Here is a 144,179-nt window from a genome sequence, read left to right on the forward strand (position 1 = left end):
GATTGGAGTTACAGAGGAAATTCTTTGACTCTGCACACAAATTTTATGGAAACTATGGTTGTGATACTTATGCGAGATTCAGGCACATCTTGGGCTTGATTCAGAGGTGGACGCAAATCGGGACTGTGCTGCGTCTTCAGTTACAGCGGATCTGAGAAGATATGCAAATGCTGCAGGAGCCGTCTTTTGTAAAGAGACGCACACTGGTGGCTTCTCAGATCCGCTGCTTGCTTCCGAAGACGAGCATTGGATGAACCTCCGTCGCATCATCGGACTATTGAGCAACTCTATGGTTGCTCAGAATGTTCATCGCAACAGAGAGGCCAGAAATGTGTCCGAAGATGAAGTATCTGGCTGCGTCAAGCCGACAAAACGGTGGTAACATGCCTGCATCTAAGGGGTCTATATACTAAGCCTTAGAGAGAGATAAAGTGGATGGAGCTAAAGTACCAACCAATCAGCTCCTGTCATTTTTCAAACTAAGAGGTCTATGTACTAAGCCTTGGAGAGAGATAAAGTTGACAGATATAAAGTACCAACCAATCAGCTCCTAACTCATTTTTCAAATACAGCTCCTAACTGTCACTTTATAGGCTATATTTGAAAAATGACAATCAGGAGCCGATTGGTTGGTACTTTATCTCCGTCAACCTTATCTCTCTCCAAGGCTTAGAAAATAGACCCCCTAAGCCTCGGCGAGAGATAAAGTGGATGGACATAAAGTACCAACCCATCAGCTCCTGTCATTTTTCAAACACAGCCTATAAAGTGACAGTTAATAGCCAATTGATTGGTAATTTATTTCTATCCAATTTATCTCTTCCCAAGGTTTAGTACATAGAACCCTAAGTCCCTACTCCCTGTTACCCCCCCTACACGGTCGCTGGCTATCAATTAAACTGCACCTAAATCAACACTTCGGCCGCATCGCAAGACATCGCAGCATATGCGCAGTGCGGATCTGATGCATGCGCAGTAGACAAAACATCGGACATTTACGAAGCAAATCTGCATCCACCTTTGAATCAGGCCCCTAGTTTCAGCACATTTTTCTTTAAACCCACCAATCGCCAGTTTAGTAGCAAGCATTAGCCACAAGTGTAGAATATATACTATGCACTTTAAAACTATCCACAGTTGGTAGGTCTGACTTGAAAGCTAAATCCACTAGTTAATATTAAGGGAGCTTTTACTGTGCACCCCGCATCCAAACACTGCCCATATAGTTTGGGCAGAATTCCAGCATGGGGCAAAATGGCATGTGACTCCATTGAGACCCAAAGCAGGGCGGAGCACATAGCTACACCCCCTTTTTGTGCATGCTGTCCGAAGACCCCCTCCCAAATGTTTGTTGGTGTGGTCATATGTACACTAGTGACGTGTGGTGAGGTCAATGGCTGGGGAGGCACTGGCTGATTAACCTCCCCACCTGAAAAAAAAAAACAGCATAGGGTTCCCCCTATCCAGGCTGAACCAACCAGGGGGATAATGCCAAAGAAGGGGGTACACTCAGTGTGGGGTCCCTCTGCCATCACATTAACCATGCCTGAACTAGACAGCCCAGGGCTGGAATTCCTCAGAAAGTGGGGATCCCAAAAAAATAAAACAGGGTCCCCTCACCTAAGCAACAACCAACACTGGGCTGAAAGCACGATATGTCCTGCACCCCTGGTGGCCGTGGGTGCGGGGTTCATGGTATGATAATGTTGTTCTTTACAGATGGCCTACAGGTCCCAGCAAGCCTGTCCCCACATGCTGGCACTTGGAGAATCACAAGTGCCCGCTGTCACCTGTAGTCCGCCTGTAAAGAAAATATTAAAATAAATACAAGACACTTGGGGCCGTATTCAATTACCCGCGATAATTTCACTGCCGTCGTCAGAATCTATTTTCTGCCTACATCGCATGTTTTGGTGGCGGAAACTTATCGGGCAGGGACCACATATCCCCGTATTCAATTCCAAAGGACGCGGAAACGTGTCCCGGCGAAACGCAAACAGGTGAAAAGTGCTGTCAGATTTGGGGAAATCAGCCTGACACCCCCCAAAAGATGCACTAACATTGGGGATCATGGATGATACCCCCGAATAGACCAGCTGAAGCTATTTGGGGTACTTAAATGCTCTCATTAGTTGCTAATTAGTGTCTTTGCACAAGTGATGAAGAACAGCATTTAGCAGGTTTTTTTGGAGAAAATAACTAGTCCCAGCAAATTTGGGGTACATGGACATGGCAGCAAGCATGGTTAAAATTTGCAAGAGTGAGGTCTTAAAAAGCATGAAAAACGCACCTTCAGCAAACATCTGCAATCAAAAAAACACCTCCCCCATACTTGCAGACCCCCCCAAAGTCTATTTCACTAGTTTTTAAGTTTGTACCCCAACTTTGTACTTTTTTGCCCCCTTTTTGTAAAGTAATTTTTTGGGGTGTCCATTTAATTTTTTCTGAGCTTTTTTATGCAGTTTACCTTTGGGGACCTGTCCTAAGGGTGCAGGGTTGTTTCCCCACCTTTTTACCACAAAACCGCAATTCAGCACTTTTTTGTGCCTGCTATTCATAGGCGAAACTTTTCCACCGAGTACATTGCATTGCGTTTTCGCACCGGCGAAAAGTCACAACAATTGAATACGGGGAGAGGTTTCCGCTGGCGAAATGACGTAATCTGAGAAACATTTTCGCCGAAGAAGACTTTTCGGTGCTAATTGAATACGACCCTTAATGTTTTAATTAAACCTGGGGGCTGAGGCCTTTAAGCTCTTTTGAATGGCTGCCGTCTCCCCAGGGCTTTCGAAGTCTTCTGTCTTTGGGAGCTCTTGCACGCTCCTTTCCCGCTGGCGGACTGCCAGCCGCTGCCTCGCACTGGCTTATATGAGCCAGAAGGAGGGGGTGGGGCAATGATGCGGCAAGCCATGATTGGCTCGCGGCGGCCATGTTGAATTTCAAGAAATGCTGCTGAGGCGCCATTTTTAGAATTGGAACCACTGCCAAACTCTGCACAATGGCTGGTATGGACTGGATACTCTCTAACGATACTAACTTTAAACCTCTGAACAATCCTGCCTATACCTTCTAAACCTTTATACGCTCCTGCCTATACCTTCTAAGTTGACGCTATTTGCGTACGCAGTCATACAGTAAAATAAAAACCTTCAGACATTGAAATGTGTTTCCAACGCACAAAGTGTAATATTCAACATAAAAACAGTAGGTTACACGCTGTGATCTAAAGACAATTTAGCGCAAAGAAATTATACAGACCCAAGGTACAGTTATACATACGCACACGTACTGGGACCAGTTACCGGCATCCATAAGAAACCTCCATCAACAGCATCAGCATGAAGACTACAGATTGGAGTCGGTACGCACATTTATACTCTTACAGGGATAAGCAACACAATAGAAGAGTGTGGCATGGTTCCATTGGTTCCCAGTATGCGTGCATGTGTTACAGGATATTTAACAGGTTAATTCAAATGGACATAGATCAGCCTCCGACAGCCTTTTGTCTCCTTTTTCCCGCCACATGCAAATCTAAGCTGTTAATATTACAAAGTACATTTTAGTGTTTTAATTCTCTACAGTCCATAAGTTGAGAATGCATGTTGCGATCTTCTCACCGGTGACACCGGAAAGCTGTTGAGACAGAGTAGATCAGTACAACACCAAATACAGTTTGCTTATCATGTACTAAACCTTAGTTGCAGAAAACAGTCATTTCTTTACATGCTGGCATCGTGATTGTATTGAATAATAATAATCCTTTTGCGCTACGGAACTATTGCTTTAAGGGAGAACGACACTAAATAGCGTTGTGCGTCTGTGGGGTACTTAGCGAGCAACACTAGGCTGGAAAGGTATCTCTGAGTGTATGGGACCAAAGGCCTGATTCAGAGCCGGATGCTATTTGCGGACGGTCGTTCTAAAAAAGGGGCTGGATATTTAAATTGAGCGCTCGCTCTTTCCGGTGTGTTGACGCCTCTATGTCTGAGCGAGTGTTTGAAAAATGCGCTTGCTATTTTGTAAAGACGCCCCTTTGCCGTTCGCATCACATGTCATATCCGGTATTTATTAGATTAATCGGGAACATCGAAAGGCATCTGAACGGCTCGCAGTGGTTGTGGTAGGATTTTCTTACCGCTGTCACTGCGAGCAGTTCAGGCTAAAAGACAACCAAGTGACGTGGTCAATGACGCTCCTTTACTAATTATGCACTCCCACTAAACGCCCTTTTGACCATTAGGCATGCCTGCGTTCGGATCTCCACTCCCCCGTTTTCAAGTACCTTCCCCTGTTACCACCCACAAACGGTACATTCTGTCAATCAAATTAGCAGCCCCTCGCTGTTTTACGAGCGCACGATTTCCGACCACAATGACTGGTTTGTGCATGCGCATTACGACCCATACGCATGCGCAGTTGTGCGAACATCGCTCAGAGCGAACGAGTGGCCGCTTACGAGCAGCTCTGAATCAGGCCCTAAGTCGGTATTGGTTGTGTAGGGATCGTTAAAAAGCTGAACGTGCTAATAATTAGCTATTTTGCGTGTATGTTAATGTGAATGCAGGGAAAACACCACTAATTTGCTACTTTTTAGTGCTGTTCATATTTAAGTCTGTGGTGATTTTAATGTGTTGGAAAGTCATTTCTAATGTATGTCAGACACCGTCGGTATGTGTTTGGGGAATATTGTTAAAAAGCTACTTATTAGCAATTTTGCGTTGTGTTTTGTGTACTATGTGGTTTTGACAAAATGGTGCTGTGTGACCTATTTCTAGGATGGAGTCTTGTTGCCATTCGCAAGACGGCGTCGTTCCGATCTAATTTTAAAACTGATTCTGTCTCAGCCAATTATCCAGCTTCGACAGTCCACCCTTTGATAGCAACCAACATGCTATCATACACTGGTCTTACATTTATTTTAGACTTACATTTTGACATATTATTTTAATGTTATAGTATGGGATGGCACACGGTGGTTCTTAAACCATCAATAACGTGTCTCTAGGAGGGGACATAAAACTACCTTTATACGCACACCGCGGATCCTGGAGGATCATGGGAAAGGTGTGGGAATGCACCTATCCTATAAAGGAAGTCTTGTGGGCGAGACAGGGGCTTACATTATTTGAGGTGTTTTTAGGATAACATTTTAATAATACATTTTATGCATGTCTAAACATAATACATTATATGATGGTATTTCCGAGTTCAGGATTGTAATGCAGTTTTACATTTACCTCAGTATTCATATTGTCATTACTGACCACCATCATAATTTAGTTCTTCCGGTTTACCTTATTTTTACATCTTCCACACTTCAACACAGTAGGAACACACCTGACACATATGCCAATTACTATGATGACAACCAGTATGAGGATCAGGAGTTTACCTATGTTTGCAATCATTTCCTGGACCCACTCTCCTAGGCCTAAGAATCATTTTGCTGGGTTCAACCATGAAACCCATTCCTCTACCTTCTCCTCTACTTCAGCCACTGAAGCCTTATGGTTCTTTCGAAATTCCCATTTTAGCTGCAGAATTTCATCCATCTTTCAGTCTATCACCTCCTTGGGGTCGCTGGTATCATTCGTGACATAAGTGCAACACTTCACTCCAAATTGGGTGGTCAAAGTTACGCAGTACCCTCCAGTGACAGCTGTTAAATAATTTAATACTAGTCTGTGTTGCACCATTTCTTTCTTGTACGCTTGTAATTCCCTACCTGTATACCTGAAGGTGTCATCATACATCTCGGTGATATTATCTATCAATTTAGCAAGATTTTGGATATGTCTAAAATTTAGTGTACCCCGAGTGATCCTGGTCGGATCCAATATTACTAGAACTTGAAAGCCAGTTGTCTCACTAATTAACTGTGTGGGTTTATATACATCACCAGGTATCATATTTATTTTGCCTCTGTGTTCATACTGCGTGTGAAGATATGGTGATGGTGTTTTTATGAATGCCAAGCATTTCAACATGTGTGAGGGTCATAACCTCTGGAATATTCTTCCCAAATAACATAACAATTACGGTACTAAGATTGGTCAGACACTCCCCTGATTTGGCATAGTACTCCTCCTCTCGACTCCACTTCATTGATATCACTATCAGCTCCCCTCTCCGTCCTCTGTCCTCCATCACAGAAACTGGATATCCCCAACCAGATCATCACGACATAAACTCTGGAAGAAAGAACTAGGATGACCACAGCAGACCAATCCATTGCTGGAAGCACTGATCTACACATTTCTTTAGCTCAGGTATCTCACCGCACCTTTTAACCCTCCCGGAACAGGCTCGCAATCGACAGGTTCACGTTATCTGCCTCGACTCCGCCCCGTATCTCCACCGGTTGGTTGACCTTTCTACAGTGAGAGGAATGGACCCAGGTATCTCTCTCGGCCACCTTCAGCGAACACCTGATACGGACCTTCCCACCGATCTACCAGACAACCTGAGTGTAAGAAATTTTGGATTATAACAAATTCTCCAGATATGACATCATGACAATTTGCTTCCGGCATATCAGGTGACAACAATTTCAGTTTCTGCTGCTGCTGCTGTTTTAACTGCTTACTCATTGATATAAGATACTTTACAGTTACCTCGTTGTTACCTTTTGAATCTTCCTGCGGACTTATAATCAAATGAGGTTGTCTACCAAACAGTATTTCAAAGGGGGACATATTTAGAGGGGGCCTTGGGGTGGTCCTGGTGCTACTATTACTCATCAACTTACACATGCTTCTGGATGACACTTGTGAAATGAGTATCCCTACTCTAGGGATACTGTATCTGCATACAACCTTCTGTACAATTGAACCCTGTTATTAATAGCTACTGCTCTAGGTAGTGTCTCAGCCCCTGGATTTGGACAGTTTCCCAAGTACTTGACCTTAGCCTGGCATGGCTGCAATTTTTCCTTAGCAACCTTGTGTCCTATGTGTGAGAGATGAAGCACAACAGTTTAGTATAATTTAAACAGGGCATAAATGAAACAGGGCACAACAATAAATCGTCCTTATATTGTATCAGAACACATCCATTGGCAGGTTGAAAAGATTGTAAACAGTCGTATAAGGCCTGGGAGAAGATACTGGGGTTGTCTATGAACCCATGGGACACTCGTGTCCATGTGTGGTGAAAGCAAAAAGATACTGACACTCAAGATGTTAGGACACAGGGAAGAAAGCAGAACAGAGATTGGGTATCAGTTACATCAATTACCATTACCGGTTTTTCCCGTCAACCTGTCTATCTGTAGACCACAGGTATGACCCGACTCCTAGCGTTGGCTCCCGCTCTCCAATAAAGCATTAATAGCCACAATTGGAGCTGGTACCTGTTGGACATTTGCTGGTCTCTGTGTATATCCTTTATGGGGATATCCAGGTACTCCCTGGTTAGGGGGTCCTACCCTCTTTGCCGTACAATTCTTACATGTCCTGGCTGGTTGCAATTAATACACTTTCGTGGGTGAAGTGGATGAAAGGATTGTTGTGTGGGTTGAGCAGGAGATAAAGGTGGTGGGTATGGGTAAGGATATTGAGGGAAAGGATATTGTGGGGGATATGGGGTTTGTGGATAGTATGGGACCTATGGCTGTGTATGATAAGTGGGGTAGGGCTGTGTTTGCAGTGGTGTGGAATTAGTGAGGACATGTAACTGTTCAGGTGCAGGTGTGGATGTGGGTGCAGGTGTGTCGGTTGGCTGTGATGTTACCGTCATTCCTTCTAGAGCTTGAATACTGACAGCCATTAGTTTCTCGCTCTGGGTCTCTCTCTTTTTAGAGATGTTTTTGTCATGTTCAATTGCAGATTCTATGAGGGTGTCTATTGTGACTCCCCTCCAGCCAGGCTGTGAGGTCTGAACCCGGGTCTTTAGGTTCTCTTTAAGACTATCCATGAGTATAGTGACAATCATTCCCCTGTGGTGAGTGCTATCTTTAATATCTTCTAACCCAGTGTACTGGGTGATAGCCTGCAGAGCCCGGTCACAATAATCTTCTGCAGATTCACTCTCCTTTTGTTTTATGGTGAAAATTTTGTTCCAGTTAACTACTACTGGAAAATATACCCCTTATTGAGTTACAATGCGGGAAATATTTCCTTGATTAATTTCGTCTGTTAAGGGAACATCTCCATCCAATACACAATCCATGACAAATTTTGTCATGTTGGTATTGCGTGGTAGACAAGCCCTTAACACCACTCGCCAATCTTTGTTGGTTGGCTCGTGAGAACTACCCAAAATTTCTCAAAAATCTTTGACATTTGGCTAATTCCTTTTTGGGATCGGGGAAAATCATTCATTATGGAATTTAGCTCCGCTCTTGTCCAAGGACAATGCATTACTACTTCCCTTGTGGGCACTACTCCGTTCGCATCCGCATTCCCATTCGGAACAGTTATTGTCCGGATGGGATGCAGAATGGCCGCACTGCTACTTTTGATCTTATTACCTGGCTGGGGGTTTAGTCTGTTACTGCTACGTATAGGATTAACATCTTCCTCTACGGGTGCAGTGTATGTTAACACTTCCTGTACTATCACTGATGGAGATGGCGGCACCACTTGTGATTGTCGTGGTGGAGCATCTAACATGTGTACAGCATGGGAAATGGCAGACATAACAATAGGCTCATCATCCACATCATAAACATTTTCCTTATGGTTACTTAAGAGAGGGTACAAATTACTTGTTACATTTTTATGGTTTTTTTTCAATAACTGTACCTGCACCTCCATCCACATAAGGTGGCGGTGGTGCGCGTGAACCGCTAGCAATACCTTCCGCAATGCTACCTTGCTGCACGTGCGCGCGATTTCGCGACTCGCACGCATTGCAATTTAGCGCCGCGGGTGTACTTTCTGGTAATGCGTTCACAACGCTAGTTTGCGTTGCTTGCATATTTTTAAACCATGCATCCGCTTCATGCTGCCACAATTTTAAACATTCATAATATTTTGCATTCTTATCAAAACTACCAATTCTGGGAAACGGTCTAACACTCTTCATCGTTATCTTAAACCATACGTCACAATACCTTATTGCATAAGCTCCGTACTTAGTATGCATAATACGACGGGCCGATCCAAGCGGCACTTCCATTAGCAGCACATCATTGTTTAACATCTCTATGTTAGACAATGCGTGGCTCCCATCTTGGGACAACTCCTACGTTTTTCAATAAAGATTTAAACTGGTGAAAGACAGGCAAGATACTTTCACTTACCTGCGGACGCCTTGGAAAAAGGGTGTATCCACGAACCCTATGGAAGACCTCTAGATGCCTCCACTCACCTATGGAAGGCCGCTTCCACGCAGCAATCCTTTTTTGATGTTTCAACCGCTAGGGGGAAACAAAGTACCCTTTGTTTTCCAGTTGATTTAGTCCATCCTCTCACCAGTTCACAATCAAAGTTTAGCCAAAACTATGCGGTTCAATTATAGTGCTCAAATAAGCCTAACAGATTATCACACACTGATTACTGAATACTATAATCACACTGGGAGCCGAACCCTAACAAAAATAACAACCCATACACCTGCCTTGTGGAAAGTAAATGGTAAGCTGCTACCGAGTCACTAGGCCGTTCATTACGCCTAGCACTTAAGGGTCCTACGATACCCTTAACATTTAGGTCCCGTGTTACACCCTAAACAAATACTCACAGTTACACACTTTTTTCCTGCGCAGAAAAATACACGTTAACCCAGTTATTGGCAACAATTGATAAAGTAATCTCAACGGCTTTGTTTTAAAACAAGTGGCAGCAAGACCAGAAATACGTATACGCTATTGTGCGACTAGTCGCACACACAATAATGCGACTACTACACAATCACATGACTGTTACCCTTAACTGCGTACGCAAAAATGCGACCCAGCCGTGCACGCAATACTGCGGCACCCCTTTTAGCATGAAATTCTATCAACAAAGGAAAACAAACTTTTTTCTTTCTTGTCCCTGGATTCTAATCAGTGTACCTTAACTTACACGATAACGAATAGCGATCTCTCAGCATCAAGTGGTTGCAGGTAAACCCTTTGATGAGAGATTGATAACCGTATATTTATCGTGTAAATTGGTGTCGTGACTTCACACGATGAGCCCCCAACTAACGATACTAACTTTAAACCTCTGAACAATCTGCCTATATCTTCTAAACCTTTATGCGCTCCTGCCTATACATTCTAAGTTGACGCTATTTGCGTACGCAGTCATACAGTAAAATAAAAACCTTCAGACATTGAAATGTGTTTCCAACGCACAAAGGGCCTGATTCAGAGCCGGTCGCTATTTGCGCTCGCTCGTCCAGAAAATAGGGGTGGCTATTCAAATAAACTGTTCGCTCTTTGCGGTCTGTTCACGCCTCTAGGTCTGAACGAGCGAACAAAACTTGCGGTCGTTTTTTGGGAAACTACGCCCCCTGGCCGCTCGCATCCTACGTCATGTCCGCTATTTATTAGATTAATCGAGTTACATCGAACAGGGTATGAGCTGCTCGCTATTCTTGTGGTTGGTTTTTGCTACCACAATTTTGCGAGCAGTTCTGGCTATAAAATAACCCAGTGACGTGGTCAATGACGCTGCTGTTTTAAATATGCACACCCATTTTGACCTTTAAGCACGCCTGCGATCGGATCTCCACTCCCCGTTTTCAAGCACCTTCCCCTGTTACCACCCACATACGCCTCATCCTGTCACTCAAATTAGCAGGCATTCGCTATTTTGCGAGCACATGAATTTCGGCCGCACTGACTGGTTCGCGCATGCGTATAACGATCCGTACGCATGCGCAGTTGGGCAAACATCGCTTGGAGCGAACGAGCTGCCACTTACGAGTGGCTCTGAATCAGGCCCAAAGTGTAATATTCAACATAAAAACAGTAGGTTACATGCTGTGATCTAAAGACAATTTAGCGCAAAGAAATTATACAGACCCAAGGTACAGTTATACATACGCACGCACACTGGGACCAGTTACCGGCATCCATAAGAAACCTCCATCAACAGCATCAGCATGAAGACTCCAGATTGGAGTCGGTACGCACATTTATACTCTTACAGGGATAAGCAACACAATAGAAGAGTGCGGCATGGTTCCATTGGTTCCCAGTATGCGTGCATCTGTCACAGGATATTTAACATGTTAATTCAAATGGACACAGATCAGCCTCCAACAGCCTTTTGTCTCCTTTTTCCCGCCGCATGCAAATCTAAGCTGTTAATATTACAAAGTACATTTTAGTGTTTTAATTCTCTACAGTCCATAAGTTGAGAATGCATGTTGCGATCTTCTCACCGGTGACACCGGAAAGCTGTTGAGACAGAGTAGATCAATACAACACCAAATACGGTTTGCTTATCATGTACTAAACCTTATTTGCAGGAAACAGTCATTTCTTTACATGCTGGCATTGTGATTGAATTGAATAATAATAACTCTTTTGCGCTACGGAACTATTGCTTTAAGTGTATGTATGCAAGGGAGAACGACACTAAATAGCTTTGTGCGTCTGGGGGTACTTAGCGAGCAACACTAGGCTGGAAAGGTATCTCTGAGTGTATGGGACTAGTCGGTATTGGTTGTGTAGGGATCGTTAAAAAGCTGAACGTGCTAATAATTAGCTATTTTGCGTTGTGCACTGTTTAACATCACGTGTATGTGTTAATGTGAATGCAGGGAAAACACCACTAATTTGCTACTTTTTAGTGCTGTTCATATTTAAATCTGTGGTGATTTTAATGTGTTGGAAAGTCATTTTTATGTATGTCAGACATGGTCGGTATGTGTTTGGGGAAGATTGTTAAAAAGCTGGCTATGCTACTTATTAGCAATTTTGCGTTGTGTTTTGTGTACTGTGTAGTTTTGACAAAATGGCGCTGTGTGACCTATTTCTAAGATGGAGTCTTGTCGCCATTCGCAAGATGGCGTCGCTCCGATCTAATTTTAAAACTGATTCTGTCTCAGCCAATTATCCAGCTTCAACATCTCGGATCCAGGCCTGCTGCCATGCCGACTAATGCTGGCCATACATGGGACGATTGATCACACAATTTGGGCAGTTTCTACAGGTTGGACAGACCAATCATTTGAAAATAGTTGCCCCACGCTCCAAAGGTGAGGGGGCGGGGCTAGGGCATGGGGTTAAAGGGAGGGGGGCATCTTTCGGCCCTGGGGGGCATGGGGGAGTTATGCCTGGTATCAAAATATTTTTGGCTTGGGGGGGTGGAGATACCTTAAAATGTTTTTTTACATATATACAGTGACACATGGGGAGGGGGGGTACTAAATTGGGCACCCATTGTCTCTGGGGGCCCTTCCACAGGCACCTACTACCACTAGGAGGGTGGGGGTTATTACTGGGGATCTCCTGACACTGGGGGGGGCTATTTTTGATGGGGGGTGGGACATTAAATTACAATGCGGGCCTATAGACAGGGGGATGCAAAACATCCCCTAGGTATTTTTTTCTTTACTAAAATATTTTTAAAAATAATATTTAAACTTAATTAAATTTACAAAACGACAATTTCTGTGCTGTTTTTACGAAACAAATTTGTCAGTTAAGTGTTTAAGGTACAGGAAAATTAACAAGGAATACAGAGACTGATTCAGACCCGCTCGCTAGGATGCGTTCGCACGCAGCCGTCAGCTGACAAAGTATGCAAACCCCGCGATCGCTAGCAAGACATTAGCAAGCCCACTGTGTCTTGCCGCCTGATCGCGGTATGTATCTAGACACCCACTTTCCCTTAGTAACACACGTCACCTCCAGGAAGTGTATGAAACAATCGGTAACGTACACAGCACTTGTGGCTGACCATATCCTCCCGCAAGCACTGAGTGCTGGAGTGTGTATTTCAGCCATGTGGCGTGTATGCTGACGATGCGTCTTAATTATGCACGCCCTTGAAACGGCGTTCAGACGCACAGACACGCCTGTGTTCGAACCACCACACCCCCGTTACCATCGACCACCCCGACACCACCCACAAATGGCACGACCTGTCACTCATGCTTGCGGAGTGTCTGTGTACAAGGGGCAATCGCAGTGACTGGTTCGCGCATGCACAGAGTTATACGCATGCGCACATTGCAAACATCGGCAGGCTATGTGCGAACGCAGCCTAACGAACGGGTCTGAATCAGGCCCTCAGCTCAAACTGAGCAAATAAACAAAGAATTGAGCTCAAAGTGAACAAATAAAATAAATGAGTAATAAATAGTACAAAGTAGACAAAATTAATAAAATAATTAGCTCAAGTCAGTATTTGGTTATATTGGGGCGGTTGGGCTCCGCATACCTTCCACCTTCTTGCAAATGCTTGAACAGTTTGGCAGATGGAGCAGGCAGCGCAGCTCATTGGAATGAGTCCAAGTCCATATATTGCCATAATGATGCACCTCTTCTTTTGAGGGAAGTATTTTTTACATGCATTCAGGGCCAGATTAAGGGGGGGGGGGGGGCGACAGGGGCGGTCGTCCCTGGTCCCACACTACTGCATGCAGCAGCACAGTCAGTGCTGCTGCATCAGCTTTTAACAGGGCGGTAGTGTGGACAGCACACAAGTGCCATCCGCACTACACAGCACAAACACACAGCCACCGTCAGACAGACTCTCATCGGCTGCTGCGCTGCGGCCCACTGCCGGAACCTCCGTCTTCCGGCTCCCGCAGTGGCTGTTGGGTGAGACGTCATGAGACGCCCCCACAAGCCTTAATCCGGCCCTGCATGCATTATTATCACACCCTCTGGATAGTGCCAAGGGTACACTTTCCAAATATCTTTTTTGGGTCACGTGGAGAACCTGTGGTGTGAACACATGCTTGTACATCTGGTTCTGACACCATTCTATATAGTGATACACAAATCCTACACTAACCTCTAGCTGACTTTGCAGGCATTAACACTCTTTGAGATTTACACTACTTTTTGTCATGTTCCCCATTGCCGGACTACTCTGCACCCGGCCGGCCCAGGAGTACTGGTGTAACCACAAAGAGGTCCCCTGGGTATTATGACTGAAGAAAAGTTTCAGAGAGAAGGTTCCAATGTCACATCCAAACCGCAGAGTGTGATAGGAGAGGATGCCTTGTCTGGGAACAGTCTGTTTCCTCCAAGGTGGGTCCACTTCAAGGACAGTGGGCCTGATTTACTATGTATCGCAACTGCGATCGTGGCTGCGATTACGTACGCAGTCTGACTATGATGATATGCTAATCCATTACGGTCTCTATGCCGTCGCTGCACTACATAAGGACGCCCACCTTACCTTACACACATCCATATTTAGCAAGCCTGCGGAACCATCCGTAACGTCGAGTACAATCAGAGCCTCACGTACATTTATACTTAATATAGTGCGCTTTATTAAATGCTTTAATTGCAGTGCGTCCAATATGTGTCTTTGACGCAGTGGAAAACTTACATTCTTCTAAATGTGTTTTGTTTTTTTTTAAAATGCAATAAGGTGCGGTTCATAAAATTTGCACTCTCACATACATGTATTGTTCTGGAGCAGATTTCATCCATGTTTTAGAGGTACGTTTAATAATCGCGGAGCAGCTAACTCGTTTATAAATGACTGTATAGTGCATTTTGCACATATGCAGACTGTGGGCCTGATTCAGAGCCGCTCGTAAGCGGCCGCTCGTTCGCTCCGAGCGATGTTTGCCCAACTGCGCATGCGTACGGATCGTTATACGCATGCGCGAACCAGTCAGTGCGGTCGAAATTCATGTGCTCGCAAAATAGCGAATGCCTGCTAATTTGAGTGACAGAATGAGGCGTATGTGGGTGGTAACAGGGGAAGGTGCTTGAAAAAGGGGAGTGGAGATCCGAATGCAGGCATGCTTAAAGGTCAAAACGGGCGTTTTATGGGTGTGCATAATTAAAACAGCAGCGTCATTGACCACATCACTGGGTTATTTTATAGCCAGAACTGCTCGCAAGATTGTGGTAGCAAAAACCAACCACAAGAATAGCGAGCAGTTCATCATACGCCGGTCGATGTACTCGATTAATCTAATAAATAGCGGACATGACGTAGGATGCGAGCGGCCAGGGGGCGTATTTATTTAAAAAACGACCGCAAGTTTTGTTCTCTCGTTCAGACCTAGAGGCGTGCACAGACCGCAAAGAGCGAACAGTTCATTTGAATAGCCACCCCTATTTTCTGGACGAGCGAGCGCTAATTGCGTCCGGCTCTGAATCAGGCCCTATGTTCTCAATGCTACTATAGAATGCAGTGCAGTGCCATATAGGAAAGAGCCCGTACATTAGACACATCAGGTGCTAAAAACAACATTTATCCCTAAGGGCTTATCCAGCCGTTGAGAGATGACAGAGCTGCAGGAGGAGGGCTGCCGCTGGCGAGAATGCCATGTAACAGTCCAAAGCCCGGCCCCCATTCCTCCCTATAGCCACCGGTGTCACGACCCGGGATGCGCAGCGCTGCCCACTCGACGCCGCTCAGACAACTCCGGAGGCCGGGAAAGCGTCTGATCTGATTACCGTCTGATTTATGAGAGCCAGTCCGAGCGTGCCGGCGGCCCCGCCCCCACTAAGCCACGCCCACGGCCAGGCCCCGCTCCCGGCTGGATTGTGTCGCTGTGTATGAGCCGCTCTCAGCAGTAGTCAGTTAGAGACTGTGAGGGACAAAGGAGTCGACGGAGTTACCCAGCAATGTCGTCTTCATCATCCTCCGAGCAGTATGAGGACGGGGAATACGAGAATCAACCCAAGAGGCTGAAAAGCGGCCAGGAGGACGGGGAGATAGACTACACCTCGGAAGAGCATGAGGGGGACTCAGCTGCTACACCCAGCATTGCCCGGGTCTCAGCCAGCCACGGGGTAATAATACATCCTGGGAATGGGATCCTCCCTTGTACATACAGCACACATGCACGTATCGTATACTCTCCCGAGCGTCCTCCTGTATGTAGCAGCACATACGTAGTGTCTAGTGCACACTGATCATTCTCCCCTGTATACATATATCTCCCGAGCATTCTTCTGCATATAGTAGCACATATATGTAGTATCTGGTGCATGCTAATCATTCTCCCCTGTATACATATATATCTCCCGAGCATTCTCCTGCATATAGTAGCACATACATGTAGTATCTGGTGCATGCAATGCATGCTGATCATTCTCCCCTGTATACAGAATATATACATATATATCTCCCTAGCATTCTCCTACATATAGTAGCACATACATGTAGTATCTGGTGCATGCAATGCATGCTGATCATTCTCCCCTGTATACAGAATACATACATATATCTCCCTAGCATCCTCCTACATATAGTAGCACATATATGTACTATCTGGTGCATGCAATGCATGCTGATCATTCTCCCCGGTATACAGAATATATACATATATATCTCCCTAGGATCCTCCTACATATAGTAGCACATACATGTAGTATCTGGTGCATGCAATGCATGCTGATCATTCTCCCCTATGTATAGAAATACAGTTATTATCATCCAGAGAGAGCTCCAGATTTGAGTCATTGTCCCTGGGAATGGATATATTTTTAATTTCATTATTGACCATGTATACAGTTATTTTTTATTTTATCTGCCCTTAGAAGCAGTTCTTACCATCTAATATTGTTTCCTGAGCTTTATAAATGGATGTTTACTGACGCAGAGTATTTAAAATGCATCGTGTTCAGGGAATATGTCTATAATGATGATTGTATCTTAGGTACACTTACTCTGTAGCAGTGTCCATGGAAACCATGTTGCAGCTGTGTAAAAGAACATACATGTACTAGTTCTATGGCATTGCTTGCTAGATGTTTTTCTGTGTAACATACACATGTAATGTCTATGGATAGGAGACCGTAGCACTCTCTGTATAACACATACAACAACGTGCAATAACTGCAGTGTAAGGCTGAACTGGTAGAACATGCATGCCTGTTGCCCTGTGCAATCTGCTGACTGTAATATTATTCATTCATGCATACTATATGCAACCAATTTATGAGCTGCAACACTTGTTTAATTGTCCTTACAGACATAATGACCTGTACAGACTTCTGCCATGTCATGATCAATTGTATGTCAGATTGGATAGGATTGCCTTGTTTTAGAACAAGTTTGTTCCAGCCGAGCTGGTAAGGTCAGTATCGCAGCAACGGTTACTGTGTACATTGCTTTTAGAGTAAACGATGCTCTTCGTGTATTTTAGCTAGGCTGTATTAAATACAATTCATGTGTCCTAACAGTTTGGAAATTAGGGCAGGGACTAATGCGGATGACAAATATTCTCTGTACAGCACTTTTATAATATGGTGGTGCCATATTAATTAACGATAATACTTCTACTCAGTGTCTGCGTATCTTAAGGCCCCCATACACTGTGCCTTTGCGAGGTGACGGGATCCGTCGTCCGACATATCTGGCGGTCCGTGCACTTGGTGCGATCGCGTGGCCGACCGCCCGATATGCCTGCTCCCCCTTCCCTCACCTGCATAGCAATCCATGGGATCGCACATCGCATCCCCTGATCGATTGATCCTGCCGAAAGATCAGGGGGTGCGATGTACGACCCCACAGGAGCGCGTTCTTCCTGACATCAGGGCCATACACAGTGCGATATAGCAGGCAAATTGCACCAATCAGTCGGATCGACTGCTTTATACCGCCATGTATGGGAGCCTTTAAAGACATTAATTTTTTTGGTACTTTTGAAAAGCATGTTTTAGAGCCATGAATTGTACATAATATAATAGTTGGCACTAGATCATGGAAAAAATTATAAGAAATCCATGGTTGTAGCTGCCTTGGTGTTGCTCAAACTGTGTTTGTCAATGGATAGTGTAAGAGCTATTTCACACACTCCGGTTTTGACCGGGCGGCAAAAAGCCGCCCGGTCTTCAGACTGGTGTAAAATCTAGTACATGCAGCAATTCAGCGCGTCCTTTCACACGGCACGGCCACGGCACGGTCGCCGTGTTATAGCCGGAAAAGTCTACTATGTAGGACGTCCCAGCACGCCAGTAGTGTGTAGGAAACAATGTTTCCTTTCACACACACTGGCTTCTGCCGGCCGGGCTTGTGCAGCAGTTACCGCTGCTGCTGCGCATGCCCAATAGGATAAAATAAATAAATAAAAACGGCTCAAAGCCGCTGCTTGTGAAAGGCACAGAGTGCCAGAAAAACCCCGGCCAGCTACCGCCCGGTTCTTGCCTGGCCGGCCACAACCGGAGTGTGTGAAATAGCTCTTATACTGAAAGAAATATTCAATTGGTATTGCACAAATATACACACTTTGCACATTAAGGGAGATTTTGCATGATTTTAAGGTACTGTATGTTTTTGCCTAATAAACTAAACATAAGCCGAGTACACCTTGCTGTCGGGCCGATATGCTTTTTCATAATGCCATATCGCCAACATCACTCAGTGTGTAAGCATGAGTGCGCGGTCGCTAGCGACGGTTGCCAGGTTTGATCTGCTGCATATCAAACCTAACGGTATCGCTAGCGGCCAGTGCATTGTTAATGCATAATGTAACGGTGATCGTTCTGTTGTTCATTAAAGTCGTCCAATGTGGACGCACAAATCACTGTTCTGATGTTGGAACGAATGACCATCGCTCCAGTGTGTTCTCAGCCTTATAAATGCTGCCATGTCTTGCATCTATCTATCCTATCTAATATTACACACACAACCTCCATGGATGGGAGTGCCATCCGTGGACGCTGTGTATATCAGTTGTTTTTGGAGGGGCACCCTTGGTTTTTGTATGAGCAAGATGAAGAATGTGCTGTATTTGCTTTATGTATGTGTTGTACTACAAGTAACAAGTTCAACAGTTGTGTGGGGTTTTTGTTTTAACATAACTTGTACATCAAGAACATTAGCTTTGACAGCAGATTGTTAAAATTTGTATTTGAAAAATGTGTTGTGTGAGTGTTTTAAAACTTAGTGCCTGAAATTGGTGAAGATCCATGAACAATCAAAGCAGAATGCCCCCAATTGTCTTGAATGTGCCAGAAATGTCACATCGGATAAAGAAAGTAATCCATCTTTAATAAAAAACCTTGTTAAATGCACCTATAGCTTGATAATTCATATTTTGACTACTATAGCTCTGAATTGTTATTCAGTTTCAGGGTGCCCTTTATCAAGAACAGAATCGTGATTTAAAATTTTTAAGGGAGAATTCAATTTTTTTTTTGGGCGGCGATAATTAATGGGCGCTTGACGGAGCAATTCAATTGTTTTTGGGAGCCCATTAATTATCGTGCTTTTTGCTTCTAAAGTCTGTGGTTAGGGTGCCCAAATCACTGAGTTTGCGCACATTTCTGCTCGCCAACACAGGAGGCTGCGAGCAGAGATGTTGGCGGCGCCTCTCTCGTCCGAATGGAGCAACAATTGAATTGCTCCGTTGGGCCCCCACTAGTAACAGCCGTGAGGGAGAACAATTGAATCGCCCCCTTTAAGATTTGACAAAGTATTGGTTTGTCATGTTCAGCATTTACTTACGCTGCAAGCCGACTCAAGGTTAATTGAGGGTTGTTCCGTGTCAAATCAACACACTGATTTTACCTCACCAGCTCAGATTTTGTTAAAATTTGGTATATGGAGAGTATATATGTAGTCTAAGAAAAATCCAAAATATTATTTAAATATCTCATGCCCTTTCCAAAATATGTAAAGTTTTCAAAAATCTGCCAAAAATGCACAACCAGAATATTTTCAAATCGCCATAGCAGCTTTCCTAACTAAACTAGAGAGGTGAGTGGTGTCATTTTACTGTTTATTAATTTTTTTTTATATACCTTTTCTTATGATATACAACACAATAGGCTTTGCGAGGAAAAACTTTTTCTAAATTCAAACTGAAATTTTTGATCATGATTATCTCAAAAAGTGCGTCGACTAAAAAGTAAAAAAAAAAATTCTGGAAATAGTCTATACTAATGTTAAAAATATTTGTTTCAAAATCTCTAGATAAACTCCAGTTGACACCAATAAATGGCTATATATCCCTTATGTATAACAAGAAATGGTGGCTTGCTTATGTGATGGACAAGAATGAAGAAGAATTAAAAGTGACCTTCCTTCATCCAGCTGGACCTTCACAGTCATTCTTCTATCCAAGGAAGCCTGATGTACTATTGTTACCTCTAAGGAGAGGTGTCATTTTACTGTGTTTTTTTTATGTCCTTTCCTATGATATACAACTATAAAACAATTAAAAGTGACCTTCCTTCCTCCAGCTGGACCTTCACCATCCTTCTATCCAAGGAAGCCTGATGTACTATGAATACCTCTAATAGATGTCTTTTGCAAAGTCGACCCCATAACTCCAACTGGAAGAATGTCATGTCTCCTGATGACACTTTAAAAACCACTGAGGCATGGTCAAACTATCTTTAGTTAACATTGTTGACTGACTAATACAATGTCAAGTATTCCTATTCAACTTGAGTTATATAATTAAACTAATGAAGCCATCAAATCTATTATTACCTATTACTACTTGTAATAATACACTCGGCTTTTTTTAATAAACTACCTTGCTTTAAAATTATTTTTAACTATGAACCCTTTATCCTCCCACTTTTACATTTTGACAAACCTTTAACATTAATATAGACTATTTCCAGAAATTCTTTGTCGACGCACTTTTTGAGATAATCATGATCAAAAATGTAAGTTTGAATTTGGAAAAAGTTTTTTCTCACAAAGCCTATTGTGTTGACATAAAAAAACACTGTAAAATGACACCACTCCTACCTTAGAGGTAACCATAGTACATCAGGCTTCCTTGGATAGAAGAATGACGGTGAAGGTTCCAGTTGGATGAAGGAAGGTCACTTTTAAATCTTCTTCATTCTTGTCCATCACATAAGCAAGCCACAATTTCTTGTTATAGACAATGGATATATAGCCATTTATTTGTTTCAACTGGAGTTTGTCTAGAGATTTTGAAACAAATATTTTTAACATTAATATAGACTATTTCCAGAATTTTTTTTTATTTACTTTTTTGTTGATGCACTTTTTGAGATAATCATGATCAAAAATTTCAGTTTGAATTTGGAAAAAGTTTTTCCTCACGAAGCCTATTGTGTTGTATATCATAAGAAAGGGCATAAAAAACACAGTAAAATGACACCACCCCCACCTCTCTAACTTACTTAGGAGAGCTGCTATGGCCATTTGAAAATATGCTGGTTGTGCGTTTTTGATAGATTTTTGAAAACTTGACATATTTTGGAAACGATATGAGATATTTTTCTTAGACTACATATATACTCTCCATATACCAAATCTGAACAAAATCTGAGATGATGAGGTAATATTTTAACCAAAACTGTGTTGATTTGACACAGAATGTCCCTTGAATTCAACAATTTCAGATAGCTTAAACAAAAAAAAACATAACCCATACTGTACTAGTCTGTCCCCTTTAGTTTATGTCCTTACAGAGTGACAAGAGGTGCAGTTTCTACAATTGGCCTCTTGCGCTATCTGAAGTCCCTCCCTCTATCCCGCCTGCATGCCCATTTCTGCGACCTTTTTCCTTGTCCCTTCCCTCCCTCATGTCCCTTTACTATCGTATTTTGTTTTCTTGATATTTGTGTTTAATAACTGCATACAGCGTTTGAGCTCTGTCTGGCCATTTCCTCTGTTCACATTAGAGATTGTTTGTGGTTTTTCTATTTTCTTTAATGTACCATTACATATTCTCTGTCCTTATTGCTTGTACTTATTCTTTGCTGTTTGCTTTAATAAATACAGATTGCATAAACTAATAGCATAGAGAATGGCCCCAAAAGTGAATGTTTGTAGATGCTGGTGTGTTATTCCTCCTCCATATGCTTACAGCAGTGATTCCCAACCATGGTCCTCAAGGCACACTAATACCCCGGAATTTAAGTGGAAAAGGGGTATTACAGTCTTGGTTTAGTAATATCCATGCTTAAGCACAGATGGTTAAATCAAAATAACTGAGGTATTAATTAAGTCACCTGTGCCCAGCTATGGCTAGCCTTAAAACCTGGACTGTTAGTGTGCCTTGAGGACCGTGGTTGGGAACCCCTGGCTTACAGGAATTCCTTTATTTTTGCAGTGCTGTCTATTTAGCCATAATCTATTAGAGATTTAGGGCCATATTCAATTTGAGGCGAAAAGTCTGAGGACGGACTTTTCGCACTCATCGCCGTTTTTAGCAGGGATAAAGTATCGGGCGCGTGTCCGCTTATCCCCGTATTCAATTTGGATTCAGTGAAAACTGGACCGATGGAAAGGTAACTATCAGTTTTGGGGAAATCGTGCTGTCACCCCCCAAAAGATGTTTTGACATGGGGGATCACTGTGGTTCCCCCGATTTGGCCTGCTGAAGATAGTCGGGGTTTTTAAATAGCTTCAGGTGCACAAATGCGCCTGTGAAGAATAGCACTTAGGCATAGTTATTTTTACCAAAAAAATAAATAAAATTTGGGGTACATGAAAATGGGTGCAAGCATAATTTTAAGTCCCTAAAGTTATTTTTTAACATATTTTTAAAAAATGCACCTGCCACTACCAGCCGCATTCTAGAAAACACCTGCTGCATACATTTAAAACTTTGTTCCCCGATATTTTTTTTTTTTGCCCCCAAAATGAAAGTACAGTTTTTGAGTTGTCTTGAGGATTTTTTAAAGTTTTTTTTTTTTTCTTGACACAGATTACTTTCGGGGGACATTAATAAGGTTGCAGGCTATATTTTTTTATTCTGCACTTTTTTTCACCATGTATTACATGGAGAAAAGTTATCCCCGCTTTTTTTTTTTTTTTTTATACAAACAGGGGTATTCAATATGAAACGTAAACTTCGCCGTCTATGTGGGTCGAAGTTTTCGCCACACATCGGAGCTTTTGCCGGCGATAAAGTATCGGGTGCGCCCCCGATTATACCCGTATTCAATTTGAAATCGTCGAAAACGGCACCCGCAAATATGAAATCAGCGAAAACTTCGCAGATTTTTGGGGAAATGACCCTAGCACCCCCAAAAAGATGCACTGACATGGGGGATCACTCTGGATACCCCCGATTAGCCCTGGTGAAGGTTTTTGGGGTCTTTAAACGGGCTCGATAGCTGCTATTTTGGAGATTTGGGAAGGTGGTGAAGAATAGTATTTAGAAGGTTTTTTTGCAGAAAATAAGTAGTTCCAGCAAATTTGGGGTACTTGAAAATGGGGGTGAGCATATTTAAAAGTTGCTTAAGTGAACTTTTAAAAAAAAACGTGAAAAATCCACCTGCCGCAAACACCTGCAATGAAAAAAATACCGGTGGCATACTTGGGGACCCCCCTAGATTGTAGTTCGCTAGTTTTTAACTTTGTACCGCTCAAGTTTTTTTTTTCGCCCCCAAAATGAAAGTGCTTTTTTTGGGGTCTTCTGAGGTATTTTTTTAAATTTTTTTGACAGTTTACCTTTGGGGGACTGTCTGAAGGTTGCAGGGTGGTTTCCGAAATATTGCACCCCAAAACCCCAATTCTGCACTTTTTTTCGCCACCCATTCCTTGGTGATACTTTTTCGCAGGGTCGAATGCAATATACTTTTCGCACCGGCGAAAAGTTTTCAAATTGAATACGGTGTAAAAGTAAAAGCAGAGAAAATGACGTCATCCGAGCGAAAACCTAGCAGAAACCGCGTTTTCGCTCCATATTGAATACCCCTAAAAGACTTTTTCACACCGGCAAAAAGTCTTTGAAATTGAATATGTGGATAATTGAAACAGGCAAAAATGACGTCATGATAACGGACATTTCGCCACATATTGAATATGGCCCTAAATGTATTGATAATAGCATGCCTTAAATAACGTTTCTGTGTGCTTGAGTGAGTTATATTTTCTTATTGTATTTGATGAGGGTGATGAAAAGTACCCATTCATTCCTTCTTTAAAGTTTTTGTATTTTCTAAGGAAATTAGGCAATGTTACATTTATTAAGACTATACAAGAAAAGTGAAATATTGTGCTGTAGAGAAATATTAAGCAACAGAACATGCACAAATTGTGTGAACTGATTTCTAGACAATCCTTATCTAGACAAACTGATTTCTAGACAATCCTTATCTTATACTGGTATTGGGTGGAGTAAATTGGTAAATCCACGTGACCAGCAGTACAAGGAGCAAAATCTCACCGCAGAGTTTTTGTTGAATGTGTACGTTCCTGAAACTTCTAGTTTGGCCCAAATCATTAACCATGTAATGTAAAATACATTTTTATCCAATTTTATACATAGTATGGTAATATAAAGAATTTTTTACACTTTCTCTTATTATATTTCTGTAAACTAGTAGTACTGCTTGAAAAGCTCTGAGATTTGTATAACTACTAGCGTATGTTCTTTCATACATTGGGGCTGATTATTTTCAATGCAATGTGCCGCCAGACATCGAGGCAGTGCCCAGCTGCGCACATATTTGCCAGTTTTTAGATTTCCCTTGAAACTCTCCCCGGCAGCTCTGCACACGATCTCCACACGATTTGGTGTCCAATCTTCATACGATCTCTCCTGCATCCAGACTTTCACAGTGCGTCGTGTCCTAGAATGTCAGATCTGCCCTACTGCACGGCAGATTTGAAGATGCGATGTGCGACCAGCGGGGACTCGCAGACTAACAATTTCCTCACGATTTGGCCATATTTTACACGATCTGTCATTCCAATGCGTCGGAATCGGCCAGATCGTGTAAAATATCGCTGTGTGTGTGGGCACCATAGTCCTTCCTCCTCGCTGCCTAAATCTATACAACTCCCCAGTGCCTAAACTTAACCTCGCACCCTAACCCTCCCCCCTAACCCCAGTACTTACCATCAGGATAGCAGTGCCAGGATTCTGACAGGTGTCGGGTTTCCACCGACGCCATCCTGATTGTCGGTATTATAACTGTATCCTGTTATCAGCAGCTTGCGTTGCGCATTTTCCGGCCATGTTACGATAGACTGATTATGCTCGCACCTTCATAGGCCGTGAACTTAACAAGCTTTTTGAGACTTTCCTGACTGTTGTTTTTTTTTTGTTACCACTGACTAGTAATGTATGGAATGTATGGAATCTCAACCAAGCTGACTCTTCCAAACTGTAATTCGGGGAATGGCAAAAAAAATGTATGGCCCTTCTAGTAAAATTGGGATGTGTTCCTCTACACTAGGGATTTTCAACTGCAGTTTCCAAGTATTCCTAATGGGTTATATTTTCTGGATTTCTGTGGAAACAAGAAGGATAATTACTTACCCAGCAAAATAATGAACTCACCGGTGCATGATTAAAGAAATCCACATGACCTGTCGGGAGTACTTGAGGACTGGAATTGAGAACCTTGTTCTATACACCATCATGGAGTCCTACAACTATTTCTACTCAATCCTCAGTACCCAACAAGGTAGAGGCATACTGGCTGTTCCTGCATCCTCCAGAATTTGGGAGAGTACACCAGTCTTTCAGATCGCACCCACTTCCCCAGTGAAATGGATCAGACGGGGCTGTGATGATGCAATTTGCAGTGAATCGTGTTGTCATGCCCCCCCCCCCTCCCCCCCACACACACACACACACACACACACTAATGCCGTAAATCACGCCAGTATGACTAGCAGGGTTGCGATAGTATTTGCTGCACCTCTCTCCTGGACCTAGCCATACCACATCTCCCAGAGGGCGCCATTAAAAAGTAGGTAAGTTTGTGCAGAGTAAGTTTGTAGTAATCTGGTACAATCGTTTCAATTATATAATTTTGGCAATTTATGTTAAAATAACCATTTATAACTGGCCAGATACTTTTTTTTTAAAGTTTGTACTTTAAATATAATTAGATTTTTCTGGGACATGGCACTCTGCTGCAGAGTCCCGAACGAGTGCTGTAATAAGTTACTCCCTCACATGTAAGTATTTTGTCAGTAATTTCCATGATATAGTTATTAAGTCACTTGAATACATTTGCCTTTATCAGTTGTGATTTGTTGTAAAGTTTACTTACTCTGCTCTTTCAGTCCTACATTTGTTACATGTATTTTATTGTATTCAATGTAAAATGCTTACATACACTGAAGTGCCAAAAGTCATGGGATACCAGTATGTAAAGGTAATGGTAGGTGATGTCACCGTTCTGTGACTTCTTGGAAATGCCCAGACCTGTATCAGTTGTAATCTGATGTCTCGTGAGTCAGTGTGAACGCAGGCTCGTCATGATTTATCAGTGTTCGAACAGGACATGATAGTGGGTGCCCGACGGGTGGTACATTCCATTTCCGAATTTGTGCGGAAATTCAACTTTCCTTGATATACGGTGTCACGTATTTACCGGAAATATCTCATGGAAGACCATACCACCCACCGTGGAGAGCGCAGTGGCCAACTATGAGTGCTTAATGATCGTGACCAGCGGTGCATGGTCAGAAATGTCTGTTGTAACAAACAAGTGATACTGGCTCAAATCACATCCACATTCAATGCAGGAGGTACCAGACACTTATCCAGCAGGTCAGGGCAGCGTTCTTTAGCTTCTATGGGATCTGGTATCAGTAGACCCACCAAAGTGCACCTGTTAACACTACAGGACCAGACACAGTGCCTCACATGGGCTTGTGATGCCCTTAATTGGACCCTGGAGGACTTGCTACATGTGGCGTGGTCCGATGAGTTATGGCTCTAGTTGTTTTGGGCTGATGGTAGGGTTCGGGTGTGGCGCAGACCCCATGAATCCATGGACCCCAGATGTCAACAAAGCACCATGCAGGCTTGTGGTGGTTCCATAATGGCGTGGGTGTGTTCACGTGGCATGGGTTAGGTTCGCTGGTCCGTCTGAACATGTCATTGACCATTAACTGCTACAATGCATTGCGTTATGACCATTTGCAGCCCTTCATGGACTTTATGTACCCCCATAATGATGGAATACTCCAGCAGGATAATGCACTGTGTCATCGCCAAGTTGTTTTGAACTGGTTTGAGGAGCATTCTGGAGAGTTCCAGCAAATGGTGTGGCCACCCCATTCCCCCGACATGAACCCAATCGAGCATTTACAGGATGTGGTGGAAAGGTCAGTTCGCACCCAAGATCCTGCACCTTCAAATATTGGGTAGCTGTGGGAAGCTATCCAGATGGCATGGGTCAACATCTCTCCAGAGGTCTTCCGTCCACTTGTGGAATCGTTGCCACGCTGATTTGCTGCACTTCGCCAGGCTAGAGGGAGTCCTACACGATACTAGATATCATGCTCTAGTGTTCACTCTAGCTCCGGCGGCAGGCGGGTCACCGGAGCTAGAGAGGGCACTTACGTGCGCGCGTCCGAATTGGGGGCGTGGCCATTGAAAATGGGGCAAGTCTATAAGACGTGTCCCCTTTTCATCACTCTTGGGGGCGTGCCCGGCACTTACGGACACGCCGGGCAGCCCCCAAGCGCTGCCGATAGGGAGAATAGATGCCGGGCGCATGCGCCCGGCGTCTATTATCAGGCGGTGACAGGGTCACCGGACACTGCGACCCGCGGGTGAAGACGGCACCCGCAGGCTGTGAGGGCAGGGCGCTTTTTGCCCTCCTTCTGGATGGCAGGGTGCTTTTTGCCCTCCTGAAGGAGGGCAGGGCGCCGTGCCCCGCTAAAACAGCCTAGCGGGAACACTGATGTACCCGCTAGGCTGTTTTAGCAGCGCTCCGCTAAAACAGCCTGCCCTGAGCCTTCCGCACCTGCAGACGGGAAAAGTTGCGGTGAACGATCATAGCCAGGTGAATAGACATGCGCACGGCATCTATTCACAATGAGGAGAGAGCTTGGGGGAAGCCCAGCAGCTCTGTAAGTGCTGGGCACGCCCACAAGTGTGACAAATAGGAGGCGTGTTTCAGTTACATGCCCCTCCCTGGCCGGCCACACCCCTTTTTGGGAGCACGCTTTCAACACATGCAGATGCTCCTGCCAGCACCCCCAACGCCCTGCTCGCAGCAAAACGGGAACGCTAGGCATCTAGCCTATGACTTTTGCCACAACATACATCTCTTCACTTATAGCAAAACATCTCCCAACTGGACCTTCTGCGATGCGCAAGATCTACAACTCTCATCCACCTTCCTTACATGTCAGAGAAATGTGGTAAAATTCAGGCCTAATCAGCAATTACCAGAAACATTTAGAAGCAGTTATAGCTGCACAAGGGGGTCATACCAGATACTGAAAGCAAGGTTCTCATACTTTTGCCACTCACAGATATGTGATACTGGATAATTTTCCTTTAAAAAAAAATAAATGAGCATGTCTAATTCTTTGGTCTCATTTGTTTGATTTGCATCTCTTTATCTATTTTTAGAACTTGTAGTTTTAGGGCAAATTTCAGCAAAAATATAGAAAATGCTGAAGGGTACACAAACTTTCAAGCACCACTGTATGTGCATAAAATATTTATTATGAGCTAAATAATGTATCCACTGACCGTATGAAACATGCCAAAATTCATGCCAGAAATGAACTATTTGTAGAATAAACTTGTTCATATCTTTTGTAGTGTGTCTAATATTGTAATGGCTTTATTATATGATACTTTGTATTTTTTTTCTTGTGCTCCAAACTCCACCCCCACCCTTACAATTGCATATGAGGATGTGGTCTGCTACTTGTGGAGGTCACTGCCTGAAATAGACCAGTCTGTCGATTTTAGTCACCAATAGCTCAAGGTTTGTGTCACATGTGATCTGACTGACTTGCGTCCATCTCTGAATCAGGCTCTCAGTTACATTGATGTAGATTTCCTACACCACCAGTTAGATCATAGGGTCCGATTCAATTCAACCCGATATCCACAATGTGCATTTCCATACCGGCACATTGCATACAGCGACATAGCACCTATAGAGGCGTGCAGGAAAACGTGCAATGTTGATGCCTACCATCAGGGCCGGATTGGCCTTCTGGCATTTGCTGGAAGGGCCAATGGTCTCTGGGCTGGTTCGAGGGGGGCGGAAGTACCTCTGCCCTCCACCCAACGCTGCCGTATACAGGGTATTAGCTTCGGGGGAGGGAAGGGGTGGCGGCAGTGGGCCGGAACGAGGGGGGGCGTGCCGTGAGGCCATGCCACTGTGACTCGTAAAACGTCCCCTTGAAATGAAACCACGCCCCCTTCACGATGTACAGCCCCAGTCGGTCTCTGCCTACCATAATAAGCATATATGTGTGCAGCCGAACAAGTATGATGTTCTGCAGCACATTGCGTTTAATGGAATCTACATCATTATGCGGAGTTACACTTCCTGCATATCCAAGATTGTGATGCAAAAGTGAAATGTGGAGAAAGTGGTGCAAATCCTTCCAGATCAAGAACCATTTGTGATAGTCATCTGAAGTATTTGCTCATAGGATTGGGGGGGGGGGTGCTAATCGATCCCCCGGGGTTAGTCAGTTAGCCCCGAAGGCAGGCTGCGCTTATCAGAGATTTTTTTTTTCCAGGGTCTGTACAGACCCAAAAAGAAATCCCAGTTAATGGGTGAAGCGAGGCACTTAACACATAGATTGCGTGATAAGTTCTATGTGTTAACGCCCGCTAACATGTTGATTTAACAGGCATTAACAAGACGCTCGAGTGAAATAGGGACTCTAATTGAATACCCCACGGCATTAAAGTCCGAGGCTATCACTCTTTCACCCCCGTTAACTCAACGGGGCTAACTGAATTCGGCCCATAGTCTGAGTGCTGTTAAAATTCTTCTAGTAAACTAACTTAACTGAAAGCAGCAACATGTAGAGCAGAATAGCCCTGAGTTTTCATATTAATGACATTATTTCGAATGACCACCTGGAATTCTCACCAGATCTATTTGTCCTTGTTTGAAAAATATTCCAGAGCTGTCTAATTGGGGACTCAGTGCTAATGTGTTTTGTTTTTTTTTAAGTTAGAACTTCAAAGGCTCCCTCTTGTCAAAAGATTTCCCACTGGGTTTTTCTGTTGGTATCAATTTGGTAGAGGTATTAGTTGAGAACATGAAAGCAAGTATCAACAGGTGGGGTTTGAGGACTGACTGGTTAACTGAAGTGTTATTTGAAATCGCCAACATTTAAACTGTGTGTTTTAGAGGGTATTGTATTTTGTTTTTGGTTCTCTTGGTGATTGAAGTTTGAATTACAATTGAGCTGTTTTATATATAAATAGCTACAAATCTCAATGTGTGGAGGCACAAAGCTTCCAGTCCTGATCTGAGAATCTAATTGTGAACATTCAGGTGTTAAATGCAGTTGGATAGCATCAAGGAGTCACGAGTTTCAGCAAGATGTTTATGGTAATAATCCTTGCTAATTTAGCTCGCACCTTATACATTCATGTCAGGCAGTTGGAACTAAGGGTTCAATCCTATTCCATGCAATGTTCTCCTGACAATGGCCGCGCTTGACGTCAGCCTGGATTTGCTTAAAAGTGCTTGCAGCCCCATAGGTGTTGTAGTTTAAGGGGTCAATCCTATGCTATGCGAAGGGCGCGAATTGCCGTTCCAACGGCGTTAAAACTTAGGCAACGGACCGTCATATCGCACCCTTCGCTTCCGAGTCCAAATTCATTTAATTTTGTTTGGAGCCCTATGGGGCTGCAAGCAATTTTAAGCGAATCTGGGCTGCTGTCAGGCGCGGCCATTGTCACTATGACTCGCACCCGCGAGAACATCACATTGAATAGGATTGACCCCTATATTTGGTTCTGTTTTATTTTATTTTTTTTATAATTAATCTTGTTCAATAATCATATTATGTTTCCTGTAGATCTCTCTTGCTTATTATAACAAGGCATGTTGCTTAAGTCCATCACATTAAAGAGTGTGAGTGCAACTTCGCCCTATATTGCAGATGTAAAATGTGTTCACTATAAAAGAAATTGGCAACTATTGCATGTTTTGTGTGCAAGTCTGAACCAGTGATGAATGTCCTAGAATCTCCATGTCTCGGCTGCAAGTGGTCTCGCTTGTGGACCCCAATTAAATCTGATCTGACACTATCAGTTTAATTGAGACTTAATCAAAGATTCTTTTGAATAACATTTTATTATTTGTGTGACTTTAAAAATAAATAAATAAATTATATATATATATATATATATATATATATATATATATATATATATACACACACACATAAATATGTATATACATACATTGCCGAAACTAGGATTTTCGTCACCTGGGGCAAGGCAGTAATTTGCCAATCCCCTCTCCCCCCACCCACCCACATACATACACACACCCTGGGTAATGCCCCTTGCACATTATGCCACCCTGGGTAATGCCCCTTGCACATTATGCCACCCTGGGTAATGCCCCTTGCACATTATGCCACCCTGGGTAATGCCCCTTAGCACATTATGCCACCCTGGGTAATGCCCCTTAGCACATTATGCCACCCTAGGTAATGCCCCTTAGCACATTATGCCACCCTAGGTAATGCCCCTTAGCACATTATGCCACCTGCAACCCATCTTCCCTGTGTCCCTCCAGCAGCAGGGCTCAGTCGGTCTGTCAGGCAGGCTACCTGCCTAGGACTGCAGCGCACGGATGTTTGAGGGCTGCTGGTGCTTCTCCGCCATCTCAACCCCATGGCCACTCCCAGAATGCCATCACGTTGTCACGCCCGGCATCGGCATTCTGGGAGACTGGGACTCCGAACAACTGCTGCTGGACAGTAACTGTGCATACTAATAATGGTGGCGGGCAAGAACCGCCAACGCCTGCAAATCCGGCGTGTGTGTGTGTGTATATATGTGTGTGTATATATATATATATATATATATGAGAGATAGATAGATATCTATATCTATCTATCTCATCTGTGCATGTTAGTTACTTCATATATCACACTTCAGAAATGTATCAAATATAGGTCTATTTTTTGTATAAATGCTTGGTGTGATTTGACCAATTATTTTCATTGCTGACCACACAAGATACTTATTACGCAAGTGCTTTATAATTTTGTGATACTGTGTTAATGTCACAAATTCTTATTTCACTGTCTAATGTATCTCCTTATACACTTTTACTTTTATTTTGAAACTGTTGTGTTTTAGTATAACATTTTGGCTTATTTGACACTTGGTGACACCATGGGGGCGACTCAATTCAGTAGGAGGGAGCTCCCGGAGCTATTCAATTCAGCACAGTATTTAGCCCGACTAATTAATTCTTCTCGCACCCTCCTGAGGGTGGGAGGAAATATCCGACTGAAGTGCCGGCCTCCAGGCTGTTTTCCGGCTTAGCACGGCGCTAACAGTCTCGTGGCAGACACTTTAGTTGGAGAATGCCAGTTCTTGCGACTAAACTCCCAGGTTAAGTCACCAGCTTCTAGTCGGACTAAACAGCGCGCTGAATTTAATGCTCTGGGAACTCCCTCCTGGCGCTATTCAACTCCCTCTGAATTGAATCGCTCCCCAAATGACTAAATGATGATGATAATAATTATAATAAGTGAGTTTAATTACTTTTGGGGGGAAAGGAAGCACTATGTGTGCAATTATTATATATATATTCTAATAAACCTTTTTCTTATTAATGTTGTTTTAAAAGCTTTATCTGGGTTTTTTGTTAATTAGTAACCCATTGCACATGTCTTCTGATTGACTCAATCATAAGTAGCTATTATGTATGTTGTCCAGTTTGATAGATTTATAACTTTAGATTATTTCTCCTCCTTTGCTTTATACTCTTTCTGAATATAAGATACTTTGTTCATGTAAGTGGATTTTTTATTTATTTATTTTTTTAAACCTAGATACAAGTGGAATGCCGGATGCTTCTCGATAACATTGTGGACCAAATCCTGATCAGTGCTCTGCAAATACATAAAATAAACACAAACCAATTACAGTGATTGTATACTTTTCATTATAAATCCAAACACGTCCACCCTGGGCACACATTAGCATTCATATTTAAAACCCATATGGGACAATCTCTCATAAACAGTCTTACTCTTTCACACACACACACAAGCTTGTGAAAATGAATAAAACGTTCATGGAAAGAGGCCAAATAGGACGCATTGGAATATTTAAAGTAAATACTATTGCAGGTTAATTTCTTACTGCAACAAGAGTTTTAGAATTATGTTGGATGCGTCCTTTATGCAGAGGTACATTAGACACCACAGCTATTCTGCTGCAGGAAAATTGCATCGCTGTCCTGTTGTTTTGTGACGAGGCTCCGTCCACGGTCTCAGTATATGGCTTCCTGCTTTGCTCCATTGCTATCTGTATTTTAAGATGTTGTCACGTTCAGCCCTGTCATTACTAACACAGCGGGAACACTTATAACGGGGGCACATCACAAACGTAACATTGTTCATTTTACCTCGTACCCTTCAATTCTCACTGCACAGCTGCAAAACTCTAGGATTATATGATAGTAATGGACATAATTGGGTCAATACCACAAGATAGGTGGAATAATGAACAAGCATGTTCATCTGAATTGTGCTCTTACATAAAATCACAGACCAAATAGTAAAGTGTCTATTATCCTTCATTATTATAGCATTTATATATTGCACAACACTTTACAGAGATGATTTAATTTGCATCAGACCATGCCCCATTGGCGTTAACCATATACATTCTTGCTGTCTCACTCTCATTTTACCAGAAGCTAATTATTATTGAAATGTGTGCGATTTCCTGATTTACTGCAACCGCCGTAAATCATGCAAACATGGACATAACAGTAAGGCTAGATCTAGGAGCTTTAAAAAGGGTTGGGTTCGGGTTGCCGGTGGTCTGAATACCGACACCGGCATCTCGACTCAATTTCGTAAGTATTCAAACCCCGTAAAGCCTAACCCTCCCCCTAACCCACCTTTCCCGCAGCCTAACCCTTTCCCCCCCGCAGCCTATCCCTTCCCCTAGTGCCTAATCCTAACCCTAATACTTATCATCGGGATGTCAGCTGTCAGGATTTTAGAGCCAGGATTCTGTCAGCCAGCATCCTGACCGAAACAATATAATAGAGAAGTCAGGTAAACAAATGTACAATACATTCAGTGTGCTAGTTCACTTGTTTTCTGATAAATATACCTTTTATTTCATTACCTTACTTTTCAAAGGTGGTAAGATATAACCCCACATATAGGGGCGTCGAGGGGGGGGAGGGTACTAATTGCCCGGCCTTGCTGGAGATCTACAGTAAAATGGTAGACAATGTCTAGATAGACACTAGGGTCAAATGTAATAGGTTGAGAGTTCAGAAAAAGTGAGCGATTCACATAGTTGAGTTTCATCTTCAAAATGGGAAAAAATCTGAAAGAAATTATAAATTGGCATTTTTTTGAGTCTGAAAAATATGCGAGTTTGCTCTGTTGCTTTGTTCTCAGACTCTATTACATTGACCGAGTATAAAAAGTGTGAGAAAATTCACACATTTTCTAATCTCTCACCCGATTACATTTGGCCCTAGATGTTAAGACAGTCAAAAGGTTGACAGTGTCAAAACGTTGACACCAAAATGGACGGCAAATGTTTTTCTTTCTTCTAATACTAATCTTCACACTAACCCTCCCCTTGGTGCCTGACCCTAACCGTCCCTTCTAGTGCCTAACCCTCCGGTAGGTGCCTAACCCTTCCTCCTGGTGCTTAACCCTAACCGTTGGGGGTAAGTGCATGCCGTTTCCAAAATATGGTTAAGTTTTCAAAAATCTGTCAAAAACGCACAACCAGCATATTGTCAAATCGCCATAGCAGCTCTCCTAAGTAATCTAGAGAGGTGGGAGTGGTGTTGTTTTACTGTGCTTTTTTTATGCCCCTTCTTATGATATACAACACAATAGGCTTAGTGAGGAAAACCTTTTTCCAAATTCAAACTGAAATTATTGATCATGATGATCTCAAAAAATGCGTCGACAAAAGTTCACAAAATGTCTGGAAATAGTCTATACTAATATTAAATGTTTGTCAAAATTTAAAAGTGGGAGGATAATGGATTCATAGTTAAAAAGAATTTTAAAGCAAGGTAGTTTATTCAAAAAAACCGAGTGTATTACAAGTAGTAATAGGTAATAATAGGTTTGATGGCTTCATTAGTTTAATTATATAAATCAAGTTGAATAGAAATACTTGACATTGTATTAGTCAGTCAACAATGCTAGCTGAAGATAGTTTGACAATGCTTCATTGGTTTTGAAAGTGTCATCTGGAGATCTGACATAAATTCTTCCAGTTTTATATGGTCGACTTAAGACATCTATTAGAGGTATCCATAGTACATCCAGCTTCCTTGGATAGAAGAATGATGCTGGATGAAGGAAGGTCACTTTTAATTTGTCTTCATCTTCATTCGTGTCCATCACATAAGCAAGCCACCATTTCTTGTTATATACAACAGATATATAGCCATTTATATGTGTCAACTGGAGTTTGTCTAGAGATTTTGAAACTAATACTTTTAACATTACTATAGACTATTTCCAGAAATTTTTGGAACTTTTTTTGTCGACGCAGTTTTTGAGATAATCATGATCAGAAATTTCAGTTTGAATTTGAAAAAAGTTTTCTTCACAAAGCCTGTTGTGTTGTATAATAGAAAAAGGACATAAAAAGCAATGTAAAATAACACCACTCTCACACCTCTCAAGCTTAGGAGAGCTGCTATGGCGATTTGAAAATAAAAGCTGTTTGTGCGTTTTTGAGATTTTTAAAACTTTACATATTTTGGAAATGGCATGAGATATTTAAATAAAACTTTGTATTTTTCTCAGACTATATATACTCTCCATAAACCAACTCTGAACAAAATCTGAGCTGCTGAGGTAAAATTTTAACAAGTGTGTTGATTTGAAACAGAATGGTCGTAGGCATTGTCGACCTTTTTACAGTTAATCTTTAGACCGGATCCCCTTGTCACTCACAATGACACCTCATCAGTCATTGATCACTCCAAAGTGGTGAAAAATTAAAAACTGTCCCAGAGAGCCAATTGGAGCGCAGCCTTCACCCAGCAGCAGTCACTCACACAGCACAGAGACTCACTCTCTCTCACACTGCCAGTGTCACGTCTCTGCTCCTTACTGCCTGGCTGTAACACACTGGACTCACTTCGGTGGCCTACCCACCATTCCGGGCATGATGGACTCTGAAAACATAGTGTACCCTCCAGTCCCCACAGCGCTGCTAGCTACACTAGAGGGGACACAGTATGTACAGTATGTTGTTGCTACGGCTCCTGCCCCTAGCCATGGCCCCGATCCCACCCCCTGCCAACTGCGCTGCAGGATTTTTTGCACATGCTCAAATCATATAAATAGTTCTTACTATCAAATACTTTTCATGCAATGGTTAGTTACCATCGCATCGAAAGTTTCAATGGTGGAAGTTCAACCAGCATTTGATGGTGGGCTTCCGATGTCCATCCCTACCTAATAGAAAATAATATTTTGTAAGTCAGAATACCTGAAATTAGTGCCAGATTGGTGGGGGGGGGGCGACGACGACGATGACCCCCTCTTAAACGTCTACCCTGAAGGTTTGTATCTAACTGATTTCAACTGAAGCATTTTCACCTAAAAACAACTTCATTGGCAAAATGTGTAAACCGTGCCCTCACCTGATTACAAATTATCCTAATTTTTGTCATTTTCAAAACTTCAAGCGCCCACTGGGGATAGTAAAAATGATCCGACCGAGCTGAAATTTTGCACACTAGTTACTGTTATGGACCCACAACTTTTCCGCACTATTGGAATTTCAAACTCCCATTTTTGTTTTTTTTCAACCCACCCTAATGTATGCAAACCTGATGGTTGCGTACATCTCCGATTGTTCAGGGTCTGCGCATGTGCAGAACAGGTCCTGCGTGATCGCTCACATTCCCCCCCTTAGTCGACACATGATTGACATGCTGTGTCGTTTGGGCAGGGGGCGGAGCGGAGTCGCAGTGGTAATCTAAGCCTGCACTCAGATCACAGATGCATGAAGGTGGATGGTATTGCACAGGCGCTTCCCTATGGCCGTGCAATACCGTCCTCATCTGAATCTGGCCCCTAGTGCTGTAAGTGACTAATCAGGGCACATCTTGAATATTGGATACAGTTTTTGCATCACAGTTTAAGAACTACAGAAGAAAACTGAAGAGAGTTCATGCAGGGCTGACTTCATCAATCCTTCTGCTCCACTAATGTTATAAAGAGGATGTAGATAACTAGGCTTGTTTACTTTGTGGTGGGGGTGATACCTTTTAAGGTGACTTGGTTAATATGTATGTATATATTTAGTGGTAAAAAGAGCAGAGCTAGTGTAGCTTAAGTTGATGATTGGGACAGTAAATAGGATGTACCAGTGTGAGTGATATATATATGTGTGTGTATGTATGTATGCATGTATGTATATATATATATATATATATATATATATATTTATTATATAATATATATACTCTCCAAATTGGCAGCACTCACGGGACTGGTATCCAAATTTACACAGACACTGCTGCCACAGTGGCTGTGGTAGCAGTGTCTGTGTAAATTTGGAAACCAGTCCCGTGAGTGCCGCCAATTTGGAGAGTGTTTTAGTGGATTTCTGGAAGGCACCAGGGCAAGTTACATATACCTATTATTGTTTGTTGAGTGCCGAACCGCTTGCTCATTTATATATATATATATATATATATTTATTTCTCTTATAAGGCAAGTTAGAGAATTCCATAGGTGGGTGTTGGCATAAGAGAAGTCTTGCGGAGTGGTTATTGGAGAGGATGAAGAGATGATGTAGGTGAGGGTAAATATGTTGGATTTGATTTGGGGTGTTAGGGTGAGTCGGTATAGATTACAGGAGATGTGGACCTGTGAGAGAGGAAGATTAGTCTAGCTGCATCCTTTAGGGCAGATTAAAGTAGGAATATAGAGTAATGGTGCATACACACGGTCAGATTTTTCTTCAGATCTGAACGATAACTATTTAAAAAATCATTCATGTCTGAAGGAAAATCTGACATATCCAACATATCTGTCAGATGAACGATTTGAACGATGCGCGTTCCCGATGGTCAGATAACGATATCTGACGTGTTTGCAGTCAGACTTGGACGATTCCATTCATTTTAATGCAGTTAAAAATCGTTCAAATCTCTGGTAAAATCGTTCATCTATCAGATCTGACAAATCTGACCGTGTGTATGCTCCATAACTTAATGCCAGATAGCAGGAGGTAGCACTAACTGAGATTGTAGATGATGAGAGAATGGATAATGGTTTTTTTTTTTTTTTAAAGGCGGCTTTAACCTAGAAATATTTAAAATGTGGAGGCAGCAGCACCGTGATAAAGTCAGCAAGTGAGGAGTAAAGAGGGTGGTTTTAAGCGAGGTAGTGGGCTCGGTAGACTGAGGAATTGTGATATTGTTACTGCTGAGAGAGATGTTAATGGAGGTATAAGCTTTGTTTTGGACATTTTGAGCTTTTAGATAGTATTGTAACATGGGATGGGTACGGGATACCGGCAGTCAGAATCCTGACGGCGGCTTTCCGACAGAATTAGAATACCAACACTTGTCGGTCAGTATTCTAACCCTCCCCCCCCCTGCCTGGTGCCTGACCCTAACCTCTCCCCCCTCGTGCCTAAACCTAACCTCCCCCTCCCCACACCCTAAACCTAACCCTCCCCACACCCTAAATCTAACCTCCCATCCCTAGGTGCCTAGCCCTCTCTAACCCCCCTCCCAACCCCGCTACGTACCTTCGGAATTCTAACAAGTGTTGGGATTCTGGCGCCAGCATTCTGAGTGTCTGTATCCCCACGGTCAGGATATTGACCGTAACCATTGTAACAACCACATGGATATAGCGGAGAGAGATTTGGTCATATAATTTAGTAGAGAAGAGGAGAGAGGTAGATTTGGGTTTTTAAGATTAGAGTTTGTACAGGAGGCAAAATTAGCAAATTAATTCACCAAGAGTAGGTGTAGAATGATGAGGCCTGATCACTAAGCAACAGAGTGGAGGGTGTCCAGGTGTACAGAGACTCTGAATTATGGATCAGTAAGTAGGAAGTGATCGGTGTCATGCAGGGCAGTGGATTCAAGGATTTGCTGTAGAAAAAAATTTGATCATTGGTATCAGAAGCAGCAGTGAGGACTGTAGGACAAATGCACATCCCACATAGTGCCGTCCATTACCACTGATGGTACCACAGACCATTATTGTACTTGCATAGGACAAGTAAACTGAAACCTTATAACAAACTTCTACTTAGTGAGTATGCATTAATACAAGCATACAATTCATTATAGTGCTTGGTGCATATTAAGCATGTCCAAGTGGTTCCTGGCTCGCTATTTGCTAAGCAGCCTACTTGTTAAAGGTCTTGAGGCCCAATTTAGACTTGTTAAAACACAAAGGTTTGCGTACAAGTCCGATGGGGAGGGGGGCTTTGCGTGCGCTTGATCCATACTGTGCATGTGCTCAGCCGGTCCTGTGAGATCATTCACTGTCCCCTAAGCCACAGCATGATTTGTAGGGCGGGGGTGGCGTCGCCGAGTTTTACAAAATGGGGGCATGGGGAGACTAGTGTCTGTGCTTTCCGACATAGTTATCCTGGCCCCAGCTGAGCAATTCTGGCAAATAAATGTAGTATTACTCAGATAGCCGATGCTGCAAACATTGAAACTGATGGTCACAATGTTGATCCTATCCTGCGTCTTCAGATGCAAGCATCGGATCGGAGATACTGGCTGGAAGCGCCTTTCTCCTTCAGACACTTCCTGCAGCATTAGCAGATTTGCACAAAGCTGCTACGTCCAAAGACACTGCTGCTGTGTGCAGAAGCGTACAACTCTGTGGGAAAAAGGAATTCTGTAGCTCTGCAGTGGTGATAACCTGTTGGGAAAATGATATATAATGCTCAGTATACATCAATGTTTATAGAAAGGTTTTGATGACTTTTATTTACATTTTTTGTCTTATATACAGGTTAGCTAGTGAGGGTAATACGAAAAAAAACAAACTGCATTATTCCTTTATCAGTCATATTTTCTCAAACCCAATCTCTTCCATTGTCATGTACAGGACGGAGGTGGGAACCATCACAAAGTGTCTGTCTCTCCTGTGGTCCATGTGCGAGGACTCTGTGAAGCTGTTGTGGAGGCTGACTTGGTGGACGCACTTGCAGAGTTTGGGACAATATGGTAGGTTTCACAATTAACTAATATTTAGTAAGTGTATCTACTGTCCTTGTAGACTGGCTCCATGTATTTAACTGTTGCTTTTTTTGTAGCAGGCCGCTTTCTAAATGTGCTTAAAAACAAGAATTCTAAACTAAAAACACACAAGATTTTCTTGTATGGAAAAAATAATCTCTGGAAGTCCTTTACACAAGTGCAGCGTATTGGTATCTTCACATTTTACATTGGGTTAGTAACTGAATGCACCACGAACACAACAGGTGCCACGTCATGTACTTAAATGCTGCAGGTGAATCTGCATATGTGCAGGGCAGGAAGTGATGCTGGTGGCAGGGAGGATGCAGCTAGATGTAGTGACACAGGTGTGTGCAGGAAACGGGCACCTCCTTGCTGCATCTGTGATAGCCTCTTTGACCAGGCTGCAGTAGCTGAAGTTTACTGCAGCCTGATAGTGTCCTGGCATCTTGCAAGGCCGGGAAATCTGTATCCACCGCAGACCCTCCCGAAAAACTAGGGCAAAACACCGTCGTTTCCAGGAACGGTGGCCAGCTGTGTCTCCGCCTCACCCACCAAATGCTGCAGCATGTCATTCCTGCTGCGGCCTCTGCTCATGGGCATACCACTTGCCATCGGAGATGTACCCTAATCATCGGGTTAGCGTACATCACTGAATCAGGCCCAATATTATATGTATACCTGAATTGCTGCTTCTGGGCGATACAGTATTTCAATTGCTAGTGTCTTTGTATGTGAGTAATTACTGTATGTGCAACAGAGATCCATCAAAGACATTAATGGAGCAGAGAGATACTAGAGGAGTCTGACCAGAGGCGGATTTAGACCTCATGTGGCCCTAAGCAGGACAGCAATTTGGGGCCCCCCGTCTCAAATTATTCATAGCACTATATTTTAATTTGTGATAATGTGTGCCTCCCCCCTGTTTGTAGCAATCCTCAATGCCAGGCTCAGGCAGTGTAATAGCGTGTGCCCCCAGCCTCCCCCCCCCTCTTTGTAGCAATCCTCAGGGCCACGCTCAGACATGTGATAACGTGTGCCCCCCCCCCCACACCGTTTGTAGCAATCCTCAATGCCAGGCTCAGGCAGTGTAATAGTGTGTGCCCCCAGCCTCCCCCCCCCTCTTTGTAGCAATCCTCAGGGCCAGGCTCAGGCAATGTGATAATGTGTGCCCCCCCTGTTTGTAGCAATCCTCAATGCCAGGCTCAGGCAGTGTATTAGTGTGTGCCCCCAGCCCCCCCCCCCTCTTTGTAGCAATCCTCAGGGCCAGACTCAGGACAATGTGATAATGTGTGCCCCCCTCCGTTTGTAGCAATCCCCGGGGCCTGGCTCAGACAATGTGATAATGTGTACCCCCCCCTCTTTGTCTGAGCCTGGCCCTGAGGATTGCTAAACTGTGATAGTGTGTGCACCCAGCTCCTCTCCTTCCCCCGCGACTGGTACATTACATTAAACACTGCAGGCAGCCACCGGGGAGACATACCTCAGCAGGGGTCAGCAGACAGCAGCTCACTCCTCTGCACGCGTCCCGGCTCCTCTCACTGTGCGTGTGACGTCATACGCAGGTGCGTCATGGCGGGTCACACGCACAAGGCACAGACTGTGGGAGGAAGATGTAGGCCGGCACGTGCTGCGCTGGAGCTGGCACCCGGTAGCTGTCATCACTGACAGCTTCCCGGGACTCAGCCAGCCCAGCACTCGGACATTTTTGGCAGAGCTCAGGTTACCGCCAGAAATCTAAATGCACTCCAATCAATGCACCTGTTGACGGGGCCCCCTGGGTCCCGCCGGGCCCTAAGCGGCCGCCTGGGGTGCCTAGCGGTAAATCCGCTACTGAGTCTGACAGAGGCGCCCATTTGTTAGCCTGGATGGACCTGAGTAATTGTCATTGTCCATCTATGTAACACAGCACATGTCTTAACATATGTGGATTGTTATGTCCAGAAATCACCATTAGAAATGACTTATTCAGCTATTGAGATATAGGGAAGTAGAATACAAGTAGGGCATCACCTATGACAACGTGCCGAGGTTGGCTCTGCAGACACAATTTTAAGGTATATATTGTTTAGTTTAATTTGGTCACAAGCATATTTTCTTCTAGTGTCAGAGGAAACCATCACAATAAAGAGAAGCAAACAATATTACGGTCAGAATGACACATCTTTTGGTCCAAGTTGCCTTTGCCTTATCTAGTATTGTTTGAACAGCCACTATATTAAACAGTGGTGTATAGAGAATATTTAATCATTTACAGCAGTCCCTGTCCCATTGGAGCTTAATCTAAATCCTCAAACACACACACTTGGGTCTATTTTTATCAGCTGCCAGTTTACCTGACAGTACGTTTTTTGAGTGTGAGAGGAAACTGGCATAAACACAGGGAGAACAGACAGATTCTACACACAGCGCCCTTGTCAGATTGGACCCTGTGACCTCAGCACCATGAGGCGCCAACCACTGTGCCACTGTGCTGCTGCAGCTTCATTTAACCTTTTTTTTTTTTTCTCTCTGTTTGTAAAAAAATGTATATATTATTTTTTCACACAATTTTATTTATTGTTTTTACTGATAAATTATAATTATTGCATGTAGATTCTTAGATAATCCGTACTATGTTGTCTTCTGCATTGCACAGCTATGTGATGATGATGCCCTTTAAACGGCAAGCACTGGTGGAGTTTGAAGACACCGAATTTTCTAAGAAGTGTGTGACTTTTGCTACCAGTGAGCCTGTGTACATAGCAGGGCAGCAGGCCTTCTTCAACTACTCCACAAGCAAACGGATCACCCGACCGGCAAACACTGAAGACCCTTCTGGTGGGAATAAAGTTCTTCTCCTGTCCATTCAGAATCCCCTCTATCCAATCACAGTGGTAAGTCTAAAAGGCTTTTTGTTTTTTCATTTAAAATGCATAGAATTATTAGTTATTTATTGGTATAGTATTATTTGGATTTTTGTGAGATGTTTGTACAGATGTCTGGTTGTTGCCGTACGGTTACAGGGGCACGTCCTATTATATGTTCTGTAAATATGCTATACCATTCTTGTTGTTGTAACCCCATTAAATAACCACTCCTTTTTTTCCCCCCATAGGATGTCTTGTATTCGGTCTGCAACCCAGTAGGAAAAGTGGAGCGTATAGTTATCTTTAAGAGAAATGGGATCCAAGCCATGGTTGAATATCCTTTTTAATTTTTAGTTATTTAAAAAACAAACAATTTAACAGTGCAAGCTGATTCGGGTCAAATGTAAATATAAGGTGACATCCGGCCAAAGCTTAGAAGTGAATTCAATGACAATAATCTGTAGGCATCATGATCACATAAGGGGGTTATGTAATAGCGACAAGCAGATGTGGCATCTCACATAAACCAGCCAGACATTCACTTCCATTGTCTATCACTAGATCGATCAACAATGCTAGCTAAATTTTATTCGATGCAATGAAAATAAAATAACCTTACTAGCTTGTACTTGAACGTGCATAGATCAGAGATTCCTTAACATAGCTGAACATTTGAGACTGTGCATTGTGCCCAGAAGGCCAAAGCTGCGCTGAATGGAGCAGACATCTACGCTGGATGCTGCACGCTAAAAATAGAATATGCCAGAGTAAGTCTCTTTCACGCTGTCTGTATCTCTATTGTCTCCTCAGCTGCAGTATTATTGACTATTTGTTTCATTGTGCACAGCCCACACGTCTCAATGTTATCCGGAATGACAATGACAGCTGGGATTACAGCAAACCCTACTTGAACAGGCGAGGTAGGAAATGTATTACATTGGCTCATTTTACAAATTGGTAAGCATGGGTTAATAGAGTTCTGTCTGAGTAAGACTTGGGATTGTTGCCCGGTAGGTCCTGGTTTAGTAGCTGTGTCTGTGTTGAACTGCTCAGATACCAGGAAAAGCCCACACATGCAGACATGCTTGCAGTACCAGAGACTGTTTCTCCGAGCAGTTCCAGTCCCTCTTTTCCCCTCTTACACTCTTATCCATCTATGTTGAGGGGAAGGAATGCATTTCCAAGCCATAAACTTGCACGCTGCATCTCCACGGACAAGACTTTGCTCCCAAGCACCAAAGCTGGACATGGCATTCAGAAGTCTAGCGGAGGACCTTCCAGCAGGCTGACTCTACACCTCTTAATGCACTACATCGGCAACAGCAAACAGGTCTCCGAAAAACCCTCCTAAAACCACAGACTTGCAACTCACCTTGACTGCATTCTGCATGCATCATCATCACCACCACAGGCTCCCATTGGAGGACATTTGAACAGCCCTCTGCATACTTGCATGGATTGAATATGGTGTCCTAGATCTATGAAATCTGTCACCTGGATGTATATTGACTTAATTGCTGTAAAGTGAATGCAAATCAGTCTTATATCAGGACTGGCAGGGCATGGCAAATGTATATGATATTGACTTTCGAACACTGCCCTTATAATTATAGATAATTACTGTTGTGTATTGATGACCAGTACTCAATGCAGCCTAGGCAGATATTACACTATAAAGTATTGTGCATATACATATGTTACTGCTCTGGCTTGTATACAGTGTCACATTATCTGTAAGTACCAAACACTGATGCACTTCAACAATTGATTTGTTTGAGGTTAAAATATAATTGCATAGAAAAGAATGATGTGCATTGTATAGAAACCTATATCACACGATATTACATGGGAAATCATTTAAAATGTGCTGTAATTTATTTTTTATTTTTTTTCAGAAGTGTATTTCGCAGGTCATTTTTATTTCTTTGTGATTTTATATTTCTTGCAGACCTTTTGTATTTAGTATTCAATTATGATACATTTATCAGGTGTAAAAAATAGGTTGTTTTTTAGAGACAATGGCAGAAGAGCCCTTATTTTAGAAATAAGGATTAGGTACGCGCTTACAAACACAAACAAGACAGTATTAAGCACTTGTGAGTAAATCGGGCGACAAACAGCCGTTCCGACATGGGCTGGCCAGGTAGATCTCTTCCAGTTTCACAGTAATGTGAATAATAATTAGCCTATCTAACAGGGGCCAATGTGGGATCACCCGTTCTGGGATAATGGGTCGATTGCCTCATGCTGCAATATCTGCTGCGACATGTGTGACATTTTATTCAGTCTAAAAAGTAAAATAAATGTTCCAACATAACCTTTTTAAAAATGAGCAATTGAAAAGTAGGCTGTACTTAAAAGTTGCAAAAAAATACAGAAAAAAGAGATTTGCCCCCCAGCACACTGCAGATTCAGAGGTATTTGTTACATACATTTGCAAATATATGAATAAGCGCCAGGCCAATCGTCAAGGCTCCTCTATACTGGCGTCCCTAACATTAAGGGGTTCACGTCCGAGAAGCAAGGCACCCCAAAAAAAATCCAGCCAAGGGCCATCCCCAGGGCATCACACGAAAAAGGTGATAGTGAAGTGTAAAGAAAAGATGTGTAAAGATAAATCAATAAGTGTTAATGAAATGAGAGAGAATTAAAATGACAAATAATATACAGACAAATAGAGAAGTGATAAAAGTATTCTATGTGAATTAAGTGGTGATGCCATGAGAAAGGTCCAGTCAGAACCCCCCTGGGGGCCCCACTCCCAAACGCTCACCCCAAAATAAGTATTGCTACATAATGGTAGCACCCACTCTGGGTCATATAATTACAATTGGTGTACTGCATGATATCAGTACATATAAAAGCTGAGAGCTAACTTACCTTGAAGGTACCCCGAAAAAACCTCCACATGGCACTATAAGGATCAGCACGTCCTCCTAATGCTGACTCCCTTCATACCTCTCCAAACTGCAAAAAAATATGGTAGTTGCTCAAATCAGCTTAATTGCATAACACAGGTACTTGTAAAGGGCTTAAAAGTTGTAATCTGGTTTGGAGGAAGCAATATTGGTACTCTGTCTAGGAGTATGTTATAATGTGTTAGTAATGCCACTGAGAGAGTACAAAAAAGGGTAAATGGGGCTTAGAGATGTAAGTAAAACACAGGGCCACTAACAATAATTTTTGCCCTATAGTACAAAAAAATTAAAATAAATGCTGCTACTTATGGTATATTTAGAATGCATGATAATTAAGAGTAGTGTAATGAAAATGCACCATCATTTGTTTATGGTATGTTATTACCACAATCAACTGGGTTCTATTGCACTGAACCACAGCAACCAAACCACAAATAGCTTTTATCTTTGTAATGCAATTTAGGCGAGGAAAGCAAATAGAGATTCCTGTGCTTCAGTGTAGATGTTGCCCCCAAATGCAGTGTTAGTACATGAGCCTATTGTCTTACTGTTGTGCAGTAATTCGCTCGCTGACAGCTAGTCTCATGGCACTTTATTAACAGCAATGATATTCTAAGCATTACTTAGATGTGCCCACAACAAGGGGTAATATGAGAAAAATGTTCATTTAATACTCAGAAATCTCTAAGTGCAAAGATGCAGATTATATTTTGGTAATGTGTATTATAAAAACTGAAGCTATAGATTTGCAATGACCATATCATTTTCGTGACTCCTCCAAAACAATTTCCATTTAGAACCAGTGAAACAAACTAAGATATGCAGGGGGATTGTTACTTTACATTGTATCACCGCCAGCCTTTTTGAAACTTTATCCGGCTATATACAGGCACATGGGATGCCAGAGCTTAGAATCCCGGCGCGGAATCCCGTAGGCAAGCAGCGGGGTTAGGGGGAGAGTTAGGCTTAGGTACTGGGGGAAGGTTAGGGTTAGGCACTAAAGGGGGGACAGTTAGATTTAGGGTGCTGCGAGGTTAGGTTTAGGCACTAGGAAGGGGGTGTTAGATTTAGGCACCAGGGAGGGAGGGTTAGAATACCGACCGACAGGTGTCTGCAGCCTAACACTGTTGGGATGCTGGCATCGGGATTCTGACCACCGGCATCCCGTACTCAACCCTTTGAAACTTATTACACCAAACTGCAAAATGGAACTTATTTAACAGTTGAGCCATAGTGTTAACCAGAATAGTATGTGTTTGTACAATGACCGTTCTGTTCTCTGTATAAAAAATATCTGGAATTTGCTAATAGATGTGGTTATGAATTTTGGATAATATACATTTAAGTGCTTAATAAGAGCCACATATTTAGTTTATAGTTAATAAAATAGCTTTGAGGTATAAACCACATAGCAATGTATAATGAAGAACTATCCCATAATGTACATTGAGAATAAATAGACCTATTAAGGTGCATTTATCTGCATACAATCTTTTTTTTTTTTTTTACTTCTGTCCAGCTATACTTAAGGTGCGTATCCACTTGACAACTACAATGAGCGATTCAACGATGGCGATATAGTTATCGTTCAATTGCTCATTAATCGTTCATAAATCGATCAGTAAAATGTTCAAAACGACCAGCGATGCGCGCTCCTGCTGGTCGTTTTCAACATCAATCATCACCTGAACATGCAGGTCTGCCGATAACGACAGATTGTGCATGTTCAGGGATGAGGGAGGGTGCCTGCACTGAACGATATATCGTTCAGTGTAGGCACATTACAGGATGAGGAACGACACTACAATTACAATGTTCCAATTGTACAACGGAATATGTTGCGCTATATAATAAACTGTTAATAAATAAATGTTGTAATCGTACTGTCATTCCTCTATCAGCAAGTGGATACGTAACTTTAGGAGGGAAACACACAACTTTATACAAGATGACCTATCCTGTGTCTTATCAGTAAGCTAAAAAATCATTGTAAAACATATTCTTCTGACCGCTAGCTTACTACTGTCACTTTTACACACGTACTGTATATGGTATGTGGTCGTTTTGCGGCAAGCTGTATGTGGACCCTGGAACGCAGGTATTATTAGGTTGATAAGTGATGCTACTTAAAGCATTTTAGGTGCGTCGGCAGTACAACTGGAAACATGATGAATTCCCAAAAGTTTACAATAGTATTGCGGGCGCATGTAGAATGCTTTGTTGTTGTTAGAATGCCTGCGTTCCAGGGTACACGTACTGCTTGTCGACAACACATATTTATCCCATATACATGTTATCCCTAAAGGCTTACTATATAACATGGTGAGAATTCTACATTAAGAGCTAAAACTCATAGCAGCCATTCAAATGCTGACTTTGAGTCGTCCTGTTTGTGTCAAACTGGGAAATGCTAACATCTGATTAGATGCCAATGGGAACACCATGTTAAGGCCCCTACTCACGGAACGATGTAGGCAACAATACGATCTTGTTAACGATTTCCCTTGAACTCCCCACACACCCCCCCCCCAGCAGCTCCCCGGCATTCCATCACACAATGTGCAGCAAAAACTGCACAATGTGACACAAGCTCTATCGTGCACGATCTAACGATTTGAATATCATTAGATCGTGCGCGACAGCAGACAAATGCATGCACTGATCAGGGAGATCTGTGATGCATGCATCTGTGTTAAAACAAAAAATTAATCACAGATGCACGCACGGATCATAGCGATCCCTGCTGCAAGCAGCTGTGATAAAGAAAATCAATAAGACACAGATGGACGGGTTAATGAGATCCGTCCATGCATCTGTGTAAAATACAGGCCAGCTGGTACCTGTAGTTCACCTGCAAAAGAAATATTAAAATAAAGACAAAATACACACACCGTGAAAGTACAACCTTCACACATACTCACTTAGTATCCCTGCCTGAAGCCATTCACATCCCCTTTTCCAAGTAGTAATCCACCAATACCTGTAAAAAACAAAAAACATACTCTCCTCTCCCTATGCATGGATCATGTCCTCTTCGTTCCATGTAGGCATCCAGTGTCTTGGCCAGAAAACTGCCAGATTGTGAATAATCTTGTACCGTGTGTGGGCACCTTTACTGTGCCAATATAATTGTTGTAGTATTCAGTACTGAAAGCAAACTGTGACAGATTGAGTTTACATTTATCTAAAGAATGCTCTTTACAACATACTCTGCAGCATGCTATTTATTTTACTTACTATAATTTAAAATTATATTTAATTATATTAATTATAATTATATTATTTATATATGTGTGTGTGTGTGTGTGTGTATATAGATATATAAAATAATCTAGTAGCTAATTTCAATGATGCGTTTATAATTGTACTAGCATGAAATCTATTCAGCAATTATATTTAAACATTGTGTTAACTGAATTGTTGAAACCATGTAATACAGGTTGTTTTTGGATTATGCTGAAACCTCTTGAAGGGAGACCTCTTTGAAAATGTCTTGCTGGTGCAGCTTGTAGTACAATTCAGGTACTGTTTGAAACGCGTGATATGTTATTGGTCATGTTTTATGCCTGATGTATGTAAATGTCAATATGATAATGTACTATGGAATACTTACTTTTCTTACACTTTGTACTGTTTGAATATGTATTTATACTGCACTTTCAAATGTACTATTCTGTGATCGCCAATCGATTTCCTTGTGGCATGCCATAGGTAACAAAGTCTTTGGTAGTCCCTCTCATATCTTCTATGGCTATCAAACTGAACCTTACAGCTTTATTATCTGTTTATCATTAGAGTATAGTTCCCACCGGTAGACCTGAATACCCTCCTATTATAGTGCAAATGTTAAATATCAAATGATTAGCCGTGCTTAGTATCGGCTTAGTTATTTTATCAGAGTGACTTTTAGAACTGCTGTTAAATTAATATTAATAATAATGTTTTATGTTTTTATGTGGTTATTGGTGTTGGGGAATAAAGTGACATTATGTAGGAATGTATTACACATAAACGGATGGGTGAGTTTCAGCTTTGCTTCAATTCTCAAATATGTTTTAAATTACTGTAAATGTTTTATTTTATTTTTTTATTTCATTCAGATCGTGGCAAGGGGCATCAGAGACAAGCCATTCTTGGAGATCACCCATCATCTTACAGATATGATGGTTATGGTAAATTAACTTTTGCAGAATTTGGGAGATTGCTTCTTCTTACTGGTTTTGTTGAAATGCTATAACTAGTTCTTTAATGCTGCATGGATGTGTAGTAGAATGTGCATATTTTACATGTATGGCTAGTGGCCTAGCTAACCGTATGTATTATTTTTCCTCTTTCAGTTAAAAATGTTTTTTATGTTCTTTGTAATGGATCAGATATCTCTCGCCAATAATGACCCAAAGGGTGGTATTTAAAATTCAGTTTTCCAACTAAGGTTTTATTTGCAGTATTAAGTCCCCTAGGATCATGTCCTTCACTGGAGCTGTGGCAGATGTGGTCACTCTTTGAGCTCTTGAGGGGTAGCGCGACTGGGTAAGATTCAAATGGATATCAGCGCAATGTGCAATAAAAGTAGCCTCTAATTGGAAGGCACCACAATGAAATACAGGTGCACACTCTAAGCACTAAGAATACTGATAGTCAAAATAATTTTGATAAACACTACAATTTAGGTAAGTCCTGGATAAGTAGATGTGTTATTAGGGATGTTAGGGACCCATCTGATGGAGCTCACCTTGACGTGTCGGATGGGCAAGCATTTTTGGCCAAACATGTACCTAATTTATACTCCATGTTAATTGTAGAGTTTATCAAAATTATTTCGACTATCAGTATTTTTTTGAATCAAGCATTTTTATTGAAAGTTTTCCTATGACAAAAAGATCACGCTGAAATCTGGAATACAAAATACTGTATACTACTACAAATATGCAACAAAAGTAGACGGTTATTACAGAGTAGGAATAACGAAAAAAAAGCTAAATAAGAGATGAAGAAACAACACAAAATCATAAACCATGATATCATCTAGGAGTAATAAGAAAATCCTAAAAATGAATAAAGACATAAGCCGCCAGAGACACTTCAGCAAATAGTACCGCAGGGGGATTAGGAGTGGTCAAGCATATCTGAATGTTTGCCAGAGGGCCCAAATTTAAGAGGACACTGTCTTTTGAGATACATAAAGCTTTTGTGAGAAATGGTTCCATTCACTAGAGCTACCCAGGATGGAATAGGGGAAGGATTAGGAGCCATGTAGCTTCAGGCAATACAAACCTGGGCCAATGTGTTTACTCACATATAATCGCAAAGAGGAGGTGAGAGAATCCGCTAGGCAGAGGCCCAAGAGGGAAATACTAGGGTCTAGTAGATAAATCCTGATACCTGTACCCTGTATACAAGCAACAACTCAGACCAAAAGGAAGTGACCAATAGGACAGGACCAGAGCAATTGCCAGAAACCAGACAGGCGTCCAAACACAATCCTCCAAAACCATGAAGCCTAACCGGAGTCCAATAGACCCTGTGTAGGATATAAAGTTAAATTAGCTAATATCTGGCATAAACTGGGCATCTCGTGGGGGATCTCAGTAGGAATCTCAAATCTTCATCCAACAGGACGCTCAGGTCTACCTCGCACTGAAATCTAAGGCTGCACAGCCCATCAGCCCCCTGTCGTGTCAGAAGAGAGGAGTAAACCAGAGAAATGGACCTTCGACCAGGTAGTGTGCGGACTAACAATCGAACTGGAGATTCCAAGAAGACAGAGGCAACTGCTCCCGCACTGTGCCCAGAGAGCATGTCTAAGTTGCAGATATCTTAAAAAAAAACAAAAAAAAAAAACAGATGAGCTGGAAGGCCAAAGATAGAGGACAAATAAGCAAAGGAGTGGAGGATGCCATTTTGGTATAATTGACCAACTGTGGCAATCCTGTGAGACATCCACACAGAACTGACCTCAAGTTTACGTACCTCTGGGAAGAGCGAGTTTCTAAAGAGTGGAGAACAGGGATCAAGCTCTGATTCCCTCTTAATCTTAGCTGCAGCAAGCCAAACGCTATGCTCCTGCCGCAACAAAGGGGGGCACCGAGAGAGTGGGCTCCTAGCCAGGAGAAATTACAATGGAGTCAATTCTAAACCAACCTTCTCCAGAAGAGCCAAGGAGGAAACCCCCTGCTTGGCTATCAGTAGTCTTAGTGCTTAGGGCAGTGATTCCCAACGTCGGTCCTCAAGGCACACTAACAGTCCTGGTTTTAGTGATATCCATGATTGTGCACAGATGGTTAAATCAAAATAACTGAGGTACTGATTAAGTCACTTGTGCTCAAGTATGGCTATCCTTAAAACCTGGACTGTTAGTGTGCCTTGAGGACCGTGGTTGGGAACCCCTGGCTTAGGGGTATATGCAGGTTTATAGAAGTGGAGGTGTTACCCACATCAATCAATCAGATTCTGATTCTCATTTCTCTGGCACCTTTTTGAAGATAATAGCTAGAATCTGATTGGTTGGTTGCTAAGGGCAACATCTCCACTTCTATAAAGACTCACTTTAAAATTATCCCTTAGAGTGTGCACATGTATTTCCTTTTTCCTGCATGGTACTACAAGTTTCAGCATGCTAGCACCTCTTAATATGTTTAAAATTAGAGTGTGCAGTCCTAGTACTCCCTTGCTACAATGATATACTCAAGTGCTGATTACTGTACATACTCCCTGTTGTCAAACATCTGAATCTTACCTGGTGGTTCCAATCCTTCCTCTCATATGTAGCTTAGTCTAGGTACACACTGGACGATGTGTACCGGGACTATCGTACCGCGTGTACACATTAGAGCGATTTTCATCCCTGAATGTAAAGGTCTTCATAAATAAACTTGGTATGGGCATTTTGAGGGTGATTCAGCTTAGGACAGAAATGCAAAGCTGTAAGCAAGCAGCTTTGCAATTCTGTCCTTGCTAATATGCAAATGCCGCCCCCTGCTGCATCTGCGATCCCAGCACTGCGACTGCAGGGTGGACGGTGCCTGGCCGCTAGCCAGCTAAGTAAGCCTCAGCTTACTCAGGCTGGCTGGCTTGCGAGGCCAGGAAACTACGTCCATGGACGCAGCCGTGGCCTTGCCACTCCCGGAAAAAGGGCCGACATTCACTGTTTCCGGGAACGCCTGCCGTCCCCGCCCCTGCATCGCACCTTAAATGCCTCTGCCTGTCAAACAGGCAGAGGCATAGAAAGGGCTGCGTGCGATCATGCAGGACCTGTTCTGCACATTCGCAGTACGGTCCTGGGCTTGTGAAGATTCTCGATAATCCGGAATCTGCGTTTAGTGCTGGATCAGCCTCTTTTGTCTTCAAAACATAATCGGATATGGCAATGTTGTTAGTAGTGAAATGATTGTCCAGTCTCGTATAGTAAAACTGTGGTATATAGTATCCTTTTACATTTTTTTATTATGCACTATGCAGAAACCCATTTATTTCCCATCTGCAGGAAACCATGGTCCATTGTTACCATTACCTAATCGCTACAGGATGGGATCTAGGGACACTCCAGAGCTGGTTTCTTACCCTCTGCCCCAGACATCTTCATACATGCATAGTGGGCCTCCTGTTGGTTCAGTAGCCATGGTTAGTGGCCTGCATCAAGAAAAGATGAACTGTTCTCGGGTTTTCAACCTGTTCTGCTTATACGGTAACATTGAAAAGGTACATTGGGAATCATTTCATTTAAATGCTCAATTAAATAAATTTAAAAAAAATGTGCATCACAAATAAGGTGTCATGTTAGCAAAGGCAGGTATATGGTTCCCATATTTCATTATCCCCCTCCTTTTGCATATGTGTGCTATAAATAATAGACATATAGTATGCTTAATATACAGTAGGTCATTACCTATTTTGTATGAAGCATTATTCATATTGCCTGCTCTCTGGAAGGGTTGGGTAAGGGATGCCGGTACTAATGATCCTGACGATCAGAATACTGACGGGCATCCCGAACAGGGTTGGGATATAGACACCTGTCTGTCAGTATCATAGCCCACCACCTCTCCATACCTCTAAACCTAACCCTCCCTCCCCGGTGTTTAAACCTGACCTTCCCCTAGTGCCTAAGCCTAGCCTCCCCCTCCCCGCATCCTAAACCTATCACTCCCCCCTTAGTGCCTAACACCTATACATAACGCTCCCCAGTACTTACCGTCGGGATGCCTGCGCCGGGATTCTGACCGGTGGCGGTATCCCACCTGTCAGGATTTTGACCAAATCCCCTCTGGAATGTTGTGGTGACAAATTTTGTGCTTGTTACACCTTGTGATTTGCGTCTTCCGGCCCCATCACAACTTCACGAGGAAGTAATTCACATTACTACTTAGTAGTGGGCGGGGCCTGATTATGCAATTTGCGAATCACAGCTCACACATACAACTATTTTCTGAATTTAATCAAAACCAGTTCTTTCCATATCTTATCTTTTGAACAATTTACACACAATATACTCAAAAAATGGCAATTTCCTATAACCAACTAGCAATTAAATAAAATGTTAATAATTATATCAGAATAACGTAATCCAAGTGTGTTGAGCTGCTGGCTTTGGAGAAATGGCAAACTCTTGGATAATTAAAAGAAAAATGATCCTGCGCACTTTGAATGTAGTTTAGCGCACCTGACACCTTTCTCAAAGGTTAGTTTAGAAGGTAAATACACCATATAGCCGGAAGTGTGCATTTATAGTGCCAGGGACCAATCATTATTGAGTCACAGCTGTTGGTTAATGATTCAATCAGTGCTTGACCACAATACAAAAATAGGTATTTCTGAGGTTAAAAACAGCAATGTAATTACACACATGCATTTACATCAAACAACAATATAACATGACTTGTATAAACAAATGGTAAAAACAGTTCTCTTAAAAAATATACAAATTACAAAAATAACAGCATAGAATTCAACCCTGGACACATTATATCAGTCCTTTTTTTAAAAACATTGTATTTTTAAACCAATATATTTCAAAGAGTGCTAATGGTGAATTTGCAGTTCATCACACATTTATTTCATCATGTGATAAAACAGGCAGAGATGGCAGAGCAACTCCCTAATTCTGCTTATAAGCTGCACAGTGTGATGGCGTAAAACTGCTTAGCGGATGCATTAGCTAGACATACAGTATTGTTAAGTCAACGTTACCATGATTTTGAAACACTGAATGTATAACACTTTTTAAGTAATGCCCCCCCCCCCCCCCGCTCTTAACTTCCCACTATGACTCTGCTATGAAGTGTAAGATTTCTCCAGCATAAACCCTAAATTTAACTGTCATGGTTGCAATTATTTCATCACTAGCTGTTGCCTGCGGCCTCGCCCACGTTGAAATCGCTTCTGCCAGCATGTTTTTTAGTTGTAGAGCTTTGCCTAGGAGGCCCTGTTGCGGGAGTGGCCTCATAACCAGCAGCGCTATACATACTAGTGGCAGCACCGCCCTCACCCACCACTCACACCAATGTCACTGTGTGCCCTGTGCACAGACTGCTATGTAGCCTATTCAAGTGAATGCGGGCCCAAAGCACCTCTCCCCCCACCACTTACCAGCTGCGCACATGGTGCCACATCTATCTCATCTCTTGCATTGATGATGTCAATAAATGTTGTTGTTTTTTTTTTTTTTTTTTTATTATTGCTCAGCTTTAACTTGACAGATCGAGATGAAATAAAGTGCAGGTCATTTCTAGGAGGTTTCACTACAACAGGGGTGGGGAACCTTTTTTCTGCCGAGGGCCATTTTGATATATATATATAACATTATTATCAGGCCACGCCCCCTCCATGTGATGTCACACGGGGCGGGGCCACAATCGCCGGTGATTACAGCAATGTAAAGGGAGCTGTAAGGGCAGCAGTGTGACGATCTGAAGCATCCTAAGGACGCTCCAGGCGGCACTGCTGCATAGATTCTGGCTGTAGGGTGCCATTCTAGGTACCTTGCTAGCCAGATGAGGCTAGCAGAAAAAAAGCTCTGAGGGCCAGACTAAATGATTCTGCGGGGCTTATATGGCCCCCGGGCCTGAGGTTCCCCATCCCTACACTACAAAATGATGCAGTTTTCATGCAGATCCGTTCAGTAGTTTTGTGCCGACTTGGAACAGACACACTACATTCTTATATTATTAGTACAGATTAACTTTGCTTCTGTGATTATTAACTGTTTGTTCAGTGAAAGGATTGCCCCAGACTCTTAACATACTAATGTTAATAGGGAACTCTGACACTAAAACATGTCATTCTGGGCTTAATAGATATTGTTACCAGGTAGTTTGTGGTGATATTTTAACTACCGCGTATATGAAAGAAGTGTTCTGAGGACACACAAATAAAGGCTACCACAGAGGCCTACTATAACCGCACCCAGTAATATTATTGTTTATACATACAGCACCAGTCAGGCAGATGTGGTATCTGATTTATGTTTCACCATGAATTCATCTCATAACCTGTATGTAAGAGCTGTACAGCACGCGTGATCCTTATTATGACGCATGTTTTATGAACCGCTCTCCTGTGAGTTACGCTGCTCCGTTCTCCCTGGTTCCCTTACATTTTCCTCCTTCATTCCAGGTAAAGTTTATGAAGACCATTCCTGGCACTGCCCTTGTGGAGATGGGTGATGAGTATGCTGTGGAAAGGGCAGTCACTCATCTTAATAATGTGAAGATATTTGGAAAGAGATTAAATGTTTGGTAAGTAATAAGCAATTATGCTATTAAATGTAATCATCGTTGTATATACTCCTATTTTTATATTTTTTGTAAAAACTTTGGCTTCCATTTTGACAAACTTTATAACCACTATATTTTCTTGTCTGTAACAAGTCAGAACAATTAATATCCTCACATTTTGCAGTCTATAACTTTTACCAAACTACTACTTGTATGTATGATGTCATGCCACTGGGAATGCAAAATTCATTTCATTGTTAGAGTAGGGGGAGTAAAATCATTTGTCGATGGGTAGAATATCGACATTGTAATGCCGGCAGGATACTAATGCAAACGAAAGCATTTGAAACATGTTGGCATTAAAGCTCTAAACATTATAGTTTACCATCCTGATTAAATCTATAATGCCAACACGGTTGAAATGTTTTGATTGGCATTAGGTGATTAGCATTAGTGCCGTGTCTGCATTAGGCTTTCCACATTCTAATTGTCGATAAACTGCTTACCATGGCAGGTGCAGCAACTTTTAGATGAAAGTATTGTTGTTTTAACAGTAGTTGAACTTGAAGCCATGTTGTGCCCTCTATAAGTAGGCTTGCCCTATCATCCCTTTAATTTGTGACACGTGAATCACACAGGTTCTGTGGCTGATTAAACCAGGTGAAATGGAGACTTGAAGTCAGCCAGCCACAGAGCCTGTGTAATTCATATGTGTCTTGAATTAAAGGGGTGATATGGCACCCCTATCTATAAGCTTTATGGATGCTTTGAAACCCCTGTCATAATTTCCAAATTGTAGAAATTATATATGCATGGTAATAGACCCATAAAAATGTTTAATCAATGCACTCTTAATTTGCCCCATTGACTATTGCAAAGAGGACTGTGGGTGGCTATAGCACTGCCCCACAACCTTTGTTTCTGGCTAGCAGGGTGCTTGGAATGGCAGCCAGTATTGCTGCAGAAGTGGTGGTGGTAGTGTCATGGCTTGGGCATGTATGGCTGCCAATGGAGCTGGTTCCCTTGCATTTATTGATGATGTGACTGCTGACAAAAGCAGCAGAATGAATTCTGAAGTGTTTCGGGCAATATTATATGCTCATATTCAGTCAAATGCTTCAGAACTCATTGGACGGTGCTTCACAGTGCAGATGGACAATGACTTGAAACATACTGCAAAAGCAACCAAAGAGTTTTTTAAGGCTAAAAAGTGGAATGTTATGCAATGGCCAAGTCAATCCCCTGACCTGAATCCGATTGAGCATGCATTTCACTTGATGAAGACAAAACTGAAGGGAAAATGCCCCAAGAACAAGCAGGAACTGAAGCCATTTGCAGTAGAGGCCTGGCAGAGCATCACCAGGGATGAAACCCAGCGTCTGGTGATGTCTATGTGTTCCAGACTTCAGGCTGTAATTGCCTGCAAAGGATTTGCAACAAAGTATTAAAAAGTGAAAGTTAGATTTAGGATTGTTTAGTTTGTCCCATTACTTTTGGCCCCTTAAAGTGGGAGGCACATATAGAAACCATTGTAATTCCTACACCGTTCACCTGATTTGGATGTAATTACCCTCAAATTAAATCTGAAAGTCTGCAGTTAAAGCACATCTTGTTTGTTTCATCTCAAAGCCATTGTGGTTGTGAATAGAGGCCAAAATATGAAATTTCTGTCAATGTCCCAATATTTGTGCACCTGACTGTACGTTTCTTCACTTATCTCAGAATATCCAAGTCTCTTCTCACCCATTAACTGCTCTCATTCTGGCTTATAAGACTTTTTTTTGGGCTACCCCACAACAAGATTTTCTTCTAGCCTACAAACCTTCTAAGAGTTCTTTGAATATTTAACTCTACCAGCAAGCTTCTTAAATTCCTGAACCACCCACACAACCTGCATAAGCTACTCTACCCAATTACCACCCTACACAGTTCACACAAAGCTTACATGTGTTCTCTTTCTATGCTCACATAATTCTCTGACCCCAGACCAGCATTGCTGTGTGCCTGGATCATATAACCCCATAAGGCACTTTTTACCCCTAAGATGGCTGTACACTACCGTTGCAAATCAAGGAACTGAACAATTGTGTGCCCAACTAAATGATAACATTTGACTCCATATACTACTTAATTTTTCATCAGATATGTCCACTTAATCTGTCTCTAAAGGTTGTTTGTCACAAGTCTTTTCACCCCATACCTTCTATTGTAAACAAAAGAAACTAATAAAAATAAAAAGTGTGAGGATCCCCCCAATTCTTAACCAGCTCTAGCCCTTTCAGCTTAAGGGCAGTTACTCAAATATTGGGATGAAACCAGATATGGGGTCCACCCTGATTTTAGGGTAACCTACTCTAGGGCTGCTTATACTTAGTAGGGCATATATGTTTGCAGCCTGGCCGCCCCTGGGGGGACTTAACGTCGCTTTTCCCCTTATTTTGGGCTAACCGGCACTAAAAGCCCTTCTGTGAGTTAAGAATTTGAACACTGTCTGCTGGTTGGAAACTGGTCCAATGAAACATGTTCGAAAACCAAACCAGTTATAAGTGACCGTTTTTAGCGCTTTTTTGCATTTGCGCGATTGTTTGTTGGCATACACTGAACGATAATTATCCCAACCAGCTGTTTAGTTGGCTGGTTGCAATGATTATTGTTCAGTACATGGCCGTGCATTATGTGGCACTTATCCTCATGTATCAAACTCCTATTTCATTATAGATTGTACGCTTGCAAGGAGGGTCCCTCTTGACGCTTCTCCATTAATACTCATTCTTGTTTAATTATTCGGGTTCCCAGCTGTAACGTTCAATGGTATATGCTTGCTCTTTATAAATAAATGTTGATGTTGATAATTACTGTTATTTACATTTGTATTACTTTTAATATTATAGGCCGTCTGTTATTCAATATCTCACATTATTGTTTTCCAAATGGAATATTTTACTATATATTAAAAGAAAACATGGCTTGATAGTTTCTGTCTTCATTGCAGTGTGTCAAAGCAGCACTCTGTCGTCCCAAGCCAGATTTTTGAACTTGAAGATGGCACAAGCAGTTACAAGGATTTTGCAATGAGCAAGAATAACCGATTTACCAGCGCTGGGCAGGCCTCTAAGAACATAATCCAGCCGCCATCTTGTGTACTGCACTACTATAATGTCCCCTTGTGCATAGAAGAAGAAATTTTCCAAAAGGTAAGCTATATTTATAGTGTCCATGTGTGTTAGTCTGTCAGGGTTTGTGTTGTACATACATATGTTACATGCAGGAAAGTTACTTTTGCGGTGTTAACATTTATTTAACTTGCTGGTAAAGCACAAACTTATGCTGCTCTATTAGTATATTGCAACATTAAATTAATGCACTTATAATCATTTTAATTATACTTGTTTTTTATTACAGCTCTGCGAAGACCACGAGGTCCCTAAATTCATCAAATACAAAGTTTTTGATGCAAAACGTTAGTATTGTCTCATATCCGTAGTATACCAAACCCTTTATTGTATGGCTGTATTCCTCACTTAGTCTGTGGTACTGTATATCCCCTACAGCATCCTCTAAGACATTGTCTGGTCTGCTGGAATGGGAAACAAAGACTGAAGCAGTGGAAGCCCTTACAGTATTAAATCACTACCAAATAAGAGTGCCTAGTAAGTGCTGCTGCTTTTACTCAAATTGTACAATTTTATACATTTCTAAATATGAGATTGACAGAAAACACCTAATGTTTAGATGGGTGTGACCTGGACCAGCGCTGGCAATGAGGAGCGATGTCTGTCAGCTTTTTCTGTGATTGCTGCATGAGAGTGATGTGTGATCCCCCCACAGTCTGTGGTACAAACCAAAAGATGCGCCCAGCCAACAGCAGGGAGAGGCCAGACAGCATTTGTTCAGGCTATCAGCTCTCTTCTCTGCAGTGGTCATCTTACTTATAGTGGGCTTTAATGTGCTTTATTTGAAGAGCAAAAAGAGAAACCCCCATTGTAATAGCGGCAATGCGTTTGCTGTGGTTTGGTTTTTCTTGCACTAGACCTTTTCAACTCACAATCTCTCTTTTACCATAATTCCGGTTCCCAGAATAACATTATTAGTTGGTCTGTTCATTTAATAATTTCACTTAATTTGCCACCAAAAAAGGAACTAAGGGGTTACACGAGTGTCCTTTATTTTTTATATATATTTATGTTCTTACCTTAAATTCAAATGTATACGCTGCCCTCTCCTAGTTGCCATATGCAACATTACATTTCCAGTGTGAAAAGTTGCATGTTTATTATATTATATTATATTTTAGAAGGAAAGCATTTAATAAGAGCCCTTTTGTACACTAATGTAATGCTGCATAGTACCAGCATGGAATGAGGTAAAACATTAAGAAAAAGAAAAAAAAAAAGACACTTGTTGTGAACAGACAGCAACGGTAGATTTAGGTAGCTTGATTGTTTGTTTATTTCATTGGTCAAATAAAGCTGCATCGGGCAGTTCCTTGCATTCAGCACATCCAAGAAAGCCCCCAAATCCTGCATTTATACACTTCATGTATCCTGGGGTCATGTGACTTGGCCGTGCTGGCACATGTGATATCATTCATAAAGAGAATGGCATGTAGATGCTACTGAAGTTACATTGGCTGCTCAAGGCTAATACTAGAACTACTACATATGTAAATAAAAGTACAGGTTGAGTCTCCCATATCCAAAATGCCTGGGACCAGGGGCATTTTGGATAACTGAGTATTCCGTATTTTGGAATATTTGCATACCATAATGAAATATCTTAGGAATAGGACCCAAATCTAAACATTTATGTTCTATATACACCTTATACACACAGCCTGCAGGTCATTTTATACAATATTTTCAATCATTTTGTGGATCAAACAAAGTTTGTGTACACACATGAAATTTATGTTTCATATACACCTTATACACAAAGCCTATGGTCATTCTATACTTTATTTTTAATAGTTTTGTGCCTTAAACAAAGTTTGTGTACATTGAACCATCAAAAATCAAAATATTTCGTATTTCGGAATATTTGGATATGGGAGACTCGACCTGTATATGCTTTTTAGAACCCTGCTAACATTTATTTCTTTTTCTTCCACAGATGGCTCAAATCCGTATACCCTGAAACTGTGTTTCTCCACCTCCTCCCATCTTTAAACCTTTTCATTAGGATTTGTGAACACAGATTCCATGTTGTTCTCTGCATGATGAATGCATTGTAATGGATACACATTATGGGGTGTTGAAATCAGCAACATGTGTTTTATAATATTATTTCTTGTATAATTATGATGCTGATAATGTCTAGAGAGTACAATTGAGCGGATCTAGCTATTGCCCAATGACAGCGCAATATTTCCTGTTTTGAGGTTTTACCTTCCTTGTGTTGTCAGCACACACCATATATTGCAAATTGTAGCCCTAGTATTAGAAATGTGCTACTTTACATCTACTAGTGTTTTTATCAGTGTGCACCCATTAGCTATATACATACTGAGCTAATATTGCATACTGCATATATATGAATATCTGTAGAAACAACTGGCATCACTAAGGCTTGAGCCCAAGCACTTCCTTCATGTTACTGATAGTGCATACCCATTCAGCAATACAGACCTTAGAACATTTTACAATTTATTTTAAATGTATTTTTACAATCTTTAGTTTTAGGAATTTTATGCAAAAATCACTTGTGGGTTTTTCTACAATTTAAGTTTTTAAATGGTAACAAAATACAGCCAAGCATGACATTTGCATAGATTTGGGAATTTTTTTCAGGACAGACAGAAGTATTTTATTGTATTACTAGTTATTAGCATAAAGATACAGGAATTGAATGCTGTAAGGCCCCTTATCCACTGGCATGGCATTTGCGTCAAAATTGGTGGTTTAAAAGCAAAAAAGAAAAACTGTAAAAAAAATTGACATTTAATTTCATTAACTTGCAAAGGCATTATTATTGCAAACTACAGATTTAGTTTTTTTGCTATGCAGAAGACAACGTTGATACTGCATACATATGTCATTGTTTTGTAATGTTGATAAATGGACACTTTGCGGCACTGTCCGATAATATTTTGACTTTAGTGTAGTGCAAACCATATAGTAGCTTTCTTATTGAGGCGTAAAATGAATATTATTACAAGCCTGTAGAGCAGTGAGAGTAATGCTACATCTCCGGGTGTAATCACAGGGATGATGAGTGAATATCATGCCCACAGAACTATTCATTTGGTGTGAAATTAGGAGTATTTTGTCTGCTTTTTTAATGTAAAGTATAAGTAACTAGTAGTAATGTAGATGGAATACATGATGATGTTTCATGGTAGTAATGGAATTCGTCAAAGCTGAAATCCGGTCATCAAGTCCTAATATAAAGCATGGGGTATGTATGAAGCTACCATGCCTAAAACCCCTACCTAGCTGTACAATATGGTACTATTTCCATATATATTTTTGATTATTTTAAGACCTCCTATGAGAAATGTTCAGTCTGCATTTAGGCTTTGTGCTGTTAGAGATCATATTGAGTTTATTGAGAAAATAATACTTTCCTAGGAAATTATAGATGATCTCTTCAGCACGAAGACCTACAGGGACGCCAGGCTGTCTTTATGCCACTCTTATTTTCACAGCAGGTTACATGAACTGTAATAGTGACCGTAGGCAAACAGAACAATCCCACAGTCTATATGAAATAGATGAAACCATAGTTGCCATTGTCAGTTTGTGCATGTGTTTTTAAGTTGTTTTGCTGGGCATACACTGCCAGATAAAATGCCTGTCAGACCGACAGACATTTTAACTGGCAGCCTGTCACCCAGCAGATATCGTGGACATATACTGTCAGATACCTCAGTGTATAGGCCCGAATATCTATGCTCCGCCCCTGGGGAGGAGACATTTCTCCATTCCTTTCCTGGGAAGGAACAGGGGAAATGCCTCTCAGTCGGCTGTGGTGGGTATACACTACCCGATGCAGCCACCATTTAACATATATTGCATCAGACAGGCATGCTGGACAATCAGGCAAGCCCGACTAATTGATATTTTACCCTCAGTCTCCTGCACACACAGTGCAATTATCCGGGGTATCTGCTGATATTGGGCGGATCGCCCCGATATTTGTATAGAGTATGCCCGACATTAGTGTCCATATTATGTTTACTTATCTACGTTTTAATACCTTATTAGTTTAGATCAAACCACAAACTTCATTAGTCAAGTATCTCTTGTATATAAAGTAAATGACCAATGTTAGCAGGTTTTAGAAACAAGTCATCTGAGAAGTGGTTAGTATTTAGGCAGCGCTCTATTAAATGCACTCTTGGCCAAACATAATGTAAGAAAGTCTTTTTGCATCACTATCAAGGATGCTTGTGGTCAGAAACGTTAACACTAGGTAAAAAACAATGGATTTCTATGGAATGACCCGCTATGTGGTGCCTTTGCACACCAGTCACGTGCTGCTTAGTGACTTCATCAGTGGGTGGGGGTCCCACCCACCCTTACCTGCTTATAATCATGTATTTTACATGTGAGCATTGCAGTGCTGGTTGTAGCCTATAGGGGATTTAGCACCAAAAATAAATACACACTACTTCTATATAACATGTCAGTTAAGCGTATTGTGTATGACTATAAACGTTACAAGTTGTAAAATACATTGTGGAATATATTTGTTGTGGGTTACACAACATGGAAAAATGGATGGAAATTAGTTAAATTCATTTTTTTTTTAATGTACTGCTATTTTTACCTGTAATCTACAAACTGAAAAAGGACATGTATCCCAATATGCTCATTTTGTCTTAAATTTGCTTGGGTAAACTCAAAGTAACAAAGTAATTCCTGAATAAAGTATCTTAGAGGCTAGAACAAACATGAAAGTCTGGTCACGTGGGCTGAAACACACGGTCCTAATGGGGTAACTTACTACGTTCTTCTTCAGGGGATATTTGTATGATCCGTTAATGAATAGCCTTAAATTGCTTTGCTAAAGTGATAACAAAGTACTATGTCCATGATTTTTAACTAGCATATAACTAGTTGTGCTGTGCTTTTCTCTCCTACAAATCTTCATAACCTGTATTCTATCATGTGGAATAGTGATGATTGGCCCTGTGTTGTGCAATGCCCCTTCTTCCCAGCCGCCTTCATCAGTGATCAATAAGACCTGCTGAGGCCTGGGGACAAGTTTGAGCATCATTTGATTTGTATTACACATTTTAAGTAACAGCTGTGATCTAATTAAACATGCCGTATACTGATGTGTCACATATTTGTCTATTGTCGTGTGGGACATCCTCTCCTATATCTGCAATTTTCTTTTCGAAGTGTTTTTAAATAATGTATATGCCACACTTTACCTTTTTAAACTATTAACAGCTGTGTATATTTGCATAGATACTGCTCCAGAATGTAAATGTATACCATCAATTCAACTGAATAGACATCGAATAAATGTGGAGAACATTTGTCTTTTAAATCTAGGCTATTTTTTTAAATGCTGAAAAAAGAACAAACAAAATAACAAAAAAATCTAGTGTTTGGTTACAAATGACCTTTCAGGGTAAAACCTTGCCACGGTATATTAAGACATGGCTTTGCACCTGCATGTGTGGTATCGCTGGTTTTTAATGCAGGTACCACATGCGGCTTGTTCTGTATTTTAAATTGTGACTCCTGGGTCAGAGACTGCTGAGGAAAGTAGATCACAAAGCACTGGGATTATACAAGATTTACCAGAGATTAAGCAACAAACAAGCAGTGCTGCTATTGAGGCAGGGCTTGACAAATCCCGGGGGCCTGGTCGCCATGGCTACCAGATTTTGCTCCCTGACTGCTAGATTTTGCAGTGAGGGAGGAAACAGATCCTCATCAGCTCTGGCAGAGATTTGTGCCTTTAGTATTGCAGTGTTCATATCATGCACAGGAGTGCATGTGCTGAGTGTCGCCTGCGGTGACTGCTGTGCCTGTGCCCGTCCCGGCCTGCACTGACGACTCCTCTACATCCTGGCCTGCTCTGATCCCTGCTGTCTGTCCCAGTCTACGCTGATCCTTCTCTACGTCCCGGCTATCTACTGTCTCCCATCTCCGGCTGCATAAAGCTCTCTGGTAGTAGGGTCTATGCGTGGCCAGGGATTGCAGAACGGCTTCAGAGGGATAGTGGTGTGACCATGAGGGGAGGGGGGGTTTGTTGTACTTTCTGGCACCATTATTTTAAGTGAAATGTGGTTCGTTATTACTGGGGGGTGGAGCAGGGGAGCTGTGCAGAGCAGTGAGGGGGCCTCCATTTTACTGTATCCATTCAACTGCGACCATTTTGTGGACTAGTATAGTGTGTATAACGGTTGCATAACACACAGAGCTGTGCTCCTCACGTAATTATTTTGGGGGGGCGGTGGTCTGGCTCCTAGATTTTAAAAAAATTTGTCAAGCCCTGTATTGAGGAATCATTGAAGTAACAAACAAGCCGTGCTATAATCAAGGAACGCAAGGTGCGTATCCATTACACGAGTTGTAACCATGCAATTGTTCATCATCCTGTGCAGTGTATAATGTGCCCACACTGAACGATATGTCCTTCAGTGCAAGCACCCACCCTCATCCCCAAACGGGCACAACCTGTCTATCGACAGGTTGGCCTGCATGTTCAGGCGATGACGTGTGCCGACAACGACCAGCGGGAGCGCACATCGCTGGTCGTTGCTGGCTTTTTACTGCACGGTTAATGAGCGATTGAACGATTACAATGACTTAGTCGTTCAATCGCTCATTTTTCTCGTCTAGTGGATACGCACCTAACACATGAGAAATGTTGAAACACTATATTACAAATACTTCAAAGACCACTCACTGCTTTTGAGATATGACAGTAGCTTTACCATGAGGGGATTATAATATTATTTTTACAATATTGTTAATAAACAGTAGGGCTCTGTTTTATTTGTTACTGATGTAATTAGTGCTGTGTGTCTGTGTTGTGCAGTTTTCCATGTTGCAAGTAAAGTTAGCCCCAGGGAATTCTTATTATCTCTCTTAAACTGACATTGAGTGTAATAAAATACAACTTCACTAACATTTCATGATGTTATAACAGTTTCTGGGAATAGGAGGCAGTCTTCCATGGGCATGGTATAATAATAATAAAAATAAACCATGTCTTTGAAGCATTTGTACACAATGTTTAAAGTGAATGGACGGGTATTTTATGAGCTGTATCTGAAAAATCAGTGCTCTTGAAATACACTAATAATATTTTTTTGACCTATCCTAATATAATGACAAAATGCCAAAGTCTTTAATCCGTTTTTATAAGACTAGTTACCTTATAAACTGTAAAAAATAAAAACATAACAGGGTTTTATAGCTTTTTTTTATTGATAAAATCTGCACTTAAAAACAGTAATGCAACAAGGTATATATTATTTTGAAATCCAGACAAACTACAGCAGGGGTATTCAACATATGGAACCATACATCCCAGCATGCACTGCCACGGTTTTGATATTGGGTCATGATAAAATGGTAGCAGGGCATGCTGGGATGTGTAGTTCCACTGCAGCTGGAAGGTCACATGTTTAATTCCCCTGACCTACAGCTTCAATTGAGCGAACCACTGTTTATTGAAGCCCTGATGGGGGAGGTCTGGGTATTATAACCCCCCCCATCTCTTTACCTCTTAATGCTTTTTGTAGGGTAGGTGGTTATTGTCTTGTGATCACCAGGCAATGATGTCTAAGTGGGCACCATTTGAATGAATGAAGAGTGCCCATATTTTGTAGGAGCCAGGATAGGGGGTGATAATGAAGTCTGATTATTACAACACCCCTACAATTTTCTTTGGCTGCTTAATGTTTTCTGCAATGTATGGTCTTCTTATCTGGTGATCACCAAACAATAACTACTAAGGGGTCAATTCATTTGCAAGAGGCTCTCTTTTTAAAATGAAGAAACTTTTAAGTTTATTGCAGCTAGGATTGAGGAGATTTGTGCTCTTATCCCTCATCCTTGAACTTCTTAATGCTTTCTGTAGTATAGGATGTAATTGGTGGTTAGACGTGGTGAGCGTCTAAGTCGCACAGCGCATGCTTCAAGGTACATTACCGTAGTCGCAGTTATTTTTATTCGCATTGTGATTGACGAGGAGCGTTTGGGGTAGGTAACTGGAGTGGTAGCTAAAGCGCAAGCGCGTCGCAACTGTTTTCAGGGTGTGTCACAGCCCCTGTCTGCGATCCAGTATGCAGATAACATGGCTCCAGCCTCTCCGTACTTGTGGCTATTCTGCACGACCGTATGGTTACTCAGAAGGTCGATTAAAGGATCTGCAACAGATGCATCTTTGTACGCAGCCGCTTGATTTCCGAAAGTTGGGCGTCTCAATACATATCCTGGCGCCTGCAACATTTTCATATTTTTACACAGACGCAGAAGCAACGGCATTAGCGTACATCTCTGGATGAGGCCCTTTATTAGGCGTTTCTTCTCCCAGCTCCCACAGAAAGAAAGTGATGCTGGGTGACCTATTATTTTTACTACTTTGAATACCTTGAAGCCAATTAATTCGATAAATTGTGCCCTTCAGAATCCTGCAATGTTCGTCTATGTATATATTGTGCAATTACAATAAGTGGAACATTGCAAATGGTAGATCCTGGCCAAGCCACTAATTGGGTTGCTCTCCCCCTTTCCAGATGAGTGCGAAGGATGAGTGGGACTTGCACATACCATGTTAGGTGTATATGTGTAGGACAAATTCTAATTATCCTTAGCTTTTAAGGGATTAAATCATATTGCGTTGTTATAACGATGTGCCTGATTCAGATCTGGACGCAAAGCCGCGGACGCACGCTATGGGCGATTGTCAGGAATCGTGCGCTCTTAACACAAAGACTGGACGCTAATTTGAGTGACAGTGCCGTTAGAGGGTGGTAACTGCTTGTGAACGGGGGAGTGGATGTGTGAACGCAGGCGTATCTGGGCATATTAATGGCGTTTTATGGGTGTGTATAATTAGCAAAGATGCGTCATTGTACACGTCACTTGGTTGTATTTCAGTCTGCTGTGATTGCGGTGGGGTAGGGTCTACCTCAAATGCTGCGTCCAGGGCCGATGGCTCTTGATGTCACCGATGAAACAAAAACTTCATGGAGATGACATGTGCTAAGAGAGAAAGGTGGGCGTCTTATACTGGCGTGCGTTCGTTCTGCTGTCGCTCTCGGGGCGTCCTTACACCAGATAGTGTGAGCGTGGAATTTGCAAACCCCGCCCCTGACAGCAGCGAGAGAGCGCAGCTTAGCGTCCGGGTCTGAATGAGCTCCCATGTCCATTATCTAGCTAGAGAATTGAAATGCCCTGTCTGGTACACTAAAATCTCCCATAAACTATTTAATACCAAATCAACTGATGTCCATGGATAAAATTTTCATTATAGAACACAATTACCAGAGGCAGCTTGCCTACTCTTTTTCCCCTATCATGTATTAAATGCTGTTAAGGTGGGTATATGACTATATGGCAAATGTGTACCTACTATGTAAGCCCATCCTTGCTCCCGCAGGTCGTCCATCGTGGTCTTAAATAGCGTGCCCCTGTACAGACAAGTGATCCAACCAGCAACGGGTAAGGAGGATGGTTACCCGCGTGCTGCTGGGAGTTGTGGTTTGGTGTAGGCTTAGGAGTATATCGGTACTGTGCACTGAGCCTCGCTCTAGGACTACAGAGACCATAATGCAAAGTGAAGCCGCAAAGCAGACAAATCAAGGCAGCCTAAAAATAAAACCTATGCTAGGTCCGTCCCTGCATTGACTGATTCCGCTAACATGTACACAATTCATTTATTATGTGTTTCGTGTTTAATCACCCATTCTATAAAGTAAGCAAACACTTCAAACTAAAAACCATATAAGGAAGATCCCAATGGGATAAAAAGTTCAAAGTAATATTAACCTTTTGAAAGCCAAAAATGTTAACCAAAGGATGGATTGGTAAGTAGAAATGCGGATTCATTATCCACTTTTGCAGTGAGTGCACCAGAAACACATTGCTTAACTAAACTAACTTCATCATCAATAAAAGTATTTAATGTAAAATAAACCTTTGTCAATGCAATCATTATTAGATGCATCATCAGCAATGACATGATAATTTAAACTAAACTGAATTTTTATTTAGTCCCAATCCCAATGATAGTACTAAATAAGCCTAAAGACCTGAAACGATACATAAAGAAACAAATTTATTTTGTTATGTAATCAATAATGATCGTTGATTGACTTGAAATTCTCAACAAAATAACTTTTTCCATTTTGCATAGGCCCGGATTACTACTAGGTACAGGTTATTAGAAAATGTGTGTGTATGTGTATATATATATATTATTGATTCCTGTAAGTCGCTTAAGAAAGAATTGCTTTCCAGTCCAATCGTGTGGTTCCAAAGCACAAAAAGTTATTTATGTAAAAGGGATAACACGATGTAAGATTTAACAATTAGAGTAAAAAGCAATGAAAATAGTACAACCGATACATACGCATGCGCACTGGTCCCAGTGTACAGTCATCAATCCAGAAGTCTGCGGTCGCTAGAAGATGTGTGTACACTGGGGTCAGGACACAACTTATATACCTTTACAGGTTTCAGAGTTAACAAAGGGACAAATTGACAGGTTCTCATTGGTTCTTGCTTCTGGTCATTGGTCCGTTCATACGGTGTCATCAGGGCTATGGCTCAGTCCTCCAGCGGTTACATTGTGTAGCTTCCTGTCGAACAACTGGCTACAACACTGCATACAAGTTATAACATTCTATTCAATAACTCCCTATCATCCATAACTAGCGGACGCATGATGCGACTTCTTTGCCGATAGAAACGGATGTCTGCAAATAAACGGATTTAGTATGATAGCAAACATGACATGTCCACTGTTTCACATCATAATTATTAGATAACAATACCGTTAATAATTCTGGTTATTAACTATAATGTGTGGGAACCATTTTATATGTATGCGTTCGCATATGTGCGTCTGTGTATTGAAATAGCAAATATGTGTCTGTGTGTGAATATGCATATGAGCATCTGTGTACATATGTTTATATACATACGAACGTCTGTGTGTGTGTATATATATATATATATATGTGTGTGTGTGTGTGCGTCTGTGTAATGTGGATTCGCATGTGTGCGCACTGGATTGCACCGAAGCAAAGTAGCGTCCTAGTAACACGTCATCCGACCATAGACGACTATAGTCAGATAATAATTGTAACGCGATCATAGCCAATTATTTGACTGACAGTCCACCCTTTGATAGCAAACCTAAAACTATCACATTCTATTCTTAACCTTTTTAGTCATGCATAATAAATTATTATCTAATGTTCTAGACGGTATGACAACTCGGTCACTGAACCGTCAATAATGCATTTCAAGAAAGGGTAAAACAACCCTTATACGCACTAAGAGGATCTATAGGGGACCATTGGTAGGATGTGGGACCTCATCGAACCTATAAAGGAAGTTTGGGGGAATTGAGACTACATTATCTATGATGTTTAACGGAACATTTACAATATATTTTATTATACATGACAAAGCCTATTCACATGTTATCTGATAGTACATTTCAGGATTGTAATGCAGTTCTTTATCAACCTTAGTACCTATACCACCACCACTCACCACCATTAGGCTTTCACTTTTACGATTTACCTTGGTGGTACATTTTCCACACTTCAATACAGTAAGAACACATCTGACACATAAACCAATTACTAAAATGACAACAAGTATAAGAATAAGGAGCTTATCTACACTAGCAATCATTTCCTGGGCCCACTGCCCTAGACCGGAGAACCATTTTACAGGTTTTAGCCATGAGAACCAGTCCTCTACCTTTACCTCAGTCTCGTACAAAGAGGTATTATGGTCTTTCCGAAATTCCCATTTCAGTTGTAGGATTTCATCTATTCTCCGGTCAATCACCTCTTTAGGGTCGTTCGTGTTATTGGTGATGTACGTGCAACACTTGACACCAAATTGGGTGGCCAAAGTCACACAATATCCACCAGTAATAGCTGTCAGGTAGTTTAACACTAGCCTATGTTGTACCAATTCCTTTTTATAAGCCTGTAGCTCCTTACCCGTATACCTGAAAGTGTCATCATACATCTCGGTGATCTTGTCCATTAATTTAGCCAGGTCTTGGATGTATCTAAAATGTAAAGTTCCCAGAGTGATCCTGGTGGGATCTAATGCTACCAAAATTTGGAAGCCAGTTGTTTCACTAATCAACCGCGTGACTATATGTTCTTCACCAGGGATCATATTTCTTTTGTCACGATGTTCATACTGTGTGTGTATGTATGGGTGTGGTGCGGTTTAATGGATAGAAATCATTTCATCACGTGTAAGGGTCATCACCTCAGGGACCAATTTACCTATAAAACTCAGAGATAACCAAGAATATGCCCTTCTTCTACATTGTCTGGGAGGACATATGGTATATTACGATCCTGCACAATATCACAAAGTTTTAACAAAACTACCTATGCCTATTGTCCGCATCTGCTCAAGACATGTTTCAGCCTGAATAACATTTTTACAATAACCCATAGGAACTTTTCCAATAGTTACCACATTCGGTTTGTTCCTATGTCCTCGTCTCTGGTGTTCTTCACTAATGGTGTGGCGAGCCATTGTCTGATCCAATAAGTCTGATTCCCAATTCTCCAGTCTTTCTATGTATGAACTGTTCAGACACAGCAAAGACCGATCTACGGAGTATTGGCGGAGCTTTAAAATAGGGGACCTCATGAAGTTATACTTCCCGTCTATGGACCTCCCTCCCCGAAATTCAAGGACCTCAGAGAAATTTAATGGGAATGGTACTAATCCTACATTATGTTGTCCCTGAGGCACGTAAGTGCACATCCAACATTCAGTCTGGTTTAAGACCTTACCCACTAAGGAATGGTAATCCTCTAAAGGATGCCCACCCAAATACAGATTATTCTTGGACTGGCATCATTGGACGCACTTCTCATCAACTAGGGATCCACAGTACTCACAGATACAATATTCCTCAGACAATAGCCCCTCACACTGTCTCCAAGTTCCATGGCTGACAGATCTATTAACAATCCCTGAACTGAATTTGACCATAGGTTGCCCTGATCGTTCTATTGCTCTCTCCTCTGACTCCACTCTATCGACATCACTATCGGCCTCCCTCTCCGTCATCTGTCCTCCGTCACAGAAATAGGAAATTCTGAAACAAATAAGAATGAGAAGAACCCTGGAACAAGAAAAAGAAACAAACATATCGCCACTCCATTGCTGGAATAGTAATCTGTACACGTCTCTGGCTCGGGTGTTTTCACGGCAGTCTTTAGTTCTCCCATAACAGGCACGCAATCGACAGGTCCACGTTGTCTGTCTCGACTTCGTCTTGTACCTCCTTCGGGTGGTTGACATTTCTGCAGTGAGTGGAATGGACCAAGGTATCTCTTTCTGCTACCTTCAAAGATGTGGCGCTTGTCATCAACACCTGATAAGTACCTTCCCACCGGTCTGTCAAACAACCTGAGCGTAAGAAATTTCGGATCATAACATATTCTCCAGGTTCAACATCATGACAGTTTGTTTCTGGCATATCGGGTAACAACATTTTCAGTTTCTGTTGCTGTTGTTTCAGCTGTCTACTCATTTTTATAAGATATTGCACAGTAACCTCATTATTACTCTTCAAATCATCCTGTGGACTTATAATCAAATGAGGTTGCCTCCCAAACAGTATCTCAAAGGGGGACAGATTAAGAGGAGGTCTGGGAGTGGTTCTGATGCTATGGAGGACGAGCGGTAAGGCTTCTGGCCATCCTTATCCAGTTTCAGCCATGATCTTACTCAGTTTATTCTTAATAGTACCGTTCACTCTCTCCACCTTCACACTGGCTTGCAGTCAGTAGGGGGTGTGAAGTCTACTATTGATTCCCTTAGCTTACACATGTTCTGGAAAACATTACCAGTGAAATGAGTACCCCGATCACTTTCTATGATTCTAGGGATACCGTATCTGCATACAAACTCCTGAACAATCTTCTTAGCAGTAAAAACCGCAGTATTAGTGGCAGCTGGATCTGCCTCTATCCAATTAGAAAATACATCAGTACAAACTAATACATACTTGAGATTGCTGCAAGGTGGTAATTGAATGAAGTCAATTTGTATTACCTGAAATCTGTCGGAGGGATATGGGATGGCTCGGTTGGTATTGTCTTCCCGACATTCCTCAAACAAGTCAAACAGGACATTGCCCTCTTTCCAGCTTGAGAAGAAAAGCCTGGTGCACACCAATATGCTCTGACCAACTTGCACATACCTTTTCCCAGGTGAGTCAGACCATGCACTGCCTCAGCCAAGCTTGGGTAGTATGCCCTGGGAACAACAGGCCTACCTTGTCCATCTCTCCAGAGTCCAGAGGACTCCTGACCACATCCCTTCGATCTCCAGACCACCTTTTCCTGTAGGGAACACAAATATTTCATTTCTGTGTGTCTATTGTCTGGAAGACCATCACTTTGTTAGTTTGTTGGTTGGTATATTTATGCGTAACCCTGCTACCCATTTGGCAACTTCATCTGCTCTGTTATTGCCCATCGACACCCGGTCTTCTTCGCATGTGTGGGCTTTGCATTTGATGACAGCTACTGCCTTTGGTAGCTGAATTGCTGTCAGAAGTCCTTTCATGTGTTGTGAATGTGCTAATACTACATCCTCGCTCTTATAACCCAGAAGAGCAGTTGCAGCAACACTTCTTAAACACATAGGGAGTGATCTTGTCACAGTGTCCAATTGTGCACTGTAGTATGATACAGCTTTGCTAGCGTCACCATGTTTCTGTGTGAGAACACCTGCTGCGCAGCCATCAGCTTCCGTACAATATAACTCAAAGGGTTTTTCATAATCTGCTATTCCCAAGGCAGGTGCTCTCATCCGACTACCCTTAAGTTTAAGGAAAGCCTGCTCTGTTTCCTCAGTGTGTGTGACACGGTCGGGTTTTGCGGATGAAACTAAGACCTGCAATGGTAATGTCAAAATAGAAAAACCTGGGATCCACGTCCTGCAGTATCCACACATGCCCAAGAAGGTACGGATTTGCGGCAGTGTCATGGTCTGTATGGCCTGAGTTCTGTTCGTTGTCAAGTGTCTTAGCCCCTGGGTTAGACAGTGTCCCAAGTATTTGACCTTAGTCTGGCATGGCTGTAATTTGTCCCTTGCAACCTTGTGCCCTGTTTGTGAAAGATGAAGCAACAACAGTTTAGTATCATTTAAACATGACATAAATGAATCAGTACACACAACAAATCATCTACATAAAATATTGCACAGTCGTGTAAGGCCTGAGAGAAAATACTGGGGCTATCTATGAAACCCTGGGGAAATTGTGTCCATGTATATTGTACCCCTCTGTAGGAGAATGCAAATATTGACAGTCAGGGTGAAGAGGAACAGAGAAGAATGCAGAACATAAATCAATGACAAACGGTGGAATCTGCATGAGAATGACAGCTGGATTGGGCACTACGGGGAATTGGCTTTCAACAACTTTGTTAGCCCCCCTAAGATCCTGTACTAATCTATAGCCCCTCCCCCCAGTCTTCTTTACTGGAAAAATGGGACTGTTGGCTGGACTAGCTGTACGAATTCTTGTTGCAATAACCTCGCAATTATGGGATACACCCCTAGCTCCACCTCAGGCTTTAATGGGTACTGAGGGATTTTTGGAGCCTGCCTACCACTCTTCAAGTTAACCATTACAGGGGCTACATCTGCCATCAATCCAGTGTCCTGTCCATCTTTGGTCCAGAGGGAACCCGGTATTTGCAATAACATCTCTTTTACCTGAGATGGACTTTGTTCTAAAATGGCAGAGTGCAACATTAATCTTTGTGGTGTATCCAATATATCCTGTACCTATGCGCAATCTTTTCCAGTATATCTAGGAATATACCATCAGGGGTACAGTATATGATACATCTCATTTTACATAGCAAATCCCTTCCCAGTAGGTTAGTAGGAGCCGCCGCTGCTAGAAGAAAGGAATGCTTAGTTTGCAGTGGCCCAATAGTAACCTCTGCAGATCTGGTTAAAGGGTGATGCTGTACCCTCCCCGTTACTCCCATTGCTGGTATGGTCTTGTTGGTAAGCTGTAAATTAAATGGAGAAGTTATCACGGATCTGGTTGCCACCTGTATCTACAAGAAAAGTGTGTTTAGTACCAGATATATCAACTGTCATTGTAGGTTCTTCCCTAGTATTCTCAGTTGACCTGACTGGCTGTAGACTACAGGCATGACCTGACCCCTAGCACTGACTATCATCCAGCAGAGCGTTTGCTGTCACTATGTGAGCAGGTAACCACTGGAAATTTTCTGAATCTTGCGAGTGCCCTCTCTGAATGTACCTAGGTGTTCCCTTCTTAGGTGGCCCCCAATTTCTCGATTTACAGTGCCTCTTTAGGTGTTCTTCTTTATGGCAATTATAATGCCTTACTGTATAACTTCGTTGCTGGTATGTGTTGTAGTTATGTGACTGTGTAGGTAATCCCTCTAAAACCTGAATGCTCACTGCCATTAACTTCTCACTCTGTGCCTCTTTCTTCCTGGAAATGTTCTTATCATATTCTATGGCAAATTCTCTAAGTGCATCTACAGTAATTCCTCTCCAGTTAGGTAGAGAAGTTTGCACCCTGGTCTTTAGATTATCTTTGAGACCATCCATTAGTACCGTAACAGCTACTTCCCTGTGGTGTACATCATCTTTAATATCTGCTTTCCCTGTGTACTGGGTTATTGCTAGCAGCGCTCTGGTGAAATAATCTGCTGCAGATTCACTATCTTTTTGTTTAATAGTGAAAATTTTACTCCAGTTCACTACCACTGGAAAATATATGGCCAATTGTGTGATTATACATTTTATATTTACCTGGTTATCCTCATCCGTTAAGGATTCATCCTCCTCCAATATACAATCCTTAATAAACTTTTGTACATCAGTATTGGAAGGGAGACAGGCCCTTAACACCTCACGCCAATCTTTATTAGTTGGCTCATGAGCATTACCTAAATCTTTAATGAATTTCTGACATTTGGCCAACTCTTTCCTAGGATCTGGGAAATCTGACATAATTGAATGCAATTCTGCTCTCGTCCATGGACAATACATTGCTACATTCCTGATGGGAACTATACCATCTTTGCCCGGTTTCCCATTGGGAACTGCAATTGTACGGACAGGATGTATACCTACCACATCACTATGTTCAGGATTAATAATTGGATTTATTGTTTCGGTACTATGGATGTTACCTCTCCTATTATGGTCTCCACTAGTCTCACCAATTTCAGCTGCTGCCCCTGCTGGTTGGATCACTGCCTTTCCTCTCTGTGGAACATCTAGTATATTAACAGCATGTGCAATGGCTGAAATGACAGTAGGTCCATCATCTTCTATAATAAAATTTTCTTTGAGGTGACTTAAAACAGGATATAAGTTACTTGTTACGATTTTTTAATTTTTGGTATCGGCTGTACTTTCACCTGCAGCCACATATGGCGGCGGAGGTGTGCATGCGCTCTCTTCTTTATGCATGGTAACGCTACCTTTAGGCGTGGGTACGCTACCTGGTGTGCTGCTTTGCGGCATGAGTACGCTGTTTTGCGGCGTGCTACTTTGCCACGTGTGTATGCTATTTTGCAGCGTGAACATGTTACTTTGCGACATGTGCACGCTGCCTAGCGGTGTGAGTACGCTGCTTTGCGGCGTGCATACACCACCTTGCCACATGTTCCCCTTGTGCTGCCATAACTTTAAACAATCATTATACTTTACCCTTTTCTTCAAAGATTTGACTAAACATGTTATCTCTAACATTACTTAGTACCTCCGAATCGAAACTGCCAACTTTGGGAAAGGGTCTCATACATCCTTTGGTCATCTTGATCCATATGTCGCGGTATGCAGTAGCGTACGCGCCATATTTCACATTCATTATATACCTTGACGAACCAGTCGGCCCATCCATAAGCAGCACCTCATCGACCATCCCTAGCAACTGCTTAGCACCTATCTGGGACAACGCTTTAGCTACTTTCACTAGAGATTTCGACCGGTGGATGAATTAAACAAGCTGCGTCCACTCACTTCCACCCGCTGTGCACAGCCAACCGCTAAGCATTTTTTTTGTTAGCATACACAAAAAGGAAACAGAAAATAGCCTATGCAATTATTCTGCTTTCCGGCTCACACAACCATGCAGTCCGATTGCAACTTAATGGACTTTGCGATTACAATTGGGAGTCGACCGAGAAACAACCTCTGGTTTCTCACCCAGTTATAACTGCTATGTATACTGCTACAGCTGCCCTACCCGCCTCTTGGACACCTTGCCGGCCCTGTCTATTTTCAACAGTTCAAAAAGCAAAAACCTTCTCTGCGTTTTTCTTTTTCACATCACAAGCATGCGTTCACATTCATATACCTTTGTTTTCTGGCCAGAAAAATGCTTTCCCCAGTGACAATACCTATTCAGAGGTTTTAACAAAAATTCCCCAGTACCCAGTAAAACAGGAGGTAGAATTAGGGGTTTATCCAATAATTGAGCGATTATTACAATAGGGAATTTTAGTTTGTACAGCTAGTGTAGCCAACAGTCCCATCTTTCCGGTAAAGAAGAATGGTGGGAGGGGTTATAGGCTGGTACAAGACCTTAGAGGTGTTAATAAGGCAGTAGAGAGCCAATTTCCCATAGTGTCAAATCCACCTGTCATTCTTATGCAGATCCCACCAAATGCAACCCATTTCACTGTCATTGACCTCTGTTCTGCTTTCTTCTCTGTGCCTCTTCATCCTGACTGTCAGTACCTATTCGCTTTCACATACAGGGGTGTACAATACACATGGACATGATTGCCCCAAGGTTTCATAGACAGCCCCAGTATCTTCTCTCAGGCCCTGCACGACTGTTTACAATCTTTTCAACCTGCCAATGGGTCTGTTCTAATTCAATATGTATACGATTTATTGCTATGTTCTGATTCGTTTATGTCATGTTTAAATGATATTAAACTTTTGTTGCTTCACCTCTCGCACACAGGACACAAGGTTGCTAAGGACATACTACAGCCGTGCCAATCCAGAATAAAATATTTGGGAAACTGCCTAACTCAGGGATTACGACATCTCACAAATGACAGAATCCAGGCCATACAGAACATGACACTGCCGCAGAACCAACAGCAAATTCATACCTTCTTGGGAATGTGTGGATACTGTAGAATGTGGATCCCAGGTTTTTCTATTTTGGCCTTGCCATTACAGGACTTAGGGAGTCATTCAGACCCGCTCGCGAGCAGCAGTACGCTCGCAAGCGGGTCGATGTTCCCGACTGCGCATGCGCATGACGGAGGGAGCTCCGTCATGCGCATGCACGAGACCCGGGGAGCAACTGGCTTTCCATCGCTCCGGGTCTCGCACCAAAGGGGGCGTGCTGTCGATGTTGATTGACAGCGCGCCCCCTTTGGTGGGCGTGCCTGCCAGACGGAGGCGTTCCCATGGGAACGCCTACCGTCTGAAGCCGGCCCCACTGACATCACTAGTGATGTCAGTGGGAGTGATTTTGGCTCTGATAGAGCCAAAATCACTCCAGGGCTTGTGGCAGGGAGACCCTACCGCAGGGTCTCCATCGCAAGTCCGATGGTCATGATGGTCAAGACCATCGCGTCCGGCTCTGAATCAGGCCCTTAGTCTCTTCCTCAAAGCTCGATCGTGTCATACACACTGAGGAATCAGAGCAGGCTTTCCTTAATCTTAAGGAGAGTCTGACAAAAGCACCTGCATTGGGAATACCTGATTATGAAAAACCTTTTGATTTGTATTGTACGGAAGCCGATGGTTGTGCTGCAGGTGTGCTCACACAAAAACATGGTGATGCCAGTAGGCCCATAGCATACCACAGTGCCCAATTGGACACTGTGGCAAGATCACTCCCAACGTGTTTAAGAAGTGCAGCAGCAACGGCTCTGTTGGTGAGTAAAGGTGAGGACATAGTATTGGGCCATGATATGATTGTCTATACTCCCCACGCTGTATCATCACTGTTAAACGATGTAATACGCTGAATCCAGCAATGTATTTACCATATGTACAACATGATGTAGAAAGGGTGGAAGAAGACGAGTTGCTGGCGGGAAGTGAGTTCAGCAGACATAATGATACACACGATTGTATGGAATATCTGAATCAGACCTTTACTGCTAGACCTGACATAGGTGACACACCTTTAGAGAATGTGGATGTGACATTTTACACGGACGGGAGTTGTCATAGACAAACAGATACAGGTGAATTATGTACAGGTTATGCTATTGTAAATGACACAGACATCATAGAAGCTGAACCCCTTGGTCCTCCTCACTCAGCCCAGGTGCCAGAGTTAGTAGCATTAAAAAGAGCGTGTGAACTGGCAGCAGGCAAATCTGCTAACATATACACTGACTCTAGGTATGCGTTCGGAGTGGTACACGATTTCGGAAGCTCTATGGCGTCTGAGAAATTTTATGACAGCAGCAGGCACACCAGTTGCACATTCCAGACATATAAAACAATTACTAAAAGCAATCCAACTGCCCAAAACGGTGGCAGTAATTAAGTGTAAAGCCCATACATGTGAGGATGATCCGGTGTCACTGGGCAACAACAGAGCAGATGAAACTGCGAAATGGGCAGCAGGGTTAAAAATGTTTTTATGTCTTTCCAAACAATTGATATGCTGAAATTAATTGAGATGCAAAATTTGTGTTCAATCCAGGAAAAGTCAGTCTGGAAGTCCAAGGGATGTGGGCAAGAGTCCTCCGGGCTCTGGAGGGACGGACAAGGTAAGCCAGTAGCCCCCAAGGCATATTACCCCAGCCTGGCTGAGGCACCACACGGTCTGACTCATCTGGGAAAGCAAGGTATGTGCAAATTGGTGAGAGCATACTGGTGTGCATCGGGTTTTTCTTCACAAGCAGAAAAGAGAGCAATGTCCTGTCTGACCTGCTTGAGGAAGAACATAGGGAAAGCGATCCCTACCGAACCATCCCACATTCCACCGACTGACAGACCTTTCCAGGTGATACAAATTGATTTCATCCAATTACCACCCTGCAGGAATCTCAAGTATGTATTAGTGTACACTGACGTGTTTTCCAATTGGGTTGATGCCTACCCAGCGGCCACTAATATTGCTGTGTTTACTGCCAAGAAAATAGTACAGGAGTTTGTATGCAGATACGGTATCCCTAAAATTATTGAGAGTGACAGGGGTACTCATTTCACAGGTGATGTATTTCAAAATATGTGTAAACTGATGGGTATTAATAGTTGACGTCACACCCCTTACTGACAGCAGTCCAGCGCCAAGGTAGAGAGGATGAACGGGACTATTAAAAATAAGTTAAGTAAAATCATGGCAGAGACTGGACTAGGATGGCCAGAAACATTACTGTTGGTCCTACATAGTATAAGGACCACTCCTAGACCCCCCCCTAAATTTGTCCCCCTTTGAAACACTGTTTGGTAGACAACCTCATTTGATTATAAGTCCACAGGAAGACTTGAAGGGTAACAACGAGGTAACTGTAAGGTATCTTATATCAATGAGTAAACAGTTGCAACAGCAGAAATTTAAATTGTTGTCCAATGATATGCCTGAAACTAACTGTCATGATGTTGAACCTGGAGAATATGTTATGATCAGAAATTTCTTGCGTTCAGGTTGTTTGACTGATCGGTGGGAAGGTCCATACCAGGTGTTGCTGATGAGTACCACATCTTTAAAGGTGGCTGAGAGAGATACCTGGGTCCATTCCACACACTGCAAAAAGGTCAACCAACTGGTGGAGAAACAAGCCGGAGACAAGGCTGATAACGTGGACCTGTCGATCGCGAGCTTGTTCCGGGAGGATTGAAAGGTTGTAGTGAGATACCTGAACTAAAAGAAATTTGCAGGTCTTTGTTGTGGCAATGGACTGGCCTGCTGTGTTCATTTTCATATTCTCTTCCAGAGTTTTCACCATTCTGGTTGGTTCGGGAATGTCCGGTTTCTGTAATAGAGGGACCGATAGAGGAGATGGTAGCTGATGGCAGTGCTGATGGAGTGGAGTCAGAAGGAGGAGTACTATGCCAATCAGGGGAGTGTCTGACCAATCTTATACTGTAATTGTTAAGAGAGCTGCTATTCCGGATACTCGGGGACGGTGTGGAGGTTTATCGTCTGAAGATTCCTGTATTTGTGAGCTTTGTGGGTCCCTAGTTGATGAGAACTGTATCCAATGGTGCCAACCTAAATATAACCCGTACTGTGGTGGGTATCCTTTAGAGGATTATCATAGTATGGTAGGCAAAGTATTAAACCAGAGCAATTGTTGGGTGTGCTTACACGTGCCACAGAGTCAGCATAATGTAGGGTTGGTGCCATTTCTGCAAAATATTAGGGAAATTTTAGAATTGCAAAAAGGGAAAACATTGGATCGAAAATTCCTCTCATCCAAACCACCTCATTTCAAACTCTACCAATTCCAAGTAGATAGATCACTTTTGTGCTTAAACATAACCAACCCCAATAAACCAGGGAGTTGGGAAGTGACGGGGAATAATCAGACGATGACCTTCTCACAGAGAGCTGATAATGAGTCTATGAATCATGATCTGTTAAGCTCAATTAGATCTAATGGGAGACACTTTAGGTATCAGTATACATTGAGTTCCACCAAATAAATTATTGGTAAGGTACCAGATGGATATTGTGCTAAGATAATACAACCAGAAACTTGCATGTACCAGATGGAAGAGCCTGAGATAGGATTATTTGCAAGGGAAATGTGTTTAATGATAATGATGCATACTATTCCTTATGTTCTCCCCGATAATATATATTTTATATGTGGAAGAAAGCGTATAAGTGGCTCTCCCCGAGTTCCAAAGGTTTGTGTTACCTGGGAAGAGAAGTCCCAGAGGTTATGACCCTCACACATGTTGAATTGCTTGGTATTCATAAAAACACACCATCACCATATCTTCACACGCAGTATGAACACAGAGGCAAAAGAAATATGATACCTGGTGACGTGCATAAAGCCACTCAGTTAATTAGTGAGACAACTGGCTTTCAAGTTTTAGTAGCACTGGATCCCACCAGGATCGCTAGGGGTACATTAAATTTTAGATATATTCAGGATCTTGCTAAATTGATAGATAATATCATCGAGATGTATTAAGGCACCTTCAGGTATACAGGTAGGGAATTGCAAGCGTACAAGAAAGAACTGGTGCAACACAGGCTAGTGTTAAATTATGTAACCGCTGTCACTGCAGGATACTGCGTAACTTTGGCCATCCAATTTGGAGTGAAGTGTTGCACCTATGTCACCAACGATACCAGCGACCCCAAGGAGGTGATATACTGAAAGATGGATGAAATTCTGCAGCTAAAATGGGAATTTCGGAAGAAATGCTTCAGTGGCTTAAGTAGAGGAGAAGGTAGAGGAATAGGTTTCATGGTTGAACTCAGCGAAATGATTCTCAGGTCTAGGGGAGTGGGTCCAGGAAATGATCGCAAGCATAGGTAAACTCCTGATCCTCATACTGGTTGTCATCATAGTAATTGGCATATGTGTCCGGTGTGTTCCTACTGTGTTGAAGTGTGGAAAATGTAAAGATAAGGTAAAACAAAAGAACAAAATTATGATGGTAGTAAGTAATGACAATATGAATACTGAGGTAAATATAGAACTGCATTACAACCCTGAACTAGGTAATACCATCATATAATGTATATTTAGATGTGCACAAAATCTAATATTAAAAATGTTATTTTAAAAACACCTCAAATAATGTAAGTCCCAATTCCCCCTCAAGACTGCCTTTATAGGATTGATGCATCCCCACATCACTCCACATCACTCCCATGATCTTCCAAGATCCGCGGTGTGTGTATAATGGTAGTTTTATGTCCCCTCCCAGAGACACATTATTGATGGATTAAGAACCACCTTGTGCCATCCCATAATAACATTAAATAATATATATAAATGTAAGCCTAAAATAATTTTTTAAAAACCAGAGTGTGATAGCATGTTGTTCGCTATCAACGGGTGGACTGTCGAAACTGGATAATTGACAAGATCAGCTTAAAATTAGATCAAACCGACGCCATCTTGAAAATGAGATCTGCGAGACGCCATTTTGCGAATAGCCGCTCGGCGCCATTTTTAGCTAAACTCACACTTAAGTACATATGGCGATGCTATTATTAGCATCATGCGATCGCATATTTTACCATACCCTATACACACATTAATAAACATAGTTGCGCTAACATGTTGCACATTAGCGAATGCATAATAACCCGCATGCGAACGCTGTTTATTAGCTTCATGCATAAGCATCTGCCCCAAGTTAACTAGCGTCTTTTCCCAAACCCCTAACACTTACACACTGCACATTCACGTAAAAAAGTTCCATAGTTTAAAGGTATAAGATTCAAGTTTTATCCATTTAGTATTAACGCTGTGAAATAAAGGCTATTTGGTATCTTATGTTTAATACATGACAAGTAAGCAGTGTTTGGTGTTGTACTGATCTGCACTTTCTCAACAACTTCCCGATATCATCGGTGTGAAGATCGCAACATGCATTCTCAACTTATGGACCTTAGAAAGTTAAAGCACCAAAATGTACTTTGTAAAACTAACAGCTTAGGTTTGCATGAGGCGGGAAAACGGAAACAAAAGGCTGTCAGAGGCTGGTCTGTGTCATTTGAATCAACCTGTTAAATGTCCTGTAACAGAAGCACCGTGATGGAGAACCAATGGGATCGCAACGAACCTCTCTATTGTATAGTCTGTTTCTGTAAGGGTATAAATATGTGTGTTCTGACCCCAGTCTTCATGCTGATGCTGTTGATGGAGGTTTCTTGTTGATGCCGGAATCTGGTCCCAGAAGTGCGTGCGTATGTATAACTGTATCTTGGGTCTGTATAATTTCTTTGCGCTAAATTGTACTTAGATCACAGCGTGTAACTATCTGTACTTTGCTTGAATAATACCTTGTGCGTTGGAAACATATTTTCTCAAAGTCTGAGGGTATTTATTTACTGTATGACTGCGTACACAAATAGCGTCAATTTTAGAAGGTATAGGCAGGAGTGTATAGAGGTTTAAGTTCATTATCCTTACAACATAAAGTGATAAACAGGCTTTAAACAGATTGCATCCTTACCCATGTATGACGCGTACACCCTTGTTGAGGAATCTAAATCCGTACTCTTTACATAATTTTCGGTAGCGTTTTATCAGTTGTGATCCCCCATATATTGATTCCTGTAAGTCGCTATTTAGCGCTGCAAGTCGCTTAAGAAAGAATTGCTTTCCAGTCCAATTCTGTGGTTCCAAAGCACAAAAAGTTATTTATGTAAAAGGGATAATACGATGTAAGATTTAACAATTAGAGTAAAAAGCAATGAAAATAGTACAGCCGATACATACGCGTGCGCACTGGTCCCAGTATACAGTCATCAATCCAGAAGTCTGCGGTCACTAGAAGATGTGTGTACACTGGGGTCAGGACACAGCTTATATACCTTACAGGTTTCAGAGTTAACAAAGGGACAAATTGACAGGTTCTCATTGGTTCTTGCTTCTGGTCAATCTGGTCATTGGTCAGTTCATACGGTGTCTTCAGGGGTATGGCTCAGTCCTCCTACTGTCACATTGTGTAGCTTCCTGCCAAACAACTGGTTAAAACTGGCTATAACACTGCATACAAGTTATAACATTCTATTCAATAACTCCCTATCATCCATAACTAGCGGATGCATGATGCGACTTCTTTGCCGACAGAACGGATGTCTGCAAATAAACAGGGATTTAGTATGATACCAAACATGACATGTCCACTGTATTCTGAACCTTAGATCTCCTTTAAGTACATTTCACATCATAATTATTAGATAACAATACCTTTAATAATTCTGGTTATTAACTATATTGTGTGGGAACCATTTTATAGGTATGCGTTCGCATATGTGCGTGTGTATTGAAATAGCAAATATGTGTCTGTATGTATGTGAATACGCATATGAGCGTCTGTGTACGTATGTGAATATACATACGAACGTCTATGTGTATATATATATATATATGTGTGTGTGTACGTTATGTGCGTCAGTGTATGTGTATTGTGGATTCACATTTGTGCGCATTGGATTGCACCAGCGCAAAGTAGCGTCCTAGTAACACGTCATCCGACCATAGACGACTATGTCGTCACATAATAATTGTAACGTGGTCATATCCAATTATTTGACTTGGACTATATATATATATATATATATATATATATATATATATATATATGCTCCGACAAATGGCGGCACTCCGGATAAATAATACTACGTTCACATAGCTGGATTCAGCAATGTGTACGTAGTATTTTTTATCCGGAGTGTCGCCATTTGTCGGAGCATGTGTCAGTGTATCCCCATTCGGAGGTCACAGTGAGGAGGTCACCCGGTCCAGTTACATGTATACCTTTGAGTGCCGGATCTTGGGGAGTTATATAAATATATATATATATATATATACCAACACTGCAACCCGGCACTCTCCAAAGTTGGAATTAAAAAATACTTGCTAAGGTGCCATTCCAGACTGATCCAGTCATTCCATAGCAAATGTGTATAGGACGGCACTCAGTAGACTCCTTTATTTCATATAAAACGGTCCTTTATTTCCAACGTTACGGGGTCTCCCCCTTCGTCGGGGACAACAGGCTACAATAACAGAATGATAAAAACAGACATATATAGCCACAGATGACAAACAAATTACACTCACCTGCAAACACCCGGCAAACAGACATCCACACCATGCGTTGTGGTCGCGAAAGTATGGCGTCATCAACCTGGGTCTGCACATGTGGTAACGAATCTAGTTGATAACAATAACATAGCTCCAGCCAACAAGCGCCCACACCATACGCTATCATCGCGGGGGTGTGACGTCATCAACCTGAGACTACTCGTGTGCAACAAACCTGGTTGCTAAGCAATCAGTATATATGATTAATAACAATGCACAAACAAATGCATACCACAAAATACAAAAAAATACATAAATTAAAAACAAACCTTAAGTAATAAAGGATAAATCTATATTATACTAATGATGGGCATTAAACCTCACTATTATCAGAGAGCAATGTTATCAAAAGCTAGGCAAAATTTGCAAAAAAGGGCTAAGGATTGAATATTTATACCCGCTATTCAGATGTAAAAAAAACAAAAAACTTCAAAAATAAACACAAGCCACATATACAAAGGATGATGCTCCCTAAAAAAAACATTATTTGTAAAAAAAACAGCAAACCCAATGTCACCATCGATGTTATATCAATGTAAAAACATCCACAACATCGGCTCACAAAACCTAAGTATAATTAATGTAAAGCAATGTAATGCAAAACCATAAGTAAATAGTATTATACAATTAGTTTAATGCAGAAGTTTTTACAGAAAACATTGGAGACCCAACGACTCATTGAGACCCCTAGGGGGCGATAGTATCTAAAGTAAAAATCCATCTGCTCTCACGTTTCATAAGGAATTTATTTCTATCACCCCCCCCCCCCTCAATGGGGGAATATGATCAATAATTATGGCTCTGATAGAGGCCACTCCATGTCTACATAGGGCACAATGGCGAGCGAATGGCTGATCACTAGTACCTCGCTCCAAAGCCTGTTGAATGGCCGTGCGATGGAGCGCCATGCGCTCTTTAAATTGCCGTGGCGTCTTGCCCACGTATGCCAAGCCACAAGGGCAAGTGAGCATATACACGACATAAGTGGATGAACAAGTAAGTGCAAAATGAATTCTGTATCGTTTCCCAGTATGGGGATGACTAAATGAACTCCCAACCCATAGAGTTCTACACGTTACACGCCCCAGGCAGCGATAACACCCAGTCTTTACACTCAAAAAATGTGTGGGCACTTGCTGTTTACTAAAATCAGAAATATCAAATTTAACCAAATGATCACCAATATTTCTATTTCTGGTGAAACATGGTAACAACCGAGCTTTATGTAAAGAGGGAAGATCCCTATCAGTATTTACAATGGGCCACCATTGTTTAGCCCTTTTGACCAAATGTGTACTATTTTTATTAAATTGGTTGACCCATGGAATACACTCATTATTACTGGTAACCTTTTTACTGGTATTTTGTGTTAATAATTCCTGACGTGGTGTTTGTAAGACTTTGTGTTTTATTACTTCCAACTCTGAACGTCTATACCCTCTTAACACAAATTTCTCCACCATTTTTTGTAATGCCGGCTCGATGTCATGGTCATTTGATGTAATACGCCTCACTCTTAAAAACTGGGAGTAGGGCAATCCTTTACATAGTGGGAGTGGATAAAAACTATCATTTCTTAATATTGTATTTCTATCAGTAGTTTTTGTAAACAAAGATGTCTCAAATAACCCATTGTTACAAAAAATATGCACATCCAGAAAATGTATATCAATTAGACTCAACACATAAGTCAAACTTGATCACACTGTCAGAAGCATTCTGATTATCTAATATAGATCTTAAATCAGACTCAGAACCAAGCCAAAAGATCAATAAATCATCTATAAACCTGAGGTGTAAAGTCACTTCAGGTAACAATTGATTCTGATAGTAAAACAATGTTTGTTCAATAGAATACATGTAAGCATTAGCATACGATGGGGCCACAGAGGACCCCATCGCACACCCCGATATCTGCAAAAAATACTTATCATCGAATAAGAAGTAATTTCTGGTCAAAACCAGTCTCAATAATTTAATAACAAACTCCACTGGTAGACCAGAATACATTGGACTATTACTCAGGAGATGTCTGACAGCCTCCACACCTGCATCATGAGGGATGCAGGTGTAGAGGCTGGTGACATCCGCCGTGCACATAATTACCGATTGTCCAGAAAGTTGTAAATTACCCAAAATAAGCAACAAGGCATTGGTGTCTTTTAAATAAGCCGGAAGATTCTGTATACAAGGATTAAGAAGCGAATCCAGATATACTGACACCGGATGATACAATGACTCCTGGGCAGGTATAATCGGACGCCCTGGGGGGTCATGTTCATCCTTGTGTAATTTGGGCAAAGTATAGAACAATGGTGTAATAGGAAACTGTACCATTAGGGCTGTTTTTAATTCTGCAGAAATAATGCCCTCATTTAATGCCTGCATTAGTACATCATCCAATTCACATTTAAATGAAACAGGAGGATCTTTAGACAAACAGAAATAAGTAGAGCTATCATTAAGTTGCCGATAACATTTCTGTTTGAATTGTGACAATTTCTGAACCACCACAGCACCCCCTTTATCGGCTCTGTGCACCACAATATACGTCCTGAGAGATAGGGATTTTAAAGCACGTCTTTCTTCTTTAGTAAGGTTTTGATGATAAAACCGTCTAGAAGATGCCTGTTCCATCTCTTCCTGCAAAAGTCTAGAAAAAGTTCTTATAGACGCATTCTGGGAAGTTGGATCAAATTTTGAACGAGGGATAATGTTCTTTAATGTCCGGGGTAAAGACTCAACATTAGGATTTTGCGGTTTAGGATTCAATTTACCAAAATGATCCTTAAGCCGTAATAAACAGTTAAATTGAGAGTTATCAATTTTTCCCTCAAAAGGATTAATGTCACTAGAAGGAATGAAGGAAAGACCTTTGGACAATAGACTTTGTTCAGCTTTATCAAGCGGAACATCAGATAAATTAAATACTAAACTGACTATATCCGCGGAGATTTCTTGTTTCCTTTCCCGTAAATTCTGTTTGGACCGCCTCGTCCTCTTATATCTGGACTTTGTACCATGGATCGTGTCAGTGCCCCTAAAGGGAGCGTATTAGATATAGCAGTACTTGGTTCTGAATCACTTTGTGAATTGCTAGGACCTTCCCATTCCCTATACCTGTGGCCCGTACGTCGGTTCTTGAAAAGCTGTTTCTTTTGTCGGTCCTGTTGTAAATTGGTATGATTAACCCATGAGTATGCTGCTCATAATCTAGTTGTACTTTATGCAGCTTATCTTTTTTAAACAGTATTAGATCACGTTTATACTGTTCAATTTGAGTATTTAACTTCTCCATCCATGTGTTGTTAACATCTTGTGTCAACACCGGTTTATATAAGGATTCAAAGTCCACAATTTTTTGTTTAGTACAATTTAATTCTCTAGTAGCCTCTTCAATGACCAAAATAAGTAGATCCATAGAACACTTATTAAGTATTGCAATCCATCTACGATAAAAATTGATGTTATACCTCCCAATTGTCAGCATATTTTTGATGCGAAGAAATCTAGGAATTTGTTTACTACGATAGTAATCAGATAAACTGATACTGTGATAAAGATAATCCATTTCTTTTTGTCTTAATTTCAACAATTGCTGAAACAATACATCAGGAGCTAAAGAGTCATCATCCAATTTTTGTTTATTAAGGATTGCTTCAGCTTCTGCATCTGAGAAACTAAGCATTTCCCTTGCATCCAATTGTAAAAAATCCAGTACAGGGTCAATATCATTGCCAGTCGCCATCTTTAAAACAATCCTTTACTTAAATGCGTTAAAAAGTATTTGTTCACAAATGTTCACAACTGTGAACAATATACAGTCTGTTATCCTTCAAGTAATCAAAATAAGCATGAGCATAATAAGTTCCAACGGTGCCTTGGCTAGACTGACCGGCTGTGAGACCACAGACACTCAGTCAAAACATTCCAACACTGCAACCCGGCACTCTCCAAAGTAGGAATGAAAAAATACTTGCTAAGGTGCCATTCCAGACTGATCCAGTCATTCCATAGCAAATGTGTATAGGACGGCACTCAGTAGACTCCTTTATATAAAACGGTCCTTTATTTCCAATGTTTCGGGGTCTCCCCCTTTGTTAGGGACAACAGGTTACAATAACAGAATGATAGAAACAGACATATATAGCCACAGATGATAAACAAATTACACTCACCTGCAAACACCCGGCAAACAGACATCCACACCACGCGCTATGGTCGCGAAAGTATGGCGTCATCAACCTGGGTCTGCACATGTGGTAACGAATCTAGTCACTAAGCAACCAGCAAACATGAATGATAACAATAACATAGCTCCAGACAACAAGCGCCGACACCACACACTATCATCGCGGGGGTGTGACGTCATCAACCTGAGACTACTCTTGTGCAACAAACCTGGTTGCTAAGCAATCAGTATATATGATTAATAACAATGCACAAGTGCATACCACAAAATACATAAATTAAAAACAAAGCATAAGTAATAAAGGATAAATCTATATTATACTAATGATGGGCATTAAACCTCACTATTATCAGAGAGCAATGTTATTAAAAATTATTGAGACTGGTTTTGACCAGAAATTACTTCTTATTCGATGATAAGTATTTTTTGCAGATATCGGGGTGTGCGATGGGGTCCTCTGTGGCCCCATCGTATGCTAATGCTTACATGTATTCTATCAAACAAACATCAGAATCAATTGTTACCTGAGGTGGCTTTATACCTCAGGTTTATAGATGATTTATTGATCTTTTGGGTTGGCTCTGAGTCTGATTTAAGATCTATATTAGATAATCAGAATGCTTCTGACAGTGTGATCAAGTTGACTTATGTGTTGAGTCTAATTGATATACATTTTCTGGATGTGCATATTTTTTGTAACAATGGGTTATTTGAGACATCTTTGTTTACAAAAACTACTGATAGAAATACAATATTAAGAAATGATAGTTTTCATCCACTCCCACTATGTAAAGGATTGCCCTACTCCCAGTTTTTAAGAGTGAGGCGTATTACATCAAATGATCATGACATTGAGCCGGCATTACAAAAAATGGTGGAGAAATTTGTGTTAAGAGGGTATAGACGTTCGGAGTTGGAAGTAATAAAAAACAAAGTCTTACAAACACCACGTCAGAAATTATTAACACAAAATACCAGTAAAAAGGTTACCAGTAATAATGAGTGTATTCCATGGGTCAACCAATTTAATAAAAATAGTACACATTTGGTCAAAAGGGCTAAACAATGGTGGCCCATTGTAAATACTGATAGGGATCTTCCCTCTTTACATAATGCTCGGTTGTTACCATGTTTCCCCAGAAATAGAAATATTGGTGATCATTTGGTTAAATTTGATATTTCTGTTTTAGTAAACAGCAAGCGCCCACACATTTTTTGAGTGTAAAGACTGGGTGTTATCGCTGCCTGGGGCGTGTAATGTGTAGAACTCTATTGGTTGGGAATTCATTTAGTCATCCCCATACTGGGAAAGATACAGAATTCATTTTGCACTTACTTGTTCATCCACTTATGTTGTGTATATGCTCACGTGCCCTTGTGGCTTGGCATACGTGGGCAAGACGCAACGGCAATTTAAAGAGAGCATGGCGCTCCATCGCACGGCCATTCAACAGGCTTTGGAGTGAGGTACTAGTGATCAGCCATTCGCTCGCCATTGTGCCCTATGTAGACATGGAGTGGCCTCTATCAGAGCCATAATTATTGATCATATTCCCCCATTGAGGACGGGGGGTGATAGAAATAAAATCCTTATGAAACGTGAGAGCCGATGGATTTTTACTTTAGATACTATCGCCCCTAGGGGTCTCAATGAGTCGTTGGGTCTCCAATGTTTTCTGTAAAAACTTCTGCGTTAAACTAATTGTATAATACTATTTACTTATGGTTTTGCATTACATTGCTTTACATTAATTATACTTAGGTTTTGTGAGCCGATGTTGTGGATGTTTTTACATTGATATAACATCGATGGTGACATTGGGTTTGCTGTTTTTTTACAAATAATGTTTTTTTAGGGAGCATCATCCTTTGTATATGTGGTTTGTGTCTATTTTTGAAGTTTTTTTTTTTTACAGCTGCATAGCGGGTATAAATGTTCAACCCTTAGCCCTTTTTTGCAAATTTTCCCTAGCTTTTGATAACATTGCTCTCTGATAATAGTGAGGTTTAATGCCCATCATTAGTATAATATAGATTTATCCTTTATTACTTACGCTTTGTTTTTAATTTATGTATTTTTTTGTATTTTGTGGTATGCATTTGTTTGTGCATTGTTACTAATCATATACAGTCAGGTGCATAAATATTGGGACATTGACAGAATTTTCATATTTTGGCCTCTATTCACCACGGCAATGGCTTTGAAATGAAACAAACAAGATGTGCTTTCAGATTTAATTGCAGGGTAATTACATCCATCAGGTGAACGGTGTAGAAATTACAACGGTTTCTATATGTGCCTCCCACTTTTTAAAGGGCCAAAAGTAATGGGACAAACTAAACAATCCTAAATCTAACTTTCACTTTTTAATACTTTGTTGCAAATCCTTTGCAGGCAATTACAGCCTGAAGTCTGGAACACATAGACATCACCAGACGCTGGGTTTCATCCCTGGTGATGCTCTGCCAGGCCTCTACTGCAAATGGCTTCAGTTCCTGCTTGTTCTTGGGGCATTTTCCCTTCAGTTTTGTCTTCATCAAGTGAAATGCATGCTCAATTGGATTCAGGTCAGGGGATTGACTTGGCCATTGCATAACATTCCACTTTTTAGCCTTAAAAAACTCTTTGGTTGCTTTTGCAGTATGCTTCGGGTCATTGTCCATCTGCACTGTGAAGCGCCATCCAATGAGTTCTGAAGCATTTGACTGAATATGAGTATATAATATTGCCAGAAACACTTCAGAATTCATTCTGCTGCTTTTGTCAGCAGTCACATCATCAATAAATACAAGGGAACCAGTTCCATTGGCAGCCATACATGCCCACGCCATGACACTACCAACACCATGCTTCACTGATGAGGTGGTATGTTTTGGATCATGAGCAGTTCCTTTCCTTCTCCATACTCTTCTCTTCGCATCACTCTGGTACAAGTTGATCTTTGTCTGTCCATAGGATGTTGTTCCAGAACTGTAATGGCTTTTTTAGATGTTTGGCAAACTCTAATCTGGTCTTCCTGTTTTTGAGGCTCACCAATGGTTTACATCTTGTGGTGAACCTCTATATTCACTCTTGTGAAGTCTTCTTTTGATTGTTGACTTTGACACATATACACCTACCTCCTGGAGAGTGTTCTTGATTTGGCCAACTGTTGTGAAGGGGTTTTTCTTCACCAGGGAAATAATTCTTCTGTCATCCACCACAGTTGTTTTCCGTGGTCTTCCGGGTCTTTTGGTGTTGCTGAGCTCTCCGGTGCGTTCTGTCTTTTTAAGAATGTTCCAAACAGTTGATTTGGCCACACCTAATGTTTTTGCTATCTCTCTGATGGGTTTGTTTTGATTTTTCAGCCTAATGATGTCTTGCTTCACTGATAGTGACAGCTCTTTGTATCTCATATTGAGAGTTGACAGCAACTGATTCCAAATGCAAATGTCACACCTAGAATCAACTCCAGACCTTTTACCTGCTTAATTGATAATGAAATAACGAGGGAATAGCCCACACCTGTCCATGAAATAGCTTTTGAGTTGATAGTCCCATTACTTTTGGCCTCTTAAAAAGTGGGAGGCACATATAGAGACCGTTGTAATTCCTACACCGTTCACCTGATTTGGATGTAATTACCCTCAAATTAAATCTGAAAGTCTGCAGTTAAAGCACATCTTGTTTGTTTCATTTCAAAGCCATTGTGGTGGTGAATAGAGGCCAAAATATGAAAATTCTGTCAATGTCCCAATATTTATGCACCTGACTGTATACTGATTGCTTAGCGATCAGGTTTGTTGCACACGAGTAGTCTCAGGTTGATGACGTCACACCCCGCGATGATAGCGTGTGGTGTGGGCGCTTGTTGGCTGGAGCAATGTTATTGTTATCATTCATGTTTGCTGGTTGCTTAGCGACTAGATTCGTTACCACATGTGCAGACCCAGGTTGATGACGCCATAGTTTCGCGGCCACAACGCATGGTGTGGATGTCTGTTTGCCGGGTGTTTGCAGGTGGGTGTAATTTGTTTATCATCTGTAGCTATATATGTCTGTCTTTATCATTCTGTTATTGTAACCTGTTGTACCTGACGAAGAAGACCCCGAAACGTTGGAAATAAAGGACCGTTTTATATGATATAAAGGAGTCTACTGAGTGCCGTCCTATACACATTTGCTACATATATATATATATATATATATATATATATAAAATACAAGTATGACAGGTGCCTAATAATGAGTCTGTGTCCTTATATGAGCATTCAGCAGCTCACCACCTCGTATGGTAATACGTGTGTTGCACTAGGGTCCTTTAGAATGAAGACCGCAGTTCCCCTTCTTGGTCCAAATCCCCATGGACCGTTCAAATCTATAAACAAACAAAAAGAAGGGGGCGCTCCATAGTGCGTAAAAGATTTTTTTTATTGAGCTATTAAGCACAAATATCCCACACTGAGACTGATGGACTCATACCCAATAAAAAAAGCACTGTGGGCTGATTACCACATGGCATTACACATAGAGAACCAGGCAATCACCAACTGTCCGTTCGGTAGCCACTGGAGCTCACTGCACTGCCGCTCAGAAAGAGACAGCGTGCGAAAGACACTGTGAGCCAGAACAGCAGGAGGGTCGCCGGGCAAGAAGCTCCTCATCTAGTCTCCCCAGGCCTCCTCATCTAGTCTGCCCATACCATCTTATCTAGACTCCTCACCTAGTCTTCCCAGGCCTCCTCATCTAGTCTCCCCAGGTCTCCTCATCTAGTCTCCTCATACCTCCTCATCTAGTCTTCCCAGGCCTCCTCATCTAGTGGGTGTCTGAAGTCTTCAACTTGTATTGGCTAGTGTCGGGAGAAGAGTCAAATCAACAACATAAAATAAGGAGATCACAGCCTTGGGCAATGGATACATATGGCAAACGTAAGACCTGATTCAGAGATGGTTGCTAATGCAGCCATGGTCATAGCCGCTCTGTGGTTGTGGGAACATGCAATGCTAATCTCAGCCTTCCCTTTGTGCTTGGTGGTGAGATGGAGTGTACAAGCGTTAAGATGCCCACTTTCAGGCTGCGTGTTCTGTGTATTTGTGATGTAAACACTCCAACATCAACGCAACATTGGGCGCGCCATCGACATTTGCGGTAGCCTAGGTTCTACTCTAGCCAGTCTCCAACTAACCATGGCCTCTGAAGCAGTGGATTTGCAATTGGGAGCACAGCAGCGTTCCCATACATGCCTGTAACACTCCCATAACACGCAAATAAAACAACCCCTTTCTGTGTTCACTTTAGGTCACCTCCCAGTCTCCATCCTGAAACGCCGATGGATCGCAAACCCGTTCTCAAGTGTTAGCGATGCAGTATATAATTGTAAACATTATTGGACATTTGGGTTTGCGTGTGCGCAATAAGGGTTTCCTGGACTTTTCGCACATGCGCAGTAGCAAAATATTTCTGATGTGCGTAAACATCGGCTCTGCGTCCATCTCTGACTCAGGGAAAAGAGTCCTAAGAGCTTGAGTTGACTGAAGAGACAATAAGAATTTAAACTGATTTGAACTGTTTTTCAGAAAGGGATCTGAAGCATCCCACTCCGATGGTGACTGCTTGCACAAACACGGCTCAATGGCCCACACATGCAGTAGCTCAGCCATGTCAGAACCCGGAAGTAAAGTGACAGCTGTCACTTTGCTTTTTAATAGGGATAGCCATCGGAAGCGCTGCATCGCAATATTCCCCCATCGTTACATACCTTGTGATGGCAATGTAACCATTGTTGGAAACCATTTGATGAGTTATACCCCTTACACACTTGCAGCAATATTGCACGTGAATGCGTAGCAACCCGGGTTACTGTGCAGTGGGAAAGGGCCAGCTTGAAATAAGACATGTCGAGCGACCCGGCATTTCAACCCTGGTCACGAGAAGGGTTGAACGCGTGTTCAACCCGGCTTGTGATGTAATGTGAACAGGTAACCTGGGTCGATGCCACCCGAGTCCCGTTCAATGCATAGGAAGAGCCAGCGGTTGTAGATGAGATCATCTCCAAGCGCCGGCTCATCACATGATGCCGATGACATTATCAACCCGGCATTAGTGCTGGGTCGGGCCTCCAGTCTGAAAGGGGTATCAGCCAAGTCGGACCCTGGATGTGCATGTGAACATAATCCTGGGTCGCACCCGGCCTTCAGATGTAAAAGAGGTAGCAGTGTTAGCAGCAAAGTGATGGTGGCAAGCTTACATAAAACTGAATGCCAAACTAAAATATCCATAGTTACGAACCATTTGGTTCCGATAACCAATATTTCCTAGGAACAAATCTGTGGCCAAAATAGGGAAAATATATATATATTCAGTTATATTTTGCTGAAAAAAGTTGGATAAACTGACTGACATCTGAGATTAGCTGAAAAATATTCATTTTAGATTCTAAGTAAATGCCACGTTTGCATATTTTGCTGCCGGCTGATGAATTGTGTTGACCTTCGATCCTACTGCACTGTGTATATCATACATGTGTTTATCTGCACATTGCTCCCACAGCGTGAGAAAAATCAATACTACAGTGCAATGCTTAAAGATAATACATGAAAATGCAATGCAACAACTTACAGTGTCATATTACAACCTGTACTCCAGCATCTGTCTGGCAGGGCATTCTGGGACTAGTAGTTCATTTCTGCATGCAATTATATCTGGCTTGTTATGAATTTAGAGGGAAGAGGGGAAAAGCAGGATCCATACTAAGTATATTGAAAAAACTGGATCCATACTAAATATATAGGAAAAGTCAGATCCACTATAAATGCACATCCACTGCTGCCAAAGCAGACCCAGAAAATTAAAAAACACAATCAGAAAAGCCGGATCTATCCTATATACTACATGTCTTTTTCAATTGGATCAGACTTTTCCAAAATATGTAGGATGGATTCAGCTTTATGAATATACTTTGCATGGATCCGGTATGATCCGGCTTTTACCCACACCACACCCATTTTAGAGGGCTGCCTGCCAGCCAATGTTAGCTGCAAAAATGCCCCCTAGCCCTATTGCTGCAAAACCCTATAGAAGACATTGCCAGTTCTGTCTGCACAGTAGCAAGCATTTAGAGTTAGAGAAATCCCCATCCTCCCCCTGTTACAGGAAAGATGGGCAGGCTCGGGTGACAATGCACAGACAGAGAGATGGGCCGGGAGATGCCATTCACACAGCACAGTGCACACCCAGCTCAGCACTGCAGACACCACCCCCTACCATGATCAGCTGGAGGTGTACACACCCAACTGTTGTTTATTTTCTATAGGATGGAGGCATAAGCCCGGGACGGTGCTGCTGCTTCCGTGTGTGTGTAATTGTGTATGTGTAGTGCACTCCTCCTCCTACCAGGCTCAGAGGAAGAGAGGCCCGTACAAGGAAAGCAGCAGCATCACTGGGCTGTCTGTGTGAGTGAGGGGGGGAGGCTGCTGCTGTTACCTGGGAATTACAGGCAGTTATTTTACCAACGATTTATGACAGGAGCAAGTAATTAGCCAACTGCTGTGTGGGGATAGTATGTCTGCAGATGCTCTGTGTGTAACATACATGTAACTAGTGCTGTGTCACAATATTTAGCATGGAAAACTAATTGCACTGTGCCTCTGGGTGTATGTGGGGTATCACTGGGAGGTGAATGACCCTTACTGTGGTTCATCTGGAAAGGGCCAGAGCAGGTGGGTTGGTCTCAGGGCAATATAGGGGCTCTGCTTTGTGGCCACACAGAAACAGGTAGTAGGGGCAAGTAGCCCATTTGGTGTTTAAGTCCTGTGGGTAGATTGCTTTCTGTCATTCCATGGCTGCCCCCAAGCTCTTGTGTCTCCCACTCCTATCCTTGCTGGCCTTGTTGGCTGCCTACTGGTTCCGCAATGTGAAGGAGGACCACCTGAAGGACCGGTTGGATACAGTGCTATCATCGCTGCTTCGAGCTGAGCAAAAAGTTGGATTGGATGCAGATCGACCACCTCGTATAGCAATTGGTATGTAAATTAGATTCTTATGTAGCTGGTCTGTGACCACTGTTGTAAACTCTTATTGTAAGTATGATGACTAGGGGCAAATTTATTAAAGTGAGAGCTTTTAGAAGTGAGTTTTAAAAGTGATGTTGCCCATAGCAACCAATCAGATTCTACTTAACAATTAACTAGCACCTTATAGAAGATAATAGCTAGAATCTGGTTGCTATGGGCAACATCACTTTTAAAACTCACTTCTAAAAACTCTCACTTTAGTAAATGTACCCCCCTAGAGTCCTAAACTATTTCAGAATTATAAACATCATCTTTGATTAAAAAAAAAGTCTCCCGCCAGGGCTGATGATTGTAGAATAGTTCACAGATAAAACCTTTATAACTTAATTTGCAAAAGTATACCATGCACTGACGGGCCTCATTTACTGTACCTGCTGAATAACATAATAATTGCAAAACATAATTGCTAACTATTCTACATTTTCAGGTATAATCCCGAATTCTAGAAATGTATCCCTGGACCAAATCCGAGACCACGCTAACATTCATTCTAGCAGCCTCTTCATTGCAATTCTTTCTTTCTATCATTTTGCAGGTTCTAAAGTTGATTATTTATTTAAGGCAAAAACCGTAATCAAAACATGACCTGGAGATTGTACTGCTCCAAGGTCCACCAAGATGTTATCACGTGGCACATGTTTGCCAGCTCAGCATGTTGTTGGCAACTGTGTCTTGTTCATTTGGGACATACTGTATTATTGTCATTTTGTGAATGATTTCTATGTGTAGTTGACTGGATCTAGTTATTGATAGCCATTTTTCTTTTGAAAATAATAATTGATCATGAAACAGTTGGTTGAGAAAGTGTGCCACAGGTCACCTAAGTAGTGTTCAGCGTATGTCTGTCATTTTCAATGTAATTTTTGAGGGATGCGAACTTCAGTTTTGCCCGAGAGAGCTGCAAGTGTAATTCTGAATGACTTCACAACTTACTACTTGGCAAGTACCTATTATTCGCTAGCCTTGTGGCCCGCACAAACAATTGAAGGTGAGGTGAAAGAAACTGTCAATTTGTAATCCAGACACACAGCACTCCTGCAATAATCTAGGTCAATCGTAACTATAACAATGGGTTATCAAGATGTATCAGTAATCAGACTATTTGAATGGGAATGCAGCTGGGACTACTAATAAAACATCTTTAGAACCCTTAAAAGGTTTAACTGACTGGGTCATACGGTCAGCACCGATGGTGTAGTGGTTAGCATTACTGCGGACACTGAGGTCATGGGTTCGATTCCCACTACAGCCTTAACTGTGTGGAGTTTGTATATTCTCCCTGTGCTTGCATGGGTTTCCTCCCGCACTCCAAAAATATACTGGCAGGTTAGTTGGCTCCCAACAAAATTTACCCTAGTGTTTATGTGTGTGCATGTGACATATCATCTAATGTGTACCCATTTTAAGGTCTCTTTCAGACAAGCACTTGTTAGAATTTGCTCACATGGTGCTTCAAACAGAAGAGGACATAGGGGTCTATTTACTATGCCTTGGATGGAGATAAAGTCCCAACCAATTAGCTCCTAACTGCCATGTCACAGGCTGTGTTTGAAAAATGACAGGAGCTGATTGGTTGGGACTTTATCCATTCACTTTGTCTTCACCCAAGGCTTAGTAAATAGACCCCATAATCACACCAAACTGTTCAGGTGAGCTGGGGTGAAAATAGCAAGAGAGCTGTAAAATACAGTATGCCTATTATTCCATTGTTTAGGACTATCCTGCAGTTTCTACTGCTCCTCATCTAAACAGCAGAGGCTTGCAGACACTGTGGAAAATGATCTCAAAAGCAACATTCAGAGTGGTTTGCTCAAATTGGGATCGATTAATTCAAGTCCATTTTGTGAATGGATCTTGCTTCTACTGGTGATTCCAGAGCCATACGCATATCAGCTGCAACGCCACTTGCAGCTGGAGGGATGTATGTGTGGGGCCACAGGAGATTCACGTATAGGCTAAGTTTATTAAGGATGTGTAGGCTGACTATGCAGGGTTTGGTGAACACAGACATCTGTCTAACTTATAGGGCTGGTGCAAATGCACCCTGGTAATGATGACTGTTTGCACAAGTGAATGGATGGATATGTGCAAATCCGGATTCCGTTCCATGCATGCATGTGCAATTGCGTTCTACTTGAGTGCAACTCTGGACTGGCTCCTGTGTGTTTTGTTAGGAACTACACTTTCGCTGATTTACTTGCAAAACTATCCATTAAGACTAAATGATTGCATTGAGTTTATTTGTCGGTATTCAATATAGATCGTGGTGACTGAATTCAACCTTTTTTCTGTAACCAGGTGATATTTGTGGTCACATATCTGCATGCTACCAATTGCACATGATGATCTCTAGTACTAATACAAGTGCATCATTGGAAAATGTGGATTTGAATAAAGGCTACATTTTGAGGTTGTATGCTGTGAAAATAGCTTTGCTTTTTACCCCCCTTCTATTGGCATATAGCCTTTTTTAGTTTTGATGAAGTTTTACACAGGAAAGAATGTGAAATAAACATCAATGTAACATCAATTAATAGTAGGCATGTAGAATACAGTGACGTGCGGTGAGGTCAATGGCTGGATAGGCACACATGGAGATAGGTCTGGGTGCTTGGAGCCTGTCTCACCCCCTACTCACTGTAACTCTCCCCTCACTACACTAAGCTTCAGTGTCCATAGATTCTTCTACCTGCATCAGTGTGTCAGCTATGATCTCTAAACACTGCAGTGCACTTCCTGGTCACATGACACAGCCAAGGTGTCCATCAGTGCTCAAAGCACTCTCCCCATACTCAGAGGCATGCCTCTGTTAGCTCTCTTTCTGTGTGGCTTATTTTTTGCCCGTGGTGTGGTCCCGCCCCCAGCTCTGCAAGCAGTGTCTGACTATACAGAAGCGAGGCTGAGCTGTTGCTGCCTCATCTCTCATCTCCCTGCAATCCCATGGAGCACCACGAAGCTAGTGAGTGTTAACTATAAAATGATTACAATCAACAAAGATGTTTATAAGTTATAAATATTTTCTTTGTATTATTCTAATCCTTGTTATATTAAATCTCAGCAGTATAACAGGGGAGGCTCTGCCTATCCTGACTGCACGTCCCTGGTAGTAATACAACAGATTGGGTTATGGCATATGAAGGGCAGAGGTCACCATTCGTGAAAGCGATATTGCTAACGGCATTTCACACAGTAATAGTGCTGAGGTAGCACAACGTCTCTGAGATCTGTGTAAACAGTGATTAAACATCTATAGCTTGAGCTTGAAAATCCAGTCAAGCAGGGTTTTGTGAGCTTGGGAGCAAATGTTATTGACCTGGCACATGATGTTTATATGAATTTGCCAATTACAGCTTCACTGCCTCACAGACTGAACCATTGATGGGTTCTAGCCCATTGTCTGTGACTTGGTTAGGGGTTACTTGTTTTGTTGACAATAAATACTCATTCACGAACAACGGTATGAAACCTGTGATTATCTGGTTGTGGTATAACTAAAAGTGCCAGCATGCTTTGCTAACCAGACAAAATTATTATTCATCCTTTATTTTTAAAGTGCCAACATATTCCTTTGTGCTATGCAATGAAGGAATCATGATGCAAATAAATAACCTACAATAACATGAAACAGAAGTTAAAGTGAGCATTGTTACGTCACTGTTATGATTTCCTGTCCAACCATCCAACTAGTTGGCTGGTTGGAATGAAAATCTGGTAAGGTATGGGAGTAAATGATGATCAGCAATTTGCTCCTAAATGCCAGAAAACAGATGAAAATGGCCGTCAGACAAGTTTGATAAATGTTTGATCTAAACAATTTGTTCAAACAACAGTTTTTGTCCATTTTCCGGCGTTTGGGAGCAAATTGCTGATTGTCATTTGGTTTCACACCTTACCAGATTTTCATTCCAACCAATCAACTAGTTGGATGGTTGGACAGAAAATCTTTAGGTGTGTACCCAGCTATTAATCTTTCTATGTGTTTCTGCAAAGGCAACAGGTACTGAAACTACTGCCCTCATGCATGTCTCTGTAAACACCTCTCATTCACCACAATGGTTTGGGGAGAACCCCACATGAGAGAAGTAACAGGAGACACAACTGATCAGCTTCTCCTTGCTGTCTTGCACAGGCTTTGGAGGATGCCTCGATATAATAGTCGATGGGGTGGCATTGATGCAGGAAGCAGCCATAGAGCCCAGTTACAATCCAGTCCACCACAACTTTATCGAGACGGAGACGCAGCTGGCAGAGAGCTTTGCCTACTTTTTTCCACCAGGTGCAGCTTCAGAGTAAGACTTTTATTAATCCAATGCAGGGGTGGGGAACCTTTCTCCCGAGGGCCATTTGGATATTGTGGGCCAGGTTCAGGCTACGCCCCCTCCGTGTGATGTCAGATGGGGCAGGGCCACAATCGCAAGTGATTACAGCAATGCCCAGAGCATCCTGAGGATGCTCTGGGGAGCTGTAAGGGCATTGCTTGTGACCGTCTGAAGCATCCTAAGGATGCTCCAGGCAGCATTGCTGCATAGATTCTGGCTGCAGGGTGCCATTCTAGGCACCCTGCTACCCAGATGAGGCTAGCAGATAAGCTCAGAGGGCCAGAACAAATGATTCCGCAGGCCTTATACAGCCCCTGGGCCTGAGGTTTCCCATCCCTGCGCTAATGCATGACATTAACTTTTTTTTGCCAGCAACCGTACTCTTTGACCAGTTGTAGGGAAGACATTAGACAGCAGATGGCTAATACCACTACAGCCTTGATATAATTAATAAATGACAATTACAGAGCTAAAGTTATTTTCTAGTAACGACACTCCATAAATTAGACTCTTCTATTTTTTTTTTGTATTTTAAATAAATGAGTGTGATGATTGATAAAACTAAAAGAAGAGATATATTGTCACAAGTTGGCTCTGCAATCCTAATGGAAGACCATCCCCTTTTCCGTAAAGACTATGTAGACAATTTAATGTGAATGCTTTTGTTCAGGTTCATTAGACAATTTAGCGGCTGCTAAAAGAAATATTAGATATTTTTCGAGTAAAGTCTAATGGCGGCCATACACAGTGCGATTAAGAAACGTCACGATGTATTGTACGATTTCCCTTGAATTCTCCATACGATGTGGTCAAATGGTGTACGATTAATCGTTACGATCATACGATCCCAATATGCATATGTATCACATTGTACATGATAGGTCCCAATCTTATGGTTTTGCCGTAAGATCTACGATCCAGCTCTACGACAGCGGGGACACGCATCGGCATCGTAAACCTACATAAACAACACACGATGTGCACGATTGTTATGATCGATCAAAATCGCACACATCGTGCAAAAAAACGTACCGTGTACGGGCTGCTTTACATTTACCCGTTTTCTTATATTTTATGTTTTTGGTTTCTTTTACAGAAGATATGTATCCAATGAAACCTTGTTTAGGAAGCTTGTAGGTGCCTCTAAAAGACTCTCTGAAATGCGTTGGGCCTTGGGTGGGAATGCTCCAGTCATGGCCAACCGCTTAGCTGCCGAAGGATGTGAAGTTCTGCTTGGGGGTCGTTTGAGTCAGGAGGAACTTAGTGTGTTGTCTGACCGCATAACAGGTGAGATCTCATGATGATTGTTAAGCCAATGTCTAGAGCAGCACAAAACATGGTTAATGGAACTTTAGTGTTGTAATCAGTACCTGATGCCTGGTAATATAAGTAACAGGCAGATTGTAGATTTAGTAGATTCCAAAATGCAGTGTTTCCTCTGTTGTGGATGCAGAGCTACATTACAGAATAAATGATTGCATCACTATTTATTTTTAATTTTTCTTTGCTTTTGTCATGCTGTAACAGCTAAGAACATGGATGTTCTACATTAGCTGCTATAGTGCCGTCTTCGTGTTGCAAATGAATAGTATTTAATTTTTTTAAACAAAAAATGTTTAATAAATTATTGTGGTAAAATATTGGCATTATTATGTACTATATGGCATTTTAATAACTAACCATTGCCTCATTTTCAAACACTTTTTTTTTTTTGTTTATTAATAAAAATATCATCCCTTTCTAGCACATTTTACCCAGGTACAGTACTTTGTGTGCATTACTGGAAGTCTTCAGTACTGTAATATGTGTTATCATCGAAAGCTCCAAAAACTGCACCAAATGCAAAACAAATTTAGGCCCTCATTCAGAGCCACTCGCTAGCGGCAGTACGCTCGTTCCGAGCGATGTTCGCACATCCGCGCATGCGTACGGTTTTTAGTACGCATGCGCGAACCAGTCAGTGCGGCCGAAAATCGTTGGTACGCAATATAGCGAGGGCCTGCTATTTTGAGTGACAGAATGAGGCGTATGTGGGTGGTAACAGGGGAAGGTGCTTGAAAACGGGGAGTGGAGATCCGAACGCAGGCGTGCTTAAAGGTCAAAACGGGCGTTTTAAGGGAGTGCATAATTAACAAAGCAGCGTAATTGACCACGTCACTTGGTTTTTTTTAACTCAGAACTGCTCGCAAAATAGCGGTTGAAAACACCAACCACAAGAATAGCGAGCAGTTCATACGCTGTACGATGTACTCGATTAATCTAATAAATAGCGGACATGACGTATGGTGCGTGCGGCCAGGGGGCGTTTTTATCAAATAAACGAGCGTATGTTTTGCTCGCTCGTTCAGACTTAGAGGTGTGAACAGACTGCAATTTGCGAACGGATCATTTGAATAACCACCCCTTCTTTTTGAACGAACGACCGCAAATAGCGAACGGCTCTGAATCAGGCCCTTAGTTTTTTATTGAGAACTTATCTTAAATACGAGTAGTGAACACACCGCTCATAATTGAAAAGGCCAATCAATTTTATTAAACAATTAACTATATCCACCAAACAGCTATAATTTTAAAACCACCTGCCTAATATTGTGTAGGTCCCACGCTCGTGCTGCCAAAAAAAGTTTTTATCCTACTTTTTGCTACAGCCACAAACTATCATGCTAATTACTCTGCAACATTACTCCTCTGCTGCTCCTAGTGGGCTGCATGAGGAATAGCATAATTAAGCCATCCAGCTACAATTACACTCCAGCACATACAGGTACCCCAATGGGTCCCGACATGAGTCAACAAACCCCTAGTGCCTTAGCAACTATAATAAGATATTATTTTCTTGCCATAAAAAAATAATAGACTCAGAATATGTCTATACACTCACTAACATTTAGGAGAAACTTATCTAACTAATATGCTTCAAGAGTAAAAGCAATGTTTTCACAAGTGCAATAGTGACCAGTGGAAACAGTATACTTCAAGCAAACACAATTGTAATACTATTTCTTCCATGGTTGTCAGTAGTTGTGTAAATTTATGGTTTAACAAACTTACAAATCTATAGTGATTTTGTTTTTTTCTTTTTTCTATGTGTTCTATAGATTTTTTTATGAATGTAAAACTTTTTCTATTATTGTTACTTTTTATGGAGTTATTCTCTGTATTTATGTGCATGATCCTTTGCAGTTGCTGGTGAGCCTGTAACGGATGCTGACATTCATCTCATTATGGAATATTCAACAGGGTCCAAGTGGGGAAGTCACGTCTCGCGTCGAGCCAACAGGTGACTGTAATCCCAGATCTAGGGAGAAGGTTTTCCATTTGTTATAGTATGTTGCTAGGCATATTAAATAATAGTGTGGTAGTCATTTTTTTTTATTGTTTTATATTATTTTGTTTTGTCTTTATTCTCCAGCAAGAAAGCATCAGTAATTATAGAATTTTTATTTTCCATACAAATAACACAATCCACACACTAAATATCTTAGAAATCAAATAATCAGTCTAATAACGGCGGTGGGGGGTGACCTTGAAATTTTGCTATCTGTGCAGGTCAACACATATTGGAGCCCAGGCTGAAGTTATCACAACTTTTTCCCCAGTGTCAATTTACCATTCCCAAATTTACCACTCACACATTATGTCCAGCAGTGACCTCAAATAATATATCGGCACTAAACTACTGATTATGCCAATATTGTACCCTATAGTAATTAAACCAACATTACTCGCTATGTTTGTGCCAGGAAATTGTTCTGTACCTGCACTGGGCTCCCAGCAGTGCACGGTGTCCATACCTCTTACTTGGTGGAGGTGGTGCGGCAGGTTGGGGAGCCATCTGTCTAAGCGGCTGGTTTTCTATTGAAGTGTTTCCACTTTTTCTTTCTTAATTTAGATTTGTTAGCTTCTCATGTTATGTATCTTCCACAGCATTGTAAGAGCACATTTTGATAGGGAAATATGACATTTTGACCAGTAAAAAGGAGGTTGATTCTAGGAGAAGTTGCACTCAAAGCCAGTACCTACCAGCAGTATCTTTTGAGAACCAGAGCTTCAAGTTCATTAAGGAATTTATATCCCATAATGTTTAAGGCAGGTTATTTGCAGAATGCTGGTCAGGCCCAGTTACTCAATACTGTCTCTAGCAGACCAAAGTGACTCAGAGAGGGTGATTGTTAACTCACATTTGGTCATAGCTACAGTAAAGTAGATCTCTAATTTTAACTATGTATTATGAGGTACATAGGCTAAGGTGAAATTGGCATGGAGGTCAGAGAGATATCATTAGCTAGCGACAGTGCTGGATAAATGAGACTCAAAACTTTGTAGGCTCTCCAATTAAAAAGCATGTAAAGTGGTTGTTGGTGCATATAGATGCACAGGTGACAGCTGATTGACTGTGCTATGGCAGAGTGTGGTTCCTTACTTGCCAATGGACAGACTACTGGGAACCTATCTTTTCAGTTCATACAGCTCAAGCTGGCCAGATACGTTCTGATCTTGCTGCTCAACCTGAATATCGGGATCACCTAGAATTGGATGAGATTTGGCTGTTACTCGTTTGGGCCAAGTGTATAAATTTATTCCACCTTCCACTGGGGCCTGTTAGTGTGGGTGTGCAGGGTGATAGTGGTCAACGTCTAACTCTGATCATCTTTTCCTCTGCTTGTTATTGGGCCTGATTCAGAGATGGACGAATTTGCAGAGCCGCACACATTACAGCCTGTGGCCTCATACCATTCGGCCAATGTGGTGTACTAGGTTTCTATTCTAATGCTATATAATTCATAAATAGACCTGTTAACATCTATTTTTTTCAGATACATCGTGCACAGTGATATGCACAATCCCATGATTGACTCTCTGGAAGATTTTAAATCGCAGCTGGAAAGCTTTGAGCCAGATCTTCTTGTGATTGGAGGGTTACAAATGATGGATAGTTTCCCCTTCAAGCCAGGTGAGGTCAATAACTTTAATGACAGTATAAGAGCCATGGTAAGCCACAAGTGATTATTCATTCTTACACAGAGCTCAGGTACGTATACCTGCCACCAATTATTTAAGTCTCTAATGTGTTTTAAGCTCATGATCTTATTATAATATAAAGTGTATTCCCACGCTATGCCATGCCATGCCTGTTAACTAATTGCTTCATAAAATCATAATTTCAGACAGGATGAGGATGAAACCTGGAAATATCAGGTCTGGCCGTTTCTGTAATGCTTGATGTATGCACCCAGTATTCTTTCTGGGTCTTAGTGCCTAACTCCATACTTTTGCAGCTGAACATGAAGGTTGTGGCCCCATGGAGCCCTGTGATACTGCCATGCAGCAGTATTCTGAGCAGATGAGTCCTTCAAGGCTTAAACCGACCTTGGAATTTACACAGAAAAAGCCTAAATCTTCACCATGCCTCTTCCTGTGCATTCACTGCTGTCGTTACCCCTGTCACAATGACAGAGTTAAACCAGTTGCATTCATTTTCTACCTAATTCGTCCTTGTAACGCCAGCATGAAAGGAAGGGTTGGGTATGGGATCCCGGCGGTCGGGATACCAGCGGTCAGAATACAGATATCGGCATCCTGACAATCAGAATCCTGACGCGTGCAGGTAAGTACCCTAACCCTCCCCCCCCCCCCCCCCCGCGGCCTATCCCTCAACCCCCCTTCCCGCAGCCTAACCCTATCCCTCAACCCCCCTTCCCGCAGCCTAACCCTAAACCTATCCCTCCCCCTAACTCTAATTCTTACGGTCGGGATTCTGGACCTGGGATTCTGTCTGCTGTCGGGATTCTAACCACAGTCATCTAGACTGTTGGGATACCGACTACCTCCCTGTTAGGAATGATTGACAATTCTGGGCTGGAACTCTAAAGGCCTACAACTGCACGCCACTCTGTCGCCTCTTCAGATTCTGTTCCTAGTGTCTCGGTACCCTGTTACCTTCCTGGGATCCTGCCTCTGGCACTCTCTCTTATGACCCTGTGATGAAAAATTGTCAGTTTCTTGTTGGCTGTAATAAGGCTTCTTTAAAGTAAAAAGAAAATAAACAACAAATTATATGGAGTTTTTGGAAGGAAATTAAAAATTATATATTTAGTTTATTAACAGTGAATTTATTTTTGCATGTAAATATATAAATATTGACCACAGCTTTTACAGTATAGATAATACTTCAGAAACACAAGTTTATACATGAAAATGCATCCAAAATGGAAACCTTCATCTGTAGAACGTAGTGAATATATTTCTGGCGCCTTAGTGACAATATAGATGAAATGGCTGAAGAACTGCACAGTGAGCTAGTATGTACTTATTACTACATTACAGATAACTTAAGTATGGTGAATTATGCTTACTAACCTTGTTTTTAGAGCATGGAATAGGAAAGTGTAATGTTGAGTGAATACTGTAATAAGTTAATGGATTTAAAGTAATACCGTTCTTTGAGCTGTAATTTGAAACCGTTTTAACCACCTCATGGCTACAAAATGTAAAATGTTTTTTTTTATGTACTTTCAGGAAATGTATAATTCAAACACTCAGGATATTCTGATTATAATTTCTATGTGATGATTTATACAGGTCAGCGTGAAGCCAGGTTGAAGGTGCTTCAAGAAATGATGGTGTCTATGGATAATGATATTGGCTCCCACTTTGAAATGGCCTCTTTTGTGGAGCAGAGCCTGATGAAGGACTTGCTAGAATACGTCATACCTTACGCTGATTCCTTAGGCATGAATGAACAGGAGCTTCCCAATTTGCTAAGTCTAATTAAAGGAGGAAACATCACAGTCTTATCAGACCCTTACCCTCGAGTGGCCTCCATTCTTGACCAAATGCGTGAGCTTTATAAGCTGCTCAGATCCCAAGAACTCAAAGAGGGTCAGAGACAACTGACCAGGTTACATGTCCACACTTTGGCATTTCAAGCCATGATGGTGACCAAAGGATCTATATGGAAGAACACAATGTCTGCTACTGCTAAGGCATCACTCACAGCCAACAGGCACGTGTGTGGCTCTGCTCGGATTGACACCCGTAAGGCCAAACTAATCATGGACGACTCTTTCTCAGTCAGTAGAGAAGTGGGCAGTCAGAGGATACCTTTCAAGGAAAGTCGCCCTGTGTCCTGCTGGGAAGAGGAGACTTATGAGATCTGTCTAGCACCTGTCTTGGTTTGTACTGAAGTTTTCCAAACGGCAGGTGGAGGAGACAATATATCTGCTGCAGGACTTGTGTTGCAAATCTGAATCAATGCTATCTGCTCTGCAAGGGCATGATGACCACATTCCATGGATAACTACTTTACAGATGCTGTGCAGAAGCATACAGGGTCATCAATAGTATAAAAGGTCTACATGAGATACTGACATTATCTGAGCCATACTTGTTTGTTTCCTTTATAAAAAAAAAAAGACACCTTTCTCCTTGGAACTGTTTATTTTTGCTATAAGCCCCCTCCCGATTCCTCCTCCCAAAACCACTAGCTAGCTAGGTTGCCATACTGGGGCTCCCACGATCTGGAAGAAACTCATGCCTGACCAGACCAGCATGCTTCGGGGCTCAAAGCTTTGTATTTGAATGTAATCTCCTCCAGATGGCAGTTTTTGATAAGCAGATTGGACCAGTAACATCAACAACCTTCATATGCAAGCCCTTACCATTCCATGCTATGAGCCCTGAAACAGCTACTGGTGTAGGCAGGAGTACTGGAATGGGAACACCATTACTATCTTGCAAAAATAAATGCTTTCTATGGAGCTTTTTAATAATAAGCCATAAATGTGAACAGGTCAGACAGACCCACCATTTTTTTTATTAATGTACTGTTTTATTTTCCATTGATTATACATTCCAAATAAGTTGTTGCACCCCTGACTGTCTGTCTTTATTTGTAATGTCTGAAATGTATTGTTTTAGTTCTAGGTATGATTTTCAGCTAATTAACATAGAGGCTTATTTAATAACATGGCATAAATCTATAAAAGCCACAACACTTACCAATCATTTGGACATACGCTTTGGGCAGCCTCATTCACTTTAGACAAATGAAAGCAATGTCTGCACCAAACTTCTTGTTACATAAACCACTATGGTAGATCGTTTTTCTTTTAAACTAATAAAGTGCAATTTTGCAGCAGCAGAAGCAAAAGTAACATTGATACATCAAGTGAAAGATTGACAATGAATAGAAAGGTCTAGTTGCTGTGTGTCATTTGAAGCCTGTTAGCAAATAACACTGTGTTTTATTTGTGAAAGGGTACGACTTTATATTAGAGAGATTTTATTACAACTTTGTTTTCATAGAACTGCAGAAAACTGGAAGATTGTTTGAAAGAATGGGATCAATAAAGAAATACACAAATCTTGCTATATTCAGCCTGTTAATGACTGTTGCCAGACATTCTAACAACGTATTTTACAGACCATCTTTTATTTTACTTTCTAAAATAAACCATGCATAGTACATCTACTCATAAGAGAGCACCTGTTACCTAAAGAAAATGGAGGCAGCTATTTAGAGAGCCCACTAATATATATATATATATATATATATATATATATATATTATAAAAAAATAATTACATCTGTTTATTAAAGCCAGTGACATCACCGAAAATGCAATCTGTAAAATCACCAGTAACCGGGTCTCATTTGTCCATAATAAGCTGCAATGATGGCAATGGGTTCCTAGAAAACTGATAAGCTGAAATCATTATTACAGGATCTGCCCACAAAATAGTTCTACAGTTTATAGATGGTGCTCTCTACAGAACACTACAAGACAAGAACATACTCCATTTGATATAGAATCTGTTAGTATCTTGTACCAGATGTCAGCCTAAATGATATTAGATAAGAGCTCATTCTAATTAGAATATGCCATGTGCTTTTGTTATGGAACATATTTAAGCATAAGAATAACGAGATGAGTGTAATGTGATCACTGATATTTTGTAATCAATGATCTAAGAGAGGAAGGCAGGAAAATATTTATTTTAACTTAATAAATTGGGTCTTAAGAAACACTTAGCTTCAATATGATATGTGATTATCTGATGTAGTTGGCAAATAGCCAGAACTCACTGTTCTGTTACAACGATATAAATGGAGTTTTAAAGAGCAGGGCAAAATTACTAAGTTAGTGCATATTTGTTTGCAGAGTTGGGCACTCTGTAATGTGGGGTACACACTTGGCCGAGTTGACCGTTTTGGTTAGTATGTGCCTGTGCATACACACTTACCAATAAGCTAACCGATATTTCTAGCCAGAGGAACCAGTGGTGACGTCATTGGCGGTGGTTCCTGCTGCCAGCATATGGGTTGGTCGTCTGTAGACACTGGCAAATACATACAATATATCTGAACGATATATCGCATTTGCCGTCCTGCATAGCCAGCGCAATATATCTGAACAATGTAATTCACAGACATATTGTGTGTACACACTGACTGATGGACTGAACAATATATTGTTCGTTGGCTGTATGAATGATATACCATACAGTGTGTACCCAGCATAAGGGGCTGGGGCTGTCAAGAGGGCCAAGCCCTGATAATTTTCTTCCCTACTCGAGTTGCATGTGAAAATTGAAAATGGCACCCGCAGTCATTGTACAGCTGCATTTACAAAGCCTCTGCTTTGTAAATAAAGCCTCATGTCTTCAAACCTGGAGGAATAGCGGCTGAGTTATTTACATAGGTCTCATTACATGTTTGGGGCTAAATATAATAGACTGCGAGCTGCCGCCACTGCGGGAATACATGCAAGTACTTTAAGCCAACATTTTAAAGCAGAAAGCATGTTAAAGGCCAAACCAAGCTGGTTTAGCCTTAAACATGCTTACTGGTTTAAAAATATGGGCATACTCGCATGTATTCCGGCAGCGGTGCCGGCTCACGGTCTATTCCACTTAGTTCTTGGTCTCCAGAGCAATGGCTGACACTTGTACAACTGACACCTTGATGTGCTCAAAACTTTATTTAGCAACTGCCCCTCATCGGAACGAACAAGCCTGAAGATACTTGTATGTCACAAGTAGGAAGCCATATCCCTACATTCTGAATGTAATTTTCAGTCTCCTTTCTATGTGTATGTGTTTGTTGGCCTATTTATTCTCCCATTATAAATATAATATATATATGTGTGTGTGTGTCCATTGAAACCCGCAAAAAAACCAAAAGGCTTCTCTGTACTTTTCTTCATAGTAATTATAGTGAAACAATGTATTCGGCTTTCTCCACCTCTAATACTTGACAAAAGTCTGTTTTAAGATTAATAATTAGACCCCTTTTCACCATTTTTTTGCCCATGATTGACTTCACAGTACTTTGTCTTGTTACCCATAATCTAATGGTGCATACACACGGTCAGATTTCTTATCAGGTATGAATGATAATGATTGTAAAAATCGTTCAATCATTCATATTTTTGACATGTAGGGCATGCATTGACCAACGATGCACGTTCCCGCATGTCAGATAACGTGCTCTGACCGACTGTGTTTGCAGACAGATTTTCACAATTTCATTCATTTTAATACTGTCAGAAATCGTTCATCGTTCATGAAATCGTTGGTCAAATCGTTCATCTTAATTTAGCAAGTCTGACCGTGTGTATGCACCATAACACTGCAGCCCTCTCACTTTCCTGCATCACCTCTGCCTGTCTGCTCCTGTCTCACTACCGTCTTCCTCTGCCCCTCACTCACCTCTCCATCCTTTTGTCAATGTCCCTCCTTTTCCCGGCTCCTTTATTATCCCCTTTTTACCTCCCCCTTTCCCATCAATCATATCTCTTCCCTGCCACATCTATTCCCCCTCTACATATCCACCCTCCTCCCTTACACATTTACCACCTCCCCCCCCTCTACAAATCCCAATCCTCTACCCCACACATGCTGTCTCCTCCCCACTACAAAATTATCCCCTTCCCCCCTATACATCCTCTCCCATACACATTTACCCTCCTCCCCCCTACACATCTGCTCTCTTGTTCCCTACACATCCTCCCCAATACACATCTCCCCCCCCCCACGTGTCTACCCTTCTCCCTCTACACATTCACGCTCTTCCGCCAATACATCCTTTCCATACACATCTACCCTCCTCTCCACTACACAAGTATCCTCTTACACAACTACTCCCTCTTCACATCCAACCCCTTACACATCTAACACACACACACACACACACATCTTCTCTACTTCTCCGTACACATCTACCGTCCTTCCCCCTAAACATCTACCCTCTCCCCACCTAGACATCTAGAGGGAGACACTCATTGGTCTGGACTTTCAAGAGTTACTGGAGGCACTCCCTGGTCTGGAGGCTGGTTTCCAGAGGCTCTGCAGCCCAGCAGATGAGGTCACTCAGTCTTCTGTAGGGGAATTAATATTTGTTTGATTTATTTATTTATTTCTAGTAGGGCCAATCATTGAATCAGTGTGTTTTATATTTTCCCATGTAGGCCAATGTGTATGCTGTTTTCCCTCTGGGGGCTTTTGTGTGTTTTTTTTCCTGTGGAAGCCAATGTTTATTTTCCTGTCTGTGGCCAATGTTTTTTTTTTTTTGTGGTGGGGGGCATTTTGTTTGTTTATTTTTCATTTGAGGCCAATGTGTTTTGTTTATTTCCTTTTAGGGGTCAATGTGTTTGTTTCTGCGGGGGTCAAAGATTTTTTACTTTCTGGTGCAATGTTTTTAGTCTGTGAGTGTGACTGAGTTGCACCGTGCATGTGTCCCTATGGTGTTTGTACAGAGTTGTAGTACAGATTCAGACGTACGCACCAAGAAGTGTAGTGTATTAGTGTATTAACCTATGTAGTTACAGAAGGTTGGCTAATTAGAAGCAGATGTAACGTAGTACATGGAGTGACACAGGCGTATTGTTGAAAGTGGTTGTGCACAGAGACGCTCAAGCACTCACATGGGAGAATATACTCAGATGGGTGACCTGTATCTAGCATAGGGCTGGTGAAAGTTTCAATGGTGCGACGATGAATGCACAAAGCATGATTGCAGCATCTGCAGACACTGACAGTGGGCGTCTCAGTCCTTGCATATTAGAACGAACGTATGAACACCAGTAAAGGGCATTGTAGTGGCATTAGCATAAAGTCGCAGACGCAACTACAGCGAAAGAAGCAAGGAATCACAACCGCTTCCAACTCGGCCCTTTGAAGAAGGATACCCCTCCCCCTTGACAGACCACCCACATTAGGGCTGCTTCCATAAGTTTCTCTGGCTGGTTTTCCATCCCAATCCGCCCTTGGGCTGCATCACATGCCCGGCGGCTGGGAGACAGAGAGAAGATGCTCTCCGACCGCTCCATTTATGTTATTCATGCAGTCAGGGCGGCCTTAGAGCATCTTCTCTCTGTCTCCCGGCCGCCTGTCGCATACCTGTGATGCAGCCACAGCATCCGGCTGTGTTTGGCTTGGCAGAATGCGGATTGGTGGATGGCTCTAGTCCCATCCACCAATCACAGTGGTGGGATGTCTCCTCACACTGAATGGTGGATGGCTGGAGCTATCCACCAATCAGAATTCTGAAGGCTGCAGGTAGAGATGAGACAGAGGACTGATTGCAGCAGACTGGGTAAGTATGTTCTATGATTGGGTTGCCTCATAGATCTGAGGTCTGGACACTATTTGCAATGACGGAGGGAGGAGAATAGATTTGGTCCATAAGTTTTAATAAAAAGGGAGGCAGATTTTGGGTAAGATGCTCAATGAGAGGGTATCTGTGGCATTTTTTTTTATTTTTTTCAAAAACATTTTATTGAATTTCACAAGAAAATGTTCAAACATGTATGGAGATTCAATACATATCTTCAAAAACTTGCAAAGATTGTATGTGTAACAACTCCACAGAAAATTTATTATCTAAACAACAATTTTACAGATAATAATATTATTGTAGAAATAAAATTAACATAAAAAGATTAATACAAACGGAGACATATAAGGGAGGGGGGAAGACATTTTGTAATCCTTTATTTATGGCTTATTCCCAACGTCTAAGACGTGTGTATATTTTTTTTTTTTTTTTTAATTATAAAAATATAATCCTGAAAATTCCTCCTATGAGGACTGAGAATCCAATTGTCTATACATAAACCAAGAGGTGGGTTCAAATAGTTTGTAAATATGAGTTTGGGACGACTCATCCAGGGCTGCGATGTAATGCCCCCATTTCTTATGAAATCTTATAATGCCATTTTCTATATCAGGAATGGTGGCCCTTCTTTCAAGATATATAATGCGGAGGATCATATTTTTCACCCCAGCCAAGGAGGGGGAAGACTTCTCAATCCAAAATTTCAGAATCATTTGCTTCGCCACAGTTAGAATAACCGTTAAGACCGGAGTAATCTCCCTCCTTAGCACTCCCAAATCCCATACAGAAAGATTTATCAGTAAGCAGGCTGTTGGATTTTTAAAGAGATTTAATTTGAAGATTCTGTTTATATAATTAATAATTTTATGCCAAAATACAGCTATCTTCCCACATTGCCAAAAATTATGATAGAATGTGGCACCCTGTGTCCTACATTTTGGACATTTGCCTGTTTCTTCTGGGAACATGTGAGCCCTCTGAGCTTGTGAGATGAATGCTCTGTGCATTGTTTTAAAATGTGTTTCCTGCAATGAAACAGAGTGGAGATATTTAAACACCATCACATTATGTTCCAGTAAAACATCTAAGTCGGAGAGGCCAACAATATCGTCCAACCACCTTTTAAATGTATAACTCCAAAGTTTACTGTGTCGGGTAGTCTTAAGATAAATGCTATAGTGTTTAAGTCTAAAGAGACTAGTACGAGACAAGGAAAATATAGTTTGCATGGGGTCAGGAGTATCTGACTCAGACATTGGCTTAGGCAGTGTGTTAATGCAATGTCTAATCTGCAGGTACATAAAGAAATGGCTATTTGAAATGTTAAATTTGCTTTTTAATTCAGAGAAAGACTTCAGTACCCCTCCTGGATCAAAGGCGTCTCTGATCGAGGCAATTCCGGCCTTCCTCCATCCCCTATATAAAGCAATCTGTAAGCCTGGAAGAAAGGCCGGGTTTCCCCAAAACGTTGTAAATCGGGAAGAGTGTGGGTTTCTCTGTAATTTTGTATTAGTATACCACCAGGATTGATATGTGTCAAAAAATAAAACACTAGAAAATATATTATTTGGAATATCTTTCTTGGGAGAGTGAAGCAATGCACTAGGGGAAAATGGAGAAAACAGTTCTACCTCCAAATCATAATTCACATATACAGAGCGACACCAAAACCAGTCTAGTATATATCTGAAAGATGTTGCCCTACTGAAAGATTGCAGGTCATGTAAATTTACTCCTCCTTCAGAGCGAGGCAACTGTAACTTAGAATATACAATTCTTGGTTTTCTTTCATTCCATAAAAATTTTGAAAATAAAGAGTTAATATAGGATACATCTTTTTTTTTTAAACTCAAGGGAATCATTTGTAATAAATAAGACAATTTAGGAAATGCTATGCTCTTAATTACCGCAACCCTTCCCAGCAAAGACAAAGGCAGCTTCATCCAACCTGTCAATAGCTTAGATATAGTTGTCAAGATAGGTTTAAAATTGACAGTGTAGAGATCAACAACAATCTGGGGATACGAATTCCTAGGTATTTCAGTGAGGCCGTAACAACTGGGAACAAGGATAGTACCGGATGAAGATTAAGCCTCGCCACATCTCCCGACAACGGTAGTAATTCAGATTTGGAATAATTCACTTTGTAACCTGCGAATGTCCCAAAGTTATCCACCAAGGACATGATTGCCGGGACAGACACGGCGGGATCAGAAATGAACAGAAGCATGTCGTCTGCAAACAACGCCAATTTAGTTTCTATTCTACCTACTGTGATTCCTTTAAAGAGTGAGGAGTTTCTGAGGGCTATCACCAGGGGTTCCAAGGCTAGCGCGAAAAGTAGAGGCGATAATGGACATCCCTGGCGAGTGCCTCTCTCTATGTAAAATGGGGATGACAAAAATCCGTTGCCCATCACCTGTGTCATAGGGTCAGAATATAAGTTAGATATCATGTGAATGAAGTCCTCAGGTGCCCCGAACCTCCGCAATGACTCATACAAATTGTCCCATGTAACTAGGTCAAAGGCCTTTTCGGCATCTAATTATAAAATTATATTAGTATCCAGGGGCGTATCTACCCATTGGCCAGGATGGCACTCGCCAGGGGCGGCGGCCAAAGGGGGGCGCCGCCCGGTGGTGTCACCTGCAGCTACGGGGTAGATACGACCCTGTAGCCGCCCGCCTGCACCGGCCAGGGGGAGGCTCCTCTGGGGCACTGAGGGTGCCAGACGAGGCCCACGATGCTGCGGCTGCCTCCAAGGGGGACAGAGCAGAGACGGAGGTGTTTTCAGGCGAGGGAGCCTGTGTGGGTATGCTGCAGGACCCGGAGATTGGATGCCCGGAAAGGGAGTGTTGGGAGGAGGGCAGCGGTATGGCTCTGACCCGGGACTCTGATAGCTGGAGCCTCGTTGTGTGCCAGGGGCTGGAGCTCCTCCATTGGAGGGCTGCGTCCTCCTATTCCTCGTCCTTTGTGGAGGAGCTGAGCGCAGAGCAGCTGACCAATAAAGTTTTTCTTTACACAAGGCATGCGTGGTCATGTTGTCACGTGCGCCACATTGCTGGCAGGAAGATACGGTAAGTATCTGTGTGGGCTGCAGGGGCTGGATATGGGGGGAGGAGTAGAAGGGGGATGCCTGGGGACACAAATGAGAGTTGGCTGGGGAGAGAGAAGGGGGAAAGGCTGTGAAGAATGAAGGGGGATGCCTGGGGACACTGAAAAGAGAGTTGGCTGGGGAGAGAGAAGGGGAAAGGCTGTGGAGAATGAAGAGGGGATGCCTGGGGACACTGAAAAGAGATGGCTGGGGAGAGAGAAGGGGAAAGGCTGTGGAGAATGAAGGGGGATGCCTGGGGACACAGAAGGGGTTGGCAGGGGACACAGAAAAGAAAATTCTGGGGACACAGAAAGTGGAAGGCTAATGGCTGGGGACACTGAAGGGGGATGGCTGAGGAGAGAGAAGGGGGAAAGGCTGTGGAGAATGAAGGGGGATGGCTAGGGAGACAGAATATAATTATTCAGAAAATTTGGAGGGAGGGGGGCGCTAGTCCATTATTTTGCCAGGGGCGCACAAACCCCTAGATACACCCCTGTTAGTATCTTGACCACCCGAGGACTCCACCCACTGCATGATTGACAGCACCTTTCTAATGTTTGCCACAGATTGACGACCATGAATGAATCCAGATTGATCTATGTGTATGATGGACGGCAAAATCAATTTAAATCTATTTGCCAGTATCTTCGTGAAAATTTTGTAGTCCGTATTAAGTAAAGAGATCGGACGGTATGAACGGTGGAGTTCTGGGTCTCGTCTCGGTTTCGGCAGGACACTTATTATAGCAGAATTAAAATATCTTGGAGGAATTCTACCAACTAGAATAGAATTATAAACTCTCATAAGGGTCTCAGATATCTTAGGGGATAAGATTCTGTAAAAATCATTCGAAAGGCCATCAGGACCTGGAGCTTTATTGGACTTTAAGGAAGAAATTACATCCGTGACTTCATCTATTGTCACCTGTTTCATCAATTGTGAGGCCTGGTCTGTGGACATAGTGGGGATATGTAGGTTAGACCAAAAAGCTGTCTTTCTGGACTCATCTATGCTCTCTCTAGAATATAATTGTGAATAAAATGACTTTAAACTATTTGTTATATCAGCATTGGATCTGACTAAAGTACCATCATTGCCTCTTAAAGCTTTAATAATTGTGGGTGGGTGATGCTCTTTTAGTAGATTGGACAATAGTCTGCTGGATTTATTTCCATGATTATAAAACCTAGATTCCTTAGTAAAAGTATATTTTGATTCCATTGAAGACATAATATTGTCAAACAATGTCTTCTGATGGTAATGCCTGTTTGGAAGCCGGGGTAGGGTTATTTTTAAATTCCTGATATGTGGAAGTGAGATTTTTCTGAGAGTCTAGGTACTCCGAGCTCAATTGTTTGTCTCTATTTTTGCAATAGGACATAATAACCCCCCGTATTACAGTTTTAGATGCCTGCCAGTATAAAAATGGATTACTATGTTCAAAATCTGAATTGGCATGTTTATAATCATTCCATGCTGATTCCAGCATGTTCTGGAACTTTATGGAGCTAGCTAAATAGGATGGAAAACGCCATTGGCGTATAGGACCTTTATCAGCTTTAACTGAAATTTTCATTCAACAAATGCATGATCAGATAAATGAATAGGTCCAATTACAGATTTTAACACCCTAGAGAATAAGCGATCAGAAAGCAAAAGGTAGTCAATGCGCGAAAGGGTACCATGGGCTGCAGACAGGCATGTAAATTCCCAGTCTACAGGATGGCACGCCCGCCACACATCCACCACTCCCAGCTGATCAGACACATACGAAATACCAATCTTAGGAGGGGCAGATTTTGTAGACGTAGAGTTTCTATCCAGCGCATTAAAGGCAACCAAATTGAAATCTCCTCCCAAAATAAGTGATGCATCTGAATATATATGTAATTTGGAAAGAATATGTAGAAAAAATTTATTGGTACGTATATTAGGGGCATAAAGGTTGCATAATACAAACCTAGAAGTATTAATTGACACATCCGTGATAACATATCTGCCTCGTGGATCAATAGTGGATGAGTGAATAGTGGTATGAAGGTTTTTATTAATTAGAATGGTTACACCCCTGGCTCTAGAAGAATATGTAGAAGAGGCCAAAACCGACCAACCCAGCATGTTTAATTTTGCCACCTCAGGAGGGAGAAGATGAGTCTCCTGCAGGAAGACCACATCTAATTTTAGTTTTTTCAGGTATATGAGGATCTTCTTCCTCTTAATCGGGGAATTGATCCCACCTACATTCCATGTGCCATATAGAAGATTAGTCATATTGGATCATACAAGTAATGGAACCACAGCTTATCTATATTTAGCAACATCACGCAGGGATCTGCCATATAACATGAGTTATAACACACATAAGACATGACACATGAGGGAAAAAATAAAAAGAATAAAAAAGGGGGGAGAAATAAAGAAGAAAACCATAAGGGTAGCAAGATACCCTAGAGAATAAACATATATGAGCTTCTAGCATGTCAGGACGCAGCAGCATCCACCAAAACATTTTTTAGGTATGCACTCAGCATACCCCGGCATAAGGAAACATTTAGATATCGTATGAAGTAACAATAACAGTAAACAACATTATCAATTCTTCAATCAAAGCATCTCCTTTTAAATTCGGTAGGAAAAACATAGCTATAACACTTAAATATATATGAAACAGCTAATGCCAGAAAAAAAAACCTATCTACACAGGTGTTATATACTAAATTAAATTCCAAAAACAGGAGATTATGAAATTGCGTAATAAACTGGAACACAGGAGACATTATTCCTCACGTGGTTAACCAGGTAAATTCACGGGTCATGGGTAGAAGTAGATGTCATTTCTTCAGATAGGAAAAGGTCTGCGTCAGCTACAGAGGTGAAGTCTTTAAAGGAGTCTCCATTGAATAATCGTAGCCTCGCTGGGTATAGCAGAGCAAATTTGCGGTTGGCTTTGTATAAGCGAGTACATAGCGGAGAAAAGTCTTTTCTTGCTCGCGTCACCTCTGCAGAATAATCTTGAAATATACAAAACTTCGAACCTTCCCATTGAAGATCGCCCTGTCTCCATGAGGCACTCCAAATGGCGTCTTTATGAAGAAAATTTAAACATCTAAGAATGACCACACGTGGTCTAGCATCTCTAGAGTCACGCATTGGGCCAATTCTATGTGCTCTTTCTATCACCATATCAGAACATATTTCTGCAATATTTAGCAGCTCAGGCAAGGAGGACTTCAGGAAGTGGGTCAGCTCTGGGCCCTTCAGGGACTCAGGTAGACCAGTGATGCATAGATTGTTCCTTCTTGATCTGTTTTCAAGATCATCAAGTTTATTCAAAACTTGGTAGTGGGATTTTTGTAATGAAGTGGTAGTAGTTTTCAGTTCTTCTATATCATGGAACATGGCTACTAATCTGTTCTCATTAGCCAGAACTATTTGTGAGATTTGCTTAATCTGAGATTTTATATCAGAAACAGCTTGTGATAGTTTAGCTGAGTGAGTGTCCATAATAGGGCCCATTGTCTCTTGTATTGCTTTAACTACCTCACGATATGTAACAGGATTATCCTGGATTTCTGGATCAGGAGATGTTGGCTGAGATGTAACAGAATCTGTTGAGACATCTGTATTAACATCTTGCATCTCAGAAGCCATATTGGTTTCAGTGTTCCTGTCACGATCCTGGCTAGTTTTTACCTTTTGTGACTAACCTCTGCCAGCTGCTCCATGGATCTGTGTTTGTAATTCTCCTGGGACATCTGCTCTGGCTGAATCATGCTGGAAGTACATCTCTGTGTGTGCAGGCTGCTCTCCCCCCACACTGATTAAACACCTGGACTCTGCTCTGTCTGTGAGCATTGCTAGTCTTAATTGGAATCACAGGTGTGGTCCTGATTCTCAAGAGCTGCAGAGATGTTTACTCCCTCTGCATGTTGGGCCTTGCTCCACTCTGAATGCCACTGCCAGACCACCTGTCTGTATCCACCAATCGCTGCCAGACTCTAGGTATATAAATCCTCCTCTAATAGCACTCAGTGCTTGAACATCTCATTACATTCCGTGGTGTACTACTTGTGCTATAGCTCTACCTCTGTGTTCGACTATGACCCAGGCTCCTGCTGGTTCCTAGACCAGTGCTATCCGTAAGCCGGCTGCGCTCAGCTATCCATGCTACCAGCTTCTCCACACGGCTCCAGGCCGCACCAAGTAGCTTCCACGCTACCAGCTTCTCCATACGGCTCCCAGGCCACACCAAGTAGCTTCCACTTGTGTCTACCCACGGCTATCCAGCCACTCCACGTAGCCACCCAGCTACCAACGTCTACCCACGACTTCCCAAGCCACAACAAGTAGCTTCCACGCTACCATCCATCTACAAGCTCATCCACTGGTATCCCGACCAGCTCAGTCAGCCTACCTGCCGGTCCCAGTGCGGTCCCTCCAAGTTCCTTCTGGTCTCATTCCTACGTCTCCTGTTTCCAGTTCCAGTCACTCATCACCAAAGGCAGTTCTCACTGCTACCCACTTCTTATAATAAAAGAGCTATTCATGTTAACCATGGTTCCAGTCCGGCCGGCCTCCAGTGATTCCAGTTCATCACCTGATACAGGTAACTCGCTAGCACCAACCGTGACAGTTCCTCTTTTCAGATCGAGACCTCTGTTGTTTGGACTGTTTGAGTTGCCTCTGGGAGAGACCAGATCTCTCCATCTGGTATCAGGCCTTTATCTTTTCCTGGCACTGTAATCTGCACTGTGTTATATGCTGCCTTTATTGTCACTTTAAAATGGATGCCGGGGTAGCAGTATGATTCTATTATCAGGCAGCCATCTACCTGAGAATATGTGGGGCTATATTTTGATCTAGACTTACAGGTAGTGCGTTTTAATGTAATATTGCTTTATATATTGGGTAAACACCGGGGTTTGTTTTCGGCCAGAGGTGCACAGCAATCAGTGAGCAAGGTCAAAATCAAAATGGCGCCCGGAGTACGCAGGGGCTTTTTCCCAGGAAGCCCTCCTGTCTCCGTACCTTGTATGCCGCGTATTGTAATGTGGAGGCAGAGACCCGACCAGCGGCGTCTCCGCGAGCCGCGGAAGTCAGCAGTTAGCCGGAGATGGAACTGCAGCAGTGCCCCACGGCGAGCAACGGCTTCTCTTCAGCAGGCCGGGAGGTGAGTGTTGCCGCCGCGTTCCTGTTCACCGCGCCTATAGAGCCAGAAGCCCGATTGGCAGTTTAAGGCTCTGCCCTTGGGGTTCAGGTGGTGTTAGGGCAATAGGACTGTCCTAAGAGCGGGGATAACACGGCGTGAGATGATTTTTTAGAGCTGTATACCACGGAGCTCCAGCGCCATGCCATGTGTGTTTTTTTAATCTAGTGCATTATTTTTAATGAGGGACTTTGTGTGTGTGTGTATGCGCAAATCTGTGGTTTGATATTTCATGAGGGAGAGGGAGTTATCATATTTGAGGTACAGCTTGTAATTAGGAGTGTGGGTGGGTCATCTCTGTGGTAGGAAATTTATAATGGAGGTTTGGATCAGGTGAAATCTGGGGTCTAATGTAAAAGGGGGGGGGGGCAGATTTTTTATGAGCAAAGAGAGGCGGCCAGATTGTGGATCTGGGTTTATGTCTAATTATATAGAGGTCACTGTTATTGAAGTGAGGACAGAGCATAGTTTCTTTGTTGTCAGATGGGGCTTGTCGGTTATGTATTTGTTTATAGCTCTTTGACATAACAAGTATTTTCTATGGCTATTTAAAGCACACCTACATTAGATACAGCACGCCTCTGAGGAAATTATTATGTTATTTTGCCGTCGCAGTCATTTGGTAGAAAATCGGGGGACACATGCTTGTGTTTGCCCCCCAGGCTTAAAGTTGCCAGCCCCTGATGGGATAGGAGGGGGTTGTCCTGCTGAAAGGTGAACCGTCGCCCCAGTCTGAGGTCAAGAGCGCTCTGGAGCAGGTTTTCATCCAGGATGTCTCTGTACATTGCTGCATTCATCTTTCCCTCTATCCTGACTAGTCTCCCAGTTCCTGCCGCTGAAAAACATTCCCACAGCATGATGCTGCCACCACCATGCTATACTGTAGGGATGGTATTGGCCTGATGATGAGCGGTGCCTATTTTCCTCCAAACATAACGCCTGGAATTCACGCCAAAGAGTTCAATCTTTGTCTCATCAGACCAGAGAAATTTGTTTCTCATGGTCTGAGAGTCCTTCAGGTGCATTTTGGCAAACTCCAGGCGGGCTGCCATTTGCTTTTTTTTTTTATTAAGGAGTGGCTTCCGTCTGGCCACTCTACCATACAGGCCTGATTGGTGGATTGCTGCAGAGATGGTTGTTCTTCTGGAAGGTTCTCCTCTCTCCACAGAGGAATTCTGTAGCTCTGACAGAGTGACCATCGGGTTCTTGGTCACCTCCTTGACTAGGGCTCTTCACCCTCGATTGCTCAGTTTAGACGGCCGGCCAACTCTAGGAAGAGTCCTGGTGGTTTCGAACTTCTTCGATTTACAGATGATGGAGGCCACTGTGCTCATTGGGACCTTCAAAGCTGCCAATATTTTCCTGTACCCTTCCCCAGGTTTGTGCCTCAAGACAATCCTGTCTTGGAGGTCTACAGACAATTTCTTGGACTTCATGCTTGGTTTGTGCTCTGACATGCACTGTCAAGTGTGGGACCTTATATAGACAGGTATATGCCTTTCAAAATCATGTCCAATCCAGTGGCAAATGCAGGATTTCCAGAGGGGGCTTTCCAAAGGCTTAATTTTAGAGCGAGTGTGGCCTGTCAATGAAGAGGGCAGAATTAGTACTTAACCAGCTTTAATAAGCATCAAACAAAGTGTATTGTGTGCATTAATTCCAGCATATACAGGACCAGTGATCACAGTAAACCATTAGATGCGCCAGTAAGCCAACCTGCATGAGCTGAACGCATTTATTTTAGATGTGGGCACCATTCCAGACTATTGGAGCAAGTCCGGGAGCCTGGAGGAGCAGTAGAAGAACCTAGCACTGCCCTGGTCATACTGTATATGTACATATTGGGCTCTATAGCAGTGCATCTCTAATGGTGCATGTTTTCCAGATCTTCTAGTTGGTGCACAGGTTATTTATTATTGGCTGATACATGTTAAAAGATCCACAGGTGGTGCTAATTATTTCATTTGTGATACTGAGAAGAACATGTAGCACTAGTAACAATCTATTATACTACTATTTCTATTGTGGTCATGGTGTGGGCTGGGGAGGGAGGTTTCCAGGCAGACGGAACCCCCCCCCCCCCCCACGATTGCCTATGCAATCGACGGATTTTACCACAGGTGAACTCCAATTAAGCTGTAGGAACATCTCAAGGATGATCAGTGGGAACAGGATGCACCTGAGCTCAATTTTGAGCTTCATGGCAAAGGCTGTAAAAACTTATGTATGTGATATCTTATTTTATTTTAATAACATTTGCAAAAATCTAAAAAAAAAAAAAAACATTTTACATGTTGTCATTATGGGGTATTGTGTGTAGAATTTTGAGGACAAAAATTAATTTATTCCATTTTGGAATAAGGCTGTAACATAACAAAATGTGGAAAAAGTGAAGCGCTGTGAATACTTTCCGGATGCACTGTACAACAAGATTAGTGACCAAATAGAACTAATCTTAGGACACACAGGGATTCAGATAATGGACTATTATTCCAGAAATCAAGCAATGTACAATGATCAGTTGTTGATTAAGTTGTTGATGGCTGTTCTGGGCCCTTTTCATGGTAATTGCTAGCGGAGGATAAACTTCATAACTAAATCCTGTATCATCAATGGCAGTTCTCACTGGTACACAATTCTTATGCAATAGAGCTATTAACGACATCCATGATTCCAGTCAAGCCGGTCTCTGCTGAATCCAGTTCATCACCTGAGTCAGGTAACTCCCAGACACCAATTGTGACATGTTTTTGGTGATACAAAGAAAAGGTAATAGCGCTACACAACTCAATGACATGTAGAACTCATGCATATGGTATTATACAGACAATAAATGTAATGTTATTAAAAATATTAAAAATACATTGACAGTGTCAAAAAATGTATGTAAATATATAAATCACAATTAACGTGACATAAAAACATCAAATCTCACCCACAACCTCAATGCCATTGGGGCCTGTTCATATACAGCAAATTTATGGGGGACACAGGAGTATCAACTAAATGGATATCCACTGGATGTTTATCCTGTATGCCGCTAGAGGAGTTTCCCTTGAATAGATGTTGAAGCAAATTGAATGAAAGGGTCCTCAACCTATGCGGTGCCCACAGGCGACAGGAGTTCCGATATAGCTGGATGTATGTCCTGGTTGCAGCTAGAGGGGTGATCCTTAGAAATGTGATGAAACAATTCAAGGTAGATGGGTCCTCAAAAATTGCGGTATCCACAGGCAACAGATGTCCCGGTATGACTTAAATGTTGAAATCCTCCTGATTAGTCCTATTGTCCCGAAAAGCTGGTATAAGGCCAAATGGATCCGATGTTGGAAGGATAAAGATAGGCAGAAGGTGTGGGTGAAAGTCCCTATGTAGTCCTCATCATCCTAATTGGTTGAAGGGAATTCCAAAGGGGCAGTTCCTGCGTTTGAAAAGAAATTGCATTGAAGAAGATCATCTTAAAACACAGCTAATGACTATGGCCCTCATTCAGAGCCACTCGCTAGCGGCAGTACGCTCGTTCCGAGCGATGTTCGCACATCTGCGCATGCGTACGGTTTTTAGTACGCATGCGCGAACCAGTCAGTGCGGCCGAAAATCGTTGGTACGCAATATAGCGAGGGCCTGCTATTTTGAGTGACAGAATGAGGCGTATGTGGGTGGTAACAGGGGAAGGTGCTTGAAAACGGGGAGTGGAGATCCGAACGCAAGCGTGCTTAAAGGTCAAAATGGGCGTTTTAAGGGAGTGCATAATTAATACAGCAGCGTCATTGACCACGTCACTTGGTTTTTTTTAACTCAGAACTGCTCGCAAAATAGCGGTTGAAAACACCAACCACAAGAATAGCGAGCAGTTCATACGCTGTACGATGTACTCGATTAATCTAATAAATAGCGGACATGACGTATGGTGCGTGCGGCCAGGGGGCGTTTTTATCAAATAAACGAGCGTATGTTTTGCTCGCTCGTTCAGACTTAGAGGTGGGAACAGACTGCAATTTGCGAACGGATCATTTGAATAGCCACCCCTTGTTTTTGAACGAACGACCACAAATAGCGAACGGCTCTGAATCAGGCCCTATGAGTGATAGATTCATTAAAAGGGGCTATAAAATAGAATCCATCAAAGAGGCTGAGAAGGAGGTTTTAGAAATGAACAGAGATCAAATTATAGGAAGACATGAAGATAAAGGACATAAGAAACTACAACAAAAGAACATCGAATGGGCTTTTATTACAGGATTTAGGGCCTGATTCAGAGCCGGACGCTCTGACCAGGGCCCTCCTCCATGAAAATGGAGCGGCCTCCTGGCCGCTCGCATAGCTGTGGGTAACCACCCACAGCATATGCGAGCGGCCAAAAAGATGGTCGCGATGGTCTTGACCATCGCGACCATCGGACTTGCGACGGAGACCCTGCGTTAGGGTCTCCCTGCCACAAGCCCTGGAGTGATTTTGGCTCTATCAGAGCCAAAATCACTCCCACTGACATCACTAGTGATGTCAGTGGGGCCGGCTTCAGACGGTAGGCGTTCCCATGGGAACGCCTCCGTCTGGCAGGCACGCCCCCGGCACGCCCACCAAAGGGGGCGTGCTGTCAATCAACATCGACATCAACATTGACTGCTGTCAATCAACACCTTTGGTGCGCCCCCTTTGGTGCGAGACCCAGAGCGATGGTGAGCCCGTCGCTCGCCGGGTCTCGCGCATGTGCACGACGGAGTTCCCTCTGTCGTGCGCATGTGCAGTGGGGAACATCGACCCGCTTGCAAGCGTACTGCCGCATTCGAGCGGGTCTGAATGACCCCCTTAGTTCGGATTACAGAAATATGGAAAAAATTGTTAAAAAACATTGGGGGATTTTACTAAAAGACCCTATTTTGAAAGAGACTATACCGCCTAAACCTATGTTCATTTATCGGAAGGCACCTAATTTAAAAAATACCTTGGTAAGAAGTGCACTTCCAAATAAAATATTGAATCCTCTACGTACAAAAGGGTTCCACAGATGCGGAATTTGTGCGGCATGTAAGACTATTCCCTCTTCAGAAAGCAAGATTTTAAATTTTACAGTAAAAGGAAAAGAATATAAAATAGAGGGATTCATTACTTGTCACATAACTAATGTGATATACCTAATTGAATGTAGATATGGTCTCTGTTAAATAGGACGGATCTCGAGAGCATTAAAGACGAGATTGTCAGAGCATCTGCGTAACATTAGGAATGGTTTAGATACACACACCTTATCCTACCATTTTAAAACTGCTCATAAGTGTTCAAATAAAGATATACCGTATATACTCGAGTATAAGCCGAGTTTTTCAGCACATTTTTTGTGCTGAAAAAGCACCCCTTCGGCTTATACTCGAGTCATGCCCGCATGGTACGCTGCTGAGTAGCGTACCATGCGGGCCGCGGTGCAGACTGTGTCACTGTGACACAGCCTGCACCGCGTGTGTAGCGCTGACCGGACGGAGTTCGGTCAGCGCTACACACTGCCAAACACACAGCCGCCGGAGCCGGCAGCTATGTGTTTGGTGTAATCAGCAGCCGCTGAGAGTCTGTCAGACTCTCAGCGGCTACTGCTGCTCCCACTGCGGGAGCCATCTTCCGGCTCCCGCAGTGGGTAATGGGAGAGACGTCGTCATGACAACGTCTCTCCCATTATGCAAAGCGGCGGAGGAGCCTGTAGCAGCGTCGGGACCAGGAGCGGGGTTACAGGTAAGTGGTTTTTTTTTACATTTCTTTCTACTGGGGGGGCTACTACCGGGGGGTACTACCAGGGGGGGATATCGCTACTGGGGGCACTACCAGAGGGGGTGGATTAATAATGGGGGAACTACCAGGGGGGGATGTTGCTACTGGGGGCACTACCAGGGAGGGGGGAATACTGGGGGCACTACCAGGGGGCATGTTGCTACTGGGGGCACTACCAGGGGGGGTTAATACTGGGGGCACTACCAGGGGGGGATATTGCTACTGGGGGCACTACCAGGGGGGGGATTAATATTGGGGCACTACCAGGGGGATGTTGCTACTGGGGGCACTACCAGGGGGGGGATTAATACTGGGGGCACTACCAGGGGGGGATATTGCTACTGGGGGCACTACCAGGGGGGGTATTACTACTGGGGGCACTACCAGGGGGGGATATTACTACTGGGGGCAATACCAGGGGGGATTACTACTGGGGGCACTACCAGGGGGGGATTACTACTGGGGACAGTACCAGAGGGGGGATTACTACCAGTAGCTGCTGCATTTCCCACCCTAGGCTTATACTCGAGTCAATAAGTTTTCCCAGTTTTTTGTGGTAAAATTAGGTACCTCGGCTTATATTCGGGTCGACTTATACTCGAGTATATACGGTAGTTAAATTTTTAGGAATACAAAATATAAAGAGCAACTAGAAAGATAGGGATCTAGAGGGAAACCTTGCTAGGGCTGAGATGAGGTGGATTTTAAACTTGACACATTAACACCTGGTGGCCTCAATGCCGATTTCGAATTGAAATGGTTTTTTATAATTTTTATGTATTTATGTATGATTTTAAGTATTATATGCCGAGTGTATTTCCATGTCATTGTTAGATAAGTATATGTATTATTATTGTATTTCCGGATTGCGTCCCATCACTGTGTGAGCGCATACCGGACTTGTACTTCTGGTCTGTATAATTTTGCGTCCCACGAGTGTGGAACACATAACCGGAAGTTTCGGCAGTGAAGCACTTCCGGCAAGCGAGGATGAGATGATGAGGTTCACCTCTATTCAGCCAGACGTGGAACGCAAAGCCGGAAGTTATGAGTTGTGACGCACTTCCGGCTAGCGAGTAAGACATGCTGAGGCTTCTCTCTGTTTATTTAGACGCCAGACTACCGTTTCAGGAGCTGGTGTCTGGACATAAGTGGGAGAGGCCAATTGTATTTATTGAAAGTATTTTATTATTAGTTATTTTACTGGATTTCATGTTATTTCCGATTGTGATGTAACTTCCGGTCGCGAGCACATGACCGGCTATTTTGGGTATATAAGGGGCATGGGATGCATTATTAAGGAGACCTTGAGAAAGACATTAGATCGAAACGCGTTGGTCAGAGGCCTTTTTGTGCATCAATTTGGAGAGCATTTGGACTGTGGACATTACATCTTAATTAAGGTACCAGGTGTGTTCCTTGGAGACTGTTCCGGAATGTCTCTAAGCTAGCATGCCTGTCAAACAACTGTACCTGGATATTTTGTGATTTTCCCCATCTCTGAAGTTTTCCAGATAAGGCTATAAAAACTTTTATATTGTGTTATTTTATACACATTCATTAAAGATTGTATAGTGTTCATTGGACAGTCTTTGGAAAATTTTTTGGGAATAATCTACTTAAAGAAACCTTGATGTGTTTGAACCATATTCGTTTGAAGTAAGTGTTGGTACGTGATCATCCTGATAAAGATATCGTTATATGAGTTACCCCTGTCTGTTTTATGTGAGTAGGGTACGTTCTTTGTGAATTCCTGATATGTCAACTATACAATCCCTGAGAGTTTGTGTTTAAAAGAAACTGCTAGATGTTTCATGCCACACTAAATAGAAGTCAGTGTGGTACGTTATCCCACTATCTTATTGAAAAATACACTACGAATCCCCTGTAGCAATCATCTCTGCGAAGAATTTTATTTTGCACAATTCTTTGGAAAACTATTCTACACATGTGTTTTTTTCTTTGTCCTTTTTTTTGTTTTATACACTGAATGTTTGAAGAGGATCCTCCGAAGAAAAAAAAAAAGTGACAAGCGATTTAAGGACTACCTTTCAGCTTAAGTATATTATTGTTGATTAGCGCTCTTATGACATTATCTATATTCTATTTTATGTAATTCTTTTTTCTTGTATTGGGCAAGATAAGATAAAGTTTTAGAGCCGCTGTCTTTTTTGAAATATGCGCCGTGAGTGTCCCAATAGGACTTCAAACGTTTCTATATTAGTAGCTGCTTGGCAAGAACTACTCATTTCAGCGCCTGTTTTTTTACCTATTGTTGGTATTTTTTCTCTATGTTTTTGGTGATGTTAATAAAATACTTTATTGCACAAAAATAAAAAAATCCCACATTGACGACATTAAATCGTTGGAACACATAGCTGACAAGTGGGCAGAATGTGGAGATGACAGCTTTTCTGTAGTATGTGCTCAAGGAGATTGTCTGCTTCCATATTCTATGGACAACCAGCTACTGTATGATCAGCTGTACATTCTAGTGTGCGTCTTTAGGCATCACTAGTATAGTTCACTGTCAGTGTATTGATGGTATTGCCAATCTTAATACACCATGATACTGTCATGCATGAAAAAACTGCATTGCTGCTATTCCATTCATTCATTCATTCATTCATTCATTCATTCATTCAACCATTCAGCACCCATGTTCTCACAGTTAAAACCTGTTGTTCTTGAATTTTACACATGATCCATTGTCCTTTTTGGTTGTTATAGTTTAATGCACATGTGCACCAAACTCCTTAAGTGATGGAAAACATTCCACAGAGATGTGAGGAGTTGTAGTACCAGTATTAGGTATGAATGGCCAACGGCCATCAATGGTTGCCCACCAATGGTAAATGGTTTTACCATTGATGGCGGAGGACCAGATAGCTTTCTGCAATCGGCACAATGGTTTTATTTTCATGACTGAACTGCGGAGCAGATCTACAAGGCTGTAGCCAGTAGCCCTGCACTGCGGTGCCAGCTCGAGCCAAGCGGCTTGCAATTCAACTACACACACTAACACAGTTAGTCAATGTGTGTGAGGTGTGCCAGGATGGGCTAGCTGCCTCACTGACTTGACACTGGCTGAGCTCAGATGTCAGTCAGCTGTCTAACGCTTGCTCCAACTCACTCACAAACTCCTGACTGAGGGCCTGATTCAGCAAGGAACGCAGTTGCAAAGACACACACAATTGATCGATTGTTTCGCTCTGCGCATGCTTATGCACCACAGTGCCTGTGCGCAAACTAGCAGTTGCGATGGAAACTGCGTTTGCAAAGGCTACGCAGACCCATAGCAGAGTAATAGACAGGAAGAGCCAATTGTGGGTGGTGACGGGGAGTGGTCGGGCAAACGCAGGCGTGCCAATGTGGTTCAACGCCGTTGCATGGGCGTGCATAAATTAGCCACTGCAGTACCAGACACTGCCTGAGGTCGCATAGCGTACGCAGAAGTTAGCAATTCCTAAGTGAGGTCTGGGGTTCCTTAACTGTGCACATGGGTCCAATGTTACTCGATGTTACCGATTGTTTCGCTATGTTTTCCTAGTATATGGATGTGAGTAAGGGGAAGTGGGCGTCCTTATGCCAGGCTGCGTACGCAATGTAAATGCACACATTTAAATAGCACAGCTGATATTAGCAACGCAGTTGAGTGCGTATAAGCAGAATAGCGATCCATGCTGAATCAGGCCCTGAAGCGGCAGTGCACCGCATGAGAGGAGGAAACTTGCCCTGCTCATTCTGTCTCTGACATCAGCATGGGACAACTGTCTTCTATCACTGGTACAACATTTCATAGTTTCATACAATCGATGGTGCATTACATTTTTACCATTGATGGCAACCATCGATGAAGGACACAACGATTCCCTAATAGTAGGTACAGATTAAGAAAAATGGATCCCACCTACAATGACATCATCTCACATACTGAGAGTACATTTAGTACACACTGAGAGTACATTTATCAAGGCATGCATGGAGTAAACAAATCTCTCATCTCCATATTTGCCGTCAAATGGCAGCCGTCCATTGAAGGGCGCTGCCAAAGAATTATTCTGGGCATAGAAAGGGTGTGCGTTAGGGGTGAGCGGGTTCGGATTTCTGAAATCCGAACCCCCCCGAGCCCCCCCGATCCGAGTCCGATCCGAGTCAGGCTCGACTTTTCCCGCCTGACTCGGATCTGAAATCGAGGCAAAACGTCATCTTCCCGCCTTCCGAGTCTCGCGGGTTTTGGATCCTATATAAGGTACACACGTCGGCGCCATTTTCTCACTCGGCTGTGGACAGTGAAGAGGGAGGGTGGGAGTTAGGGCTGTGTAGTGTAGTGTAGTGTAGTGCTGCTGTTGTCCACTACTTCAAAGTCCATAGGGGCTGGCTGTGTTGTGCTGTGCTGCTGTTGTTAATAGGGGCTGTGTCCACTACTTCAAAGTCCATAGGGGCTGGCTGGACTGTGTTGTGCAGTCAGTTCTCCATAGGGGCTGTGTCCACTCCAAAGTCCTGTGCAGTGTCCCAGTCCTAAAGGAGTGCTGTAGTGTTGTCCAGGGGGTGCTCTGTCCATCAGGGGTGCTCCCCCCAAGTGCTAAAAAAATAATATATTTTCTGTGTTTGTGAATTGTGTGCGCAGTAGCCGCACGTGCATCAACAAAGTAGTGCCAAGCGTGCGCCTGTGTCATAAGTAAAGGGCCGGCTGGCTTGACCGTTAAGGGTGCTGTAACCCCCGAAAGTACACTCCAGTCCAAACCAAAAAAAAAATTATTTTCTGTGTTTGTGAATTGTGTGCGCAGTAGCCGCACGTGCATCAACAAAGTAGTGCCAAGCGTGCGCCTGTGTCATAAGTAAAGGGCCGGCTGGCTTGACCGTTAAGGGTGCTGTAACCCCCGAAAGTACACTCCAGTCCAAACCAAAAAAAAAATTATTTTCTGTGTTTGTGAATTGTGTGCGCAGTAGCCGCACGTGCATCAACAAAGTAGTGCCAAGCGTGCGCCTGTGTCATAAGTAAAGGGCCGGCTGGCTTGACCGTTAAAGGGTGCTGTAACCCCCGAAAGTACACTCCAGTCCAAACCAAAAAAAAAATATTTTCTGTGTTTGTGAATTGTGTGCGCAGTAGCCGCACGTGCATCAACAAAGTAGTGCCAAGCGTGCGCCTGTGTCATAAGTAAAGGGCCGGCTGGCTTGACCGTTAAAGGGTGCTGTAACCCCCGAAAGTACACTCCAGTCCAAACCAAAAAAAAATTATTTTCTGTGTTTGTGAATTGTGTGCGCAGTAGCCGCACGTGCATCAACAAAGTAGTGCCAAGCGTGCGCCTGTGTCATAAGTAAAGGGCCGGCTGGCTTGACCGTTAAAGGGTGCTGTAACCCCCAAAGTACACTCCAGTCCAAACCAAAAAAAAAAATATTTTCTGTGTTTGTGAATTGTGTGCGCAGTAGCCGCACGTGCATCAACAAAGTAGTGCCAAGCGTGCGCCTGTGTCATAAGTAAAGGGCCGGCTGGCTTGACCGTTAAAGGGTGCTGTAACCCCCGAAAGTACACTCCAGTCCAAACCAAAAAAAAATTATTTTCTGTGTTTGTGAATTGTGTGCGCAGTAGCCGCACGTGCATCAACAAAGTAGTGCCAAGCGTGCGCCTGTGTCATAAGTAAAGGGCCGGCTGGCTTGACCGTTAAAGGGTGCTGTAACCCCCGAAAGTACACTCCAGTCCAAACCAAAAAAAAATTATTTTCTGTGTTTGTGAATTGTGTGCGCAGTAGCCGCACGTGCATCAACAAAGTAGTGCCAAGCGTGCGCCTGTGTCATAAGTAAAGGGCCGGCTGGCTTGACCGTTAAAGGGTGCTGTAACCCCCGAAAGTACACTCCAGTCCAAACCAAAAAAAAATTATTTTCTGTGTTTGTGAATTGTGTGCGCAGTAGCCGCACGTGCATCAACAAAGTAGTGCCAAGCGTGCGCCTGTGTCATAAGTAAAGGGCCGGCTGGCTTGACCGTTAAAGGGTGCTGTAACCCCCAAAGTACACTCCAGTCCAAACCAAAAAAAAAATTATTTTCTGTGTTTGTGAATTGTGTGCGCAGTAGCCGCACGTGCATCAACAAAGTAGTGCCAAGCGTGCGCCTGTGTCATAAGTAAAGGGCCGGCTGGCTTGACCGTTAAAGGGTGCTGTAACCCCCGAAAGTACACTCCAGTCCAAACCAAAAAAAAATTATTTTCTGTGTTTGTGAATTGTGTGCGCAGTAGCCGCACGTGCATCAACAAAGTAGTGCCAAGAGTGCGCCTGTGTCATAAGTAAAGGGCCGGCTGGCTTGACCGTTAAAGGGTGCTGTAACCCACAAAGTACACTCCAGTCCAAACCCAAAAAAAAATTATTTTCTGTGTTTGTGAATTGTGTGCGCAGTAGCCGCACGTGCATCAACAAAGTAGTGCCAAGCGTGCGCCTGTGTCATAAGTAAAGGGCCGGCTGGCTTGACCGTTAAAGGGTGCTGTAACCCCCGAAAGTACACTCCAGTCCAAACCAAAAAAAAATTATTTTCTGTGTTTGTGAATTGTGTGCGCAGTAGCCGCACGTGCATCAACAAAGTAGTGCCAAGCGTGCGCCTGTGTCATAAGTAAAGGGCCGGCTGGCTTGACCGTTAAAGGGTGCTGTAACCCCCGAAAGTACACTCCAGTCCAAACCAAAAAAAAATTATTTTCTGTGTTTGTGAATTGTGTGCGCAGTAGCCGCACGTGCATCAACAAAGTAGTGCCAAGCGTGCGCCTGTGTCATAAGTAAAGGGCCGGCTGGCTTGACCGTTAAAGGGTGCTGTAACCCCCAAAGTACACTCCAGTCCAAACCAAAAAAAAAATTATTTTCTGTGTTTGTGAATTGTGTGCGCAGTAGCCGCACGTGCATCAACAAAGTAGTGCCAAGCGTGCGCCTGTGTCATAAGTAAAGGGCCGGCTGGCTTGACCGTTAAAGGGTGCTGTAACCCCCGAAAGTACACTCCAGTCCAAACCAAAAAAAAATTATTTTCTGTGTTTGTGAATTGTGTGCGCAGTAGCCGCACGTGCATCAACAAAGTAGTGCCAAGAGTGCGCCTGTGTCATAAGTAAAGGGCCGGCTGGCTTGACCGTTAAAGGGTGCTGTAACCCACAAAGTACACTCCAGTCCAAACCCCAAAAAAAATTATTTTCTGTGTTTAGCCGCACGTATATATCAAATCGATATAACATAAATGGAGGACCAAACTTTCTCCGATAAAAATAAAATAGAGAAAGATCAAGAACCACTTCCTCCTAGTGCTGAAGCTGCTGCCACTAGTCATGACATAGACGATAACATGCCATCAACGTCGTCTGCCAAGGCCGATGCCCAATGTCATAGTAGAGGGCACATACAATCCCAAATGGCAAAGTTCAGGAAAATGACCTTGAAAAAGACATTTAAATCAGCTGAAGAGAAACGTAAACTTGCCAATATGCTATTTACGACACGGAGTGGCAAGGAACGGCTAAGGTCGATCCCTAGTATGTTCATGACTAGTGGTTCAGCTTCACATGACGATGGAAGCACTCCTCCCACTAAAAAAATCAAAAGAGTTAAGCTGGCAAAAGCACAGCGAAGAACTGTGCTTTCTAAGAAGATATCACAAATCCCCAAGGAGAGTCCAAGTGTGGTGGTGGTTGCGATGCCTGACCTTCCCAGCACTGGACGGGAAGAGGTGGCTCTTTTCACCATTTGCACGCCCCTTGCAAGTGCTGAAAGGAGCACCCACAGTCCACTTGCTGATATGCAAATTGAAGATGTCACTGTTGAAGTACAACAGGATGAGGATACTGGTGTAGCTGGCGCTGAGGAGGAAGTTGGCGAGGAGGATTCTGATGGTGATGTGGTTTGTTTAAATCAGGCTCCGGGGGAGACAGTTGTTGTCCGTGGGATGAAAAAGCCCATCACGGTCATGCCTGGGCAGAAGACCAAACATTCCACCTCTTTGGTCTGGCAATATTTCTATCCAAATCCAGACAACAACTGTCTTGCCATATGTACCATATGTAAAGGTGAAATAAGTAGGGGTAGGGACGTCAACCACCTAGGAACATCCTCCCTTATACGGCACCTGCAGCGCGTTCATAAAAAGTTACTGTCAAGTTCAGAAACTTTGGCTCAGACCGTAAGCAGTCCAGGGACACCTAAATCCCGTTGTCCTGTTGTATCCAAGCGCCTGCAAACCACACCGTCAACTCCCTCCTCGTCAATTTCCTCCTTAGTCAGGATCGGAAGTAGTCCTGCAGGCCATATCACTGGCATGACTGACTCTCCTATCCGGGATTCCTCCGGAGGATCCTGCATTGCTACGCCTACTGCTGCCGCTGCTGCTGTTGCTGCTGCTGGGAGTCGTTCATCATCCCAGAGAGGAAGTAGGAACACCACTACTTTTACTAAACAATTGACCCTCCAACAGTCCTTAGCGAGGAGGATGAAGTACAACAGCAGTCATCCTGAAGCAAAACGTATAACTGAGGCCTTGACTGCTATGTTGGTGTTAGACGTGCGTCCGGTATCCGCCATTAGTGCAGTGGGATTTAGACAATTGATGGAGGTAGTGTGTCCCCGGTTCCAAATCCCGTCTAGATTCCACTTCACTAGGCAGGCGATACCGAGACTGTACAGAAACGTCAGAAAAAGTGTCCTCAGTGTCCTGAAAAATGCCGTTGTACACAATGTCCACTTAACCACGGACATGTGGACAAGTGGAACAGGGCAGACTAAGGACTATATGACTGTGACAGCCCACTGGGTAGATGTATCACCTTACGCAGCAACAGCAGCAGCGTCACCAGTAGCAGCATCTCAGAAATGCCAGCTCGTTACAAGGCAGGCTACGCTGTGTATCACCGGTTTCAGTAAGAGGCACACCGCCGACAACCTCTTAGAGAAACTGAGGGAAATCATCGCCCAGTGGCTTACCCCACTTAGACTCTCCTGGGGATTTGTGATATCTGACAACGCCACCAATATTGTGCGGGCATTACATCTGGGCAAATTCCAGCACGTCCCATGTTTTGCTCACACAATAAACTTGGTGGTGCAGAATTTTCTGAAAAGCGACAGGGGCGTGCAGGAGACGCTTTGGGTGGCCCGAAAAATTTCTGGCCACTTTCGCCATTCAGCGACTGCGTGCCGAAGACTGGAGCGCCAGCAAACACTCTTGAACCTGCCCCGCCATCACCTGAAGCAAGAGGTTGTGACGCGGTGGAACTCAACCCTCTATATGCTTCAGAGGATGGAGGAGCAGCAAAAGGCCATACAAGCCTATACATCCACCTATGACATAGGCAAAGGAGGGGGTATGCACCTGACTCAAGCGCAGTGGAGAATGATTTCCGTGTTGTGCAAGGTTCTCCAGCCCTTCGAACTTGCCACACGTGAAGTCAGTTCAGACACAGCCAGCTTGAGTCAGGTCATTCCCCTCATCAGGCTTTTGCAGAAGCAGCTGGAGAAAGTGAAGGAGGAGCTAAGACGGAGCGATTCCGCTCGGCATGTGGGACTTGTGGATGAAGCCCTTCATTCGCTTTGCCAGGATTCCAGGGTGGTCAATCTGTTGAAATCAGACCACTACATTTTGGCCACCGTGCTTGATCCTAGGTTTAAAGCCTATGTGGTGTCTCTCTTTCCGGCCGACACAAGCCTGCAGAGGTGCAAAGACCTGCTGGTGAACACACTGTCAGCTGAAGCGGAACGTGACACGTCAACGGCTCCTTCTTCATTTTCTCCCGCAACTGGGGCTGCCAGGAAAAAACTTAGGTATCCTAAGCAACCCGCTGGCGGTGATGCAGGGCAGGCAGGACCAAGTTTGGACATCTGGTCCGGACTGAAGGACCTGGCAACAATTTCTGACATGTCTACTGTCACTGCATATGATACTGTCACCATTGACAGAATGGTGGAGGATTACATCGGTGACAGCATCCAAGTAGGCATGTCAGACAGTCCATACCTGTACTGGCAGGAAAAAGAGGCAATTTGGAGGCCCCTGTACAAGCTGGCTCTATTTTACCTGAGTTGCCCCCCCTCCAGTGTGTACTCCGAAAGAGTGTTTAGTGCAGCCGGGAACCTTGTCAGCGAAAGGCGTAGGAGGTTGCTTCCACAGAATGTGGAGAAGATGATGTTCATCAAAATGAATTATCAGCTCTTCCAGGGAGACCAGCCTCCAGAAGGTACAGAGGGACCTGTGGTGGTGGATTCAAGTGGGGACGAGTTAATACTTTGTGAGGATGAGGATGTACACACTGAAGAGGGTGAGGAATCGGTGGATGAGGAGGATGAGGATGACATCTTGCCTCCGTAGAGCCAGTTTGTGCAGGGACACATTAATTGCCAGCTTGTTTTGTGGGGGCCCAAACGAACCAATCATTTCAGCCACAGTTGTGTGGCAGACCCTGGCGCTGAAATGATTGATTTGTTAAAGTGTGCATGTCCTGTTTATACAACATAAGGGTGGGTGGGAGGGCCCAAGGACAATTCCATCTTGCACTTCTTTTTTTTCTTTGCATTATGTACAGTTTGGGGCCTAGTTTTTCTAACTGCCATCCTGTCTGCCACTGCAGTGTCACTCCTAGATGGGTCACGTGTTTGTGCCGCCCACTCGTGTCGCTTAGCATAGTCATCCAGCTACCTCGGTGCAACCTTTTGGACATGAAAACACTATTGTGAGGTGTGAGGTGTTCAGAATAGACTGGAAATGAGTGGAAATTAAGGTTATTGAGGTTAATAATAGCATAGGAGCAGAGAAACCAACAAATTCTGTGATTTTAGCTGTTTTTATGCTTTTTAAAAAAAAAATACAGATCCAAAACACAAAACCCAGAACCCAAAACACGGAAGGGTGGTTTTGGCAAAACCAATCCAGATCCAAAACACGAAGAAAGATCCAGATCCAAAACCAAAACACAAAACACGAAAAGTGGCCGGTGCACACCCCTAGTGTGCGTGCATAGCTAGGATATTAGTCATTACCATACGGCCTGTTGCATTACTCCCTTCTATTCTGTCTGCACTATAATTCTCTGCTGAGGTGTAGATGCTCCATCTAATTTTTTTTTTCCATTAATCTCCTGTTGTTCAAGTATTCTTTTCTTCTCCCATCCTTTATTTTTCTTCTTTTTTCTCCATCTTGCTTTTTCTGTTTGCCATCTTGTTTTGTCTTTTTTATTCTGTTTATACTGAGACATGATGCCTCTTTAAACTCAAATTGGTTGAAAGCTGCAACCAGTTATAGTACAGTGGGAAAAATGCAAAATCACGCCACATACATGAGAAGTGGTGGTAAAAGATTAGAATGTTTCCAATCACTCTCTAAATTGAAGCTTTGAATAAATCCGTGCCAGGAATGGGACAAGGGATCAAGAGGCAGCATTGCAACATTTAACACTTAACAATGCTGCCCCAACCTCTGAAAAGCAGAGAGCGATAGCATCTTCTTACCATGCCTAAGAATGTGCTCTGTCATTTTATTGTGGCTGATGTTAGATGAACTCTCAAGTTGTGAGGTCCCTGCTCTCTCAGTCTAACCGGGGCCCGATGTAGGCACCAAAATTGTGCCAACCTCCCCTATTGCTATTATGATCTGCTCCTGTTGGTCCTTCATCTCCTGGGTGGTAGCAGCTGTTTTGTATGGGGTATCTAGCTGTATTTCCTCCAGGAGGCACACTAAGTGGAGAGGAGGTGAGCAATTCTGGTGGCTACTCCACCCACTCCTGCTGTGGCTTATTTCTTCACATCTAGGAACATTAGAGAGAAAAAAAAATGTAATTTCTATAATTATTTGTAATTATTTTATTATCAACTTCCTGGATGCCTATGCAGGCCATTGAGCTCCTCTGAGAGCTGCAAAAGGCACTTGGACACTGGTGTGATCCGTGATCTTATTATTATTATTTTATTATTACCAGTTATTTATATAGCGCACACATATTCCGCAGCGCTTTACAGAGAATATTTGGCCAGTCTCATCAGTCCCTGCCCCAGCGGAGCTTACACTCTATGTTCCTTATCACATGCTCACACACATACATACACACTAGGGTTAGTTTGTGTTGGGAGCCAATTAACCTACCAGTATATTTTTTAATCTTATCTTTCAGTCGCCTCATGAAATCCTGACAGAAAAAAAATCCTGAAGCTAAATCTATACTAATATTATAAGAACGTTCTGTGTGTCTGTCTGTTTGTTCCAAGTTTGTGCAAATACTACTAAACCTATATTCATGAAACTGCATTATTTTGTAGTGGAAACTCCTAGAAATAACCTGCACTCGATTCGTCAAGTTAAAGCTGAGCAATAACAAAAAAAAAATGTTATTGAAACTATCAATGCAAGACATAGGGTGAGGGGTGAGAGGTGCTATGGGCCCGCGTTCACTTGAATAGGATAGGCTACATAGTGATATATCGGAACCAATCTATTGTGATGAATCACCAGCCCAAGTTCATTAGTGTATGTCGTACTCTTGCGTTACCGAGGCCTCAGGAGATAGAATCCACACACACAGTCAGTTTGGTGTTCAAGATCCGTCTGGCTATATTTTTGGATCACACAATAATATAAAGCATAGCATTCTTGTAATTGCAACATATCAGAATATTCACACATTATATCTCACTACAGCAGTCTTTGTTAGACATTATTATCTTATACATGATGGAAAGAACTGTTGGGGGGATAAGGGAGGTGAGCACACTTACATGGGAGTATATAATACACATTCTATTCATGCTTATCTTAGAATTAGAACACATCTGCTGAAGTCAAGGTTCTTCAGCTCAAAGCTCTGCAAAAATCATTCTTTGTAATTTTACATATTTAAAGCTTATGAATACTTAAAAGACACACACCATCTTGTGACAAGATGGAGTCTTAATGTGTGGATAGCTCAATAACAGATTTATCAGTTTTCCCATCTTTTATTCATAACTTTACTCTATACTATCTACCTAAGAGGAACACGAACTTGCTATACTAAGTATAGGTACATTTATGCACAAGTCCCATCTACAGGAACCTATACATAGGATTACGCATTGTTCCATTCCCCATAAAACAAGTCCATGGTCCTCAGTCTCTAATTGTCTTTTGTTCAGTCCATCTTGTCATGAATATTCAGGGAAAGGATGATAATCTTGCATTGTCCACATGTTTGCTTGTTATCCTCAATGAGACTGGTTCCACAAATGGTACAACTTGGAATGTTGTCTTAGGCACAGATGCTATCATAGACTTGAGTCATCATCAAGGCCTTTAGTGTATTTTCTGGAGAAACAACAGTCAAGTGTAAATAACTTCTTAATCAGAAAACTAGCAAATTTTATAGCAATCTAAATGATTACAAACAAAGCTAAACCTTTATCAATATTTGAAAAAATTCCTGATATCCATCTACTAAATTCACCAGACCATTTAGCTGGGTTTAATTAGGAAAACCATTCATTATCATCAAGATCATACTCTGGATTACCATGTGTTTTTCTAAACTGGTCTTTCAGTTCCTTGATTTTCTGCACGTGTCCATGTATCAGGTCAGAAAAGTTATCAGCTATATACATTACATCAGGTTAGTCTCACTATAAGACACATATCTTATTAAGCAGCTGTAAGGTACTCAAGGATCAGTCTAAACTGTCCTATAACCTTTACTCTAAATTGCAGTTCATTAGAGATCATCTTAAGTACATCAAATATTTCATTTGCAACACTATTAATGAATTTGGCTTAAAGCTTCTATATTGTGAACATACTATACATTGAGTCTAGATATTGTTACTGCTTCATCTCTTCATATAAAACTATATATACAGTTACTCAGCTTAATACTTGTGATAACAACTTAAAGTTTTAAAGCTAAAATAAAACTTATAACAAAGCAAAGCAAAATATACATTTCCACAAGCTTTTGTCAGGCTTGGGGCCTAGGAACATGTATTTATTCACAATATCAAATTACTCCAACTCCCCTAGGATGAAGACTTTGCAATCAGAGACATATATTCAGGTGTCCTTCCCATGAAGTTTCATTGAAATAAATGTATTCACCTGGGGAGGGAGGTTTCCAGGCAAACGGAAACCCCACCTACGCTTGCCTATGCAATCAATGGATTTTACCACAGGTGGACTCCAATTAAGCTGTAGGAAAATCTCAAGGATGATCAGTGGGAACAGGATGCACCTGAGATAAATTTTGAGCTTCATGGCAAAGGCTGTAAAAATTATGTATGTGATATCTTATTTTTTTTTTATAAAATTTGCAAAAATCTAAATGTTGTCATTATG

At 42.3% G+C, this 144,179-nt stretch overlaps 2 protein-coding genes and 1 pseudogene across 3 annotated transcripts; 2 read left to right on the top strand and 1 right to left on the bottom strand.

The window, feature by feature from the left end:
- Nucleotides 1-15,451: 15,451 nt before the first annotated feature.
- On the top strand, nt 15,452-65,181 carry HNRNPLL (heterogeneous nuclear ribonucleoprotein L like). The gene is made up of 13 exons (XM_088477427.1): nt 15,452-15,877; nt 40,059-40,177; nt 42,828-43,065; nt 43,287-43,372; nt 43,709-43,805; nt 43,886-43,958; nt 50,057-50,128; nt 53,440-53,654; nt 56,568-56,689; nt 59,661-59,862; nt 60,071-60,128; nt 60,220-60,318; nt 61,778-65,181. Exons 1-13 carry the CDS (start codon nt 15,710-15,712, stop codon nt 61,831-61,833), a joined length of 1,605 nt encoding a protein of 534 aa, XP_088333553.1. The 5' UTR covers nt 15,452-15,709; the 3' UTR covers nt 61,834-65,181.
- A 48-nt stretch (nt 65,182-65,229) lies between these two features.
- Nucleotides 65,230-72,921, bottom strand: LOC148518664 (uncharacterized; annotated as a pseudogene).
- Nucleotides 72,922-97,958: 25,037 nt separating this feature from the next.
- On the top strand, nt 97,959-111,569 carry LOC148518665 (ADP-dependent glucokinase-like). 2 transcript variants are annotated; one of them, XM_088477652.1, is made up of 6 exons: nt 97,959-98,832; nt 103,013-103,172; nt 104,299-104,489; nt 106,386-106,482; nt 108,020-108,156; nt 109,785-111,569. In XM_088477652.1, the coding sequence occupies exons 1-6, from the start codon at nt 98,649-98,651 to the stop codon at nt 110,450-110,452; spliced, it is 1,437 nt and encodes a 478-aa protein (XP_088333778.1). In that variant the 5' UTR covers nt 97,959-98,648; the 3' UTR covers nt 110,453-111,569. The 2 variants fall into 2 exon arrangements, with proteins under 2 accessions (XP_088333778.1, XP_088333779.1); XM_088477653.1 differs by having other exon boundaries at nt 98,745-98,832; nt 103,013-103,159.
- Nucleotides 111,570-144,179: the final 32,610 nt, after the last annotated feature.

The sequence above is a fragment of the Taudactylus pleione genome, unplaced genomic scaffold, assembly GCF_031769625.1.
Source record: "Taudactylus pleione unplaced genomic scaffold, aTauple2 ptg000201l, whole genome shotgun sequence".
NCBI classification, from domain to species: domain Eukaryota; kingdom Metazoa; phylum Chordata; class Amphibia; order Anura; family Myobatrachidae; genus Taudactylus; species Taudactylus pleione.

Coding starts and splice junctions, on each gene's coding strand:
- LOC148518665 (XM_088477652.1), top strand. CDS start 98,649: ATGGCTGCCCCCAAGCTCTTGTGTCTCCCACTCCTATCCTTGCTGGCC. Junction 98,833..103,012: donor ACCACCTCGTATAGCAATTG/GTATGTAAATTA, acceptor TGTCTTGCACAG/GCTTTGGAGGATGCCTCGAT. Junction 108,157..109,784: donor TAGTTTCCCCTTCAAGCCAG/GTGAGGTCAATA, acceptor TGATTTATACAG/GTCAGCGTGAAGCCAGGTTG.
- HNRNPLL (XM_088477427.1), top strand. CDS start 15,710: ATGTCGTCTTCATCATCCTCCGAGCAGTATGAGGACGGGGAATACGAG. Junction 40,178..42,827: donor GCAGAGTTTGGGACAATATG/GTAGGTTTCACA, acceptor TGCATTGCACAG/CTATGTGATGATGATGCCCT. Junction 60,319..61,777: donor CTACCAAATAAGAGTGCCTA/GTAAGTGCTGCT, acceptor TTTCTTCCACAG/ATGGCTCAAATCCGTATACC.